The following is a 128,600-nucleotide window of genomic DNA, read 5'->3' on the forward strand; positions in this document are numbered from 1 at the left end:
GCCACTGACTCCTTTGATGGCTCTACTGAAGGATGTGGGAAAAGGGGTGGGAGAGATGTTGGGAGATAGGCAGCCTCCACCACCAGCACTTCAAGGGAGAGCAAGAGCCAAGGCTGTCCTTGGACAGATTCTCCGGGAGTCCCCTAACAGCTCTGGCAAAGGAATCGTGTTGTGTGTGGGATGAGATGAGAGAGTGCTAAGAATCGGGGTCCCTGGAGATGGTTGCTGTGTCCCAGCTGGGGAGATGGTGCTCTTTTTCTTCTTCAAGAAGCAGAGGTGCATAGAGCAGGGGTGGCTAACCTGCTTTTCTCCACCTGGTGTTTCCAACAGACCCATCACTCCCTCCCAGCCAGTGGTGAGTTGGTAATGGGAGTTGCAGTCAAACCACAGGCTAGCCACACCCCTGGAGAGTATTTCCACCACAACCTGCTACCTACAAGTCTTGTCTCATAAACACTTCTGCCCATTTTCCCCTCCTTGCTGGTCTTCATCCCTCTCAAAATCCACCTGCTTCATTAATCTTTACCTTGAACCGAAAAAGAGCTTAAGTACACAGAACTGCATTTGTGCAGACCCATCCTTTTGTTACCTGTATATCTCATTAACCTCCCCCCTCCATTGTGACGGCATTCTGCAAAACGTTATCGATACAATAATATTGCATTAGTATGGATTTATTCTGCTTCATTAGATGTTCTAGAATGCTTCCCCAGTGCTACCACAGGATCACTGTCCAGACAGACAGTAGCACAACAAAAGTGGGACAACACCACCCGCCCCCATGTTTGTAGTATGAGAAATTTCAGCAGGAAGTTACAAGATATGCACTGATTGGAAATGAAGCAGTCTAACCACCCCAAAACCTTTATAGGTTGAAAGAGGGATCATTTATGACTGCCCCAACAGCACCATGACTACAAATAATTATGGATGCTCAATAAAAGGGGCATCAGGAGGGCCCTTAGTTTTAAAGGTTTTACTGCACTCAGACTTTGAATGTCTACAACTCACATTTAACTTGTGTGGTTTTCTTCCTTGTTGGTTTTAAGATTGCTTTATTGCAATTATGGTGTTTTGTATTTTTGTTAGCTGTCCAGATTGTGTGAAGGGCAGGTATGCAACATAAACTATGTTCCTTGATGGACTGTGTTTAGTCAAGAGAGCCGCAGGCTGTGCAGGTCTGTTGTAGCTGAACATGTCTCTCCCCTCCCCACTCCTTTTTACAGGAATCATGTGTCTTCATGATCCATTTAACTTTGCACAAAAATTAGTGAAGGCACTTGAAAAAGCCGGCATTCCACTGTGGAAGCTCCTCCCAGGCAGCCCAAGCCATGCCATAGCTGGAACTTGCCAAAGACAAAACTCACTCACACACCCCTGTTGTTAACACAAATTAGTATATATATTTTCCCCTCTGCAGCTTTGAAACAAATTTAAACCCCCAAAGAGCAGGGCATCAATGGAAGCTCAGTGGCAAATTTACAAAGCCAGTGAAGAGTCAACATGGTGCGTTATCTCTGCTCAAGGTCAGCACGTATCTCCTCCTCTTTTTTGTCTCCTATTGCGATGCTTTAGAGATGGGAATGAATATACCCATGGAAAGAGAGGATTAGGAGATGTACTGGGAAGCGGATTTGGGCCAGTGCATTTCAGGATGGATTTTGAGGTGCGGATAAGTTAATTCCTTACATGCATTAGAAGATGGGTGAATGGTGAGATACCAGGATGGAACAGGAGTCGGTGGAAGGTCGTCCAGTTGTAGATCACCAGATGGCTTCAGGTGGCCTGCCTAGTGCAGGGATAGGGAACATGTGCCCCACCCCACCCTGACTCCAACTCCCATAATCCCTGATGATTGGCTATGCTGGGCAGTGCCAGTGGGAGTTGGGAGTCCAACAAAATCTGGAGGGCCACAGAATCCCTAGTCCACACCCAGCTGTCCAACTATAAGCATCTGCTTATAGTTGAAATCCAATATTAATTTTATTGTTGTATAAAGTTTTTTATATATGTTTTGTACTTCGGGGTTGTTCTCCCAAATGTGTTTTCAAAAGCTGGCCTTTGACCGTAATAAATTATTCAATAAATTCAATAGTTGAAATCCTTTCAAAATAATGATAGGCCAGGTGGGCTCTGGTCTGATGCTCACTGAGGATGGTAGGGCACAAGGCAGAGAGGCCAACAGGAGGTGAAGCCAGAGCCAATGGCAGGCAGAGGTGACTTAATTCCAGGTTACAAATGGAATATATAATAAAGCAGATTAGTTGTGCCTTAACTGTTAAAGAGATCATGAGTGTGCTTTGCTTTGTAAATTGAAAGACAATGATGGATGTCCCCCCGTTTTTCAGTAGATCGTGCAGGACAAAAGTCGGTTCACTCCGGTACCAAACATGTACAAATTGCCCTGCTCAGCAACTAATTTTTAACGGGTCGGTTTAGACAGTCAGCAGAAACAAGTGGAAAGGTTTTTTTTCCTGGATTGAACAACACTGCAGATGGAAGTGGCGTGCCCGAGTGCAGCATTCCCCAAGGCAAAGGAGTCCCAAAACAAAACTCACGTGTCCCACAATAGGCAAGCAGTAGCGAGCAGCTGAGATGTACATGGAACAACTTTTTCCCTAAATCTCTACTGATAGCCACACTGATAGCCACACTTTTGCCAGTGTCTTGGCTTGCCGGGGACGGGACGGGACAGCTGAGATACATAATGGGGGTGGGGGTGACTGTTAGGATTGCCACTTGCATTGTAGGCAGGTATACAGTGGTACCTCGGTTTATGAACACAATTGGTTCCGGAAGTCTGTTCATAAACTGAAGCGTTCATAAACTGAAGCGAGCTTTCCCATTGAAAGTAATGGAAAGTGGATTAATCCGTTCCAGATGGATCCACGGAGTACTCAACCTGAAGCGTACTTAACCAGAAGCATGGGTGTAATTCAGGCATCCCCAAACTGCGGCCCTCCAGATGTTTTGGCCTACAACTCCCATGATCCCTAGCTAACAGGACCAGTGGTCGGGGAAGATGGGAATTGTAGTCCAAAACATCTGGAGGGCCAAAGTTTGGGGATGCCTGGTGTAATTGGTTCTGGAAGTCTGTTCATAAACTGAAGCGTTCATAAACTGAAGCGAGCTTTCCCATTGAAAGTAATGAAAAGTGAATTAATCCGTTCCAGATGGGTCCGCGGCGTTCGTAAACTGAAAATTCGTAAACCGAGGTGTTCATAAACCGAGGTTCCACTGTACAGGAACATAAGGAGGATTCAGGATGGGGTGACTGACTTAAAAAGGCAGGGTCAGTTTACCATATACATGACAAATAGGATGAGCGGAAGCACTATTCCCCACAAGCATAAAACTAGATTTCTTTTTGCATTTGTACACGTGCTTCCCTAAGACGAGAAGGGAGGCACTGTTCAAAAGTATGTGCTTTGCTTATGATGGGCCAGTTCACCAGTCTGGCAGTGGTGGAGGTGCAGAGAACAGGTGCTCATTATGAACTTGTTGTTTTCATGCAATCCAGGCTGCAGGGGAAGCATCCAGCCACACGCAGAGCCCTCACCCGAATTATTCCACAGGGGGAACATAGCTGGGAGGGCAGAAAAGCAGGTGCAGATACTCCTGGAGTATGTAAGGTACGCAAATGAGCTGGGCATGCTCAGCCAAATAGGCAAGGAAGGGAATGTGGTTGGAGATAATTGGACAGCAGCTCTTTACAGATGGGGTGGAGAAAGCTGGGCGGAGGAGGGATCAGTAGCTCGCTTCCGTCTATGGCTTAGTAGGTGGAGAGACTGCACAAGAATCTTCTTTCATGCATAGGAAACAGTGGATGTCAGAGAGAAGAGTTGTCCTTCCGTTGTTTCTTCATAGCCCGAATGTAACACAAATACCTTGCATGCGGGGTTCAACCCCCGGCACCTCCAGAATGACCAGAAAAGACGTCTGGCCGGAATCCTTGCGAGTTGCTGCCAGTCAGTGTAGCAAATGCTAAATGGGCCAGTGGTCTGACTCGGGGTGAGACAGCATCCTGTGTTCCCTTGCATGGACAGCACATGTTCCCATCACCTGCTCCCCGATGGGGAAGCATTCAGCCTCAGCCCCAGCATTTCTCACTTGCAGTATGAAGCGGCACAGTCAGCCTGCAAAAGAGCTTGACTACTTTATCACCCCCTCGTCCGCTGCTTGGGGGGAACTACCCCATGATATATGTCTTCTCTACTGACGAGCTGCGGGATCAGAGCACCCTCCCGTTGTTATTCTTTTCACCTGTTCTTCCAAGGGGCCCATGCTGCAAACAGTTAATACACGTGCTCCAAAAAATTATCAAGAGAGATGTGCACTCCTTGCTTATTGGTCCCAGAGTCACTGTACATGAATGCTGTGGGTTGTTGTGTGGTTGTAGGGCTCTTTACCCCAATGCAGAGACAACCCCAGGGGAGCCATGTGGGGCAGGAGAAGCCTGTGGAGGAAAGCCTGGTGGAGAGCCTAGCAGGTGTGGATTGGGTCCAAAAGGGAGCAAATGTCCTGGCAACATCATAGGGCTGAGAGTATAGAGGGCAGCTGCTTCTTCCCCCATCAGAGGCGGTGGCATCATCTCCAAGGGGGTTGGGGTGGACATGGCAGCGTCTCCGGAATTCCCCTTGCGCTTTTTGGACTTGGCTGAAGAGACCTTGCGGTTCCGGGTCTGGATCCCATCTTTGCGCATTGCCAAGGGACGATTCACCTGGAAGGCAAAAGATGGAGCCATGAGCGAGCCTGGGAGCAGTGCCGCAGAGTGGTCGAGAGACAGCAAGTAGAAGGAATCGCAGGAAGATCATAGAGTAAAGAAGAGGCTAGAGCAATAGCTGTTTGCAGAGCAGGTGCCTGGTTCAAATAGAGGGCAGAGAGGCGCGGGGCTGGCTATGGCGCCATACTAACTCAGAAGTAAACCCCACCGGGTTTGACAGGATCATTCTCAAGGCAGAGGGCCTTCTCGGTCGTGGCACTCTCCCTGTGGAACACCCTCCCTTCAGATGTCAAGGAGATAAAGAATCACACAAATTTTAGAAGACATCTGAAGGCAGCCCTGTATCGGGAGGTTTTTAACACTTGATGTTTTTATTGTGTTTTTAGATATGCTGTCAGCCGCCCAGAGTGGCTGGGAAAACCCAGCAGAAGAAGAAACCATCAGGTTTAAGTAATAAAGTGAAGTTTATCAGGATGGCTCGTTCAAGGCCATGGTGTGCATTTATGGCAGTGCCAGTTTCTGAAGAGCAGGCTTCCTGTTTCAGTGCTCGTGCAGCCTTGTCCACAGTGCCGTACCACTTCTTGTTATCCTGTCCACCAGCTTGCAGACAGAATTTGACAGCTATCACAGCACGCTAAACATCTGCATTCTGAAAACGTTGGCATTTGGGGAGGTGTTTAATGAAACAAATGTGTTTTCTCAGTTCTAGGGAAATGCAGATTTTGAAGTTAGTTGCACACACTTATTTGGTGTGGCAGGTCGTCTAGGCCAAAACAGTCCTTAAGTCACTTGACATAAAATCAGTGTAATGCTTTTTATCCATTAAATGGGTGTGGGAGGGAGAGAGAGAGAGAGAGAGAGAGAGAGAGAGAAGCAAGCATGCATGCATGAGATAATGCTGAGGCTGTTTATCAAGACACTCCAGATCCAGTTTTCTGGACATAGTCACACTGAGATGCCCTTATTCCAATGGCTTACATTGTGCAGCTTGAAATAGAGACCGCAGGCATTGCATACTGGTTCTCCGTTCACATTTCGGCGCCAGAGGGTGGTGGTTGTCGTTTGGCAGTTACTGCACTGGGTGCCAGCTCGCTTGCTGACGATCTGCATGGTTGAATATGATGCGGATTGTTACATACAGTGACAAATGGTAGCCGCAACAAACTGTCGCGTGGAGCCCAGCCACACCACTCCATTCCCCTACCCACCCCAATGGTCCATTCCTGCCCACCGCTGTCAGTCAGATTTCCATGCCCCACCACCACCACACCAGAATGTACTTCTGCAAACCTCAATGTTGCCCTGAACATCAAAAATATATTACCAGACGTTTCTTTGGCCGGATGAGAGGCCTGTTCTGCCCATTCATCTTGTGGTAGAGCCCACAGGCATTGCAGAGGTAGTGACCAGTGCCGTCCCTTCGCCACAGTGGCGTGGCTGTGGCTCCACAGTTCACGCACTCTCGCGCCTCTGAGGAAAGAGATGGAGACAAGCAGTCAGTGGAGAAGTGGCAGAATAGCTCAGAAAGGCAGGGTATGAGGCCCTTCACTTTGATGAGATGCTACTAGCAGCATGTCTGATGCAGTTCTGGGCTGGAGAAGGCCAGACAGAGAAAGTGCAAGAAAGATGCCAAGAACAATGATTTGTCAGAACCTGGGTAGAGGAATATTAATTCATTTACATAACGGGTAAAGGAAGCCAATCTTTGCATGTCTAATAAATACTAAAGGTAAAGGGTCCAGTCGTGTCGTGACTCTGGGGTTGCAGCGCTCATCTCGCTCTATAGGCCGAGGGAGCCAGCATTTGTCCACAGACAGCTTTTGGGTCATGTGGCCAGCATGACAAAGCTGCTTCTGGCAAACCAGAGCAGCACATGGAAACACCGTTTACCTTCCCGCCAGAGCGGTCCCTATTTATCTACTTGCACTTTGATGTGCTTTCGAACTGCTTGGTGGGCAGGAGCTGGGACCGAGCAACGGGAGCTCACCCCGTTGCAGGGATTCGAACCGCCAACCTTCTGATCAGCAAGCCCTAGACTCTGTGGTTTAACCCACAGCTCCACCTGCGTCCCTTTCTAGAGCTTAATCTCCATTATGGATCCATCTTGGCGTATAAGCTCATCCTAGAACCTAAGAGGTCAGCTTCAGAACGTGTTTTCAATGCCAGAGTCCACATCTGGAACCTGTATGGTCATAATTACTGTGCCACTAAGCATATGCAGAGTATAATGTGGGAAAGAAATATGTTCTACATTTAATGAGCAGAACTTTGCAGCTCAGAGGTGGCAATTCATGACCATGATCAAGCCACGGGCACTCTAGCATTTTATAGATTTGCCTGTGGATATCGCTTCTCCTAAACACATTTTTTACGCTAACTATATCTTGCGGTTGCCTCTGGTAAACAGCTTCATGGTTGGTCAGCTCTGACATCCAAGGAGCACAAAATAAGTGCTGATCAGCTGGGCCGGCTAGAGCACATAAACTCCTTCAACATCATGGCCAAACTTCCCAATGGGAAATGTCATCTGAGTGATCCACACATTTGGCATGTTTAGGTTTTTGCTTTTTGCTTTTGTTTTAATAAAAAAAAACGGCATTAAAATATTCACATCGGGACTGAAATGAAAAAGTATTTTGGTGCAAATTTTTAACTTTGGTACAATTTTTTAAACAAATTTGAAAACGCACATGCTGCCTCTCCAGTCGGCACCATTTTACCAAGGTGTTTTTGTTTTACAGGCAGGCAAGCTTTCGAAAAGGTCTGGAGTGGTGCACTCCATTGTGTCATATTGTTCCCGCTTTGCTCTGCGGCCCATGTGATGGTCCCCAGCAAAAATCCTCACCAGTAGGGGAGAGCTGTGTTGTCCCCCGTAGTTTAGAGGAATACCCAGCTGTCAAAGGACTCCCAGACGGCTGGAAGTATCCAAAGTCCTGCCCCATTGTGTAAGCTGCTCCGGTCGGGGTTCCCAAAGGCAGCAGTTCGGCATGAGTGGGGCTCATCCGCTCCGTCTTCAACATCTCCAGGTATCTGGGGCTCTCCTTGTCATCAGGGCTGAGGTCCTTGGGCGAGGGAGGCGCTTGGAGGGTCTGATAGGAGGATGTGGCAGAGGTGTAGATTGGGAGTCCAGCGTGGGGCTTTCCAGAAGAACTGGAGGCCCAAGCTGCTGTGTTGTAAGGGTGCCCATCCAGCCACTGCAAACCATTGAGGATGGGATACAACTGCCGCACTGTTGGAGAGGAGGGGAAACAAAAGGAAACATTAAGTAATGCAGGTGTTATGGGCAGTGGGCCTACACTAGAGTTGGCCAAGCAGGCCCTGCTGGATCAGAGTAAGGGGCTCCCTCGTTCGGTATCCTGTTACCAGCAGCGGCCAGTTAGATGCTTCCAAGAAGCCCACAGTCAGGCTATAGGGACAGGCTCGCTCCTCTCGCACGCATGCACCTGCTCCTGTCTTCAGAAGCATGCAGCCTCTTGTCCTGTTCTGGTCCCACAGAGGCCTCCACGGGGCTAGACGGCAGGTGGTGCAGCACCACGGAGAGCTCCCAGACTCTGTTCACACCATACATTTAAAGGACATGGGTTCCCCCACAAGAAGCCTGCTTAATATGGTTAAAGGTATATCCTCTTGCAAACACTGTATACCTACCTGGAGAGTGTCTGTAGGATTCAGACATACGAGAGAAGTAGGTGGGCATGGCCCCAGCATCAACACCCTCTGATGCAGGAAAGAATAGGTCTGCGTCATCATTTGCTTGCAAATGGGGATGTTCGAAATACTGGGGGGCAGGGTCTTCACTCCCCACAGTAGAATAATCCATTGTCCGCTCTTATTTAGAATCTTCCTCTGCAGATGATAAAACCTGCAATGAATTTTTTTTAAAAGCATGGGACATGAGACAAGGAGAGTCCAGATTCCTGACTGAGAAGTGAATGAGATCTAGTACATTGCTAGGGCCTAGTGATTAGAACAAGCATTCATGAGTTTTATCTTGGTTCGCCTACAACTAATCCAGAATGCGGCAGCTAGACTGGTGACTGGGAGCGGCCGCTGAGACCACATAACACCGGTCTTGAAAGATCTACATTAGCTCCCAGTACATTTCCGAGCACAATTCAAAGTGTTGGTGCTGACCTTTAAAGCCCTAAATGGCCTCGGTCCAGTATACCTGAAGGAGCGTCTCCACCTCCATCATTCTGCCCGGACACTGAGGTCCAGCACCGAGGGCCTTCTGGCGGTTCCCTCATTGCGAGAAGCCAAGTTGCAGGGAACTAGGCAGAGGGCCTTCTCGGTGGTGGCGCCTGCCCTGTGGAACGCCCTCCCAACAGATGTCAAAAAGGAAAACAACTACCAGACTTTTAGAAGACATCTGAAGGCAGCCCTGTTCAGGGAGGCTTTTAATGTTTAATAGATTGTTGTGTTTTATTCTGTTGGAAGCCGCCCAGAGTGGCTGGGGAGACCCGGCCAGATGGGCGGGGTATAAATAATATATTATTATTATTATTATTATTATTATTATTATTATACTTCCAGAACACTCTGCAGCAGAGGTTGCCAATGTGTTGCCCTCCGGATGATTGAAGGTGTAAATAGGTGAATAAACCATATTTCCTAAAGCACGACAGTTTCCACCGTGTCTTCTATGTATTCTCCAAAGGGACACAGACCCTGTGTGTGTGCCTGTAATCCCATGCTCTTGCCACTGCTTGGCAGAGAGAGAGGCAGGCACTGGGCTTTTGTAACGCTATTTACCCAGTGATAAATATATTTATGTTCCTCTTCTTTTGGCAGCTGTTCTTGGTAATAGATGTGGCAGCCCATTGCTGAACATGCCAGTTCTTAGATACCTAGCAGTTCTATTACTGGCAACCAAGCTACTTCAGACCAAGATCAGTTTGAAGTTTGCCCCATATTGCATTTTGATCTTTGTGAGGTGACCTGAAAATCCCACTTCAAAGTCCATAGTGCAGTATCCAAACTACACATAAAGGATGAGAGAGTATGAGTAAAGATAATAGCAAATAAAATATAATATTAATGCTGCTTTGCTCACCTGCCCCCTTTCAACTAAAGCTGAGCCAAAATTTCTCAGAAGACATTTTTCTGAGAAAATTCCATCCCAGAAGAAAAAAATGGCAATTCTGCAGAAATGTTATCTGAATATCTCTACCCACAGAGGGAGGGAGAGAGAATCAACCAACATTTCCTCCCTCCCACAGTGTCCCAGAATGATGCCAGGTATAGGGCATTATAGGGGGTGCAAAACGGTGGTCAGGCTACCTAAGGAGGTGCTCTTATAGCCACTTGCAGAAGCAGCGATAACAAGCTGTGCTACTGGCACTTCTTTTTGACCAGTTATGTATTGCCAAAAAGGAGGATCTGCATCACACACACACCCCAAAAAAAGGATCAAAGAGGGCATCCAATTTGCACAACATTGTAACATGCTAGTTCATATGCTCACACAAATGTAGAAATAATTACTGTAATAGAAATAGAATACATATCAACACTGTGGGGAAGACAACAGGTGGCTTTTGCTACCTGCTCCACCTGCCGACCAGGTGCTACTAACTGCTGGTGGACAATGTCGAGGCCTCTGCTGTTCTCCCTTGTCCTTAAATCAAACTTTGACCTCAAAGAGAGGAGTGTCTTTTGTAAAGCACAACACTTACGCACAAGGGTTTCTATCCTACTAAGTTATGCAGAGTTAGACTCATTGAAATCAATGGACCAAAGTTAGTCATGTCCATTATTTCCAATGGGTCTATACTAAATAGGATTAACATTGGCTACAAACCAAGCATTTCTAACTACCTCTAGGTTTCAGAGTCTAGAATCACATCTGTAAATGTGTGCCTCTGTGTGTTCCGTTCTCCACCTGGCAGCCTATCCTTAAGCCACATTGGAACTGAAAAATAAAAGGAAACCGATGTGACTGCATGAGGAGCTTACAGATGAGCTGAGAATTAAGAAGGGCATGTATAAGAAATGGAAGAAAGGGGAACTCACAAAGGAGGAGTATACACGAGTAGCCAACAGTTGCAGGGGGAAAGTCAGGCTGGCTAAAGCTCAGAATGAGCTCAGGCTTGCAAGAGAGGTTAAAAATAATAATAAAGGTTTCTTTGGCTATGTCACATGGAGGAGGGAGCACGCTTGTTTTCTCCTGTGAGGGTAGGACTCGAACCAGGGGCTTCAAGTTGCAAGAAAGGAGATTCCGACTAAACATCAATAAGAACTTTCTGACAGTAAGAGCTGTTCAGCAGTGGAACAGCTTCCCATGGGAGGTGGTGGACTATCCTTCCTTGGAGGCTTTTAAGCAGAGGTTGGATGGCCATCCATCAGGCATGCTTTAGCAGAGATTCCTGCATTGCAGGGGGTTGGACTAGATGACCCTGTGGGTCCCTTCCAACTCCAAGATTCTACGATTATGCAGTGCCCAAAATGGGGTGGTGATAGAAAGTAGAATTATTTCAGTGTGTGAACAAGAGGAAAGTGGGAAGGTAGGCCAGGTGTGTCCACCTGAAAAGATGTGAGATGACATCCTACACAACTGTGAGCACTGGGTGTAGAAATATCTGGGCCTCCACCAGATATTTGCAACTCTATCCAAAAGATGTTTGGGATGGATTGGTGGGGAGGTGGCGAAAGTCTTGGTTTTTGCAGCCCATCCTTTACCGCTCTGCAGTGTTAAAATGGGGACACACTGCCCCCATTTTGATCCCTACCATTAAAACAGCATGGCAAAGATACACTGGGGCACAGCAACAGATTCCCATGGGATAAACAAAAAGAATTGCGTGATAAATGTAGTGCAGGTTGGCTCTTCCTAAGCCTTGTGCTTAGATGGGAATTGGATTTAATGGGAACCCAGGCGAGAGCACTGCTTGCAAAGCCTTTGTAGATTTGCCTCCTTTGCCCGAGGGGGGCAGAGAAGTCCAGGGCCTGTCGGAGGAACCCCTTTCCTAGTGACTCTGCAATTCACCCTCCTTTCTCTTATCTCTTTCTCTAACCAGTCTCTCTTTCTCAGAAGTGACATCTTCACTTTCCTCATCAATATCAGCTTCCAGATCTGATGAGGTTCCAGAAAAAAAGTGTGTGTGATACAGTATTTGAGTTTGCTTGCAGCGTATGTCCCACATAATATATTGAGTGTGTCAAGCAAAGACTGGACAAGGGGAAGACCTAGGTTCAAAACCCCAGGCAGCCACAAAGCTCATGTTTGGGGGGCGGCAGGGGCAGGACTCTCTTGGGCTTCCCAGAGCAAAAATTGTGAGGCTAAAATTGTGAAGGCTGGGGAAAGAGAAGCAATGTTTGTCACCTGAGACCCCTTTGGGGGAAACACAGGTGTCTGTATTGTGCTTGTATTTCTCTCTTAAAGGTAAAGGTAAAGGGACCCCTGACCATTAGGTCCAGTCGTGACCGACTCTGGGGTTGGGCGCTCATCTCACATTATTGGCCGAGGGAGCCAGCGTCTAGCTTCCAGGTCATGTGGCCAGCATGACATAGCCGCTTCTGGCAAACCAGAGCAGCACATGCAAACGCCGTTTACCTTCCCGCTATAGCGGTTCCTATTTATCTACTTGCATTTTGATGTGCTTTCAAACTGCTAGGTTGGCAGGAGCTGGGATCGAGCAACGGGAGCTCACCCCGTCACAGGGATTCAAACCGCCGACCTTCTGATCAGCAAGCCCTAGGCTCAGTGGTTTAGCCCACAGCGCCACCTGGGTCCCTCTTACACTCTGGCTAATTTCAGCTTTGGTAGTATGGAATGAAATCAGGAACCAGATTCCAGGGCTGAAGCAGAGCAAACAGCAACCCACGGATAACTTCAGCTTTAAAGAGCCGGTTTTCATGGGCAAAGCTCGCGGGCAAAAACGGCGCCCGGACATGGAGCTTTCAAGTGTGGACTTGTGCCCAGAAAGCACAGGGCAAAGCGTAAGTGTTGATAAGCCTTAAAGAAGAGGCAGCTGGCAGGCAGAGTCACCCCCTGGGCTAGTTGTAAGAAAAAAGGCAGGTGATTGGGGAAAGACTAAGGGGGATGGGGCAGTGCCCCATGTGCCCTAGTGGACCAGCCTCCACTACCCCAAGGGAGCACCAGCTCTTTTCAAATCTGCTGGAGGTAGAACCAAGCAAGACCCCATCGCATTAACCTGCCATTCACAAGCACCCTTCCAGCAGAGCTTGCAGCTCCTTGCCTGCCATGTTCTTTGGGGGCTTCCTGCAGAAAACTCTGCATCCTCAGCTACATCTTTCTAGGATCCTGTTCCTCTGCCCTGTGAATGGCAGTTGGATCCGGTGCCAGGCCTTATCACCCGATCTTTGCAGTGTGTTCAGTCATGGGGTACCAAAGGAAGCCTTTTGAAATCAACCTTGTACACATGCCAGCTTCCTCTGAACGTGGGACTAGTGGCGCTGTTGTCCTCTGATTCATTTCCTCCCCCTTTGCACCTCTGGGGCCTTTAAAGGACCTCCTCAATTTTGCTCTGTGGGAGGGGAATGGGGGACCAGATTCTGAGTCATAGGCTGGGCTGCGGAATTCAGATACACATTTTTTATATGTGTGCATTTGTTGTGCTTTTTTGCAACACTGTACCTGCTCTGCAGCCCCCGTGCTGGGCCAAGGGAGCTCAAGGTGGCATACAAATCATTTTAAACCGAGCAACAAAATGACAGCAAGGCAGTACAGTGAAAAACAAACTTCAAAACTAGATAAAAACACAGATTGTTTCAATTCAAACCTTTGCAGCATCTTCGGCAGCATGTCTTAACATCCGTAACCGTCTAAAGATCTGCATCTTCAGACAGCAGCAGGGGAGAGAGAGGGAGCCAGGGGTATTTTTAAGAACCCCAAATCCTGTGTCTTTTGCACCAGGCTTTGGAGACCCTTCCAACTCTACAAGTTTTTGATTCTATGAAACCAAGAAGTCTTCACTTTGTTATAGCTTCCCATTTCATCTGAATCAGGAAACTATAATTAACAGCTTCGAAACAGGCCAAGAGATTAAGCCAATTTAAAAACCACAATTTAATACTTTGGCTTGTTCTGAAGCTGTTAACCATGGTTTCCTGGTTCAAATCAGGTTGTCAAATGGTTACTCTCCAGATACAGTTGGACTACAATTCCATTGGCCATGCTGCCTGGGACTGCTAGGAGTCCAATAACATCCAGAGAACATCACATTGGCAATCCTGTGATGGTTAACGAAAAGATTTTTTTTTTTGCTTGCTTGCTTGCTTGCTTGCACAAAGAGGAATGGAAGGAGCCCTGTGTGTGGCTGAAAGGCTCATTCATATCTCAGCTTTCAAAGGCAAGATATGATCATCCAAACATGGTCATTATCTCCATAATGTATTTGGGAAGCCTGAAACTGCCTATAGCCAGTCAGTGAGTTCATGGCTGAGGCTGCTTTTGAATGCAAGATTTTGCAGCTCACTTTACTATACCATATATGCGCAAACACATGCAACCCCCCAATTGCCCCTTCTGAATGCAGCTGTTCAAAGTGGTATGTTGGCATCTGTCCATCTCGAGAGACAATGAAGGAGTGTGCCATCAGGGGCAAAATCAAACCATTGGAGAGTTACAGTGCCTGCTGTGGCTGTAGAGACCGATACGGGAGAGACATGTTTTGTTGCAGCTGGGGCAGAGGAAGGCACCTCTTTGTGCTGTTGCAGATACACCACGGTGTTTCTTCTCCCTGCACTTCTCCCAGTGGTCATTTCTCCTCTGGTCACTGCAATGGATGCACAGCCAGACTGTCTGTCTCCAGGAGCTGCAGTCATCTACCAGGGATTTGCACACTGTGTGCTTGATGTTGCCATCCTCAAGTCATATTTGCAGGCATCTTTGTAATGCAGAGCTGGTCTGCCAATGGACCTGGTGGCTGAAGCCAGCTCCCTGTAGAGCAGGGGTCGGCAACCTAAGGCCCGTGGGCCACAAGCGGCCCATAGGGGTCGTTTAACCGGCCCACGAGCCGCCCCCGAACCGAGCCGCCCACTCGCGGTGAGTCCCCACACACTGCGCTAAACTTCACTGCACCAGAACGCGGGGACTCGCTTCTGCGGTGCCAGAAATCGCATCTGCGCAGATGCAGATGCCAGAAATCACGGGCGCATGCACTCATGCACGCACGCACGCACGCAATCCAACCCACAGAGGGATCTGGGATCTCTACTGTAGTGGACCTGCCCAGGTGAAGTAAACCTTGCCGACCCCTGCCGTAGAGCATGTTCTTGGGGATCCTGCTGAGGATGAGCCGTCATACTGGACTGAGTCGCACATGTCCTCATGGAAGGACACAGTCATCTTGCGGAGCTTAGGTGAGCCTTCTATCTTGTTGAGCAGTGTGAAGAGTCATTTTCAGCTGATGAGGTCAAAGGCTTCGTCTGGGGCATCTCTGCTCTCGGCAATTCTCCTGCAGCTGGCACAGTGTGAAAAGCATGTCTACTGTAGACCTCTGAGCTCTAAAACTGCATTGTGACTCAGGATAGACCCTGAGAATCTGTTGAGAACTACAAGGGCAAAAGCTTTCCCCACAGTACTGAGCAGGGAGATTCCACTGCAGCTGTAACAGCCATGGTGGTCTCCTTTGTTATTCTAGAGGGTCACAATGCTGGAGTCACACATGTCTTGTTATACTGCTTGAAATGTGTGCTGCAGATGGGGCCCTAGAATCCACCATTACTCCCCAAAATGTGCAACAGGCCTTCACAACTTGTCACCCACTAGCAGAATGCAATCTGCACCAACCATGTGTGATGATGGCCTTCCAGGGGCTTGGTAAATCTGGTTTTCCTGCCTCCCAGCTTGGATGTCAAAAGCCCAGGTCAAAGTCAAGCAGGTGGCAAGCCACAGATGCTGTGCTGTCTTCAGCTTAACAAATCACAAGTCCAAAGGGTCTGAATATACACATTGGTCTTTTATGTGATTCTTACTGGGGAAGGGCCACAGATCAGTGGTAGAGCATCTCCTTTGCATACAGAAGGTCTCAGGTTCAATCCTTTGCCTCTCCTGCTAGGGCTGGGATTGTTCCTTGTCTGAACCCCTGGGCAGTCAGGGTAGACAGTACTAGCTGGGCCAGTGGTCTGACTCAGTATAAGGCAGCTTCCTATGTTCCTATTTACCATGGATAATGACTAATTTCTGCTATCTGTTCCAGGTAAATTGCTTTTCCTAATTTTGCAATTCAGGAAATTTGTCTGTGAAAGCAGTTAGAATCATTCTAACTGGAACAGATGACCAGGCATTCAAAAGGAAGTGAGATAGTAGTAATGAGGGATTTTAACGATCCTGATATTTGTTGGATGTCAAACTCAGCCAAGAGCATAAGGTCAAACAGATTCCTCACTGGCCTTGCAGACAACTTCATTGTCCAGAAAGTGGGAGAAGCAACAAGAGGATCAGCCATTTTAGATCTGATCCTAACTAATAGTGATGACCTGGTTAGTGGGATAGAAGTGGCAGGATCATTAGGTGGGAGTGACTATGCTCTTCTGGAGTTTATTATACAGCGGAAAGGAGCAACCAAGCATACAAAGACTCAAATCCTAGACTTTAAGAAAGCCGACTTCAGAAAACTTAGGTAAATGCTGGGTGAGATCCCATGGACAGAAATACTAAAAGGGAAGGGAGTTCATGATGGTTGGGAGTTTGTAAAAAGGGAGATATTAAAAGCACAACTTCAGGCAATACCAATGAGACGGAAACATGGAAGGTGCCTAAAGAAGCCAGGGTGGCTATCTAAAGAACTTTAAAGTGAGTTTAGATTTAAAAGGGATATGTACAAAAAATGGAAAAGGGGGGAAACCACCAGAGAGGAATTCAAACAAATACCCAGCACGTGTAGAGACAAAGTCAGAAAAGCTAAAGCACAGAATGAACTCAGGCTTGCTAGATAGGTTAAAAGCAACAAAAAGGACTTTTATGGGCATGTCCGTAGCAAAAGGAAGAACAAGGAAACAGTGGGGTCACTTAGAGGAGAAGATGGTGAAATGTAAACAGGGAACAGAGAAAGGGCAGAACTCCTCAATACCTTCTTTGCCTCAGTCTTCTCCAAAAAAGAAAACAATGCCCGACCTGAAGAATATGGAGCAGATGATTCAGCAGGGGAAACACAGCCCAGAACAAGTAAGGAGGTAGTACAAGAATCCTTGGCTAGTTTAGATGTATTCAAGTCTCCAGGGCCAGATGAACTACATCCAAGAGTATTAAAAGAAATGGCAGAGGTGATTTCAGAACCTCTCCAGGACCAGATGAGCTACATCCAAGAGTATTAAAAGAACTGGCAGAGGTGATTTCAGAACCACTGACAGTAATCTTTGAGAATTCCTGGAGAACAGGCGAAGTCCCAGCAGACTGGAGAAGGGCAAATGTTGTCCCTATTTTCAAAAGGGGGGAAAGAGAGGACCCAAACAATTACTGCCCAGTCAGCCTGACATCAATACCAGGAAAGATTCTAGAGCAGATCATTAAGCAAACAGTCTGTGAGCACCTAGAAAGGAACGCTGTGATCACTAAAAGTCAGCATGGGTTTCTGAAAAATAAGTCATGTCAGACTAATCTGATCTCATTTTTTGACAGAATTATAAGCCTGGTAGATGAAGGGAACGCTGTGGATATAGCCTATCTTGATTTCAGCAAGGCCTTTTACAAGGTGCACCATGATATTATTGTAAAGAAGCTGGTAAAATGCGGGCTAGACAATGCTACCATTCAATGGATTTGTAACTGGCTTACTGACCGAACCCAAAGGGTGCTCATCAATGGCTCCTCCTCATCCTGGAGAGTAGTGACTAGTGGGGTGCCACAGGGTTCTGTCTTGGGCCCAGTCTTATTCAACATCTTTATCAATGACTTGGATGATGGGCTTGAGGGCATCCTGATCAAGTTTGCAGATGACACCAAATTGGGAGGGGTGGCTAATACCCCAGAGGACAGGATCACACTTCAAAATGACCTTAACAGATTAGAGAACTGGGCCAAAGCAAACAAGATGAATTTTAACAGGGAGGAATGTAAAGTACTACACTTGGGCAAAAAAAAATGAAAGGCACAAATACAGGATGGGAGACACCTGGCTTGAGAGCAGTACATGTGAAAAGGATCTAGGAGTCTTGGTAGACCACAAATTTGACATGAGTCAACAGTGTGATGCAGCAGCTAAAAAAGCCAATGCAATTCTGGGCTGCATCAATAGGAGTATAGTGTCTAGATCAAGGGAAGTAATAGTACCACTGTATTCTGCTCTGGTCAGACCTCACCTGGAGTATTGTGTCCAGTTCTGGGCACCACAGTTCAAGAGGGATATTGAAAAGCTGGAACGTGTCCAGAGGAGGGCAACCAAAATGGTCAAAGGCCTGGAAACGATGCCTTATGAGGAACGGCTTAGGGAGCTGGGTATGTTTAGCCTGGAGAAGAGAAGGTTAAGGGGTGATATGATAACCATGTTCAAATATATAAAAGGATGTCATATAGAGAAGGGTGAAAGGATGTTTTCTGCTGCTCCAGAGAAGTGGACACGGAGCAATGGATTCAAGCTACAAGAAAGAAGATTCCACCTAAACATTAGGAAGAACTTCCTGACAGTAAGAGCTGTTCGGCAGTGGAACTTGCTGCCAATGAGTGTGGTGGAGTCTCCTTCTTTGGAGGTCTTTAGGCGGAGGCTTGACAGCCATCTGTCAGGAATGCTTTGATGGTGTTTCCTGCTTGGCAGGGGGTTGGACTGGATGGCCCTTGTGGTCTCTTCCAACTCTATGAGTCTATGATACCACAGAAAAAACCTGTTGTCCTGATTGGTTCAACACTGGATGTGCAGGCAAGCTTAGCTCAGAATTATAGACACTGGCTGCAGTTATAAGGCAATAGGTATGCGCCCAAGGGTTGGTGAACAACCCCAGCAAGGCAGTTACAATATTACCTGAAGCAATCTTCCCATGATTCGACTTCCAAATATCCAGAGCGCCTGTAAGGGTGATTAGCGCTAGACCAAATGAAGCAATAAAAAAATTCTAAGTGATTCAACTAAGCTGAGGCGTTTTGGTCCACTAAACTCTTCTTAAACATACCGCAGCCTGATAAAGTGAGGCCACCCAAGGAACTCAAGTGATAAAATGAACCAGCTGTTGTATAGTTAACTTTGAATTCAATCCTCTAAATCAGCTCTCAGGGGTTCATCAGGGTTCAGCTCCCTCCCTGGGCTCTCCAGCAATTAAATCTCTGAATGGAGGTGGACGGCACACCTTGCCTCTAGTGCACCTGCATATGTGTATAAACATGAACATGAAGACACCATGCGGGGCACATCTCTCTAACATTTCATACCCTGCAACTGCTGCTCTTGATAGCATATTGTAGAAGAAGCATGTCGTCCGCCCCCCCCCCCGGACATCTCTAATCAAAGGAACAAAACTCTGAATTTAAATAGTATAGAAGGTCCTGAAGCCAATAAGGAACATGCTGTGTTCGATTTTCAACCAGTGGAGGATAGACTATGGCAGGGAAAATAAATGCAGGATCTATAGCAGCTCAATGAGAGACTTCAGCAATGTGTAATAATCTGGGAAGGTGGGGGGGGGCGGGAGCTCAAATAGTGAACCTTCTTTTGAAAATAGGGGTGTTAAAATAGAGCCTGTGCTGTATTCATCTGTGAAAATGTGAAATATGCCATACAGCATAGCCCCAAACTGTGTGTGTGTGTGTGTGTCCATGCGCGCGTACACGCACACACACATACATATATACATCAAAGCAACACTGCCACAAACATCTATGCCACACACATCAAAGGCATCACCTTATCTCTGGGCTACACCAGTCCTTATCAGCAAGAATGAAATTTCCTTTTGAATATTTTCATTTCAACCAAAATTACAGTTGTGCCCATAGCCATTTAGTAACTCCGCTCTGCACACTGTTACTGAGCTGGGCACGGGGGCCCCAGAGATGCTTCCAGAACCTTATCACCAGCTTCACCAGCTTCAGATAATTATCTGTGGGGTATTTGTTATCGGGGCACTATTGAATCACAGGCAGCAGTTTTAATCCAGCCTGAAACCCTTCAGATGCTGCTCCCACAGAGAGACCAGCTTGCATTTCAGCCTGCAGCTTCCCCGTCAGAAACTTCACAAGAACATGGGACCTTCCAAAGAACCCAGGTGTCCGAGAGCCTAGGCAGAAGGTAAACCAGGAGGACTTCCTGGCTTTGCTCTTTCTAGTGGAGTCCATCCTCTCAGGCCCTCTGCTCCTTCCCTAACTCCATAGATCCCAAATGGAAAAGGGGAACTGAGAAGTCTTAAGAAGTCAGGAGAGGACAAGAATGGAAAACCCAGCCCACTCCCATTTCTTGAACTCCATTTTCCTGCCACCATTCCATTTGGATCCTTACCAGGACAAAAAAATTACCAGGCAAATGCATTAGTCTCTGGGATCAGATGTTAATGGGGAGGTAGTTATATGGAGAGCAAAAGAAATTAATATGTGTCCCCTCCTTTCATTATATCCCATTCCTGTTTACCTGTCCTCTCTGCCTCTGCGTTTCTCCATCAATCCATTTTTTTTTCTACCTGTTGAGTTTCCCAGTACAAGGTCATCCTACTATCCTTTCCTCATGCAGGGGTTTTTCACCCACTGTTTTTCTTTCCCCCCCTGTTTTTGTCGATCTTTAGTTTTGTATCAATCTGTACAGAGGTATGTCCATCTCTAAAGCTTAAATGTGTGTGTGTGTGCATAGCAATATTTCCATATTTGGTGCAGTGCAGGAACAAGAGTGTGAGCTGGGAAGTCCCCAGCTCAGAATGCACACCACTCATATAAAGAATGCTCAGAACTGCAGTTTACCCCTCAGAGAACTACAGTTCCCAGGGTTCTTTGGGGTTGCTTTAAATGCACGGTGTATATGCCGCCTTGGTCTCCTTAAGCATGCTACACTCTCTCAGTCTCAGTTTCCCCACCACCATCTGCAACGTGGGGATAATAACACTGGCCTACCTCATAGGGGTGGTCTAAGGACGACTGACATAATGCACATGAAGCATTTTGGGTCGTCTGATGTGCGAAATTAATGCTAAAAACACAAGCGTCTTGTGGCACTTGAAAGACTTAACATATATTGTGGCAAATGCTTTGGTGAGCTAGAGTCTGTTTCATCGGATGCTTGAAACATAATCCTCAGCTGGCAGCTATATAAACACGCAGATGATCCTAGTTCCAATTAAATAAATTAACTTATTAATATTAAATGTTATTAATTGTCTTTCCCATCCATGACTCTCAGGGTAGAATCCTCAAAACATTGTCTTGCACGAGGAGGAGTTCCGTTGGAACCAACAGGACTTCCTTACAAGTCAGTTGGTTTCGAACAGAGATGTGGCTCCCATTTTACAGATGAGAAAGCGAGTCACTGCTTGTGTTTGAGATAGGATTTTTCGAACCCAGTCCCCCCCCCACGTCGAAGGACCAACTTCCTTCCACCACATTGACCGGCTTCCTTCTCACGTATAATTCTTGGGGCATTTTTTGCCATGGGAGGCTTAAGAACAGCCCAATCCTGTGTGTATTTCTGTGGAAGTAAAACCTACTGCATCAAATGGGACTCCCTCCCGAGTCGCTGCACATACGGTAGTAGGACTGCAGCTGCTGGACTGTTTGCTTAAAATGCTCTCTAAAGTGAATGCAAAAACTCCATTGTTATTTGCTTGCACACAGCGCATCATCATAACAGGGCAAAAGAGGGTCAAACGTTCCCTTGTGGAAAAGCATGTTTGTCGGTGAAGAAACTGGTTGATGTGTTCGTCTGAAACTCCCATGGCGTTGGTCTGGAACTCTGGGTGGCATGTTTTGCCTCTAGTGCACAATTCTTTTCTAGTGCCCTGTCCCTGTCCTCTCCAGTCACCATGCTACCTATTAATTATTATTATTATTATTATTATTAAATTATTAAAGCGTCCTTCACCGAAATATCACAGGGCGATTTACAGTACTAAAATACCAAGAAAACCATACCATAATAACAAGCAATAACAATAATGTCCCTCGGTTATTACTATTTAATAACTTTATGTATGCCTAAGAATAGTCCTGTGCTCTTCCCTTCCTTGCACAACGCTGATCTTTTCAGCATCTTTACACAAGCAGCAACCTCCACATTTGCCTTCTCTGCCATGTCCAGGCAATTCACTCTCCCCCTTCCCCATTGTGTTCTTGCAAGCACCTTTCTGACCTTGGCAGGTTCTGCCAGCCTTTGTGTTTCTCGCTTGCAACAAGTCTGCCCTGCCATTTCTCAGCCATCTCAATGTGTTTCTCTCATGGCTTTCATGCTCATTTTTCTGCTCCTGTGCTCTTAATTCACTTCATTCTCTACCCTTTTTTTTTTGTAATGAAATATGGGGGTTTGTATTTGCACTACTAGAAGTTGGTGCAAGGAACCGTAGATCTGCTCTGGGTTTTTTGATGCAGTTATTTTAACTTTCCAGCACAAATGAAAATAATAGAACTCAAAACCTAGCACATTTTTGCCCAAGCCTATGCCTGTTTGCATCAGAAACACGTCCCCTGCGATCTAGTGAGACCTAGGCACCATAAGTACGTGTTTATAGGATTGCAGCCTTCACTCTTTCCCAAAGGATCTACAAGGATTATTTTCTTGAATTCACTCTCCATGTTCAAAGCACCCTCAAATCAGACTTAGAAATTGACAAAGATTGGAGGCTGGCTCATCTATTAAACTGTTTACTCCTCTCGGTTATCACAATCTGTTAGGATACCACTACTCTTTTTTAATCTGTGGAGTGAGAATCCCATCTAGATGTAACTTTAAAAAAATCAAGTCAACCATACACATTCCTAACAATTTAGACCTTGGTCCGTTGTGTGATTGCTTTGCGTCTAGCATTCTCGAACTCACTGCACTTTGGCCATGCACTGCCATGTTCCAACACCCTTTTCATTTGAAGAGGGGAAAGTTTGCCTTGTCTCTAGCCGACCCATGCTTAGAAATACTCCTCGTGTCAAGGCAGGAGGAAATGGCCAACATCAGGGCTTAGCCTTTGAAGCTCTTTTCAGTCCCAAAGCTCAGACAAAGACCATGCAAAATAATAATGAGGATGAGGGTGCCTCTACCCACGTGCAGAGTGCACTTCTCTCAGCCCCAACAATACAGTAGCAGTGAAGGGCATCCAAAGCAGAGGATCGATTTTTGAGGCTTGAACACATCTCATCTTCAGCACTTTGCCCTATCCACCCATGTTGCAATCCTGCTTTTCTGTCCACCCCACTCCTCTATCCATAACCATTACTATTCTTAACAATTCCTAGCCTATATCCATCACTCAAAGAGAAATCAACAACTGTACTTCAAAAAACTGGATTTTGGGCATGCATTGAATCAAACTGACCTGGTGCAGAGCACAAACCTTGGCAAATTTTTGAACGCGTCTTGGTCCACGGAGCCTAGAAAACGTGGGGAACGGGCTGTGCTGACACTGGAGAAAGTGTCTCCACTTCAGCCAGTTGATCTGCCTCAACCAAGCCTTCCTACAATGTCCCAGGCTGTACTGGTGGGACAGAGAGAGAGAGAAAGACTGAAAGCAACAGGGAGGGGACCGATGACCCAAAAAAAAAAGTCACAGCAGCAACCACCCAAGTGAAGTCTCCGCCTCCTCCAAAGGCGACCGGCAAGGAGGATGAAGAAGAGGGAGAGGGAATTGGAGGAAAGACATGAAAACCCATAGGCAGACCAAACAAAATCGACACCCTTCATTTGGAAACAATTCAAGGGATAAGTTCAAGGGTGCGGAGCGGGAGAATTGGAGGGCTAAAAGTTCTGGAGATTGTATCAAGGGTTGGAGAGGAAGCTGCATTTAGTGGGTTAGTGACAAGCCTGGAAGCCCAAACTCCTAGATCTCATCCCAATCTATGTGGGGTGAATTTGGGGCCTGGGCTTGTGCAGGGAGAAAAGAGAATGTGAGACAGTAGGAAGTCAGCAATGTAAGTTGCTGTATCTTTTATGCTCTTATCTCTTGCTATTTGGATCCACCAGCACAAGATATCTTGTGCTCAGCCTTCTGTGGAGGGAGGGATGTAGCTGAGTATTTCCCCCACCACCACCACCACCACACCTGATAGATACAGACATCTTATTACAGCTGTTCAAATCATTGAAGGTTGTGCAGGGGGGGGGGTGGAAAATCCTGACCACTGCTTGCCCACCTACATGCCCTCCTCCCCACTGTGTTTCAATATGGATCCTCAAAAGAGTAGCCAAGCAATTTGATCGGGATGAACGTAAAGGCATGTGTCTGACACACATTTATAGCAAGTTTGCTTGGTGGCAGAGCATATGTTTTGCAGGCCAACGGTTCAATCCTCGGCATCGCCAGGTAAGGCTGGAAATGTCTCCTGTCTGGAAACCAGGAGAACTCTGAAACACTAGTCAGTGTACTGTATCGACCAGGCATCTCCAAACTTCGGCCCTCCAGATGTTTTGGACTACAATTCCCATCTTCCCCGACCACTGGTCCTGTTAGCTAGGGATCATGGGAGTTGTAGGCGAAAATATCTGGGGGCCGCAGTTTGGGGGTGCCTGGTATTGACAGAATTGAGCTCGGATGGGCCTGTGGCCTGACTCTGTAAGGCAGCTTCGTATGTAGGATTATACAGCTGGATGCCTGGCCTGAGAACTAGTAGTGAGGCAGAACTATTGCTGGCTGTTTTTACTTCCCAAATAATGCCACACCCTCCAGCTTTCTCTCTTTTTCTGACAACTGCCCCAGTAAGCCATTGGTCCTATTCTGTTTGTCTTTGGGGAACCTAGTCAGATGGGCAGGGTACAAATACAATATTATTAGTATTATTATCAGTGTCTTTTACAAGTTAGTTACAGGTAGGTAGCTGTGTTGGTCTGACGTAGTCGAAACAAAAAATAAAAAAAATTCCTTCCAGTAGCACGTTGGAGACCAACTAAGTTTGTCATAGGTATGAGCTTTCGTGTGCATGTACACGAAAGCTCATACCTATGACAAACTTAGTTGGTCTCTAAGGTGCTACTGGAAGGATTTTTTTATTTTTTTTGTTTTTACAAGTTAGTTGCTAGCATTGCCGTTCTCTTAAGGTCCAGCTACCTCCCAGCTCTCTAGGGGTTCAAATTGCAGGAGATGTGCAAGCATGCAGGCACAGGTCTGTAAATATAACACACATGAAGAGAAAACACCAGTGCAGGGTTTTCCTTCCATCTGCCATGGCTTCGCCACCTGTCTGCCCCTGACCCAACCTAGTCAGAGCTGCCAGTCAATGGTGTTAGATATTGTTTGAGCTGGAGCTGTTTGATAAGCATGGCCAGATTCGTGGCAAAGGAAATAGTCACTTTATTCACATCATTCAGGAGCCAATGCTGAGCAGGCTAGGATTGCCAAGTAAAGGAGTCACCAGCCTTTGCTCCCCCCCCCCTTTTCCCCTGCAATAATGTTTTTCTCCTTCTTTGTACAAAATCTCTAAAAAACTCGCAATTCTGTTTGAAATCTGTTTGATTCCACACCTTTAGCACCAGCAACGGTCCACTTGCAGCCCACAAGACATAATCGCACCCTAGCTTGGCGGATGAAATAGATGACTGAATGGAAGGAAGGAAGCCCAAAGCAGTGACTCGTGCATGACCACAACAGGCACCCTCCTCTGAGGGAGAGTGATTGTGCTGTGCCTTTACACTGGGAATGATCCACCTGCAACTAATGAAGAGACAGGGCAGAATCCTACCCCCCTCCCAATAACAGATGGAAGGAGTCAGGGCTAGAGCAATATATACGGGGCATCTTCCTTTCCAAGTGGATACTTTAGACTCACAGGAGCGCATACTTTTGTCTGTCTTACTTTTATTAAACTATTTGAAATGTTACAAAAACAAATGTAAAGTGAAGGCACAAGACCAGACATCCCCAAACTGCGGCCCTCCAGATGTTTTGGCCTACAACTCCCATGATCCCTAGCTAGCAGGACCAATGGTCAGGGAAGATGGGAATTGTAGTTCAAAACATCTGGAGGGCCGAAGTTTGGGGATGCCTGCACAAGACAGACAATAATGCATTATGAAGGGAGGCCATCTACTGAATCTACAGTAACAATGAAACTGAGGTGGTGAATCCCTTTCTCTTTTACATGCTGTTAGGGGGTTTGTTCATCTGGAGGATCTTGGACGTTTAATAGGATTTAAGTACATAGCCCATGTAGTCCAGCTCTCTCTTCTCACAGTGGCCAGTCAGATTCCTGTGGGAAGACTAAAAGCAGGACCTGAGGCAACAGCACTCGCCTCACCTGGTACAGTATTCTGGTTTTCAGCTGCACAGTGCCTCTGACAATGGGGGTGGAACACAGCCATGATGGCTAGTTGCCACTGACAGCCTTATCCCCCGTGAATTTGCTTTGTCCTGGATCTGTCTTCCTTATAGTGCAGGGGTGCGCAAACTTTTTTCAAAGAGGGGCAGATTTGATGAAGTGAACATGTGCGAGGGCCGACCGAAGTTGTTGAGCTTTTATTTAGGATTTTATTTAGGATTTTACCCCGGGACACATACCCAGATTAAATCGACTGGCGGGCCGGATTAGGCCTCCGAAACAGACTTTGGACATGCCTGTTATAGTGCTTTATGTTTAGTCATGTGAATGGTAATTCTCAAGATAAGGGAGAGCTCCTTTGAATCCTGAAAGGGAAGGAGTGAAAGTATTAGTTAGTCTGGATTTTTTTTATATATGTTATATATTCAGAATACATCTGAAGGCAGCCCTGTTTAGGGAGGCTTTTAATGTTTAATAGATTACTTTATTTCATTTTTTTCTGTTGGAAGCCGCCCAGAGTGGCTGGGGAAACCCATCCAGATGGGCGGGGTATAAAGAAATTATTATTATTATTAATTATTATTATATTTGTGAGAATATAAAGTAGTACTATTATGATGCCTGTGAGGCAGCCCTTCCTCTTGCCCCCTTCAATTGCTCGAGCATCATGCAACTTTTGCCAGTGCTAGGCTCTGGGTGGTGGAGACAGCAGTTCTGAGCAAGCAGAGCTGGACAGCTCTGATAAGGCCTTATCAGATGTCAGAGCTGACGGTTTAGGCTCGTGGGTGACGGGGCAGAGCTGGGAGGCAGAATGTCAAGTGGAAAATCCTTCAGGGTGTGTGTGTGTGAATGCGTGTGTGCGGCAGGCGGGCAGGCATTTAAGCATGAGCTAGCCGTGTGCGAAGAGCACTTGGAAAAGCTTTGACCGCTAATCAGGTATCTTAAAGAGGGATAGGACTACGGTAGATCTCAGCCAAAAGACAGGCCAAGGAAAAAACCCAGCCGGGGGCAGCTAGCAACGAATCAGTGGAAGGGTAGAAATGGGAGTCAGCTTCAAGGTTCCAGCCCTCACAGTTTAAGCTCCCTGCCTCATACTTCGCCCACAAGTATGAATGCAGCAAACACATGCAGTATCTGAGCCTAGGGCTTGCCGATCAGAAGGTCGGCGGTTCGAATCCCCGTGATGGGGTGAGCTCCTGTTGCTTGGTCCCAGCTCCTGCCAACCTAGCAGTTTGAAAGCACGTCAAAATGCAAGTAGATAAATAGGAACCGCTACAGTGGGAAGGTAAACGGCGTTTCCATGTGCTGCTCTGGTTTGCCAGAAGCGGCTTTGTCATGCTGGCCACATGACCTGGAAGCTGTACGCCGGCTCCCTCGGCCAATAATGCGAGATGAGCGCACAACCCCAGAGTCGGTCACGACTGGACCTAATGGTCAGGGGTCCCTTTACCTTTACCTTATCCTATAAACTCAGCACCTGGCAGGGGAGATGCTCGATCTCTGTCTGGAGCCTGAGGCAGGCCATATATGGCTTATTGTTGTTATTATTATTATTATTATCATTATTATCATTATCATTATTATTATTATTATTATTAACCGAATATCTCAGGACAGTTCACAGCATAGAAATACAATAAAAACACAAAACACATAATAGAAACCAAAACAAAACAAACCTATACCTTTTGCCCGCCCACCCCAAAAATTGCATATCATCCTGCTTGGTGAAGAGTTCTTGAGAACTCAAGAACCTGCTCAGTATTTTGTGACGTTCTGTTTGGTCCAACTGAGGGTATTGGAGCTTTTTAGAAATCCCATTAAAGAAGACCAAATGCAGGTTTACAAAGGCTTTTAGGGCACCCAACGGTGCCCTGCAGATGTTGCTGAGCTCCAGATCTCACCATCCCCCTCCATTGGCCATTGGGGCTGATGGGAGTTGGGAGTTCAACAGCCCCTGGACAACACCATGTTGACAACACCCAATATATAGTGTCCAGCTTTCCCCTCCATCTCCTCCATTCCCATCCCTTTTTATCTTCCTTTTGTTCTGCACAAGCCCATTAACAAGCCCTTGGCCTTCTTCTTCCACACCAGTCACCAGGTCTAGGAAAGAAACCCTTCTCTGTCAACCCACTTCTGCCGCCGCCACCACCACCAAATTACCTCAAGATCTCCTTCAACAAAGCCTTGTCTGAAACACTCATAGCTTTTCTTTGATAAATGGGAGACCAGGGAAGGAGCTACACGTCTGTAGCTACAAATCTCTGCCCTCTGAGGAGGACTCCCATTTTAAACCCTTCACAACCATGATGGCTAGAAACTTAAGATTGTTTATTTTTTAAAGAAATGATACCAGATGTTCCGTTGAGGTTGTGGAAATACAGGGGTGGGTGGGTGGGTATGTAAGGCTCCGTTCTGACAAACTTCTGTTCTTGAGAATAAAGCCAAACATTTCTGGCTTTGGGTAAAAACAAGTGGAGGGGGGGGTGAAGAGTCAGTTTTCCTCTGATGTAAAATTCAAGTGAAAGTGTCAGCGAGTTCTCTGAAGTGTTGTTATCTCTGGGGCCAGATAATGCGAGGAGTCTCCGCAAGAGGAGGACGAGCTCATCTCAACACAACAAGTCTGATCACTGGCTTTGCTCCTGCGCTTGCTCTGGCGACAGTTCTTGGTCCCTGGAAGCGCATGGCTAGGATAGAGCAGAAAGAGCTGTGATGAATCCACACTGCAGTATATTCTGAGGGAAAAAGAGACTGTCAAGATCCCAGCTTGACTGACACCCATCACCCATAGTGCAAGTAGACATAAATAAAGACCGACGAGATGGTATCTTTTATCGGATCAGCCATTTGCTCAAATATGTTACAAGCGTTTGAGCTTCTGTAATTATTTTCTTTATTTGCCTAGCAACATCGGCATGCACAGCACTTTGCAGTGAGGACAAGATCATAGGTCCCTGCCCTGAGGGGCTTACAGTTTAAAATCTGACACAGGGCAAACAACAAGGAGAAGGACATGGAGGGTAGGAGAAGGCCGTGATCATTTCAGTGGCAAATGCTCAGGCTTCGTTTGCCTCCAGACTGCCAGGATTTGCAGGAGGGATCCCAGCGCGTATCAAAACTTTAGATTTTTGCAATTAAGGTGGATTAAAGTGCTCTGTTGCCCTTGTGCAACAAATCCATTTTTGTGTGTGGGATGAACGAATGATTAATGGGAATGTGTGTAGACAGTCCACAAGCAACTCAGGATGAATGCTCATTGTTGTGGCTGTTAGTCATGATGTCTATGCTTTGCCTTCATGGTTGGAGTCAGTAACTATTCAGAGTGAACATGGTGACCCTTCTGGAACTTAGGGTTCTCAGCAATCCAAATTTTGGACTTGCAGAAGAGGGCTTGGCATATACAGCAATTACCGGTACTTTTCTCCCAGAGATCAAGGCGGGTCGCTTCCCTTCTATGCAATTGTTTTTCACGGTCAACATCTGATCCTCGAATCTCATGTGTTGGGAGCTACTGAAACGAGAAGCTATTTCACAATGCAATAAAAGCACACACGAAATAATTGCACACACACACATATAAAGAGTTTCTATTATTCTAAGCATAAAAACTATTTCAAATGCAACATGGATACCAGCTAATAATAAATATTAATGCAGTTTCAACGTTTAATGCGTCAATGTCTCTTTTAAGATGTGTGAACCAACCTTGATTCACTTTGGTAAAGTGCAGTTTGGGCCTTTAGAAGATGATTTGACCCAAGAAAAGTATCTGCCCTGGTCTGCCAAAGGAGATCTGCAGTGTGAGGCTCAGCTGGCCCCAAATGATTGTGATGTGTATTTGTATTTTAATGCCTCTCTCCCTCCAGTGAGCTTATGGCAGCATACACGTCCTCCCCTCCTACCATCCATTTTATCCTCAACAACCCTTTGAGGTAGGACAGGCTGAGAGACAGTAGCTGGGCCCAGATCATAAACACCCATGAATGAACAAACACCCATGAAAGAACAAAGCCTTGGTTTCCCTGGTTCAAAGCTGACACTCCCAGACCTTCCAAGTGTCCCTATTTTCCAGGGACAGTCCCCAATTTAAAGAAGCCATCCCAGTTTCTGATTTAATCCTGGAATGTCCCACTTTCCCTTAGGATGTCCCTATTTTCATTGGATAGATGTTGGAGGGTATGGAGTTATCTGACCCCTGAGTTGCCTGAAGGCAATCCTTTGTTATGACAAATATTTAATAAAACAGCTTTGTGGTCAGTTGTCTGCACATTGTCCATGACATCTCCCTGCCATTGGCTTCACTTTCAGATGAAGAAGCACACACCCCGCGTAACTTTGAAGCCTTCAGTCTCATTGGTCTCAAGACTTAACAGTGCAATCCTAGCCATGTCTACTCAGAAGTAGGTTCTACCAAATTCGGTGGGGCTTATTCCAAGGTAAGTGAAATTTGGATTGCCCCCAGGGCCGTCTCAAACAGGTCGGGCGCCCTGGCGCTGAGGCACGGAGATCGCTCCGGCGACCCCGCCCTCGCAGCGCGCAGCACGGCTTCACTGCGGCTTCACCGCGAGCGCCCCCCCCTGCCGGCCCAGCGCCCCGCGCCACTGGGACCTTACCTAGAGCCGGGCCTGATTGCCCCCTAAGGCACCTCCGCGGATGGAGGTCGTTCTTTTGGCCCTCTTTGAAGTAACAGATCTTTAAAACTGTTTTGTTTGTTCAACTTCAAAAACTTTGAAGTTACAAATCTTAAAAAACAAAGTGCTGCTTTAAACGAACAAATGAGAGAAAGACACACACACACACACACACACACACACACAGAGAGAGAGAGAGAGAGAGAGAGAGAGAGAGAGATGTGGCAAAGTGCATTTTAAGAGGAACAAACCCTGTCCCATCTGTTAGATTTCCTAAAAATGAAGCCTAATACTGTTGACATTTGACATTGGTGCGCACATAAACATATTCTCTGTGAACAGGTCCTGTCGGTTAGATGGCTTTCATGTTCAATTAAGCCTGCTTAGAATCCCCCTATTTATGATTCAGTTATTTCTTTGTGGAAAGTGCCTTTCCGTCAAAGAACCACATGGGTCCAGCAATGGAGATGGGGGTTGCTGCTGGCCTGGGAGTGCTGGTGGCAGCGTCAAGATGCTTGGCGCTGCCTGTGGCATAGGAAAAGCTCAATGCTCCAAGTCTCACGGCTTTGCAGCTACCCGGGAATTGTAAACAAGGACCAAGGCGGTGTGCGGACTCTGGGATAATCGTGACTAGTTGGTGGGTGTTCGCAACAAGGCTGTGAGGCGAGGCAGGATGAATGGCTGCAAGCGAGAAAGAGAAACCACCCAGGAATGGCTGGCCCTTCACCCCCTCGGTGCCCCCAGGCCCCACCCGTTGCGCTGGAAGCAAGCAGCTTCTCCATGATGCAGCAGGAGAGGCAGGCAGAGATAAAGTTATCTGCAAAGGCCAGGCAGGGCTGGTGGTAGAATGGGTCGTGGGGCCTTGTCATATGCCTGAGTCTGCAAGGAAACCCCAGCCGGGAGGACTGTCACCGAGGAGTTCCAGGCCACCGGAGCCACAGTTTTTGCCCAGCCCCGCCTTTCGTTCAACTCGCCTTGCAGAAATAACAATGAAATAGCAGCGGCAACCATAAGTGGAGCTTATCATTTCTTAAACATTTCTTACTAGAATTGAATTTTTATAATCTGGGCCCCCCTCCCTCCTACCGTATTGTCTAACTTAAGAGAAGCTAGTTTGCTGCATGGCTGTGACTGTACTGCCTCAGTTAGGATTCCTGGTGGTTTTGAAGGACAGGTTTCTAGTCCTCGTCGCTGAAGAAAGAACTAGAAAGTCGGTTGCCACATTCTAGCAGCGCACCAGTGCCCATGTCACAGAGGTGCCAATCTGTTGGGGGAACTTTGGGTACACACACACAAACACAGTCTGCCCTGCAGTTTTCTTATTACCTAGAAAATACATGCTTAGAATAAAATGCGCAGTGCTTCTGTGCTTATGGAGCCTCACATGTACCTCAGAGTCCCACAGAGGTCCTGATTGTAGTCAGTGCTCACTAAAGGCTTCAAGTCTAGACATGGCCTTGGAAAGAGGTTCTAGTGAGCTCAGGGCATATTGAATTCTCAGAAAGCTGCTGCTCACTGATTCAGACCACTGGATAGTGTCTACAGATCAGTATCGTCTACAATACACACCAGAGTCTTTTGCTGGAGATGCCGGGATTTGAACCCGGGACCGTCGGGATGCAAATCATGCGTTCTGTCACTGAGCTACAGTCCCCAACCCTGCCGTTCTTTGCAGTTTCTTTCCTGCATCCTTGCCTGTCTTTGAATTGTTTCTCTATGTCTTATTTTGCAGTTAGGCACGACATTTAATTTGAGGCTATGTGGTCCTGGCATCTCAGATAAATTATTGTTACTTCCGTTGAATGAAGTTTGTTTCTGAAACATCTTCTTAGATCACATCACCAAACCACATTCTTTTGTGTAACTTGCATAATTCGACACCCAGTCAACGTGAAGACTGAAGTTTTGAATTACGGGGCTGTGGAAGGTTGGGTTTTCATCCCAGTGAAACTGGCAGTGCACACCTCACCCCCCAAGGGGAAAAGAAGGGATCGGTCGATCCTCTGCAAGTGGAACTGAGAGAACAACAGGAAATTGTTTGAAAAAACAGAAAGGAAGAACGATCAGCTCAAGGGGTGTTTTAAGGCAGGGAGAGGTAGTCTACTGGTGAACTATTAACCAATTTCTGCAGGACAGCCTAGTGCAGTGTTTCCCAACCAGTGTGCCTCCAGATGTTTTGGGACTACAACTCCCATCATTCCTGACCACTGGTCTTGCTAGCTAGGGATGATGGGAGTTGTAGTCCCAAAACATCTGGAGGCACACTGGTTGGGAAACACTGGCCTAGTGCCTGCAGGAATCTGGGATTCTTACAGTGGTCAACAGTTGATGGCAGTTGGGATGGGAATAAATTTGGTTTGGTTCACTTTTAAAGGTGGACCTTAACAAATTTGCACTTTCCGAAACAATCAACAAATCAAAATGCAGCCATTTTTTTCAAAATCCGCACTTCTCTGAATTTTGCAATGCAGTTCTACAGCCAAGTAATATGCATAAAATTGCATAAAGCAGAGGCAGTGAAAATAGCACGCAAGAATTCATTATATTTTTAGGGGAAATTGTTTAGCAAAAACGTGCCATTTCTCAAAACTGCACGCAAAAATGTGCAGCTGGAGAAATTCACACTAAAATGGTAGCGAATTTTCATGAGAACGTTTTAAATATAAACTCACAAACGGCATGTGGAAATGTGCAGAACCAGAGATGTGAAGGCCCAGGGAAAAAAACGGAAAAATTCGGGGGGGAAACACATTCCCCCCCCTTTTTTTTCCTGAAGCCTTTTTTGTTTTTTTTCTGAAAAATTGGAAAAATTGAAAAAAAAATTAAAAATAGATTATGGAATGTTTTATTTTAACAAGATGAAAAAAATATTTTAAGATAAGGGGTTCATATATTTTATAAATCATTTTTTAAAAATATGTATGGTATCAGATTATTCTAATTTCTGTGAGGACAAGCAAGTCCTAGGTTACAAACTGAACTCTCCAATGCAAGAACAAGATACATTTCTTCCTTTAGGAGGTGCTGTTGTCACCAGAAAAGAAAAAGGTTTCAGTTTTGTTTTTGCATGCGTGTGGTATGCATTGGTTCTGTTTCTCTTCACTAGGCCTCAAAGCACTGGAAGAAAATATAGAGAAACAAAAAGGGCCTGAAAGTATATGTGCTTTCGTGGCAATCAGAGAAGTGTTATGAAAGAAAAAAAGAAATGAAAATATTTTAAACATTAAATGTTGTAAAACAGTCTTTTAAACGTGAAATAAACTAATTTAAGCATATAGTAGTAGCTAAAGTGGTTAACAGACCACACACATCAGTGTGAGGATATACATAAGGTCTTATAGGCAAAACATGGGAGGTGGAGTAAGCATGTTGCATAGCAAACAGTGATGAATGACAAGTTAAATTTCAGTTCCGGTTTGGATACACTATATTTTTAATATGCTAGTTGTGATAATTTTATGCCCATTAAAATTATCCATAGTTACATTTTATGTTTCTAAAGTAACAGAATGGCTTTCTGGAAAAGAAAAAAGAAGTGCTAATGTAGCATTTTTCTCCCATTTTTTTCGAAAATTTCCGTTCTTGCCCGAAAAAAAAATATGGAAAAAACCGGGGGGGGGGGAAATTTTGGAAATTTTACATCTCTACGCAGAACTGAATTTAAGATTGGGAAAGACTGATTATGTTTTGAACTATTAAGAGATCCTGTATTTGAGCTTTTGCTTTAACACATTTAAAAAATCAAAACTACAGGAAAGGGGGAAAAGTGGGCTATTGAAGCCAGCCCACCCACATCTCTCCTTTAATGGGCCCAAGATGGTCCACTCAAAGGAAAGAAGAAAGAAGGAACCCAGGCCGGGGGGGGGGGGAGGTGGAATGAAAAACTATATTGCCAAGAGGGTGGAGTGGCAAATCTAATCAAAATGAACACAGAATCCAGGATTGATGTTGGGAAATCGAAGAGTTTTCTCTTTTTAAAAAAAATAATTTTTATTAATTTTGCATATTAACAAAACAAAAACACATATACAATTAGGTAACATATTTTCCCCCTTCTTCTAACCCACCCTCCTCGAGATCCCTCCTGCCACAAGGTATTCCCATGAACAGTGCTCAGTCGAAGGTGGTGCATTTTATAATTGGGCTTATCCCCATCCCTCCCTCCTCACCCCAGGAACCCCCCCTGCCACCGGGGGGTTCTAGGGTAGTAAGAAGAGAACAGGTGAGTGTCCACCCAACGAAGAGTTTTCTCTAGCAACTCTTTTGTATCACTTTGGGAGATGACACTTCACACACGAGTACCTACTTAATATCATTTAATGACTCAGATTTCTTTCTCATGCTATAAAGCTAATCTGAATGACTATTCTTACTTTTTCTACAGTCTGCAGATGGGACCATCTACCCATCCATTCCTCTTGGTTTGTTCCCTGCCCCCACAAAACAATCGTTTCTGCATCAGCTCCGGAGTTTACACACGAGATAACATTTTAAACCATGTCAGGACTGAAAAGCCTTTTCGACAGAGCAAAGCAAACACCCGAAAGAGCCATTGAGCTATTTTAATGGCAAACATACAGCCCAGCAAGCCACACCCATCGGGTACCATATTCCTTAACAAAGCAAGTGCACCACCTTTGATCCAAGAAAGAGACCAGGAATTTGGCTCACTGTTTTACCAAATCATTTAATTACAAAACGTTGCTACGGAGCGGCTACAAAATAGCTTCGCCACAGAAGCAGGGAGCTAAAAGCACCCCAAAGTCCTGGAAGGAAAGGTCCAAAGTGGAGGTTTTTATGGAGAAGAGGCTAGCAACTTAGGCCAACCTGCCTGGCAGCCGTTTGTGTCCAAGGTTTCCAACTCTGCTCCAGAGGAATAAGGAATTGGTCCACTCTTGCCCTGTCTCTTTCACAGCAGCATTAGCCAAGAGACGTTTCCCTTGTCCACATTGCCAGCTTGCCCCTGCTCGAGTTCTGTCTTCTGCCACCCCATTCCTGCCAGTTCAATGAAGCGGCCCCATCCTGCTTAAGATGAACTAGCTCTCCTGACCCAAGAGAGGGGCAACAGAAATCCCGCTGCCCCACGGAAAGCAAAGAGATCCTCTTTTCATACATCAACCACGTAAGGTGCCACGAGCTCCAGGTCCACCACCGATTCCTCCAGGGGCTGCTCCACATGGAAGTCGCGCTGGTGCTGGGGGCCCTGGTGGGCTTTTTTGCCCCCACGCTGAGGGATGGGCAGCTCCAAGTGGTGGGCAGGCAGCGGGGGAGTGAAGAAATAGGGGTGCAACAGCGCCTGGAGAACAAAAGGAAGTACAGAATGGCTGGGCTGGGTAAAACCGAGGGTCACCTAGCCCAGCAAGCAAATCCCCCACCAAGAATTTAAGGAGCGGTAGTTTATCCCTCACAGAGCTACAGTTCCCAGCACCCTTAATGAACTACAATTCCCAGGGTCCCTTCGGGGAAGCCATGTGCTTCAAGCGTCTGGTGTGCCTGCAGTCCAGCAGCAGCTACCAAAAAGAGGCCTCTGCATTATCACAGGGCTTGAAGGTGATGGTGGGTTTCTCCATAGTTGCTTTAACACATGGTATTGTATTCAGAGGTAAACTAAGTTGTACATGTAGGCAGAATAAGGTCCTGTGCATGCAAACTGGGATCTCATCTGCACCATACATTTAAAGCCTATTTAAGGGCAGTGGTTTTCAACCAGTGTGCCGTGGCACCTTGGGGTGCCTTGGATGATGGTCAGGGGTGCTGTGGCCAACACTGGCCACTGTCCCCCTTTCCGTCCCTCCCTCCTCTGGAGTACTGTGTCCAGTTCTGGGCACCACAGTTCAAGAAGGATACTGACAAGCTGGAACGTGTCCAGAAGAGGGCAACTAAAATGGTCAAAGGCCTGGAAACGATGCCTTATGGGGAACGGCTTAGGGAGCTGGGTATGTTTAGCCTGGAGAAGAGAAGGTTAAGGGGTGATATGATAACCATGTTCAAATATATAAAAGGATGTCATATAGAGGAGGGAGAAAGGTTGTTTTCTGCTGCTCCAGAGAAGCGGACACGGAGCAATGGATTCAAACTTCAAGAAAGAAGATTCCACCTAAACATTAGGAAGAACTTCCTGACAGTAAGAGCTGTTCGGCTGGGGAATTTGCTACCAAGGAGTGTGGTGGAGTCTCCTCCTTTGGAGGTCTTCAAGCAGAGGCTTGACAGGCATATGTCAAGAATGCTTTGATGGTGTTTCCTGCTCGGCAGGGGGTTGGACTGGACGGCCCTTGTGGTCTCTTCCAACTCTATGATTCTATGATTCCTCTGATGCCCTCTTGTGTCTCTGCCTCCCAAAGGCTTGCGCAGCTGTTTGTTGCAGCAGCCCTGGCTGCAAGCTCCCTAGGCGAATGGTGCCTCTGGAACTGGCCAGGGAGTGGTGGTTGTCAGGAGCTGAGGTGGCCTCGGAGTAAGCAAGCAAGCGGGTGAGGCAGCCAGCCAGTCCACCAGCCCTTGCTGTTGGGAATGCACAAACAAGTCGCAGGCCCCTATGGGGCAATGTGAGGAGGCACCTCGTCTTTGGGGCGGGGGGGGGGCAGGGGCAGATCAGAGACCAGGGACGGTAGCAGTGGCTGCCCAGAGGACTCCCAAGGAGAGGGGAGAGGAGAGGAGGCTGAGGGAACCCTCCACAAGGGAGGGTGTTTGAAAAAAGGGCGAGAGGCTGCCAGCTCTGCAGGCAAGGGGTGACCTAACTGGGCTCCTGAGCCTCACAGGGGTGCCGCAGAAAGAATGAAGAATGGAGTTGGTCAAGGGAGCCATGGACTCAAAAAGGTTGAAAATTTCTGCTCGAGGGGAAGACTTTTAAGTGTATGGTGTAGAAATGACCCTGGAATCTAGACACCCTCTTCCCTTCCCCTCCATTACCCCCCCCCCCAAACAGACATTTCTTCGTTATCTGAACTTCAATTACTAATTGCCATTCATGCATCTAAATAAACAGCCACATTCAAACAGTGAGTCGGGCGTCCTCTCTCGCCCCCTAACTTGGGGAACATGGGAAATCCAGGCTCCTTTCAAAGTCATGAAAACCCAATGGAAATATACTGGGGTGCCCTCTGGTGGCAATTTGGAGCACAACAACTGCCCTTTCCACAGTGTGTTCCAAGCGTGTGTTGATGTGAGATGCCTCTCGTATTTAAAAGGGCCATTCATTCCTGGCGAAGGCCTCTTCCAGGACACACGGAGAGCACATTCTAGAGGGGAATGGGGTCCCTTGGAGCTCAGAATCCCCCCAGTTGGCCAGTTCCCCCTGTTCCCCAAAGGGACAAAAGGAAGGAACCACATGGCAAGGACAAGCCAATGCCAGGACTACTCCAAGCACCAATTCTACAATCATCCATCTGTGAGTTTTCTGCTAATCCCACAGCTGATGAGCTGCACAGACCTCGGAGGCTCATAAGGTGTGCAGGTCTGACTTCACTATTTATTAAACAGCATTCAACTTAAGAATGGCAACCAGCCATTGCAGCGTGCACCCATGGGTGTAGGCAGGGGGAGCAGGAGGGGACAGTTGCCCGCCGCTTCCCGGTGCCGCCTCCCTTCTCCCTGGCTGGCTGTGGGGCGGGTGGAGGGAAAGCCTCAGAGCCGTGCAAAGCGCTTGGCTGGCTTTCCCTCCGCCCGCCCCACAGCCAGCCAAGGAGAAGGGAGACATTCCTTCTAGAGAAGGGAGACGTCCCTTCTAACCGGCTGGCTGTGGGGCGGGTGGAGGGAAAGCCAGCCAAATGCTTTGTGTGGCTCTGGGGCTTTCCCTCCACCCACCCCACAGCCAGCCGGCTAGAAGGGACGTCTCCTTTCTCCCTTGCTGGCTGTGGGGCGGGTGGAGGGAAAGCCAGCTTTCCCTCCACCCGCCCCGGCGATCGCGGAGAGGGAGGAGGGGATCGGAACAGCCCAATTTCGGGCTGATCCTGGTGCCCCCTCACCCCTGCCTGTCGAGGAGGGGGAGGAGGGGGTCAGAGCAGCCCAATTTTGGGCTGATCCTGGCGCCCCCTCGCCCCTGAACAACCATGGCTTTCCTTGCCCCACTGTGGCCCCTCTCCCCGTGCCCTGGCCCCACCCCTTGCCCCCCATTTTGATCCTGGCTATGCCCCTGCGTGCACCCATTACTCAACCCAAGAGAATTCCTCGCCCTGTTCCCTGCTCTGGGGTCTGCAAAGGCCAGCTAGGAACCTCCCTGCATCTCTTACCTGTGCTGCCTGCACACGCTGCTTGGAAGGATAGACCAGGAACTGTTTCAGGAGCTGCACGGCTTGTGGGGAGGCATCGGGCACCACCTGCTCCAGAGGAATGGGCAGCTTCTCTTTGAAGGAAATCTTGTTGTAGTCGGGCAACTCTGTGATCTCCTGCTCCCAAACAGAAGTTGGGAAACGTGAGCTCTCAAGCTTCTTTGTTTCTAAACTGCCCCCCAATTCCTCCCAGAGACAAAAGCAATCCCATAACTACCAAACCCACCGGCCAGATCTTCTGGTTCGGGGTCCCAAGGACTCGGAGGACACAGCAGAGCTGCTCAATATCATTTTCTCCGGGGAAAAGTGGGGAGTTGTTGAGAAGTTCAGCAAAGATGCATCCCACAGCCCTGCTCAAAAGGAGAGAGAGGGTGGGCAGCCGAAGCAGGTCAAAACAGAGGTGAAATGCACAAGGCTCAGAAACTAACCACATCCGTGTTGTGGGTTCTGCACTGGATATTCAAACTGGTGTGGAACCGGATAGTTTTGTACTGCTGCAAGGGTGTGAAGAAATTGTGGGTTTCTAGCTGAGAGGCTTGATAGTTAAATAGGCACCAAACTGGCTTAGTTTTATAGTGCATATGTCTTCCACACACAGAGACACCCCAAGCAAATCCTATGAAAGGATATGAAAGGTTTATGTAACCTGCCTTTTTTTATTTTGTAAACTCCTTAGAAGCCTATTTGGGCACTAAGCAGTACATAAACAAGTATTAAACATGTTCCTCGTGCTCACAGAGCCACAGCTGACAAGATTCCTTGGAGGCGGCTGCTGCATGATGGCTAAACCAGTTGATCTCTGTAATATATCATTGCCCTGAGGCTTATCTTGGGCTCCAATATCATTTTTAATCTTAATCAATCATCATCATATTTTATTTATACCCTGCCCATCTGGCTGGGTTTCTCCAGCCACTCTGGGCGGCTCCCATCAAAATATTAAAAATACAATAAAATATCAAGCATTAAAAACTTCCCTAAACAGGGCTGCCTTCAGAGGTCTTCTAAAAGTCAGATAGTTGTTTATTTCCTTGACATCTGATGGAAGGGCATTCCACAGGGTGGGTGCCACTACCAAGAAGGCCCTCTGCCTGGTTCCCTGTAACTTCACTTTTCACAGTGAGGGAACCGCCAGAAGGCCCTCGGAGCTGGAACTCAGTGTCCAGGCAGAACGATGGGGGGGTGGAGACGCTCCTTCAGGTATACAATGGTACCTCTACTTAGGAATAACTCTACTTACGAATGTTTCTACTTACCAACAGAGCTCCGTCCGCCATCTTGGATGCGGTTTAGATAGGATTTTTTCTACTTACGAATTTTTAGATAGGGTTGCTTCTACTTACGAATTTTTTCTCCCAATGCATTCCTATGGGATTCGACGTACAAATTTTTTCGACTTACAAATGTGCGTTCGGAACGCATTAAATTCGTAAGTACAGGCACCACTGTACTGTACTGGGTCAAGGCCGTTTCTATGTGCAGAAGCAACTCCAGGCTGATCCAGTTCCACACCAGTTTGAATATCCACTAGACAAAAGTCATACGTGCCCAGGAAATCTATGGGGGGGGGGTTCCAGCAGCAACAGACACCCCCATTATCCCACCCCCACCCTACATGCTGCACTATTACTGGCTGCACACAGTAAATCTGTAACAGTTCCTTAGGAACTGCAGGACTTGTTCGTGCACTACTGTTCAGGTCCACCAAGAGAAAGGTGGCCGGTCTGTCCTGCTACACTGAGGACACCACTTGAGCCCTCCCTCCTTTAAGGAGTGGGATGAATTTCCCAGCCTTGGGAAGAGAGTTCTGTAAAACAGCTTGGGGGTGGAGGGATTCTTCACAGCAGAGACAGGGAAGCTGTGGTGAGCCTTCAGGCGTCCATCGTCCTCAGCAGCAGACAGCATGGCCAATGGTCAGAGATGATGGGAGATGATGGGAGACATCTGGAGGGGCACAGGTTCCCCATCCTTGCTTTGTAGCAAAAGGCGGGGCAAATATACTCACCAGAGATCCACACCTTCATCATATTTCCGAGCACCGTACAGGAGTTCGGGAGCCCGGTACCACCTAATGCAGAAAGGTTAGGCGAGTCACATCTTTGAGGGTACCAAAACTCATTCGTCTCCAGTGCTTCCCAGCTCCAGCTACCAGGCTCAACGCTTCTCACTAATCTTGAGAGACAGTTCCTGGGCAGCCATCAGACTCCACAGCATTCTCTATGCTAAGCCAGGCTGCAAGCGCCATGGAAGGAGAGCTGCTTCTTGCTGTTGTCGTTCCAGCAGGAGCAAGGGGTGGGCTCTCCCTTCCCTGGCTTTATGCGAAGCCAGTGATGGCGAACCTATGACACACGTGTCAGATGTGACACACAGAGCCCTCACTGCTGGCACACGCCCCATCGGCTCATTCGTGCTGTTGTTGTCCCCCCCCCATTTGTTCTCCCGTTCCTCCTCAGCTACAGCTTGTCTCCGCTGTTAAACCCAGATCCTTTGTTGTTGTTGTTGTTGCTGGTAGCCAGAGGTTGGTTTTTTAACCCTTTCTGTGCTTTTTTCCCTCTGGCGCTTTGGCAGACGATGATTGGGTGTAACAGCGTTCGTTTTTTAACCCGTTCTGTGCTGGGGGTTTTGGCGCTTTGGCAGACTATGTCGGTGCTGTGTGTTAGTTCCAGCGAAGGTATTATTCGTCATTTATTTCTGTTCTCTTCCCCCCAAAAAAGCGCAGCAGCTTTGCGGCACCCCCCCAAAAGCAAAGCATCTTTTGCACACACACACCCCCCAAAAAACCTCCAAAACTTTGGTCAGCAGCTCCCCCCAAAAAGCTCAACAACTCTGGGCACTTTGTGATAAATAAGGGGTATTTGGTTTGGTTAGGTTAAATAATTAGTTTTTGGTTTATTAAATACAGTTATATATTACAATTATACATTTTTGTTATTTAAACTATAAATATCGCAAAATTATGTTTTTTTCTCGAAGTGACACACCACCCGAGTTATGCTCGGTTTTTTGGTGATTCTGACACACCAAGCTCAAAAGGTTGCCCAGCACTGTGCTAAGCCCACAACACCCCCTGCCCATCCCGACTCACCTGGTGGCCACTTGGTGGCTATACAGTCTCTCTCCATCACTGGTGAACACCCTGGCCAGGCCAAAATCAGCAATTTTCAGCTGACCCGTGGAGCTGATCAGCAAATTGGCCGGTTTCAGATCCTGAAAAGGACGGGGAGGAGTTCAGAAATAGCTGCAGTTTTTAATGGGAGAGCCGAGGGGTGAAGAGGAGTACGGCGCAAACAGGTGAGAAAAGGTGAGATGGGATCTCGGGGAGAAGAAAGCAATCTGGTAGCCAGAGCAGGCCTCACCCGATGCATGATGGAGTTGGCATGGCAGAAGGCCACCCCCTTGAGCAGCATCAGCATGTAGCCTTTGACCTGGGCCTCGGTGAGCGGCTGCTCGGAGTTGCGGATGACCTCCGACAAGTCAGACAGCATGTATTCGAACACGAGCACAAATCCTGTGCCATGGGGGAAGAAATCCTTCAGCTTCACCACCTAGGAAGAGGGAGAGAAGTAGTTGCCTTTCGACTCTTCAATGTGTAGTGGCCAAAAGGCCGAGAGACTAGAATGGGAAATCAAGTTTATGGACTATGCCGAAATGGCAAAATTAAGCTCATGAATCAAGAAGACAAGAAATTTAAAAAAGAATGGGGAATGTTTATAATGCATATACAAAATCATTGTAAACAGGTCAAAACATTAGCAGGATTTTAAATACACTTGTAATGTAACAGAATGTATAGATAACCTGGGGGGGGGAAATGGAGAAGTATTGATATGCAGTTGAAAATAGAATCAAAAGGACCCATGGAAGGGATGGGGGGGGAAGTCAGGAGATTCAGAGTAATCTCGATATTTGGATTTTGTACTGTTTTTTGATGTATATTTTATTCTTCTTTCTCCTTTTTTAAAAAATCAAATAAAAAGATCATTAAAAAAAGAAAGAAAGAAACTCCGAGAGACAAATCAGGAAGTCCTCACAGGAACACAGGAGCAATAACTCCAGGTTTCGGGCAGCAAAGCTTCCCAGCCCTTTCTGGAGATCCCGGTGGGGATCGAATCTGGGATCTACTGCATGCCCAGCAGGTCCTCTGCAGCTGTGTCGCAGCCCTTGGCCCTCAAATCCCACCTCAGCCATAAACCAATGAAATGGCTTTAGGTACATCTTTGCCTCAGCATCAGCCCTACCTCCCTTCTCCAATATTTCTTTATTGATTGCGTTTATACCCCACCTATTTCTCCAATGAGGCATACATAGTTATTCGCCCTCATTTAAATCCTCTCAACAACCCTGAGAGGCATTGACTGGCCCAAGGCAGCCCAGTGAGCTTTATGGACGATTGAGGATACGAACCCCCGTTTCTCATGTCCTAGTCCAACCTGCTAACAACTTCACCACACTGGAGACAATCATTGCATTGGCCCACCTTACAAGTTTGCTTCAAGGGTTACACAAAGGTAACATATGCAAAGCACACCTGAGCACTTGAAGGAATGTTAAAATGACGAGGCCCCTCACTTCCAGGGTCTCTGGAGCTTTAATGCGGTCATTGTTTCCCAAAACAAATGCCGAAATTCTGTATCTGGAATTAGTTTGGCCAAACACAGCTTGGTTTAAATGCTTTGGTGCAGCTTGGGTTTTCTGAGCCCCTTTTCTTTCTTTGCTGAATTTGGAACTAGAAAGGGCTTGAAAAAAGAAGGAGAGTAGGGATACGCAAATACCAAACTAAGTTCTCCAGTGCATGCATGGAGAACTCATACAGAGCTCCATGTGTGCAAGGGAACCCCCATAAAGGATTAGACTGAAAACGATGAGCTATGCTACCTTCAGGGAATCTCTGCTTCTGACCAGGTCAGATCCCCAATCCCAATTCCCCTGCAATCAGCATTTTCTATGTTTTTGGCAAAAACTAGGTATGAGCAATTCCTTATTTGGTGGTTTGTATTTCACAATTACAGCTGTTAAGGTATTCGGAGATTCTAACCAGTGCTTTTTTTCTGGGGGAAGCATACCCCTAAACATTATGTGAATCTTTGTACTTTTTCCATTTACTTTATTTATTTTTCCCAATTTGAACTATAAAATGGTGATTTTCTTGAGTCAAAATGAGAGTACCCCTAAACAATTTTTAAAGATAAAAAAGCACTGATCCTAACTATATCCCTACTGCTGAATCAATACAGGGGGACTTGCTGACCTGGTTCCCTCTTCTGCTTGGAGCAGAACAATGTAACAGCTTGGTGTTTAATCCTAACACTGATAACCCACATCCCTGACAGGACAGCTATACCAAACTCAGCACAGTCTCTGCCGCAACCCATGAGAGAGAAAGAGTAATGTCAACCACATCTCAAAGTTAGAAATACATGAGCACCTTGTTTCATATTGTAGCCTTATCAGCTACTAAGGGTCCTTTAAGTTGTGCCCAGGCAGGACAGAGACAGTCAATAATGACACCAGGGGTTGAATTCAGAGAAAGAATTTAATCCTTAAATTTAAGGGACTCTTGGTGATCCATGTTTCACGACAAGAGTAAAGAAACACAAATTTGCAATGCTTCTTACACACTTCTTGGGCTCCTTTCCCCCTCCTCTGTAAATGTGTGCACGCAAGGGGGTCACAAGTACATATAAGGAAGATCCGTATCCTGTCCTTTTCATAAACACATGATGACTCAGCAAAGCCTTCAATAAGACTATGCATCAAGCTAGCAGCTTCCAGCGTCAGGCTGGACGTGCGTCCACTGATAAGCCTTTCTCTGTGATCCAGACAAAGTCAGCTCTTAGCCTTGATAGCAAGTCTCACTGTGACATTGCACTTTGACACACAGAGGCATAGAGGCAAAGAGGAAAGCATTTTAAGAAGCATTTTAGGAGGAATATTGGGGGGGGGGCAATGCAAACTATAGGATCAGATCTAGCTCAATAACACAACTGGCAAACCCCTCCCTTCAGTATGCTTTGAACAATAAACCTGCCACGTTGTTATGCTACAGAGCATGTCCTCTAATGTGGAATTGGAGAATTTGTGTTTCAGTGTGTGTTTTTCTTCTCCCCACCCCAAGGTTTTGTTTTAAGGGCTCAAAGTGTCCCCTAAGGACCTAGGGCAGCTTACCTCTGTCTTCTTCAGTTTCTAGCCCTCATGTTTACAAAAAAAAAGCCTTAACACAGAGAGGGCCTAGATGAACTTTCCACTGATTTACAAGATTCCCTCATCATAATCATTAACCACTTCTGGAAAGCACCCACCATCCTCTGTCTCCCATCTTTATGAAACAATTCTTAGCACTGTTCTTTTTCTGGGCCTAGACAAAATCTCATACAGTGCGACAAATATTTTAAATGCAAACATGCAAATTGTTTTTAAAAAAACAACTGGCAAATGAAAGCAGATTTGTCCAGTTGACACAATTTCATTTGCATCCAATTGCAGTCGCATGGAATTCCAGATCCACAGTTTAAGAAAACACAAGGCGAGCAACTTCAGCCAACTAACACAATTTATTTCTAAGGCTATCGTAGTAACCCAAACCACATCCTCCCTTCTTCTCAGCCTAAGGTAAAACTGAGGTAAACACACACAAAAGAAATTCAAACAGGCTACTCACGTGTTGATTTTCCTCAATCTCCTGCAGGGCTTTGATCTCCCGAAGTGCTTGATTGGGAATCCCATCCTCTAACTTGCGGAGAGCCACCTTCTTCAGGGCAACAGTCTCACCTGTCTGCAGTGAAAGAAACCCAAAAGCTATCTACTCCCTTGCTTGACTCATTCTTCTCCCAGAGCTTGAGAAAAATACAGTGGTTCCGCTCCTTCCTCCTGGGCCGTGTTCAGAAAGTGGTGGTGGGGGATGAGTGTTCGGACCCCTGGGCTCTCACCTGTGGGGTGCCTCTCCCCCATGCTTTTTAACATCTACATGCAGCCGCTGGGAGAGATCATCAGGGGGTTTGGGCTGGGTGTTCATCAGTATGCGGATGATACCCAGCTCTACCTCTCCTTCAGATCAGAACCAGTGAAGGCGGTGAAGGTCCTGTGTGAGTGCCTGGAGGCGGTTGGAGGTTGGATGGCGGCTAACAGATTGAGATTGAATCCTGACAAGACAGAAGTACTGTTTGTGGGGGACAGGAGGCAGGCAGGTGTGGAGGATTCCCTGGTCCTGAATGGGGTAACTGTGCCCCTGAAGGACCAGGTGCGCAGCCTGGGAGTCATTTTGGACTCACAGCTGTCCATGGAGGCACAGATTAATTCTGTATCCAGGGCAGCTGTTTATCAGCTCCATCTGGTACGCAGGCTGAGACCCTACCTGCCCGCGGACTGTCTTGGCAGAGTGGTGCATGCTCTGGTTATCTCTCGCTTGGACTACTGCAATGCGCTCTATGTGGGGCTACCTTTGAAGGTGACCCGGAAACTACAACTAACCCAGAATGCGGCAGCTAGACTGGTGACTGGGAGCGGCCGCCGAGACCACATAACACCGGTCCTGAAAGACCTACATTGGCTCCCAGTACGTTTCTGAGCGCAATTCAAAGTGTTGGTGCTGACCTTTAAAGCCCTAAACGGCCTCGGTCCAGTATACCTGAAGGAGCGTCTCCTCCCCCATCGTTCTGCCCGGACACTGAGGTCCAGCGCCGAGGGCCTTCTGGCGGTTCCCTCGCTACGAGAAGCCAAGTTACAGGGAACCAGGCAGAGGGCCTTCTCGGTAGTAGCACCCACCCTGTGGAATGCCCTCCCACCAGAGGTCAAAGAGAACAACAACTACCAGACCTTTAGAAGGCATCTCAAGGCAGCCCTGTTTAGGGAAGCTTTTAATGTTTGATGGATTTCTGGATTTTAATATTTTGTTGGAAGCCGCCCAGAGTGGCTGGGGGAACCCGGCCAGATGGGCGGGGTATAAATAATAAATTTATTATTATTATTATTATTATTATTATTATTATTATTATTATTATTATTATTCCAAGAGGCAATCCCTGGTGAAAGGTGAGTCCCCACTTACTTCTATGTTCTTGGCTTTGAAAACGATGCCATGGGCTCCTTCTCCAATGCGGCCTAGGATGCTATATTGGTCCATGGTGGCCTCTATTTGTAGAAAAGGGAATTAAATCACAATGCATATTCAGTGATACTGTTTGTCTCAGCCTGGCATGCATTCATCATTACAGAACAGAAAAGCCTGCAAGTTTATAGCCCACCTTTCATATATCTCACACTGCGACAAGCATGCAGATCGCTATAGCTGTGTCTATACTATACATTTAATCCAATACCAGATCGCTGCAGGGCTACTCTAGGTATAGGTATGCCTACACAATAAATTTAATTTGGTTCCAGATTGTCACACTAGTGCAGATTTCAATAAATATGTCAAATTGAATTTACTTCCACAGCTCTCGAGCAAAAGTACCGAGGTTGTATGAAGGTATGCAAAAAAGAAATTGGAAACACTTCACAAAATTACAATTCTATTTGCAGGAAGCCAAAACTGTTAAGGGCAGACTTTCCAGGAAAAAAACCACGGAACTGTAGTTTTCTTTGCAGAGTTATAGCCAACACCCTTAAGAAACAACAGTTCCCATGATTCTTTGGGGGAAGTCATACACTTTAAATGTGCATTCAATACCCTTTAAGCTGTGGGATACAGACTTTCACCTTCTTTGTCTCATACACTTCAACAAAATTTCCGCACTGTATACTAGGATACCAAAAAAAGGTATCTTATAAGGTACTGCTCCCTGGGAATTTTCTGGAAATTCATGATGTTCTTAAAAGAGTCGTCTAAGCCCAAACATAATGACGTTTTCAACATTTTAGCTCAGAACTTCTGGGGTATGTATATAGACTGCATTTTCTCAAGGTCTCACAGAATGGGCAGGAGACAATTACGGTAGTATCCACAGAGAATATTTTTACATGTAGACAGAAAGCATCAGAAGGCTCCACAAACCTCAGCTGTAGAGCAAAGAGGCAAATCTACAGACGATTCCAGATGATTCCACACTGAATGAAGCTAGCCTGTTTCAAAAAGCAGATAGTTTACTGTTGATATTTCTGATATCAGAGATATCTGATGTATAATTTTTACATATTCCTTTTTCAGGTAAACAAGAGCACAAAAGTGCACAACCGTATAAGTCAAGAGAGAGAACCCACAACTGAAGGGAGACAATAGAACATACCGGTAGCTACAATTGTATTGGGGGGGGAGATAAAAGTGGAGGGGATAAGAGGAGTATTTCCTGATGACAGCCAAGCAAACACACATCAAATTCAAAGCCACACTAACAGAATAACGATCAATTCTTTCAGAACAGACATAAATAAAAGTCTCAAAGAATTTTGGTTAAACATGTGGATTGTTTCCACTACGCAGGAAAAACCATAGGGCTCCCCCCCCCCAAAAAAAGAAAGGGAGGAGGCCTGTCTGAGTTCTTCCTATAACATCCTTGACATGCAGTGAACCTGGCAGTAATTGGGGCCTAATCTGACCCATTTTACCAGGGAAAGAACCACAAATATCATCCCACCCCCTAGAAGGCCACATGCCTTCTCTGCTGCAGGTTGGGGAAGGCTGAATTATGCAAGGCACTGTATAATGAAATACGTTGCTTAGCTTGTGCTGAATCTATATGTGGGGGTGGATAAATACAATAACATTTGGAATGAGTATATACAAAATGTAGGCTATTAGCATTTACATAAGCAGTAGGCCAATAACACTATATCAATTTATATAAGAATATATTGGAAAAAATTTTTTTGCATATGTTTGCTTTTATATGTATCTTTGTTGTTTTTTCTCACTCTCACTTTTCCTCCTTTTTCTGTATCGCTTATTTCTTTTAACCGAAATCAGCTTAATAAAAAATATTTTAAAAAACAGTTGGGGGTGCTGTTGTTAAAACTACAGAATTTGCATCAACAAGTGCCTTGGGTAACTTTAAAAGAGGATTAAAAAGGTAAAGGTAAAGGGACCCCTGACCATTAGGTCCAGTCGTGACCGACTCTGGGGTTGCGCACTCATCTCGCATTATTGGCTGAGGGAGCCGGCGTACAGCTTCCAGGTCATGTGGCCAGCATGACAAAGCCGCTTCTGGCAAACCAGAGCAGCACACGGAAACGCCGTTTACCTTCCCGCTGTAGCGGTTCCTGTTTATCTACTTGCATTTTGACGTGCTTTCGAACTGCTAGGTTGGCAGGAGCTGGGACCAAGCAACGGGAGCTCACCCCGTCACAGGGATTCGAACCGCCAACCTTCTGATCAGCAAGCCCTAGGCTCAGTGGTTTAGCCCACAGCGCCACCTGGGTCCCTAAAAGAGGATTATGGATGCATTAATGGAGAATAAGGCTATCAATGGTAAATAGCCACGAAGGCCATTGTCCTTCCTCCATTGCTGTGGGTGTGCAACATGCCTTGGAATCCCACTTGCTGGGAACTGCAGGCAGGGGCAGCTCTGTTGAGCTCTGGCTCTGCCTGCCATCTGCTTGCCCACTGCCAGGTGCTGCTAGGTGGGCTCTTGGCTTGACCAGGCAGGGAATCTTCCTATACAGTATTCTGGATGTAATACAACAACCTCAAGCTCCAGGATTGTGAAAAGAAGGTGAGGGAGGGGAGGGGATGTCGTCTGCTCTTCCCAATCTCTCCACCCTGGCCAGTGCCGGATTTACGTATAAGCTAAACAAGCTATAGTTTAGGGGCCCACTCTCTTGGGGGACCCAAAAAAATTAAAGGAAAAAAACCTAGATGCACATTTCCAAAATATAAGATAAAAAACAAATAAAATAAAACCTACATACAGCAACAGTGTTTCGTGTTGTGTAGACTCCTATGATGTACATATTTTGTTATGTGCAAATGGCTTTAGATACCTATTAGATCCATAAATTACCATATAGCATATATGGTAAAGGGGCCCCTGACCATCAGGTCCAGTCGTGTCCGACTCTGGGGTTGTGGTGCTCATCTCGCTCTATAGGCCGAGGGAGCCGGCGTTTGTCCGCAGACAGCTTCCGGGTCATGTGGCCAGCATGACAAAGATGCTTCTGGAGAACCAGAGCAGCGCACGGAAACGCCGTTTACCTTCCCGCCGGAGCAGTCCCTATTTATCTACTTGCACTTGATGTGCTTTCGAACTGCTAGGTGGGCAGGAGCTGGGACCGAGCAACAGGAGCTCACCCCGTCGCGGGGATTCGAACCGCCGACCTTCTGATCAGCAAGCCCTAGACTCTGTGGTTTAACCCACAGCGCCACCTGGGTCCCATCCATATAGCATATATTCAACACACAAAAACAGCCACAATTTGTTGTTGACAAAGGACAGCTGGACCTCTAAAGGACCCCATTACCTTCAGTAACTTAGGGGCTCCTCAAACCTAAATCCGGCCGTGACCCTGGCCATGGTTTTACAGACTTCTACCACACCCCTCCTGCTGCATTCACCCCCTCTTCTCTCAACGGAAAAGCCCCCCTCCACTTCAATCCCACCTGCATCTCCAGAACTAACCCAACAAGGCAAGCCCTTATCCTGCATGGGATGGGTTCCAACATTTGCAGAGATATTTCCTGTCCTGGGTGGGCCAGCCCTGGAGAATTCGCACTCAGCACTGGGCTGAGTCAGGAGGACCCCCAGGCACAGTACCCTCCCAGCCACCCCCGCCCCCATCCCCGCCCAGCTTGGCTCCCTGCAAAGATAAAAAATCTGCGACTGGGGGAGCTCGGCTGGGATACCCACAGGTACAGGCACAGATTCAGGTACAGGTACAGCATCCCCGCCGGCGACCCACTGCAAGCATCATCACCTCCTCCTTTCCCACCATGCACCTCTCCCTTCCCCTTCAGCCTCTGGGGCGCAGTCCCGGTGGTTCTCAGACAACAGCTCAGGTTCTCCGTTGTAGCCGGCAACCTCCTCCCTTTGCGGGGTGAAGGTAGTCGTGGAAATCTATAGTATCACATCCCCCCCCCCCCACACCTTTTATAGAGATGGGGGTGGAATAGAAAGCTGGACGGACATCGTCCCCCCCACCCACCCATTTTTTTCCGCGCGTCCCCCCCCCGGCTCCTTTGCTTTTTTAAAATACGATTTTTATTCAATTTCATGTTTTGCAATTTAAGATAAACATTTTACCTACTCAAGATATAAACGACTTCCCTTCTTCTCTTTCCATGGTCCATTCTGCATATCTTATATCCCTACATATTTTACAAAAACCATACCAATCGGTTTTCCATTATTACATCCATCAAAACTCATTTACACCGTTGAATTTATCTTAATGTTGCCGGCTTTTTCAGCTGTACAGAGTTATTTTCCATATATTCACCTGTCGGGTTTCCGCCTGCCACCACCCACGTGTTAAAGGAGCGAAGGTGTCCTTTCCAGGCCGCCGCCCCCCCGCCCAATATTTCAAAAGGGGCTAGCACACCATAGTTCGGGGTTCTCCTCCCTCCTGCGGGTGGTGAGTGGGGACCCTGTTGCAACATTTTATCTCCTTTAATAAAGATCAAGCTTACTAGCCGCTTTGCTTTCAATCTACTCTGCTTGGCCTCTGCTTTCTCAGCGACCCATAGAGATCTCCTGAGAAAGATCGGGCTCTAGATACCCCATAAGGGAATTAGACCTATTTTTCTTACAACATTGGAAGGAACATGAAAGCTTCCCACGCCTTTCAAAGGCAGGTAGATATTCGCCAGATGCAGCGTCTCTCCCTCATTATGGAGACCCTTCGAGCCAAGCGGGCTCTACCGTATTTAAAGATCTGCATTGCCTTCTCTCCGCCGGCTTTCGCCACTCTCGCCTCTCGCACAGGGGTGGCTAATCGGAAACTGGAAGTGATGATTACGCGAGGAACCCTCCTATCTCTTTGGCCTGGATTCGGTAGGCGGCCGCGTTGCCTAGCAACCCATCCCCGACGCTTCACCGACGCTTTGCTTTTAACCCTGTCATCACCCGGACAGAGCCCGCCCCTTAAAGCAGGGATAGCTAACCCGGGATTATGTTGACTGGATGCTGGGATAGGGCGTGTCATTTTAGAGTTAGACGGTGGCGCTAATTTTTTTGCAAATTTCTTCGGGGGTGGGGGGGCGTCTTGAAAGTGTGTTTCTGGGTGTGAGGACTTAAAATCTGCTATTATTTTTGTGACTGGACAACATTTTGCTTGGCAGGCCTACGTTTTTGGCACATAAACTGCATTTGGAAAACCAAATAATTTTACCTCCTGAAAATGTCCAGTAATGCTAAGCAACAACAACAACAAATATTAATAATAACATAACTGAAATAACTTGGCAATCACTTTTAATGATTTCTATGCAGTTTTACACATATTTTACTTACCAAGAGTTACCAGAAAAATGCCCATTGCATACCCCCCCTTTTCCTTTATACATCTGTTGTGTGCCCCTGCCACATGTCCCCAGGATATACATGAAAATAAGATACTTATGCCAGTGTATACTGTACTTTCACTTTGGCCTGTTAAAACAAGGAGGACCTGAGTTTCCCCATGGAACAATCTATTCTTGCCCCTTTGCATTGTGGGAAATTCTCAGTTATTCCTAGCCTGAGATCACTTGGGCAGATTGCCTATGGAGAAGTACTGTACAGTACAAGAATCTACCATTGTTTGCTCAGATGCTCTGCATAGAGGATGCCTCCTACGCTTCCTGATTGTCTTTAAGGGTAAAGGGACCCCTGACCATTAGGTCCAGTCGTGACCGACTCTGGGGTTGCGGCGCTCATCTCGCGTTATTGGCCGAGGGAGCCGGTGTACAGTACAGCTTCCAGGTCATGTGGCCAGCATGACAAAGCTGCTTCTGGCAAACCAGAGCAGCACATGGAAACGCCATTTACCTTCCCACCAAAGCGGTACCTATTTACCGTATCTACTTGCACTTGACGTGCTTTCAAACTGCTAGGTTGGCAGGAGCTGGGACCGAGCAACGGGAGCTCACCCCGTTGTGGGGATTCAAACTGCTGACCTTCTGATCAGCAAGCCCTAGGCCAGGCATCCCCAAACTTTGGCCCTCCAGATATTTTGATAGCCTCATTATAACAATACCAATTGTTCAAATACCGAATTATATAATTTAGATAAAGTGCCCACCCCGCGTGCTAGAATTGATGGGTTATTTGCTTTATTTCTGCGTTCCAAAATCTTATTAATTTCCATTACATTCCGGTCATCATAATAATCCCTTATACAACAACTGCAATATTAATAACTTCTATTTGTGTTGACACATTAAATGATTTATAAAACTACAAGTGAGGAACTCAAACTATATCCTTGTTCTTCCTGTGTGTGGCAGTTATTCTGTCCGTGGTGTTTCTTCCCGTCCTTGTAAGATGTCTTTCTTTCCCCTGGTTGTTGCTGTTATCCATCATGCCTTGGGCAGAGCTGATATCCCATTGTTGTTCCAGAAATTTCTCCATTGCTCTGTCACCATTGAAAAAGTCAAGACATCCAAGTGCTGGAGGCCTAGGAATATTTGGATGGCACCAGCAGCGGAGCAAGCTGATCGGGTACCTGGGGCGGTGTGCAGATGCCCTGCGCCCGTGGGGGCAGGGCCAGCTGCCCATGGGGACGGGACCAGCAGCCCATGGGGCGGGGCAACCCAGGGCAGGACGCTCCGCGGGGACTCCGAGGCGTCTGCCTGCCTCCTCCCACTCAGCATAGCTGCCAAGTTCCGGCCAAAGAAATAAGGGACTGGAGCGGAAGTAGCAGACCGGAAGTAGCGCTGCCACAATTTTGGAACTGGGCGGAGCATGCTCAGAAGCTACTTTTGATGCTGCTCTGCCCTGTTCCAAAATGGCCGCCGCACCAGAAGTCGCGCTGCGGCTATTTTGGAACTGGGCAAAGCAGCATAAAAAGTAGCTTCTGAGCATGCTCCACCCAGTTCCAAAATGGCCGGCGCGCCAGAATAAACCAGGAAAAAACAAAAAGAAAATCGTTTTTCCGGCTGGGGACAGCGGGAAAAACGGGGTTTTCCCGGGGAATACGGGAGACTTGGCAGCTATGCCACTCAGCTGCCCTACAGCTGCCGTTTGGGCCGCGCAGAGCCTGCGGACGCCTAAGCCACCACGTCACTCCCAGGAGAGATGTGTGGCTTGGGCACGCTGCAGGCCCTGCGGTGAGTGCCGCCCTGCATTTTGTCACCCCCCTCAGTGGTGACACCTGGGGCGGCTGCCCCCACCCCCCCCCCTTCCTCCACCCCTGGATGGCACCACATTGACTACTCCTGCTTTGAAAGGGCATGTGCAATGAGAAAGAGTTGCAGGAATCCTGGATTCCCTTCGGAAGGGTGGCAAGTGAGGCTGCCACCTTATTATTGTTTTCCTGGCAAGGCTGTTAAACTAACTGTTGCATGAAAATTAGGCACTTAGCATCCACAGAAGCCATGCCAAAGCTTACCAGTTAGGGGCTGTGCAAGCAACAGTGGCCAAATGCTGGGCCAATGAACTCAGGTCAGCAGAGAACATTCCCTAGCCTACCTTTCTGCAAGACCACGCCACACAAAACGACACCACAAAGCCTCCCACTTCGAATGGAACAGCCAGCAACAATTCTGGTTCTCTCCAGACGGGCACTCTGCTGCCACGACTGGCCAAGCACCCAAGAGCTCTCTTTGCCTAGCAGAATCACAGCCGGGGCGCGTGGAACAGTACAAGCTGTCTCTGTGCTCACAGCGTTTCACTGCAAGCCGAAAGGGGAGAAATATACCCACAGGTCCTGTAGCCTGCCCTTCTCAGCCTCGCATGGGTGTGGGGCTAAAGATTGAGTACTCGATGAGCACCCAGGTGACACCACTCCTTTCTCACCTGCTTACATACACCTGCTGTGCACCCCGGTCAGAGGACTATGTGCCCCTGCTGCTATCGCTCATCATTCTCCCTGCGTGTCTCCTTTTGCTATTCACAGGCTGTTTCCCCACAGGTACAGACCCATCCCGCAGACTGTCTTAGGCTGATCATGAGGGAGGTCCACCCCCACAGTGCGCAGCAGTGACCAGGATGCTCCCTGCTGTTCTTCCAGGATATCTGGAAGCTGGCAAGCTCAAGAGGTCACATGGATCAGAAGTTGTTTATTAATATTTTATTAGAAGAATTTCAGGTACAAAAATAGAGTAATGAAAGAGGAGGAAAAGGAGAGAGAAAGAATTAAAAAAGCAAAAAGTGTGGAAAATTCTATACCTATTGTATGGAAGTTGAAAGCTGGACCACAAAAAGGGGTTTTCTATGTGCCCTAAAGGTAAAGGGACCCCTGACCATTAGGTCCAGTCGTGACCGACTCTGGGGTTGCGCGCTCATCTCGCATTATTGGCCGAGGGAGCCGGCGTATAGCTTCCAGGTCATGTGGCCAGCATGACAAAGCTGCTTCTGGCAAACCAGAGCAGCAAATGGAAATGCTGTTTACCTTCCCGCTGTAGTGGTTCCTATTTATCTACTTGCATTTTGACATGCTTTCGAACTGCTAGGTTGGCAGGAGCTGGGACCAAGCAACGGGAGCTCACACCGTCACAGGGATTCGAACCGCCGACCTTGTGGTCAGCAAGCCCTAGGCTCAGTGGTTTAACCACAGCGCCACCTGGGTCCCATTCTATGTGCCCTAACTGTGGCCAAAAGATAGATATTGATGAATTGGAACAATAAAGTTAGGATCCCCGTTTGTCAATGGATTGATGACATGACAAGACTTGCAACATATGAATGGACAGACTTTTCTTTGGATATACTGTATGTGGAACGAGCTTATATAAAAAAGAGGGAGTGGGTGGCGCTGTGGTCTAAACCACAGAGCCTAGGGCTTGCTAATCAGAAGGTCGGCGGTTGGAATCCCCGCGACGGGGGGAGCTCTCGTTGTTTGGTTCACAATTCCTTCCAACCTAGCAGTTCAAAAGCACATCAAAGTGCAAGTAGGTAAATAGGTACCGCTCCGGCGGTAAGGTAAACGGCGTTTCTGTGCACTGCTCTGGTTCACTAGAAGTGGCTTAGTCATGCTGGCCATATGACCCGGAAGCTCTCTGCAGACAAATGCCAGCTCCATCAGCCTATAGAGCGAGATGAGCGCCACAACCCCAGAGTCGTCTGCGACTGGACTTAACGGTATATAAAATACAGTACAGTAGAAACAAAATAAAAATAAACTAGAAAAATTCCTTCCAGTAGCACCTTAGAGACCAACTAAGTTTGTCATTGGTATGAGCTTTCGTGTGCATGCACACAAATTTTTCTAATTTATTTTTATTTTGTTTCAATGGCAGACCAACACGGCTACCTACCTGTAACTAAAATACAGCAGGTTACTAATAATCATATATGTATTAGGACAATAATAGTATCTATATATTTATATAATAATGTCTAGTAATGTAAATGTGCATACGTACTGTATTTTTCACATGGATCAGAAGTTAAGGTTGGGAGAAAAATGCAGGACATTCCTGAAAATTACTTCTGAAAGCTTATACAGTGGAACCTCGGTTTACGAACACCTCGGTTTACGAATTTTCGGTTTACGAACGCCGCAGACCCATCTGGAACGGATTAATTCACTTTCCATTACTTTCAATGGGAAAGTTCGCTTCAGTTTATGAACGCTTCAGTTTTATGAACAGACTTCCGGAACCAATTACACCCATGTTTCGGGTTAAGTACGCTTCAGGTTGAGTACTCTGCGGACCCCTCTGGAATGGATCAATCCACTTTCCATTACTTTCAATGGGAAAGTTCACTTTAGTTTATTAATCCTTCAGTTTATGAACGCTTCAGTTTATGAACGGACTTCCGGAACCAATTGTGTTCATAAACCGAGGTACCACTGTAAACACCTCTGGTGTGGACACACCCACCAGAACAGACAAGTGTTGTGCCCCTGGGAGACTGAGGAAGGGGCCATAGGTTAGGGGTAGAGTGCATGGTCTTCCTAGACAAGAACCCAGCATGACCAGGTAGGGCTGGAATTGTCCTGTCTGCAACCCTGAAGAGCTGCCCCCAGCCAATAGATGATACTGACTGAGCTGGACCAATGTTCTGTCTTGGTGTGAGGTAGCTTCCTATCTTCCTATGAGCTGCATTAGTGAGGAATTAATTTGAGCATAATTTTCTCAGAGACGGCAGCTCTGATCCTGCTGTACCCGTGAGCATGTGCAACCTGAGATTACTGTAACAACAGCTAGTAGGCGGTACAACTCCAACAGTTTAAGGTGTAAGTTTTTCCTCCTAAAAACCCCAGGTGTGTGACTGTTGTTATCCAGTGGAGTGCAGTCTGTACATGCTCAGAGGTACAATAGCCATTATTCTTTCCTCACATGCTCAAAAACAGGGGTCTGGAAGAACCTAGCTCAAATGAAATATTGGCTCAGACAAGTCTGTTCCAGTGGGCCTTTTTAAAAGCCACAACACTTCTCTATTTCCGGCTCCCGCAACAGCAAGAGTGTGTGGTTCACAGCTGGTTTTCTTCATGAGCCACACTTCACAAGGTCTCATTAAGCAAACGAACTGTGATTCCTTTTCATACCTGGCCTAATTAATAAACTGCGTGTTCCACTCCCACCCTGCTTTCTGCCACTGTTCTCACTTCAGAAATGATGGGTCAGGAGCAAACTTGGGATTTGAGTCCTTAGGAGGACTCGGTCCCACTCAGTCCCTCACGCCCTATTTTTGAATTGACGTCAGAGCCACAGCTGACAGTTATTATTTATATTGTGTCCTTAGTGTACATGGCATTTTTCAGCATAAGAAAAGGAAAAGGGGGGAAAGAAAAGCAAGGTCCTTGCCCTCGAAAGGTAATAATCTATGCAGGAAGAAGTCAGAGAAGAGGAGACTGGGAGAAATAACAGGATGAATATGAACAGGTGCAGTTATGGGGAGGGACAGAGGTCGAGTGGAGCAGGGGAGGCACCTGAATCTGTGGCCCTCTGGATGTTGCTGCCCCATTAGGCTAGACTATTGGTCATGCTGACTGGAACTGATGGGAGCTGGTGTTCAACAACCTATGAAGGGCCACAGGTTTCGCACCCCTGGATTAAAGCAGCGATGGGGAACCTGTGTTTCTCCAGCTTTGTTGGACTCCCATCAGCCTCAGCCAGCAGGACCAATGGTCAGGGATGATTAAACAACAGCTACTAATTTATCACCTGTTATTTACCAGCAATTCAGAATTAAAAAACAGTGGAAACAGTTAGTCACAGGAATAGGGCGTGTCTTGAAAACACATATCTCGGGAGTCAAAGGCCAAAGTGTGTGTCTTCAGTATCTGCTGAAAGCTGTGAAGGCACCAGATGCACCTCTGTGGGGAGGGAATTCTACAACTTAGGAGCTGCCACAAAGAAAGCCCTCTCCCAGGCCACCACCCCAAACTTCTGAGGGTGGCGGGGACCCCTCTGCTGATCTTAACATCTGGGAGGGTCTGACAGCAGTCCCTGCAATCATATAGAATACATTCTTTTAACATATCAGGGGCATGCCGGATTATATTTTAAAATAAGGTAAAGGTAAAGGGACCCCTGACCATTAGGTCCAGTCGTGACCGACTCTGGGGTTGCGGCGCTCATCTCGCATTATTGGCCGAGGGAGCCGGCGTATAGCTTCCAGGTCATGTGGCCAGCATGACAAAGCCGCTTCTGGCAAACCAGAGCAGCACACGGAAACGCCGTTTACCTTTCCGCTGTAGCGGCCCCTATTTATCTACTTGCACTTTGAGGTGCTTTCGAACTGCTAGGTTGGCAGGAGCTGGGACCGAGCAACGGGAGCTCACCACATCGCAGGGATTCGAACCGCCGACCTTCTGATTGGCAAGCTCTAGGCTCTGTGGTTTAACCCACAGCGCCACCTGCGTCCCCTAACCACATACAGCAGTCTCTGCAATCATATAGAATACATTCTTTTAACATATCAAGGGCATGCCGGATTATATTTTAAAATAAAGGTTGGGCTTCATCATTGTAGACTAGAGGAAACAAATCTAAACTTGAAAACGTGCACCACTGACAGACCCTGTAGCCGTGACATTGCTACAAGCACAGATCACATGCCGTTCTGGTCAGTATTCAGACGTGTTCTTTATTTGCAGGGCCCTGAAAGAGCCTATGCTCTTGGATATCGAAGACCTGCAGAGCGATAGAAATCTGTAGTTGCATCCCTGCAAAATATCCTCTTTTGTGACTCCAGCGTTTAACAGTTCACTCCTAAAGTGAGAAGCAGTGAAGGCAAGAAGAAGAAGGGGGAAAAAGCTGGCAAAGTTCTATGCTGGGCTCATCGCCCAGTGAGAGTGGGGCTGGGTTGCCAAATGTGTAGGAGGCGGCCTTGTGTGGGTGTCTTAGGAAGGCTGTTTGGACAGAGAGTGTAAGGGAGTGACAGTCTGGATCTCTCTATCACACATGCAAATCCTTGTACACATAGATATCAGTCAAGCTTCGAAGCTGAAGAAGAGTCAGATTCAAAAACTGACACAGATACTGAGACATCTGCTGGGTTACAGAAGGAGTGCTGGGAGCCAGGACGTTTGGTTCTGTCCCCAGATCTGGATGGGAGAGCAGCTCAGTTGCTAGATCATAAGGGGGTTGTGATCAGGACAGATCAAAGCTGCAAGAACAGTTACTTTGGTTCCAGGACTTTGTGCTCAATGCCCACCTCCCCCCACTCCCCAGCAAACTGAGTACGGGAATAGATAGTCAGAACAAAGAGGAAGATGTGTCGGGGTTCAAGGTATCCCTCCATGGCTGGGACAGAGAGGTGAGGAAACTTCAGCACCTAGGACAGAGTCACAGGTAAGGTTTGATTTGTGCTATATAAGTTGCATGACTGGCTCAGAAAAAAATGGGATCAAGGGGCAACCAATTAAGTTTCTGAAGTCTTTTGTAGCTGGAGGTGTCTTGGCACCATAAAAATTGAAGGCAAATAAGAAGTAATATGCATATTCTGCTGAGCCAACTTGACATTTTAAAAAATGATCCAGAATTTCAATTGGAATTAAAAAGCAACATTATTTTACTATAATGCTGTTACAGTTGGTCTGAACCCAAATAAGCTCTTGAAAGTTTGTGTTTTAATAAGATGTCATTTCATCTATCCCATGTGTCTCAGATCTTTTGCAGTTGCTCCCTTCTTCACTAGGCTGTGTCCATATTATGGGTATTGAGGTGGGTGAGAGGGTTAAATCCTAAGCAGGACACAAAGCTTCCTGCTAGGGTTAAGGTTACTCTTTCTCAGCCTAAACCTACTTCTCAGGGTTGTTGTGCATGAATTGAGAGGACAAAACTATATTTAAGCACACTTTGAACCACTGGGATGAAGCAAGAAATAAACTGTTTATTTCACAATTGGAAATAAAGTACTTACTGACCCAATGTTGTGCAGTGATTAGAATGCTGGACTAGGAGTGGGGACCTGCAGGTTCAACCATCACTCAGCCATGAAGCTCCCTGGGTGGTGATCTTGGGCCAGTCACTCTCTCTCAGCCAGCCTACCTCTCAGGGGTGGCTGTTCTGAAGTTAAAATGGAAAGGGAGAACGTTGCATGTGCCACCTTGAGCTTTTCAGAGAAAAGGTGGGATATAGGATGTTATTAAGTAAGAAAGCACCTGGAATTAATTCACTGAGAAATATATTTCCTTTTAAAGATCCCTGTTCCACGGAGCTTACGAGGAGCACTTCTACACGGGGTGAACTAAGAGTGGGAGAAGCGGAGGAGAAAAATGGGAGGAGCAAGAGCAACAGGGCATACATTTTCTCTCTTCAGAGCAGTTGCGTATTACTTTACTTTAATGGCAACTAATTAGTCCCTGGTTAATTCTCATGCTGCAATTCACCATGTCTACTTCCTGCAAGGAACTGCCACCCCACGATTCCTTGCCAACAGTAATGGAACATGGGAGGGTATCAGACTCTGCACAATAATTACTCTAATTGCCAGGACTGTTGCAGTTTACAGTAGGGACAATCTGGCCGTCAGTCTTGCATGGCCTTTTTCTTTCTTTTATTCACATACCAATTGTTCATCAGTATGCTTTGGATTTACAAAGTCAGTGTGAAAGTTCCATCTCTCTCGTGATTAAGTTCCGTAAATCTCTGTCAAATTATCCTTAGTATGCAGAGTTGCTCAGATATTGTATTCATAAACAGAAAGGGGGGAAATAGTTTCAGTTCAAGTCGCAATCAGTGGTCATAGTTGCACTGAGTTTTACAGGGCAGTCTTGGGCATGTCTACTCAGAGTAAGCAATCCATGGGAGCTTACATCTAGGTAACTGTTTCTAAGATTGCATCCGGAGGTAGAAACCTGCCCTCTTGCTTAGGAAGAGCCTGAGAAGTGTCGAGATTACTGGGTCAGGGACTGTATCAATCATTAATAGTGACAAAGTGCTAGTGCAGATATACTGGTGCTCATTTATTTGAGCAGAAAAGGCAGGTGTAGTGTTGTCTAGCCTCAACTATACAGTGGACAGCTCAAGAGTCAGAGCAAAGGAAGTTTGGCAACAATCCCTTTTGGTAAAATTGGTTTGCATTTGGCAGCATCCCAAGCGCCCCTATCCATGATCTGCTGCAAAAACCAGGCCAGTGAGAGCGACTTAACCGTGCCCAACAGCTGAATTCAGAAGAAGTGGAGTTCAATTGCCCAAGCAGCAGTGGCTGCAAGGATTTGCTGGAAGACTTATGGAACAGCCACCACTAGGTTCTGAAGTGAAAAAATTATGGCAGGGAATGGAATAAATGCATTCTGTCTCTCCCTAAAATCTAGTATTTTGTGATTCTTCATGAGTATGCAGATAAGCCTCGCGCTATCTTTCTCCATTATGCTGAACATCACCATCCCTTTGGAAGACTCTAAGCATGGGAGATTTGTAGGCTAGGAGTGTCCCAGGCTGCATTGCATTCACCTCTCATGTATTTCTGCAACAAGACTGGATCCTGTTGGAAGGAGAGCAATGATCTGGGGTGGCGGTTGTTGTTGAATTATTGTTGGTCAGAAAATCATGAACTCACAATCCTGTATGATAAATGAACATTATTTCCTACTGCATGGATGCACTGTGTACATGTGTTCTATGTGTAATTTTTCCTTACACAGGCATGATATCTGTATAGGAATTAAAGATATCACAAAGTCCACAAAGATATCAAGCCAGGGCAGTTTTCCTGAAGAGGCATTTGTGGTTGCCTGGAGAAGTAGCAGCCAATCTTCCTTAGCTCACACGAAACAACATATATATATGTATATTGCACAAGTTGCAAACCACCGTGGGAATAATTCATCTTGAACGTCAGGTAATAAACTTCTTAAATGCAACATACAAAAAATGTGTGCGTGGACAGGATAAGGCCCTCAATAGCTACAACTGATGGCTCTATACCAGGCACCCCCAAACTTCGGCCCTCCAGATGTTTTGGACTACAATTCCCATCATCCCTGACCACTGGTCCTCTTACCTTGGGATCATGGGAGTTGTAGGCCAAAATATCTGAAGGGCCGCAGTTTGGGGATGCCTGCTCTATACTCCCTCCGAGTCCGTCAATGGGGAATAATTGCAAAGAGGGCTGTCGTACCCATCTCCTGCTTGTGCTCCCCTCCGCCCAAAAAATGCCTCTGTTTGGCCACAGGGTGCTGGACTAGACAGGTGTTTGACCTCACCCAGCTCAGCTCATCTTTTGTCCTACATCGTAAGGAAAGCACAGAGCTATATAAATATATTTGTTTTCCTTGGGGGCAGGGGTGTCTCAGGCCTATGCCACCATGGATTTCCCAAGAGCACAAGACTTTAATGAGTTGTCTGCCAAACTTTCTGGAGAGCCATATCAAACTTTTTGAGAAAAAGCACATACTATATAGTCCAGAACAGGACTATAGAACGGGACCCAGGTGGTGCTGTGGGTTAAACCACTGAGCCTAGGGCTTGCTGATCAGAAGGTTGGCGGTTTGAATCCCTGTGACAGGGTGAGCTCCCGTTGCTTGGTCCCAGCTCCTGCCAACCCAGCAGTTCAAAAGCACGTCAAAATGCAAGTAGATAAATAGGAACCGCTACAGCGGGAAGGTAAATGGTGTTTCCATGTGCTGCTCTGGTTTGCCAGAAGCGGCTTTGTCATGCTGGCCACATGACCTGGAAGCTGTACGTCGGCTTCCTCGGCCAATAATGCGAGATGAGTGTGCAACCCCAGAGTCGGTCACGACTGGACCTAATGGTCAGGGGTCCCTTTACCTTTATATAGTCCACAAGGGGCAGCGCCACTTCAGAATGCAAGTGGGTGGGATTGTATGTTTGAATGCTCCCTGCACATGAAAAAAAAACCCTTCCCCAACCCATAGAAAACTAGCCTTGCCTGATGGTGGCAAGGAAGAAACACCACTGAACTGTTAAGAGGATCTCATCTCTCTTCCCTCCCTTCCCCCAGCCCCACTGCCCTCCTCTCCAGACCTACCACAATGTGCCCTTCTGCTCCAGTAATCTTCATGGCTTTTACCATCCTTCTGTGTCAAGGAACCTGTGCTCAGGAGTTCCCTACTCACAATCAACAGCATCATCATGACCAGTACTGGTACCAAACCACAGGAGATCAAGTCCCAGTGATCAGTGAGTCGATTCTCTTTTGGAGAAGGGGTTTTGGATATGCAAGCAGCAAAATGTACCCACTCCCTGTCTTGTTATTAGGAAGCTAGGTGTGGGTCTTTGGCCTGCTTTTTGTTCCATCACATCTACTTGGAAAAGAGAGGCAAGCTATACATTACCTATTTTGCACCACTGTACTTTACTTGCTGAAGTCCCAATTGTTTTATGCACGCACCATTACAACATCTGCATTTCCCCCTGTACATTCTCAACTTTCAAAGCGATTGAGCAAGGCATTCAGTTAGGAAGGCAAACCCGTTGCTGGAGTCTTTGTGAGTCCCACAGGCCAGAACAGTGTATGCTGAAACTCCTCACAAGTGCACAACCACACAAAATACGGTATTGAAAGATTTTAGGCAGCCAGCACTCGTGATGTTGTAGGGGCAGGCATTACAATACTTACAAACGCTTCAGGTTACAAACTCCGCTAACCTGGAAGAGTTACCTCGAGTTGAGAACTTTGCCCCAGGACGAGAATGGAAATCGTGTGCTGGCGGCGCAGCGGAAGCAAGAGGCCCCATTAGCAAAAGCACGCCTCTAGTTAAGAACAGTTTCAAGTTAAGAACGGACCTCCAGAACTAATTAAGGTCGTAACTAGAGGTACCACTGTATATATGTGACAGTATAATGCCAATAAGGGAAACAAAGCATGGAGGAAGGGTTAGGAGCTGGGACTCTCAGAGAGCAAGGCTATAGCCGATGAGAAAGGAGCGTGCAGGACTTTGCTGTGGTTTCTCAAAGTGGGTCTTGATGGCTCCCACCTCAAGTCTTTGTTTTCTCCCTGCTCCAGGTGGCGGCACCTGCAAGGTGATTGCTATCCGCCGCTGCTGTAACCGCAACCACATCGAGGAGAGGTCCCAAACCATCCAGTGCTCCTGCCTCCCGGGGAAAGTGGCTGGGACAACCCGTGGCAAACCTTCTTGCGTGGATAGTAAGTGCTCAGAGCCAAGGCCTCTCCCCACCTCCAGAGTGAGGGAAGTCCAAGGGGACCAAGGAACATGAAAGGAACCCAAACACCTGGGGCCTTGGACAGAGGAGAGAATAGGAAAGTCATTGGAGGCAGGATGGGGGAAGGACCATTGTCTTTTAACTGGAAAGAGGCCAGAATGTTGGAGGGAATGATGGTCAAGCGAGAGAGATGGTGAAAGGGGTTGATCATTACAGTCTCCTTTCTGAGGGGTGAAGGTAGGGGGAACTAACAAACGTTAGCTGTGTACAGGATCCCTTGGGCAAGGTGCAAGGGAATGGCTTGGTGACGGTGGTAGCCCAGCCCTTCAAGCCTATGGGATTTACTGCACTTTTTAAATTTTTATAGTGCAATCTGCCTTGAATCTTTGGGACGGGGCAAGATGCAAACCTTAGAACAGCCAGGCAAGTCAATGCTTTGGGTCTGTGGCTCAGGAGGATGTTGGGAGGCTCATAGCTGCTCCTGACCTATAGCTTGCCTGTCCTAAAGGGTTTGCATGGATAGGAGAGGCTGTCCACTTTGGAAGAAGCGGTGGCGGAGACAAATCCTTATTTCTACTCTGCAGCTTCCATTGTAACTGGAAAGTGGTGGTGTGACATGGAGCCCTGCCAGATCGAAGAGGAGTGCAAAGCTCTGCCCGACAATTCCGGCTGGATGTGCTCACTAGGAAATCGTGTCAAAACCACCAAGGTACTAGTCCCTTAACATTCCCCACAGGAGGTGGAAGCCTACATAGGGCAAATGTGTAACCAAGCCTCCTCTTCCACTTCCCGGCTGCTACCCTGTCTTGTTTTCCGTTTTGTTTTTAACAGGTCCTGTGGATAAGGCTCGCCTCCTTCCTCCATTTGACAAGTTGTCTTGTTTTCCCTTTCAGATCCACCCCAGGCATTGAGATCTGCAACACGGAAGGACCCACCTCCCAAGTGAACATGACAGATACCTGGCGATGGCCAACGGGCTTTGCTACAAATGCTAGTAGGAAATACGATTCCTTACACAGCCACAGGACCAAATATCACAAAGGAAGCTACACTGCTCAATTAGCTGCGATGGGGAAAGATCAAGTGGCCAGGGAGAGCAGGTGCTGGTACCCAGATTGGGCTTTGGTGCCTTTTCCAACGGTCGCTGCCCTCCTTGGCTAGGAATGGAATCAAAGACCTTTTCACCTTTATCGGAGCAAAGGCTAAAATCTGTTCCCCTGGATTAACAGCAATGCAGCATTGTCAGCTCAGACTTCTTCTGTGCCTCCTCAATGCAACCTGCACATCTAACTCCTCCCCTCCTTCTGGCAGATGTCTAATTAAACTCTCCAGGACAGAAGCCATAGAGCCAGTTTGTATTTACACCTGTAACAGATAATACACACCATCTTTCTTTTAAAAGATTTTAAAATACAAGGAAGCCAAAGGGGATTCGCAGTCCAAAAAGTGTTCTATAAAGAGGTCTGGTTTTATATGTAAATATGGTTTGCACTCACTTTTAATGAGCATCATAGCAAATCACTGATATATAATAGGGGTTTTTTTCCCCAACATGTTAGTAGGCTTTTGTATAAAAATGGAAGTGCATGGACCCAGCATTAAAAACATATAAAACGGCAATCACCATTCATTTTCAAGGATCAGAAATGTTTGGCTCAGATGTGGAGGACTATGTCAACCTGGATCCCAGCAGAGCCTCAAATCCTTCTGCACTCCGCAACTAAAGGGTTGTTTCTTTATGCTGGGTGAAAACTGCAGGCAGAGCAGAAGCTCTGCAACCCTCTTTATCTTCGTTCGGAACGTTAAAGATGCTGGAGGCTGGTGCGTCACATTATTGGGGGTAAAACTTGGCTCCAGGGCAGGCCAGCACAACTGATCCACTAAGCTGAATGCGGTCCACCAACCATGGTATTCCTGCTATGCCTTTTGACAACCCCACTGTTTCTGCAGCCTCAAGTAGGCAGCAAAAACAGAGGGATTAACGGAGCCCCTGATGGGAGTCTTATTTCGGGGGCATGGTGCCGTGGCTCCTGATACATTGGCACAGCTTTTCCTTGCTACAATCACACCCCGTTAACTGCACGCAATACCCGGTAGAACAAGGCACACACTGCTCTGCAGACAGATTTTTTGCAAGCTAACCTGGGACGGGCTCTCCGACTACGGAGAAAGCAGGAGAAGCCCAACCACTCAAAAGCCAGGGAGAGACAGCCTTTCTAAAGTCCTTCGCCATGACCATTTAATTGTTTAGACACATCCAGAAGCTACAGAGCTAAGAAACGCCATCTTAGGATTTGTGTTAGCCGATCACCCAGCACAGGCTCCGCCTCCCCCAGCACACATGGAAGGATTCCCGGGGCTCATCATGCCATCAACGCAAAAGCCCGCCAGAGAGGTAGATATTACATGGTTCAAATATCGCTTAAGCCCCCTGACCCCTTTCCCTTCCTCCCTCCTTCCCAAAGAAAACTCTTGGAATGGCATCCCTTGAATGCTGGGGTTTGTGGTGAACGTCTTGAGTAACTTCAATGGGGAAATTCCTGCTCCAGTCCTACAAAAATAGACATCTCCTTGGACCCAAACAGTTTCATTGATAATGTCCATAGCCTGGATACCCTGGGGGCGGTGAGCCATCCTTTGGAGGCAGCTGGCTGGGATCTTCACCAAAGGGGTTGGCTGAGAAGTGAAGACAAGAAGAGACAGTTAGCAGCAGGGAAGAGATGTGTGTGCACAATGATTCATGTCTGGGGCAGCCAAGGGCCACTGTCTTTGGGGACAGAAATCAACGGAGGCGGCCGAGGTGCAATCAGGAGGAGAGATGCGGATGTGGGCGAGGGTGACTCATTAACAAAAAAGTGAAAAGTAAAACCCAACTCCTGTAGCAAGCAAAATGCAAAACAGGTCAAAATTTACACCTGTAAAAGGGACAAGGGGAGGGTGTCAGACACCGTGGGAAAGGAGTGCAACTTCTGCATGCATTTATAGAAGGAGCAGCAAAATGCCAATCGCAGCAAGTGGAGTGGCAGAAGGCTCTATATTTTGCCAAGGGGGGCGGTGGAACGACAAGCACTTGTGTGCATTGTAACACCATCCTGGTGTCAGGGGAGACCAAGCCAGGCACTGTCAGAGCTGGAGGCAAACTTTGCCCCCACGGCAACGCTGCCTGTCACTCCCCCCCCCCCGGACGTCTGCATGAGAGAGTGGAAGCCGCTCACCCAGGAGGGAGAAAGTGAAGGGGTGCAGAGGCAGGAGGAGCACAGAGCCTCTGCAAGCTCTCTCTCCCACACAGATGAAAGCAGGCTTTTGCCTTCTCCCGAATGGGGTTCCAGAATTCACCTAGTTTACTGTGTCCCACAGAACAGAGCTGCAAGTGGCTGAGAACTCAGCCTGCCCCAAACTATATAATCCCACTCCTTTATCCACAAGGAAACCTGGTTGGGGAGCTGTTTTCTCTTAGAGTGCAGGTGTGATGGTTCAGTGGAACCCTGGGTAGGCTATGGGGCCGAAACCAAAGCTCAGGGAGGTCCTTTGGTTCCTTGTCCAAATCCATCGTTCTGGGGAAATCCCAAGTTCTGTTTCTTGCTGCCATGTTTAATAATAATAATAATAATAATAATAATAACAACAACAATAACAATAATAATAACAATAATAATAATAATGGGCGGCTTCCAACAAAACATTAAAATACAGAAATCCATCAAACGTTAAAAGCTTCCCTAAACAGGGCTGCCTTAAGATGCCTTCTAAAGGTCTGGTAATTGTTGTTCTCTTTGACCTCTGGTGGGAGGGCATTCCACAAGGCGGGTGCCACTACCGAGAAGGCCCTCTGCCTAGTTCCCTGTAACTTGGCTTCTCGTAGCGAGGGAACCGCCAGAAGGCCCTTGGCGCTGGACCTCAGTGTCTGGGCAGAACGATGGGGGAGGAGACCCCCCCATGGGGGAGATCAGGTATACTGGACCGAGGCCGTTTGTTGGAACTTACGGTTCTGGAACTGCTGGGCCGTGTATCTCGTCAGCAAAATCCCAACGCCTTCTATCAGGGCAAGCAAGATTCCTCCCATCATAGCCGAGCCGACCATGGCCAAGGGCCCACCTAAAGGGAAAGAACTCTCAGGCCCAGTGTCATGGCTCAGCATTCAGCCACAGGAGTTTAAGGGGAGAAAGGTGGAGGCGCTGCGGTTATAGGGTCAAAGACCACCACTTACTGCGTGATGCTAGAACAGCTCCCGTGAGTGCCCCGCTTGTGATGGAGTTCCAGGGATCCTCCTTGCCCCGCATCTTCACCAGGCCGCAGTCAATGGTGGAGAAGAGCCCGCCCCACACTGCAAAGCTGCCTGCAGGGAGGAACACAGGGCGAGCATGTGGAGGCGCCAGCTGGACTCGGGGATGTTCATTTGTAACTGGCACCAAAAGGTTTTAGAATTCTGTGCCAAGCAAAGCCAAATGCTTGGCTTACCAAATGTGCCCTGCGCACGTGCTGAATTGGGCTGGGAGAGGATAGAACTCTGACAACACTCTGGGGCAAAGAATCAGGCAGCCTTATGGGGTCGGGGGGGGGGAAGCACCAGGGATTGATGATGGGGAGAGTGACAGGCTTGGAGCTCCTGAGGAAGGGCCAACAGCCACTCCAGGATCCACATGTTATATTCTCCCCACGAACAGATTGTTAAACTTCTCTCCAAGGACTATGGAAGGCAGAAACATTTTTTTGATTTTGTAAAACACTGACTCATGGCTCGTTTGCCAGGCACTTGGAGTTCTGTGCAAGTGGAATCACACAGGTGGTAAGACACTTACCATCTCCGAGATCACTAACGGTACCATCTCTGTGTCACGTTCAGAGAGGAAGGGTGTGAAGAGAGACGTTCTTAGTGGACGCCTCCCTTCTCTCAAGGAAAGTATGGCTCCACCTCCTGCTGTAGGACTTGCCCAAGTTGAACCTTGAGGCCACTTCAGAACCACCTCAATAACTACTGGGGGGAAGCTGCATTTTCTAGCTATAGGCTGAGCCAGAAAAGGTGTGTGGGTGTGTTAAGGTTAATAATGGTGAAATGTCATTCTGTTTTACTAGGATTCATTTATTGAGTCACTTACTCTAAGGCCACAATCCCAAACACACATACCTAAAAGTAAGCCTCATACTGAATACATACGGTCTTACTTCTGACCAAACAAATATGCGATTTCATTGTCAGCTTGGGGACTGGGCTATACAACTCAGTAAGACTAAACAGCCTCCGAGCCAGCACTTCATACTCTACACATCCTTCTCCTTAATTCCTGCCTCCCTTGGCCAGCAGTTAAAATATTTGATTTATATCCCACTTTTCCTGAAAGTTCCCCCCTAGGATTGCCCCCCCCCCATTTTACAGTCACAACGACCTTGTGAGATAGGTTAGGCTGATAGACAGTGACTGGTCCAAGGTCACATCCAGTGAGTTTTAAGGCTGACAGGGGAATTGAACCGTGGTCTGACACTTTTACACCCACAATTCAGCACTGCTGATTCTCCTTTAAAATAAACCTTCCCTTACCTCCAATCTGTGGTGCTCTGACTCTGATAGCGTTAATACTGCCTTTGAACCGATGCCTGACGCCCTAGGAAAGAGAGGAGGAGAAACTACCTTAGTCAAACCTCACAATGGACTGGGGGAGAAAACTACACCCTGAAAAAAATGTTCCAAGCACAGGTACAAGAGGCTGTAAGGGGAGTGAGTCAAGGCAGGACAATCTCCACATCTCAAGGAACACAGGCACATACGATTCTCAAACTCCAATGATTCTGTGGAGCCAGATGCCACAGGTCTCAATCCACGGAAGGCAGGTAGGCTCAGGGTCTCTTCAACCGTCACTTTCCCACCAGAAAAACAGGTGGCGCTGTGGGTTAAACCACAGAGCCTAGGGCTTGCTGATCAGAAGGTCGGCGGTTCGAATCCCTGCGGCGGGGTGAGCTCCCGTTGCTCGGTCCCTGCTCCTGCCAACCTAGCAGTTCGAAAGCATGTCAAAGTGCAAGTAGATAAATAGGTACCGCTACAGCAGGAAGGTAAACGGCGTTTCCATGCGCTGCTCTTGTTCGCCAGAAGTGGTGTAGTCATGCTGGCCACATGACCTGGAAGCTGTACGCCGGCTCCCTTGGCCAATAATGCGAGATGAGTGCCGCAACCCCAGAGTCGGTCATGACTGGACCTAATGGTCAGGGGTCCATTTACCTTTACCTGACCTCAGTTATCCAGTGGGATAATCTCAAGCATTAAACTCTCTACAATTTAATCTATGAGAGCCAGACCATGGTGTGACACAATTGGGGGTGGGGGGGTGGGAAATGTCATACAAAACTATACCAAGGTCTGATACACAGAACAGCAAGGCAAATGTTGCAGGACAAAAATAGGAAGAGAAGGTACTTCGAACCGCTATCAGAGTCAGAGCACCACAGATATCCAAGAGCAACAACACTTAAAATGCATGTAGTTTCTTTCAAGTGTTCAAATGGCATGTACATTATGTCAGTAATCATTTCAACAATGTCACTTCATTAACTCCATACTACAGACGTGACAGCTGAGTCTTACCTAAGGTAGAAATGGACAGACTTAAGGTTTTCATGATGTACTGTTCTGCTTAAAACAACAGCAACTGAGAATCTAAGGGGAAGGGGCCAGGGGCAAGAACAAATTCTGCCTGGCCGGTTGAAATGAAAATAACCCTGTTCAATCCCCCCTGTTAACAGAAAGCAATTGCCAAACTTACTCACTGAAACGCTTTCCAAGTATAAATGCTCAAACCTGCATGTGAACAGGACAAAAAGGAGAATAATAGATGCTGACCCCTTGATTGTAGCTCACATCAGAAGGAGCCAAGCACAAAACATTAGCTCAGGAGGGCAGCATCAGTCACAATCACCTATAGATGACCAGAAGCCTCTAACCCCCCATAAAATGCCTGGGGATAGCTGCACAAAGATAACTAATCAACAGCCACATTTGACATGTAAGGAACATGGAGCCTGACAGCAAAGTAAATAGCTTCAGTTTTAATCCTAGGTTGCCATTCTAAACACCTTTACCTGTAAGTCCCATTAAAATCAATGGGTAACCTGAGTAAGCAATCATAAGATCAGACTGTAAACACCCAGGCACACACCTCAATGGAGACTGTTTCTGTAATTAGCTCTTCATCCAGTTTGTCCCCAAAGTATCAACTTGGGAGATAAAACATGGTCTAAGAAGGAGCAGGATTGGGGGCAAACTAGATGAGATAATAGAAGACTGGGGACTGGAGCTCCTGGTGTTCCGACAAAAAAAGTTAGAAACAAACACAGGGCATCTCAATGAAATCAGGGCTGCACCAGGGAGCGGTTTTGAAAGACACCTTCCCCAATCTAGATCATCTACCACCACTGAAAGATGCCCGATGCCAGAAGGATGCCAGAAGAAAACCTCTCTGTAAAAAGGTAAAGGGGCCCCTGACCATCAGGTCCAGTCGTGTCCGACTCTGGGGTTGCGGCGCTCATCTCGCTCTCTAGGCCGAGGGAGCCGGCGTTTGTCTGCAGACAGCTTCCGGGTCATGTGGCCAGCATGACAAAGCTGCTTCTGGCGAACCAGAGCAGCACACGGAAACACCATTTACCTTCCCGCTGGAGCGGTCCCTATTTATCTACTTGCACTTTGATGTGCTTTCGAACTGCTAGGTGGGCAGGAGCTGGGACCATAGCTGCCAAGTTTTCCCTTTTCTCGTGAGGAAGCCTATTCAGCATAAGGGAATTTCCCTTAAAAAAAAGGGAGAACTTGGCAGCTATGGCTGGGACCGAACAACGGGAGCTCACCCCGTTGCAGGGATTCGAACCGCCGACCTTCTGATCAGCAAGCCCTAGGCTCAGTGGTTTAACCACAGCACCACCTGGGTCCCATATGATGCCAGAAGAAAACATCTCTGAAGTACAGTACAAAAGGACCAGCATTCCCATTCCAGCTTGGAGCCAGGAAGGAACACAGGGAGCTTGTGCCACTGTTGTGCTGAACTTTGGAAATGCTCAGAGTGCTTCTGAAGGTTTTCCAGATGCCACAAGCAAGACCCAAGGCCTCCATCTCCCACACAACAGACAAAAACAGTCTCAAAACTGGACCACTGAGATTTCCTCCAAGCACTTGCAGCCGGAAGGTGGAGAGTAAATGCTCAAAACTGAGGAGACAGGCTTGACATCCAAGCAGCAGGAGCACAAACTCTACACGCTTGAATCCCAAGTGACAGGGAGGAGGAAGTGGAGCGACACTTCTTGAAATGGTGCCAAAAGTGGCAACGCCACCTGCTCAGAATAGAAATATGTCCTCCCTTGCTGCTGCCTACACACCCATGAGCAATTTTTTTGCCCAGAGATCAGTTCTGGAGCACAAGCCAGTTATAGAACTATAAGCCCAGCGACCACTTTTGTGGAATCCTACACCTCAAGTTCTGCCCGTGTATTTTCCTCAGCTAAGGGAAAAGGAGCATGGGGGTGCAGCAATCCTTATTGGTGTGCCTCAGATCTGCCAATTGTGATGTGATACAGGCAACAACTGTTTTGCATGAGGGGGGGGGGTTATGTTCCTGACCCCCACCTGCCCCACCCCCTTTTCTGACTACAGTGGTACCTTGGTTCTCAAATGCCTTGGTACTCAAACGCCTTGGTTCTCAAACCAGGTTCTGAAACCAGGTTCTGAAAACCTGGAAGTAAGTGTTCCGGTTTTCGAACGTTTTTCGGAAGCCGACCATCCAATGCGGCTGTTGGCTATTGTTTCCGGGGCGCCTGCACCAATCAGAAGCTGTGCCTTGGTTTTCGAACATTTCGGAAGTCAAACGGACTTCCAGAACAGATTACGTTTGGAGCTTTTGTTTTTGCTATTTATTTTGCATTTTCGTTTTTAAGGCTTTTTCAGTTAATTTGTTTTTGTGACTGTGTGGAACCCAGTTCAGCTACTGATTGTGTGACTGCGGAAATGGATAAAAGCCCCCCATCCAATCAATGACTATCACCAGTGCAGGTAAGAAAAAAATAAAATTTTTAATTTTTATCATCTATAATACCAGGGGTCCCCAAACCAAGGCCCGGGGGCCGGATGCAGACCGCGCGAGCCAATAGTGCGGCCCCCACCAACCCCCAACCCCCGCTCTTACCAACGCGGTGTGGTGCGGTTGCCCATCTCCGGGTCGGCGTGGTGCCGGAAATGACGTCTGCGCATGCGCAGAAGCCATTTCCAGCGCCGCCCTGCGCCAGAAAAATTGAGTGTGCGCCCGTATGGGAGCACATTCCCCCGCCCTCCAGCCTGCCGTGCGATTGGCGCCAGAGGAACCGGCCCAAAGCTGGGTAAGTTTGGGGACCCCTGTATAATACTGTCTTATTTATTTTATAGTGCAGTACATTGATTATTGCTTTCATTTTATGGATCAATGGTCTCGTTAAATTTCTGTTTTAGGGGTTGTTTTTAAAAGTCTGGAACAGATTGCTGTAATCCGTTTTGCATTGCTTTCTATGGGAAAGCGTGCCTTGGTTTTGGAACACTTTGGTTTTGGAACGGATTTCCGGGACGGATTAAGTTTGAGAACCAAGGGACCACTGTACTTCTTGGTGTTGTGCGCATTCACGGTCGCACGCATATTGGTTGTTGCCTGTAAACCATTCCATCCCCACCCAGTGTCTGCTTGATGAGCTCATGGCTCACTGAGTTTATTAAACTGAGTCTGAATCCTGGCAAGATGGAGGCTCTGGGCCCAAACAAACAGGTGAATAACCAGTAACTCTTGCTCTCTGTCACTGGGGGCAATGCTGTCCTCAATGGCTATGAGTGCTTTTTACCAGCTTCACCTGGTAAGACAGCTACGGTTTTCCTGGATCAGGATAGCTCAACCACAGTTGTCCATACACTGGTAACCTCAAGGCTGGATTACTACAATGCAGTTAATGTGGGGTCCAGATCTGGAAACTACAGCTAGCGCAGAACACATTGGTTAGGCTGCTTGTGGGGGCAACTCCAGGATAGAACTCCTTTTCAGTAGCACCTGTACTGGCTGCCAATCTGCTACCAGGCCACGTTCAAGGTCTTAGTAGTAACATCTAAGGTCCTATGTATAAAATTCCCTCCAATTTCATATTAGACAGGTCTTTTTGGTGCCTGTTCTTTCAACAAGCCTTTTAAGTGGAGATCTTCATCCCAGTCTGCATCTGTACGGAAATATTTCTAATTGTTATAATAGGTAGGATTGCTTTTTAATGTTTGTATTGGCCCCAGGGGTGCCCAAACTTTTTTGAAAGAGGGCCAGATTTGATGAAGTGAACAGGCATGAGGGCTGACCCAAGATGTTGAGCTTTTCTTAGGATTGAAGTTGTTGAGCTTTTTTTAGGATTGGGCTTGTTGAGGTGTTGTTGTTTTTTTAAGGATTTGACCACAGGGGCAAAATAAAACCGGCCAGGGAGCCGAAACGGACTTGTTGTTGTTTAATGGTTGTATCCATTGCCTTTTTTTTTACAATTGTATATTTTGTTGTTGCAACCCACCCTAGGACCCTTGTGGTAAAAGGCAGGTAAGAAATCTAAATGAATAAATAAAATGCAGAGTTTGGAACCAGGTCACATGAGATGTCTCCTCCCCTCTCTGCTTCAGAAAGGAGAGAAAATTAGAGATCAGCAAATACCAGTCTAGCAATTTAGGGGAGGTCAGCACAGGTTAGCTTAAAAGGCAATATCGGAAGGTTGAAGCTTTCTCTCTCAATCCAATTTCTCTAGTGCAAACCCCCATCAACCTTAATACTGTATATGCTTCCCAAAACTTCCAACAAGGATAGAACCATAAGCCACTATTCTGTATCGGCTCTTTAGCGACATCTACCCTGGCAGACAGTACACCACAATCACCAACTCCCACTAAAGCAGGCACACTTTTGAGGATAGCTGATCCACATTAATTTGTGCTCAGCAGAACCAGTCTGCAATTATTGACATGCTGGAACTGCCAACCAGCAGCACAGCAAAATGATCACTAGCCATAAAATTTCTGGTTCTCATTGGCAACCAAAAATGTCATATATTAGAATTAGATCACTTATTATCTCAGGCAAGTGCATTACAGAATCACCAGCCTTCAAAGCCCCATATGTGTGCTAGGACCTTAACAATTATTATTATTATTATTATTATTATTATTATTATTATTAATAATAATAATAATAATAATATTTTGAAAGCAGTTTGAAAACAAAAGCCAGGTTACTCAGAAGCATACAATCTAACAGAGCAAGAAAGAGAGTGGAGGGGAAGGGGAAGAATAGGTAGGGAAATGTTTTAGGATTTGCAGGAGCCAATCTGGGCCAGGGTTCTTCATGAATCTATGTCTTTTGACCGCATCCATGTCCATCGCTTGCAGCTTGAAGGAAAGGGAAGGAGAAAAGAAGGTCAGGACTCACCACTGGAGCATTGCGGAAGCCTTTGACAGCCTGGAAGACACCTCCCCCAATCATCCCCATGGTGAAGGCACCACCACAGTCATCTACAATTCGCCAGGGGCTGCCAAATGGAAAGAGAAGTGAAGTTAGTGGAGGCCCTGAAAGCCCCCCCAAAAGTGAGAAAGAGATGACTTAGAAATGGTGCTAAGCAGCTGGGGGGGGCAATCTTAAGAGACCTTATAGCAGGCATCCCCAAACTTCGGCCCTCCAGATATTTTGGACTACAATTCCCATCTTCCCCGACCACTGGTCCTGTTAGCTAGGGATCATGGGAGTTGTAGGCCAAAACATCTGGAGGGCCGCAGTTTGGGGATGCCTGCCTTATAGCAACCCAATTAAGTTGAACATAGACGAATTCCCTCCACTAGGGCGGCTGGGTGATATATCGATATATTGTGCAAAACCAGTATGAAGTCCATATCATATCGGCTTCATAATTTTTGACCTGGCAATATATTGTGAATCATGATGTCTGTGTGTGTGTGTGTGTGTAAGTGCCCTATGCAAAAATCACAATGCAGGAAAAACGGTGAAGTCGGTCAATGCCTCTACTACATAGCTCCATCCTTATTTCAGACATCATGATATATGGGTCTATCAGGATGTTTAGCTGGTGACGACCAGATACTGTAGTACCCAGCCCAGCCCAGTGATTTCTTAGTGGTTAGATTTTCCAGGAATACACTCAAGCTCCCAACTTGCTCTCTTATGCCAAGTAAATAATGTACCCTTTTTATTTATTTATTGAAAATAAATAAATAACTCTGCAACTCTGACCTATATTTTTGTATTATTTAAATGCATCTTTGTGATTTCATCTCAAGTGGAATGAAGGAGAATTCTAAAAGATTTTATTTTGCTTCTTTCTTATGTTTAAGTATTTCTCACTTGAATATAAAAAACAGTTTAAAATAATAATAACAATAAAACTACACCTATACTCCACCAACCAAAATACAATAAGGATCAGAACAGGAAAATATTATAAATATTCAGCCAACTCAGTGTTTCTTTGTTTGTAGTTGCACCACATACTGAAATCAGCTCCACACAGTAATTACATTCACTACGAGTGCATTGATGTTACATATATACATGAACATCCCTGAGCTTATAAAGGCAAATGTTTTAAATTCCTGCTTCATTTGCTAGTGGTATGAAAGCCACATAAAGTGGAGAGTGAGGCACTCTGACTGGGCTGGTATCGCGAAAAGTAACTACAGCCATGATGCCAACCAGTGCCCATGGTTATCCACCAAAGGTCCTGCTTAGGACCAGAAGTGAGTAAACGCCAAACTAAACTTGCTCAAGAAAAGCCAAACACAGCAGAACATTCGAGAGCAAGGAAACAGCGGAAACCACAATGCACAAAATATCTGGTGATGCCCTGAACTTGGACCCAAGGAGCTCTGGACAAAAACATCCGCAACTTTGTCGTAAAGCTCCCTGGACAGTTTCCATTTTGCAAGAGGCATCCTGTTGCTTCTGCAGAGCCTGGCAGACTCACGCAGCGCAGAAGCTGGACAAGCAGACCACTCAGGGAGCGAGGGGGAGGGAGAAAAGGAAAGTCAGTGCAGGCGGCCTTGTGTTACCTATAAGAATTCTAAGGTCTCAATATAGAATAAATGTTCAAAAATGTACAAGGCAAACACACACTGTACGTAAGTATATAAACCACGTGTCTAAAATAGTACAGGAGAACAATCCTGAAGCCATTTTGACTCCCAAATTGACCTCAAATATTTCTCTGCAAGGAGGAAGGAAATGGGAAAAGCTTTCCAATTGTGTTTGGACTGTAGGGGCTTGCACCTCCTTGCAAATACAGTCTGGCAAGTATCAGTTAAGCTGAGCAAACTATCAATATGCATAAGAGATTCAGGAACTAAGTATTTACTATCTCAAAGGAATATCCAGGCTACCCAGAAAATGCAATCAAGGAATGCATTATCAGGTATCCTGGAAGAGAGGAGAGAATCAACACGCTCAGATTTCTGCTGGAGACCGCCTCCTTCTGTGATGTATGTATGATGTTTTGGAGGGTGGTCTTGGGCTACAGGGTGGGCAATTTCAAAAATCTATATAGGGGCTTGCACACCATTGTTCGGGGTTCTCCTCCCTCCTACGTGTGGTGAGTTGGGAACCTATTGCAACAGTTTATTTCTTTGAATAAAGATCAGGCTTACTAGCCGCTTTGCTTTCAATCTACTCTGCTTGGCTTTTTGCTTTCTCCCCGACCCATAGAGATCTCCTGAGAGAGATCTCCTATATACAGTCTCTAGATACCCCATAAGGGAATTTTAAGAAAAATACGCTTAACACTTGTTGGGCTGTCCATAGCTGGGGCTGCAGAGTCCCAGGTGGAAGCTCTTCCTCAGCCACCGGGCTCGGCGGGCAGAGCCGGGAGCCGCTCGCTTCTCTGCTCACCCGGCCCTACCTCGCAGGGCTGTTGTGTCGGTGCAGGAGGAGATGGACCGGAGAGAAAGGAGCGCGGGACGGACATGCCCACCAGCCAGGGGACGAACAAAGCGGCTCCCCCTCCCGCCACCGCCGCTCCCCAGGCCGGAAATCGGGGCCTCGGATCAAGCTCGCTTCCCTGCCCCCGCTGAGCCACAGCGCGAGGGCGGCAAAGCCCCAGGCAGCCCCCGCTCCCAGTTACCAGGGCTCCCGGGCATATTCCTCCATGGCTCCCGGCCGCAGGCTCCGCAGATCACGTGACAGGGGAGGAAGACAACAAGGGGACCGAATCACGTGACAACCAACTATTGGCCAGCTTTAGTCACGTGAAAGGGGCTATTGTACTCTAGAGATAGGAAAGTTTAGAGAAAGCCTGCGTTCAGTACCAACGAAAGAAGAGTGACAGATGAAGGTGATGGACCTTGCAGAACTGGCGAAGCTGACAGGAAAAATCCGACTCCAGCATGATCAAGTATTCCCAAAAGACTGGAGTAAATTTATACGATATCTGAAAGATTATTGTAAGCGATTATCATCACTAGCAGGGTTGTCTGAAGACTTATAATGAGAAATTTTCTACCTTTCTATATTTATTTCAGTGTTCTCGAAGCTACGAACATGAGTTTGACCAAACTGCGGGAGGCAGTGCAAGACAGGAGTGCCTGGCATGCTATGGTCCATGGGGTCACGAAGAGTCGGACACGACTGAACGACTAAACAACAAATATTTATTTAAATTTTGAGCCATTCTGAAATGAATGTAATTAGAAATGGAAAACGTATAAATCCCAATGCTATAAAGGTTAATTTCAAAAGCAATGAGGCGGGAGGGAAGGAAGTTGATAGGCTCTAAAGAGCCAGGGTGGTACAGTAGACAATGATGATGTGAATGAGCAATGTTAAATGGAAAAATAAAGAAAGAATTTTACATATACATATACATATACATATATATATATATATATATATATATATATATATACATACGAGAAAGCCTGCGTTCCATTAAAAAAATGATTTAGGTGCAGCGTAGCATCTCTTTATATATTGGAAGCTCTGTGGTATGTGTATATGTACCACTTATAAACGCCATCTCCAACTCCTCCATCAACGGTGTCTCCAGAAAACTTTACACATCACTTGGGGAGACAGGCAAACTAATGCCAGTGTACTCGAAAAAGCAAACATCACCAGTGTCAAAGCAATGAATTTTCAACACCAAGTTCTTTGGACTGGACATGTTCGGATGCCCGATTATCATCTTCCAAAGCAGCCCCTATATTCCAAACTTTAAAATGGAAAGCTAATGCTGCTGGTCAACAAAAAAGGTTTAAAGACTCTCTCAAGGCAAATCTTTAAAAATGTAGTATAAAGGTAAATGGGTAAACCTTTAGATCCAGTCGCGGACAACTCTGGGGTTGTGGCGCTCATCTCGCTCTATTGGCCGAGGGAGCCGGCGTACGGCTTCCGGGTCATGGCCAGCATGACAAAGCCGCTTCTGGCAAACCAGAGCAATGCACGGAAACGCTGTTTACCTTCCCGCCAGAGTGGTACCTATTTATCTACTTGCACTTTGACATGCTTTCAAACTGCTAGGTTGGCAGAGGCAGGGACCGAGCAACGGGAGCTCACCCCGTCATGGAGATTCGAACTGGCGACCTTCTGATCGGCAAACCCTAGGCTCTGTGGTTTAACCCACAGTGCCACCCGCGTCCCTATGAAAAGGTAGTATAAACACTGACAATTGGGAAGCACTGGCCTGCAAGTGCTCCAATTGGAGAACAGCCTTTACCAGCCTTTGAAGAAGCACAAACTCAGGACGAAAGGGAGAAACGAGCTAAGAGGAAGGCATGTTTTGCAAACCCTCACTGTGACCACCTCCCACCCGGAAACCTATGTCCCCACCGTGGAAGGATGTGTGGATCCAGAATTGGCCTTCACAGTCACTTACGGACTCAGTGTTAAGACTGTGTTCATGGAAGACAATCATACTCGGCTACGAGTGATCGTCAAAGAAGATGTATATGCATATGCATGAGCATATTTGTTGGCATCCTTCTGTCTCGGGAGGCAGTGGAGGAGTGCGTCTTCAAAGGTAAACCAAACTGTTGGAGAGTTAGTGTCTGCTGTGGCTATTAAAAGACTAATATGGGAGAGACATGTTTTCTTGCAGATGAAGGCGTCTGGTTGTACTGCTGCAGATGCAGGTGGGCCCAGTTCAGATGCGTTTCGTCTCTCTGCACTCCTCCCAGCAGTCATTCCTCCTCTAGTCATTGTTGTGGATGCACCTGACTGTCTGTCTGCACTCTGCAGGGGAGACGCGGTTCCACGTCACTTCAAAAGTGCCAAGAAAGGGGATGGATGGCGGTGAACGACTCTTCATTGCTGCCTCTATGGTCTTCCGCGGCAATACCGGCGGCCAATCAAAGAGAAGGCGGGCTCTCGGGGGCTTCACTCCCCCGCTCATTGGAGAAGCAAACCAAATCTCGGATTGAAAGTCGAAAGTGGGTGGGCCCAGTGGGGATTCCATTCGTTGGATTGGCCGAGGTGGGCTTTCTCCCTCCCCCCATCCCTGTTATTGCTCAAATCCTTTCAAGACGGGAAGGGGCCCATGCGGGCTATGCTTTCGTTATAAGATGATTGGTCGAGGCACGTCACGTGATGGGGCGGGAGATGAAAAAGAGAGCCGCTCGACCCGAAGGAAGACTGAGTCTCCTTGGCTTGCGTTGAGGCGGGTATTGCCGAGAGGCGGGTTGGCTGCGCCGCGGTAGGTGGGAGGTATATGGGAGGCTGGGGGGGTCGCGGGGTGGGGGCCGTGAGGGCGTCGCGGGGTGGGGCCTGAGGGTCGAGCTGTCTCTCCCTGAGGCGATGAACGGGAGCCTCGCCTGCCATACCCTGCACGTAGAAAGCTAGCATGTAGCGGCAGCCAAGCTGGAACTTCCTTCCCTAATGTTTTCCAGGACGGTTAGTCGTGTTGCATCAGAAGCAGTGTGTGTGTGTGTGTGCAGTTATGGGGTGGTATATAAATTCAAATAATAATAATAAATATATAGCACCTTGAAGGTTGACACATTACAGACCACTGAGTATTTTATCAAACCCACGGAATATAGCTTTCTGTATACTTGCCAGGACTCTTGTTGTTTGTCCTTGCCAGGATGCTAGATTTCTGCATGCAGGGAGCCTTGGCAGCGCCCATGCATTGTCTAAAGTGGCACAGCTCAGATGTGAGTTTACCAGTTCGGTGAGTGCTAGGCCCCGGAAGTTACTGAGCTGCAAGCTTGATGTACTAATGAAACTTCAGCAAGAACTAGCCCCATGTATGATCCTCTAACCTGGACCTTGCCAGCGTTATCCAAGGCCCTCCTCTGAGGGAGGTGTGGAGGGTGGTGGTATGAGAACAGGCCTCAGCAGTGGCTGGCTGCCTATGGGATGCTCTCCCCAGGGAGGCATGCCTGGCGCCATCACTATCTGTGTTTAGGCGTTGAGCAAAAACGTTCTCATTCACCTAGGCTTAAGGGAATCAAGTGGTAATGGAAGTTAGTGAGCTTTTGGAGCTAAAGGGCAGGTTTAAATGCTTCAAATAAATCCAGGGATATCTCTGCTAAACTGGAGAGTGCAATGAGCTGAAGTAGTGTGCAGAAGGGTAAGAAACTTAACCTGTAGACAATGGCAGACAGATAAGCATTGAATCTATTAAGTCAAACAACCTTCCCCAGACTCCTGCCACAGCCTGCATCAGGCCCTTTCCCTTTGCTCATACACACAAGTTCATGTTGGTTCCTAAACTGTCCATGAAGTTGTATAGAGGAACTCATTGTGTGGTGCAGCAGTTGTTACTAAACTCCCAGGAATGGAAGTTGGCAATGCCATGAAAGGTTTTGTTGTAGCTCCGTGTTGTCAGGAAAAGAATGTGGGAAGAAATGGAGTAGAAACTCTGGCAGGGAAGCTTATAGGTTGGTTATTCCTGGAATGTAGGAAGCAAGGAGGAGATACTCAAATGTCACAAAATGTAATGTGTTTTTTTCTTCTTCTTCTTCTCTGCTCAGGAACAGGGAACTAGAGGAAAGGCTTGTCAACCTGCCTCAGCTTGAATAGTTCCTAAAGTTCCTAATGCCACTGCCAGTGGCTCTGCAGTCCCGCCTGGCAAGGCGAGGACTCTTGAAGCATGTAGAAGAGCCTGGTAAGTATAGAGGTATCCTTGGTTAGCTAGAGGATGCTTGTCTAGGCTTTGCATAAAGGAACAGAACAGAACAGTTCATTTCAAATAATCTGGCTCATGAGACTCTACTACATCTTGCCGGCATATTTTTTTCAAGCCTAATCCCGTTTCTTTCGGGCCCTCTCTTCTGTCAGAGCCAGAGGAAGAAATTATCGCAGAAGATTATGATGACGACCACATCGATTACGAAGCTACCAGGATTGAGAACCTGCCACCGAACTGGTACAAAGTCCTCGACCCTGCCTGGTAAGAGCTGTGGTGGGGAATCTCAGGTTCCGAGCTTGAATATGGTTCTCCCACGTCATGCCTCTGCCTCCCCAGGCTACACTCCTCCCCAGCCCTTTTTGCACTTAGGCCTGTAATGTTACCTCCTCCTTGCCTCTAGCCTGCACACTACTGCTTACTACCCCAGCAAGGTTGTCCGTGTCCCCACCTCTCGATAAGAGGGTAGCATGTCTTCAGCAGTGTTAGAAACTGAGATATGACAGCTAGGAGGTAAACGGTACCTTAAGCCAAGGTTATGGGTGCAGCAACTGAATGTCCAGGCATGCTTTTTTATAACAAGAATACAAAGCTGAAAATGAATGAACTGCAGCTAAAATATGTTCATTTTTCACATGGTCTAGTCCAGTGGTCCTCAACCTTGGGCCTCCAGATGTTTTGAGACTACAATTCCCATCATCCCTGACCACTGATCTGCTAGCTAGGGATCATGGGAGTTGTAGGCCAAAAACATCTGGAGGCCCAAGGTTGAGGACCACTGGTCTAGTCCTTTCCCTGCTCCCCCCATATATTCTTTTTTTTTATTAGCCTTGTTACCCCACATATATTAAGAGGGTCTCTTCTCCAGCCTTCAGAGAGTAGCTGGAAGTGGAGAGGCAGAAAAAGGTTCTCCTTTCCTTCCACTCTGCAGTTTTAATCTGAAATCTTAGGCACTCTTAGGCGCAGTACTGCGCCCAAAGCTCAGAAACTGCTTGCTCTAATGTGCCTAGAACAGGCACCCCCAAACTTCTGCCCTCCAGATGTTTTGGACTACAATTCCCATCTTCCCCAACCACTGGTCCTGTTAGCTAGGGATCATGGGAGTTGTAGGCCAAAACATCTGGAGGGCCGCAGTTTGGGGATGCCTGGCCTAGAACAATGGGAGCTTCGAACTCCCAGCACTAGTCAAGCTGCTGTATCCTACTAGCCTTGTAATGGTGGTGTGAGGTTGTAGTTACCGTAATAGTTCTCAATTACAGTTTCAGCTTTCAAGTGTGTGGTGGGAAAAATGTATCTGTTAATCTCATACTCATGATGACTTCATATTTATAAAAGTTATATACGGCCTTTCATCCATAGATCTCAGGGAGGTTCGCAACATCAAAATACAAGATAAAAATACAAAATACATAACGAAGAAAAGAACAAAACACACACACAAACACTAATAAAACCTCCCCCCAAATAATAAATCAACAAATAAGTTACAAGCGAATAAACAGAAAGCACAACGGTGTCTGGGAGTCCCATTAGTCCCATTTACTGCAGTTATTGAAGCTAAATGGGCCCATCAGTGGCTGGATGGAAGACAATTAAGAATCCATTTAATTTGTTCAGACCTGAAAGAGGGGTTGGTGGGTGAGAAGCAAGCCATGATATTTAGTTAATGAAACCGAAACCCTAGCTCCAGTAGCTACTTTTGTCCAGGGACACAACAGGAGTGTGTGTCCTGGTAAATGAGAGCAGTTGACGCTCCTGTTCCTGAGAGTTTCTGAAGCGAGTGCCAGTGGCCTATGAACTCCTCTGACACGTATGAGGAGCCTGTTGGGGTTGCAATTCTGATTAGTCCTCACCAACATGGCAAAGGTGGCTGGGGCTGATGGGAGTTGAAGCCTAGTAACATCTGGAGAGCAATAGGTTCCTCAATCCCTATGGGGACAAAACAAAGAGCAGGGTGGCTTACTCATGGTTTGGTAATGCAGCATTGGCTATGAATGGCAGTGGATGAAACCACCTCCCGTCTTCTTTCATAGCGGCCTCCCTTACTATTGGAACATAAAGACAGACCTGGTTTCGTGGCTGTCGCCCAATGATCCCAGCTCAGTGGTGACCAAAGCAGCTAAGAAACTGAAGAGCAATTTAGGTGAGGCTGCCTGCGTTTGCTTTTGGATGGCGTGTGCTGATTTTGAATGGTTTGGAGGTGAAGCTAAGGGGGAAATGTTTGGGTCTAGCCTTATGGAAGAGGGAGAAAAACCCCTGTCCTATGCGATCTGATATTTGGTCGTCGCTGGGGTTAATGGATGCCTGATATTATCAAGCATATTTTACATTTCTTATCTGCATTGAGGCATAGGGATGTGGTGGACTGTAGTTGTGTTCTGTGTTGTAAATCGAGCACTGCTAGGTGTTGTTTCTTTTTGTTTTCCAATGTATTTCTTATCAATTAAAAAATTGGTGTGGCACGAGCAAATTTTTATTCTGAAAGTGTGGCCCAGAGAAAAAAGTTTGAGAACCACCGAGCTAATCCCTGCACCAGCAGATAACACGTTATCTCTAAGACATGAAAAACTTTATCTGCTGATCTCTGCACATTAAGTTGCAGTTAAAGACACAGGAGCAAGTCAAGCTGACTTTCACGATCAGTTGGCAACTCCATAAATCTTGTGTCTAAGAGAGTGCGGGGGGAGGGGATTTCTGCTTTGATAGCAATGTGTTTTTGGAAGGCAGCTGATGAGGACTCTTAAGTGGATTTTGGACCTCTGGACTGGTTTTGGGTGGCCTAGCTCAGCACATCCTGACTTAATCCACCTTCCAGAGATTTCTTAGATGTGGCAAATGACAGTTTTCATACGTGCTGGAGAATTCTCGAAGCCCAGCAACAAATGCAGCTGTGACTTTACCGTGTAAAACAGGTCCAGGTCTGGGCCGAGGGGAGGCTATATTTGAGTACTGTAATGCAAGCTTCATGCATCTCCCCCCAGACTCCGAGGAGAAAATGGAGCACTCGTTGCATGAGAAGGTGGAGCGGGAAGAGTTGAAGGAGCGCCGCTACCACAGACGGGAGGAGCTGGCCCCCTACCCCAAGAGCAAGAAGCGTAAGGGCCACTCCCCGCTGTGGGACCCTGCCATCAGAAGGATTTGCCCAAGGGCTTGAGGGAGGGCTTCTGAGATCCATTTGCCACTGGGGAAGGGGGAGTATGGGAAGTGTGGGCGGTGGCCAAATTCCTGCATTCCTCTTGTCTGTCCTCCACAGCAAGCCGGAAGGATGAAGAACTTGATCCCATGGACCCCAGTGCTTACTCTGATGCTCCCCGGTGAGTCTGCTCGGAATGAGAGGGTGGGGAGATGTCCCTTAAGCTTGGCACAGCAGCTGAACCCCTCCCTCCCCCCACAAACGTAGACGGGGGCACCACAGGCATGGACAGAGGTGTCCAGTTCATTGGCAGAGCTTGTGCTTTGCAAACTGGAGGTCTTGGATTCAGCCTTCAGTGCTAGGGCATGTTAAATTTGCAGAGACATCATTAAAATTGCAGAGAAATCATTAAAAAGAGCTTTCAGTGCTCACAAGCCTGTCCCCTCTGCACTTCCTGCTGCCTGTTGCAGTCCTCTTAACCCAGTGAGCAACCTTCTACCCCCCCATCCCAATGCTAAGAGCAACTGGACCCCCACTGCAGACAAATCTTGGAGCATGAGAAACAGATGCTTTAAAGCACTGTTCCTAGAATAAGTACTTAAAATGTTGCCCTCAGAGGCCAAGTTGTGAAGCTTCCATTGGTTAACCAAATTTGCAGAGTTTTAACTTGTTGTTGTTGTTTTTTGCATAATCTCACAATGAAGTTCTTTTAGCCGTGGGAAGGAACAAAAAGAGAGCTTTGCAGAGCAAGCCCTAGAAGCCCAAGAGAACTTTGCTCAGCAAGCCCTAGACTCTGTGGTTTAACCCACCCAGGTGGCGCTGTGGGTTAAACCACAGAGTCTAGGGCTTGCTGATCAGAAGGTCGGCGGTTCGAATCCCTGCAGCGGGGTGAGCTCCCGTTGCCTCAGTCCCAGCTCCTGCCCACCTAGCAGTTCGAAAGCACATCAAAATTGCAAGTAGATAAATAGGGACCGCTCTGGGGGGGAAGGTAAACGGCGTTTCCGTGTGCTGCTCTGGTTCGCCAGAAGCAGCTTTGTCATGCTGGCCACATGACCCAGAAGCTGTCTGCGGACAAACGCAGACTATAGAGCAAGATGAGCGCTGCAACCCCAGAGTCGGACACGGCTGGACCTGATGGTCAGGGGCCCCTTTACCTTTACCTTTAAAAAACCCCATCCTGGAAAACCTTTTTCAGCCACTTCCTTGCCTTCTAAGATTGTAGCAGCCATTCCCATACACAGAGAAGCATATTTTTATACTCATCAGGGCCTAGAAACTTGCTTTTAAAAAGCTGTTTCTGAAAAGTCTAATTCTGTCTCCAAAATTACTGACCTCCTGTAACATTGGGCAGCACACACAAGAGACCTGGATGTTGCTTCTGTACTTTGTTCATAGAATTTTGAAAGTGTGATGGCATTTTTAAGGTGTCTTCACTCATTTAGAGAGATTCGACTCCTTATCATAAAGTGAAGTCTAGGAAATAAGAAGCAGGGGCACAGATGTATTGCCATCCAGGCAGGGAAATTGAGGCAAAGCAGGGGCCAAGTGCCGGGGAAGCTGTAACGGAGAACAGGCCAAACGTGAGGTGTGGCTGGCTAACATTGCTTCTGACATCCCTGCTCTTTCCCATTCTAGGGGAACCTGGTCCACTGGGCTGCCCAAACGAAACGAAGCCAAGACTGGCGCAGATACCACGGCAGCTGGCCCACTCTTCCAGCAGCGCCCCTACCCAAGCCCTGGTGCAGTTTTGCGCGCTAATGCGGAAGCTTCGCGGGCCAAGCAGCAGGACTGAGATGTTCATTCTTCCCTTCCCTAATGTATTTGATAATAAAGCTAGAGGAAAACAAGCGCCGCGAGTCGCTTTGCTGTGTATCATAATAACGGAACTTGCCGTGCACAGAAGAGGCTCAATCCAGGGAGCTGGGGGAACCTACAGCCCTCCAAGCACTGGGAGTCCAGCTCTTGCCAGTCTCTGTCAGCATGGCCAAATGCCGTCTGGGATGATGGGAGCTGTGGCCCAGCAATCTCTAGATGGCTACAAGTTCCCAATCCCAGCTCTATGTCAATATCTGTCTCTCCTGTGTTGGGCCAGCAGGGGCCGTACTGCATTGCAAGTGAGCACAGAAAGGATACTCTCCTTCTTTTGATGCAGTCGTTCGCTGCTTTCTTGAGGCGTTGGGTCCCCTGTGTCTGACTCAATTTCTTCTTGTAATGGTTGAAGTCTACAGAAAGCAGCTGTGATGTCATCAGGCCACAGGAGTGGCTTTCTATACCTGTAGGGAGCTACAGGTCTAGAAAGGCACCTGTTTACCTGTCTGTTAAGCCTTCTAGAGTTCTTGGTGTCTCTGCCATGCTTTTCTCACTGCTGTATATGAGCATCATGGGAACATTGTCCCATAAGGAAAAGAACTTCTGCCATCTCCTCAAGCTGATCCCATCCTTTATGTTGGTCAGTAAGGGTTGGAGAACTCAAGGCAGTGGAGCCCAGCACCGAAATGTCTTCAGCCACACCGTGTATCACCTCGATGTGTTCCAGGTAGAAAATGTACATCACAAAAGCCATATCCATTTGCCCTGAGCCAGCAGCCATGGCATGGAGCAATTTGTAAATGACAACTCCACATCTAGCTTGTTTGCTTACAAATATGTATTAGTTTCTACAATATTAAAGAAGTGTTGGAAAAGCATTGTCAGTACTAAAAATATAATGCTTTTGCTCCAAGCGCAGATCCCTTTAAGCAATGATTTTCTCATAATACTGAGTTACACATGATGCTAAAGCGCCACTCTGATGGAGGGGATGAACGAGGACTGTAGGTTCTGCATGGGCACCATCCCACTTGTTTTAGCGACAGCAAAAAATGAGGCACACATGAGGTGGCAACCTAAGCGAAATGGGTGGGTAGGTGCCTTGCCCTCACATCAGTTTCTACTCTGTTCCCAGCCTTGGAAACAGCCCAAGCATCTTTGCCTCTTCCCAATTCTCATCCCTCTGACCCACCAAACCTGAATTTAACTCTGGCCAAACAATGTGCAGGCCATACTTTTAAATAATTGCTAAGCTGCAAAGAGCAGCCAAAATCCGAGGACTGGAATTAGGATTTGGTGGGACTGTTTTGGCTTTTACTTTCCTGCAATGGGAGGAACAAAACAAAATAGGTTTGGGCACAAATTATAATCTGGCATTGTTCTTCAAAGAAAATGAATCCAAGTGCAGCTGTGCAACAAGTATTGGCATGTATGTGTAGCCCCCCCCCCAAACAGGATTCTGTCCCAAAGCATTCAGGTGCTCAGCTATTTGCCACAGGCCCTGGCTGCACTATATATTTAACTCAGTATTATACCACTTTAAACAGCCATTTCTTCCACAAAAGATTCCCAGGAAATGTGGTTTGCTGAGGGTGCTGAGAGTTGTTAGGAGACCCCCTCCCCCAATTCCCCTTGAAGCTACAATTCCCAGAGTTCCCGGAGGAGGATTGTCAAACCACTGGGAATTGTAGTTCAGTGAGGAGAATAGGCGCCTTTAACAAGCTACAGTTCCCAGGATTCTTTTGGGGAAGCCATGAGGACTTAAACCGGTATGGTACATATTTAAATGTACAGCACAGAAGGGGCCACAAAGTGCATAGTAATAACATCTAATACATGCTTGCATGAACCTGTCCTTCACTGACTGACAACTACCCATCTGGTGAACTGAGATCTGTGATAGCCATGAAAATGGAAGACAGCTGTGCTGGTCCCTTGGCCATGGTGAAGAATCCCCAATCACAGCGTGGTAGGTAGCACTGTTATCAGGACCAATCAAAACATCACAAAGTTGTGAGCAAGCTTTTGAGTCCTCCAGAAAAAAACCTGCTAGGTTGGATGTTGAACAAACATTGGGGTAAGGCCGGGGGGGGGGGGTGGAAGGAATGAGAGAGAGAAAGATGAGACCTGCTTTGGTTGCCCCAAACTTCAGTTTGTAAGATTCTTCATGCTGGAGAAGTTCTGTAAACACAACGGGCTCAGCCTCTCTAGGTAAACGTTGGACTGGAGGATCCCCCCCAGGGCTACTAAGCAATAATGGCTGCTCCCCCCCTTTTCAAAGATTCATTTCATGCAGCAGCTACTCGGTGCAACTGTGATAGTTCAGTCACACATGGCAAATTGCTGCCTGCCGTCATAAGCAATAAGCACTAGTCAGGCCTTAAAGCAGCCTATAGCCCTGCCAGCTGTCGGACTCGGACTCCCAACAGCCACAGTCAGCAACCGTCAGGAATGATGGGAGTTGTAGTCCCAAACCTCTGGAGGTCTTACAGGTTGGCAATGGGTGCCTGAAAGAAAAGCCGCTGTCAATGGAAAGCGCATAACATCACGAATCCATGCCGATCCGATACCAGGAAGAGCAGAGTAAATGCAGGTCGCCAAAGAGCTGCCATCGCTGGGGTGGTCCCACCATCCTTGTAAACACAACGAGGCTGTGAACTCGCCAGCTCCTTGGAAGCGTCAGGACGAAATCGAAAACCTGGACCTCTTCAGCCTGGGGAGGTGGAGAGCAACGGAGGTCTTGCAAGTTGTTCCCTCTGGTGCATTAAGATCCTTTTTCTTTAGCCAATATCCTGGAAGAAAGCATGAAAATATAATGGTTGAGCTAAAAGGATAATGGAGACACACACCCTTGAGAGAAAATGGAAGTGTCCGCCACTCGTTCTTTGTTATATACTCTCGAACAAACCAAAACAGACTCTGAGCTACACATTGTTCTATAATTGTAAAGGTTGACACAGACCCTACAAGTGTCCCTATTTCCCATGGACAGTTCCAGATTTACACCCTCCAAGTGTCCCTATTTTCCAGGGACAGTTCCAGATTTACAGAAGCTGTCCCGGTTTCTGATTTGATCATGGAATGTCCTGCTTTTCCTTAGGACGTCCCTATTTTCATTGGAGAAATGTTGGAGGGTATGGAGTTATGCGGTCCTTAAGCCAAGGAGAAAAGTATACAACAGGCATCCCCAAACTGCGGCCCTCCAGATGTTTTGGCCTAAAACTCCCATGATCCCTAGCTAACAGGACCAGTGGTCGGGGAAGATGGGAATGGTCCTGTTAGCTGGGGATCATGGGAGTTGTAGGCCAAAACATCTGGAGGGCCACAGTTTGGGGATGCCTGCCTTATGCCGAGTCAGATAATTAATCCAACTCACTCCTGTTTACACTGTGTTTAAAGTTTAGCGTCAAAGTGAACTGAGATCCATAGAGCAAATCACACAAAGGCTTAGGCCACACAAACAGCAGACAAGGCAATAGCCGTAATTTCTAAGAAGAGCATCTCCAAGGATCAGGCCAAAATCTTATCTGGTCCAACATCTCCCTTCCCACAGCAGCCAATAAGATGCCCCTGGGAAGCTCATGAAGAGGACATGGGCTTCCCAGCCCCCTTCAGCTGCAACTGTTCTCCTGCAAGTAAAAGTCAGAGCCATGGTGCTTTACAGACACCTACCTCTGGTTTGTAGCCAAGTGATTGTTTTTTGGGTGGTAGTTCATTTTCCTTTTGAGATTGTGATGTGACCCAGAGCTAAATGTCTTTTAAAAATATATACAGTATGTGGCAGGTAGAATAAATATTCCCAGACTATGTTACTAAGAGAGAGAGATTGACTCATTGCAATCAATTATTTCTTTTTTTTTTAAAGTCCCTTCACATGCAAAACCTGGAACAGTAGAGTTGCTTTCTACTGAGCCAGACCACCCAGCTCTGTCTTGTTTGCAGTGGCTGGAACTGGCTCTCTCCTCCATCCTCCCACCAGGTTCTGAGACAGGAATCTCTCTAAGCCCTACTTAGAATAGAAACACAGAATTGGAAGGGACCCCAAGGGTCAACTCTGCCAACCCCTCAACGCGGGAATCTCAACATGCAGTCTCCCATCCCATTTGAAACCACACTGGACCCTGCTTAGCTTTGCAAATGTGCTAGCAACTTTATTGCTGTGTCTCTAGAATACAGGGATACCAGGCTCTTGTGTGTGCATGTGTTCTGCTAAGCTGGGGGAAGACTAGGCTACCAGCTCTCTCTGACATTTTGTTTTCTGCGTGCAGGGAGGAACGTTCAGCCACACGACTCTCAACATGCAGTCTGAAATGGCACATGATGGGTCCCGGGGTGAAATTGCATGAGTCCCGGGTGCCTTTTGCATTCAGCCCTGAGGGTTTGTGCCCTCTGGTGAAGGGACCCGCTGCCCTGTGATGTCTGGGTTGGGTTCCCTCTAATAACATCCTGGTCAGCCTTTTCCAGGGACATGCCTTGTAGCTCAGCTGTGTTCTGACACCCAGAAACATCGCCTTCTTCACCTCACCAAACCCCACCCCACTTAAACACTGCTCAGGGTCCTTCTCCACCTGGTTGGGTCCTTTTATATGTACCATGCCCTATCCTGCAACTGATTATTCCATGGGATGTGTTTGTAGGCTGACCATATCCACTTCTTTAGCTGAGAAGCAGGCTGGGCTTAGCAAAGCACTCGTTCCAGCTTCAGTGCACAGGGCTGGCACTACAACTGGGCAGAGAGAGGCTGCTAGTTTCAGGTGTCATGGAAGCAGGGGTGAAACTAGGCATGATTTCACCCAGGTCAAAGACCCAGTTTGGCACCCCCAGGCACAGGCTGAGAGCCTCAATGGCACCCTCTGGAGGCTTCACCCAGGACAAAAACAAACAAACCCAGCTATCCCACCCCAGTAGCTACAGTTTTCTATCTCAGGTGTCAAAATAACTTGCCCCTTAATTGGGGGGTGTTGTTCCTGTGGGGCTGTCCACTTGCCCAACACCTGATTATCACTTGGCACCTGTACAGCTTGAGATCAAACCAGATGATGCAGATCCCTTCTAGCAGGGAGCCATGTCTTTGCCACCAGGAGCCAGGCAGGTGGGAGCAGCTTGAGAGAAACATGTGGGTTCTCCATTCCTGATTTACGGTATCTGAGGAGGCCACAGAGCAAATAGAAGTAGCACCACGGCACCAAAGTCCTGCTTCCCGTGGGCTTCTGGTTGGCCACCACCAAAACAGAAGGTTGGACTAGATCAGCTTTTGGCTTGATCCTGCAAAGCTCTTAGGCTCTTGTTCTAATAGGAACATAGAAAAGTGCCTTATACCAAGTTAGGCCAACTTGCTCAGTGAGGCCAGGATCTGGCCCAGTCCTGCCTGGGAATGGCATTAGCACTGGAACTGTCTGCATGCCAGCCATGTGCTATGGCCCTTTCGGCAATGAGATGTGTGTTGTAGGAGCATCAAGACAAGATGCATCCCAGAGAGTGAATTTCTAGAGAAATGGGGAGGACTGAAACCTGAAGACTAGCATTCCATATTTATATACATATTTTTAAGACACACCCCAAAATCTCTCTCCGGAAGACAGTCCTTTATCAAGGACAAGTACCAGAAACCAAGGCCTCTCCCAGATAAAAAGGGGTGACTGAAGGCTATGCAAGAAGTTCGTGTGCAGCTTATTTCTGGGACTGGGCACAGCTCTGCACAAACTAAGCCAGACTCTTGACACAGAGCTATGGCACTATCTTATGACTGTAATTTATCATGTTGTGTCCCTAGATCTGACTAAATAAAAATGTCAGATCCCGAGCACTGAAATATTTAGCCAATCAGAAACATTTGTTTAAAGGGGTGTTCCAAATTTATCAGGCAGATTTTTTAATTCAGAAAACCTAACTACTTAATAGAAGTAGTTAAAAAAATCAGGGCCAGATTAGAGGGTCCCAGATTAGAAGAGGTATCTCCCCCTTTTTTCTTACACACAGGAGGAAAGGTCTCTTCTAAGATGAGGTCTACTGAGATATGTGCATCCATCATCTAAAATGAAAATGATCTTCTCTCTTTCAGAGCTATTTAATTTAGCTTTAATTGAGTGACCATGAATCCATTTAATCAGCAGGCAGACCCCCTATTTCTTCCTAAACCCAGCTGTAGCTTTTGGCTGTGGCTACTTTATGTGGTCACATAAACATGAACATAAACGCGGGTGACGCTGTGGGTTAAACCACAGAGCCTAGGGCTTGCCGATCAGAAGGTCAGCGGTTCGAATCCCGGCAACGGGGTGAGCTCCCGTTGCTCGGTCCCTGCTCCTGCCAACCTAGCGGTTCGAAAGCACGTCAAAGTGCAAGTAGATAAATAGGTACCGCTACAGCGGGAAGGTAAACGCCATTTCCGTGCGCTGCTCTGGTTCCCCAGAAGCGGCTTTGTCATGCTGGCCACATGACCTGGAAGCTGTATGCCGGTTCCCTCGGCCAATAATGCGAGATGAGCACCGCAACCCCAGAGTCGGTCACGACTGGACCTAATGGTCAGGGGCCCCTTTCATCTTTTACTTTATGTTGTCAGGGAAAAGCATCACGAACCCAAACAGCTGCAACTCCTTTTATTACCTTTAGTGTTCCAAGGCTAAATCCCTGCACTGAAAAAGGATTGTTCTCCAGATCCTGGCTCAAAATCAATCTTTGCCCCCTTGTCTACCTTAAGGCTGACCCAGAGCCCCAATCCGATGAGGGTCTTCCCCCCCCCCAATACCACCCCAAGCGCCTTCCAGTGTTAATAGGGTTAGACATGCAGTGAGTGAGGCAAAGGTCTGCCCTTTCCGAGGCTTCCTCAATCATTAAGCAATACGGCTAAATAAATACACTCTCTTTATTCATCTGTGGTTCATGTACATTGGCAAAACGGTACAGGCTTTTTTTCTGTAAAAAAAGCAGGATTCATAGAAAATGATCAGCAATCTAAAAACCTTATATATATATACAGATACCGTGTTACTTTTGATTATCTTCCCACCCCAACACAAAACCTGACTGACACGCCTAATGCCAAAAAACCCTTTCTAGGTTTAGTGATCCCCACAAAACATCACTTCCAGCCAGAACAGAATGTGTAAGGATTCTTAAAAAGGCAGCTGCTCTCCCACCAACCCTCAAGCCTCCATGAGCAGAGCTGGGGAAAGTGAGGCATCAAAATGGACACGGCTGCCACCGTATAAGTCCCAGTGCCTACTCCTCCATGGCTGAACCCTTCGGGCTCCAGTTTGCACAACTCGGTGATCCACCAAGCTGAGCACAGCCCACCGAACACGTATGGCAGCTCATAAGGGGATATATGGCTGCGCTACACTCAGTGGGCCTTACACTGTGCAGGCTGCCAAGCTAGCAAGGAATCCTGGTTGCAATTTAGTCCCAGCCAACGTTCTACGCTGCAGGGTATGAAAGAATCTGAATGGTGCCGATTTCCAGCTTTCTGCCCCACCCCAGTGGCAGCCATTTGATTCCACAGTATCAGGCGTTCAAGTCTTGGGTCCGCAGGTACCTCCATTGAGCCACAGCATAAGGCAAGTGTTTATGAAGATTTCCCACCTCCCTTAGATCTCCCATCTGTGCAAGTCAGTCCTCTATACACTGTCAACAAGGGACATCCCTGTCCCATCACCCCCCCACAACTGCTGCTATTTCAAGCATTAAATGAGGCAAGCAGATTGCAGTTTGGTTCTGCAATGTCTTCCACAGGAAAATCTTTGTTAGTAACTAGTGATTCATGCTCCCCCTCCATTTACCCAGTGATCCTCAAAGACTATAGACACTAAATACATGCTGAGGGCAGGAAATAATTAAGGTTGCCTAGAACCCAGCTCCAATCCTGCTATGATCCAGTAGTTCCAATTATCCACCCAGAGCCAGAGGAGGAAGAGAACCAGGACTCCTAGCAGCCTCCTCCCTCACTACCATTTATGGCCTCACTAGGATTTATGGCCTACTTGAAATGAGGCTGCACTTTAAATTTTAATACTGTATTTTAATTAATTGTTTTTATGTTTTATTGTAATTCTGTTGGTGTCAGCCGCCCTGAGCCCGGTTTTTGACTGGGGAGGGCGGGGTATAAATAAAAATTTATTATTATTATTACCAACTTCCCCTATCTGGCTCTCCTCTCCTCTCAATTCTTCTCACTTCACAAACATACGAGTTCTGCCACTCTCACCCTCCCACAAGCGCACACACTCAGAACTCTTCTCATTTAATTTTCATCTACCACAGTAGATTAATTTAAGAGATTCCCAGTGACCAGTGGTAAGCAAGCAAAATCCTACCACGTCAAAGGTGTCATTTTTAAAAACGGCACTAAAAAACCCCAAAACAACCCAGAACATTTTTATGCTCCACAATGGCAGATGAGGTCTCCTTCCACCCTTCTCTGCTTATGCACAGCCGCGTGATCTCCACAGCAACATACACATCCCCTTCAGTGGCTGTATGGGATCCTTCGTTCAGAGTGTTCATACAAAAATACACCTCTTTGTAAATTTGCTCCCCGCTGACCAAACAAGAGGGAGTTTTGTGGGTCTCAAGGCAAAGGACCCAGGTGATTCCAAAGCAGCTTTTTGCCCTTCAGCTGCTTCTCTTGGTGGGGCAAGGATTGTCCCCAGACAGGCATAGTGGAGAAAGAGACGTAACATTTAAGAGTCAGGGAGAAGTTGAGTTGGCAATGGAAGAAGTGAGATGGGGATGACGTGGGAGAGAGTGGGTGAGTGGTCAGCACAAAGTTAGGGGGGGGCAGAAGAAGAGATAAGCATGAGGCAGGAGAGCATCAGAGGCAGGATAGGTTTAAATTGAATGGGGAGGACAAGTGTTGTGGAAACTTCACAAGAAACCAGTAACAGGTATGGAGGATGTGCTCTTTTTCTTCTCAATTGACCAACACTGACTTGGACAGGAAGCCATCTGTAGTCACAGAAGGAAGTTCCTTGCTCTGTGCTGCGTGGCCCTGATGCTCTGTAGCTGTCCCCGCTAAGGAGCGGCTGGCCAAAGGTCCCTTGGGCAAGCTGTATAGATAGACAGCCCCTATGACCAGCCCTGCCCCTAGAGCAAAGAGCAGGTTGAGGTGGAAGTCAAAGAGGTAGATGGAAGCCACAGTGGACACTACGATGGAGAAGGAGGTGGCAAAGCCCTTGAGGATGTTGTCGGCGTATTTCACCACCACAGCCACCAGCAGGCCGCCAAAAGCTTGGTTCAGGATCACTCCCCACACAAGTGGGGTGTAGCCAAAGAAGAATCCACGCTCAGCCACGGCTGCCCCCTCTGTGGACCACAGCCCCAACAGCCCCAGCAGGGTTCCGAAGATGCCTAGTTGGACGTTGCGTAGCCAGACGGAGGCTGCACTGCCCTTGAGGATCTTTTCAAAATAGACTCCGGCAAAGCCAGATGACAGGCATGAGACCACCACGGCCACAAGCCCCACCATGTAGTTCTGTTGCATTCCCTGGCCTCCAGGGGGTGATCTGCCCCCTGCCTGCTGCTGCTCCACTTGGACAATGGCCACACCGACAAAGAGGAGCACAAGGGACAGCCACTGGAGACGGGACAGGCTCTTGCGGAGCATCAGCACAGAGAAGACAGCTGTGGTGAGGATCTTCAGTTGGTAGGTGACCTGAGAAAGGCAGTGCAGTTTAGTAGGCATCCCAACATGCCGTGCGATAGGAAAACGTCCAGCCAGGGTGGGACCAACAGCACAGGCCCAACCTCTATTCTCTAGATAGCTACAGAGGTTCACATTGTTACTAAAACAGACAACGGCCTCCAATGCAGTAGTACTGCAGTTTAGTACCCCAATTCTGTTTCAGATCATATCCTGTTCTCCATATACCAAATTCAGCTAAGGTGTCAAATTGTGTGGCATTGGTTTAACCAATTCAAAATGAACTCACTTTAACCCCTGAAAACCAATGCAGTGGTAGAGGCTCAGAATCACATACCCAGGAGTGTGCATACCGCAATTCCATAGAAGTAGAGATGGAGCGCATAAATACAAGCCTTTATGACTGTGGGAACAATGAGAATAAGTGGGCGATACCTGCTAAGTTCTAAGATCCCAGAAGGACAGTTTGCTCTTTCCCCTAACTAACAGAACCAGAATTATACAAAAATAGTTGTTTTTTTAATGAAGAACTTCCCACATTTAGAAAAACCGCTGAATTGGTTAATTTGCATAATTTATACAGATGAAATATTCCTGCTTTTCTGTGCACAAAATATGCAGGGTTCCTCTGTCCACTGGAGAATAGAATAACTGCCAATGAACAGCGGTCTATGGCAAATGCTCTCACTGTAAAGATAGGGGTGAACTATTAACCAAGGCTTGGAAAATAAAACTATAGGTATGGTCCCACACAGCAGCGGACATTTCTGGTTGCCTCCACATGACTTCACTAAGACCCGCTGCAGGAGCTTTAAGGAATTATTGTAACACATCTCAGGATACCCACCCTTCATGGCTTCATTCAACATTGTGGAGGTGGGAAGAACCGGATGTGAGCATCTATATAAAGCGGGCGAATGAAAGTGAGTAGGCCACCCTCTTCGGAAGAACTTGCAAGGGAGGACCTAAGATCACTTGGGTCCCAGAGCTGGTGTCTCACCTGGAAGGTGGCTGCAGGCAGGTTGGAGATGGCCACATATTGGAGGTTGTTTTGGAGGGTGTAAATGAGAGAAGGCACTGCGAGTTTGAGTGTGTCCATATACTGCACCACAATCGAGTCATACAGGGAAGCAGCAAACTGTTTCAGGTTACCTGGGAAAGGAGAGACAGACAAAGAGACCACTGTTTTGGTTGGAAATAAACACTGTTGTTTTTAACAAGGGTCATATATGTAACTGACAAGGGATGAAAGAGGCTGTAATGATGGCTTGGCAGAGCACCCACCAAGCTCTCTCTTATGTGAGTCAACATACAAAAGGAATCCTTTACTTTCTAGTCTGAACAGCAACAGAGGCTTTGGCACTCCATGCACTTGCCTCATGGTGAACACACAGTTACAAGCCTAGTGCTACTCTTCACGGGGGGAATGGGGAGTACAAAGTACTTCTTAGCCAAGGCCTTGGCTAAGGTAGAAGCATATGAAGTTAATAATGGGGAGCATGGTAGAAATCCCTTGAGGTGAATGGGCCTGTGCCAGTTTGGCAGGGAGCAGCCTGGGCACCAATCCCTAGACTACAATGTGCAAAATGGAGTAAGCATTAGAACATAATAATTTACACAGCTGGTCATCCCACCTGATCTCAACGTTTTGTCTACCAATACAGTCGTCCCTCTGCTTACGTATCGCTCTGGATACGTAAACTTCGGGTTGTGAACGCGGCAAACACGGAGGTGTATACTTCCGGGTTTTGCCATGCGCACATGTGCAGAAGCGCTCAATCGCGCCATGCACGTGCGCAGAAGGGCGCCTCCAGTTACGAGGTTTTCGGGATGTGGCCAGGCCTCCAGAATGGATCCTGTTCATAACCGGAGGTAGCACTGTAGTGGCTAAACGCTTCAGGGAGGAGCACAAGCGGACCCTGAAAGCATTACCTAACACCCTATTGACAATCCCCTCAGGCAGTGTGAGAGGCATACTGCTGGCTACTGTAGGTAATAGCCAGAGATCTTCCAACTAATCTGTTTATAAAGGAACTGATGCTAGTGGCTACCTCCACATCTTAGAGCTATCAGTTCTGTAGGTTAATTATACAATGTGTCACTAATGACTTCCTTTTACTTCAAATCTAAGGCCTATTAATTTAAGTGGATGGTTGAGTTTTTGTTTTTTGATAGAGGGGTAAAATAAGAATGTGTGTGTGTGTGTGTGTGTGTGTGTGTGTGTGTGTAAATACTATCATGTATTTATATTTACAGCAATAGCATTATGGTCATAGAGAGCCAAGTCCAGAGGCAAGACAGAGCAAGGACAATTAAATGAAACAAATCACTGACAACAAGAGTGATTCAAGTTTTCCAAGCTAGCCACTAAAGGTAAAGGGACCCCTGACCATTAGGTCCAGTCGTGACCGACTCTGGGGTTGCGCGCTCATCTCGCATTATTGGCCGAGGGAGCCAGCGTACAGCTTCTAGGTCATGTGGCCAGCATGACAAAGCCGCTTCTGGCAAACCAGAGCAGCACATGGAAACGCCGTTTACCTTCCCGCTGTAGCGGTTCCTATTTATCTACTTGCATTTTGACATGCTTTCGAACTGCTAGGTTGGCAGGAGCTGGGACCGAGCAACGGGAGCTCACCCCATCACAGGGATTCGAACCGCCGACGTTCTGATCAGCAAGCCCTAGGCTCAGTGGTTTAACCCACAGCGCCACCTGGGTCCCTTAAGCTAGCCACTAGTCTTCACCAAAGCAAAAGCTCAATGATCCACCCAGCAAGACTACCAGTGAACACAGGCTAATGCGCTGGGAATGGAGGATTGCTGCAAGGCTTTCCATCTTCTGAGGCACGGTAGTCCCCACCTTTTTTCTGAATGAAGATGAGCAGCAGGCAGGTGGCCCCCTTAAGGATTTCAGCCATAACCACAGCAGAAGTGGCAAAGAAGCGGTCCCCAGGCAGCGTGCGCACATAGCGGATGCTGAGGATGAGAGAGGCATTCTGAACCACCAAGACAGCTAAGCTGATGTACTTCAATCGTCTGTTACCTGGGAAAAGAAAAGAAGTAGGGATCAGCTCAGTTTCTCACCCTGCAGCGGAAAGCTGCGATAAACAACTACCTACCACAACCAAGGTTTGAACAACGGAGACACAGGAGAGATGATGTTTGGGGAACCACCACCTCTTTCAGAAACAAAGCTGGGGATATCCAATGAAGGACATGGAAAACCCCACACAATGGGAGCAATCTGAGTTCTCCAGGGCCAAGTCCATCAGTGACCAGAGAGGCAGGCATGAGTAACTGGAAGCCCAAGGGTTACATCCAGACTGTCCATGTTTTAGCAGCCTCCCCACTGCAGTTGCCCACACTGAGGTGGGGAAGCTGCATAAACAGTGGCGACAACCCACTCTGGGAAATGGGGGAAAGGGAAGCCCTAGCTCAGGCATAGGCAACCTTTGGCTCCCAGATCTTTTGGAACTACGACTCCCATGATCCCCTAGCTCCTCAGAAAGTGACCCTCTCACACAACTAGTTGCTGACAAGAGCACTAAAGTCTTGGCACACTAAGCCCTTGTTTGAAACAAGCCAGGTATTGGCAAACACAAACTTAGTATGGGTGCTTTCTATGTGGTGGGGGTGCAGGGGGGGGACTCCTTTAAACAAACATTTAAACAAAACAGAGGGAAGTATAAGGACACCCCAGACTCATGGAAATCCATGGAATGATGTCCTAAGGCAGCGATATCCAACAGGTCAATCGCAGAATGATCGCGGTCAATCGCGGGCTCCCTTTTGATTGGCAGCTGTAAAAAGAATTGTGTTGGAAATCTCCGCGCCCCCCCCCCCGCCATCATTGTTTTGTCCGTGAAATAGACAGCTGTAAATGATAATAAACTAGTCTTTTTCGCTTCGCTACTTGTTAGCGTCATGATTTTTTTTGAGCAGTTTATGTCCTTCCCCTCAAAAAGAAGCTCAGCAACTTTGGTATCCCCCCCCGTAAAAAAGCTCAACGACTTTGCTCCCCCCCCCCAATGATAATGGGTAGGTCATTGCCAGTTGTCTTATGTTGGGAGTAGAACGTAGCTTCTAGGGAGTTGGACGTGCCTGTCCTAAGGCATCTAAGGCGGTAGAGAATGAGATGCGTTAGGGGATAACTAACAAAAATTATAAAGCAACACAGTGATCTCAAGTTTTATAGTTGATGTAAAAAAAACTTTTAGTGTTAGTACTGAAGTTGATGCACTTTGTAAAGTTGGAAATAAATAAATAGTGAAAAAAGTTACACGTGAATTAAAATAAAGGGCCCAGAGATTTTTAGGATGAAGGCAAGTCCTGCATTTATGAGAGCTAATGGTTTCCTGCACCATTTGCTGCTGGAGGCTCGCCTGATTACCTGACTGCTGGCACCAAAGGGGAATCATAAGGTTTCTTTCCAATCTAACTGGCAAATAGAATTACAGTGGTACCTAGGGTTACAGACGCTTCAGGTTACAGACTCCAACCCAGAAATAGTACCTCGGGTTAAGAACTTTGCTTCAGGATGAGAACAGAAATCGTGTGGCGGCAGTGGGACGCCCCATTAGCTAAAGTGGTACCTCAGGTTAAGAACAGTTTCAGGTTAAGAATGGACCTCCAGAACGAATTAATTTCTTAACCCGAGATACCACTGTACTACCATTAAATAAACTTCCCGGCTGAGCAAAATCCCATCCCTCTTGCAATACTTCACACCTACTAATCCAGGTCTCAGAGCTCCAGTCGCATGCGAAAGGTCAGGGTTTTCCACCCCACTGTTCTGACGCACAAACCGGATCCTAGAGAGCTGGCATCCTTATCTGCTTGGCTCAGCAAACAATATCTTGCACCTGCCATGGGAGACACACGCAGACCTAGCAGGAAGTGGGGACAGAAAAATGGCACAGCCACAGCTTGCTGAACTACATTCCTATGAACAGCAAAGTGTAGCCACCTGCTACCTGAAAGAGAAAGTCAAACAGCAAGAAGCCTAATACAAGCTATGGAAATAATTACAATAAAGAGCTGTACAGGCATTCCCCACCTAAGTTCCTGGAGTCACTTAGGATGTCCTAATAGGACTGCAGAACTAACTGTAAAGAATAACTGCCTTAAAGGAATATAATGAAGGCTCATTTTGGTCAGCAACCCACCTCCCACAGGAGATAGGCATGGCAATGATGATGACCTCCTAACATTTATCCCCAGAATCTGGAAGTCAGAGGTATAATTCCTTTGAAAGTGAAGGTAGAACTTTTACACATCATCAGAGTTTACCATTTGGTAAGCCAGCCTTCCAGATCTTCTTTTCACTAGTAGCTATTACCATTTCTATTCATTCTGATCACAAATCCTCCAACACACTATAAACTGTTATCAAAATTGTAATGAAATACATTCTCCTGGCTCACCATGGTGACCTAAGGCTTCCCTTTAATATTTCTTTGAGCTCTTCCTCTCTCTTTTAAAGGGGAATTTACAGCGTAACATGGGGACAGACTTTCTTGCAGGGATTCACACTCCCAGGATCCCAACCAAAATGGCTAAAATACTCCTCCTCCTCCTGCTCCTCTGTGCACTAAAATTCCCCCCTTCAACCTGCAGAGAAGGACAGCACAGCATTCTTTCACCAGCAGCCATGTGTGTGTGTTATACATACATATACATATTTATACATACATATATAGTTCTCTCTCTCTCTGGCTAGCCCAGTACAGTACTGTATACAGTATGTCTCTCTCATGTCTATCGGGAGAGAGAGGCATCTATATATCTGTCTGTATGATACACGTGGGGGGAGAGAAAGAGAGAGACTCATCCGGCCTCAAAGGGACTCCTGTCCCCCCCTTATCCGCCTGCCCTCCCGCTGCCCAGCACCACGGCAGGTTGCGGGGCGTTGAGGCGAGGGGGATGTGGCGCCCCTCGCCGTCTCCCGAGCCCCCCAACTCTCACCTCCTGCGGCCACCGGGCTCCCGCCGCCGCTGCTCCCCAAGCCCCCAGCCGCTGCCATGGTGGCAACCGCCGGGCAACCGAGTTTCCCCGCCGCAGCCGGCACTTCCGCATGTCAGCGTCCCGACGCACTTCCGCTTCCGAGGAGCGGGGCGGGAAGGCCATTGAGAAGGGCTGCGAAGGAGCGGGCAGAGCGGCCTTGCTCTTTCCGGAGGACTCCGAGGCTACAGGAAGGAGGCGGGGCCGCCCGCTGAGAACCATAGAGTCATAAAACCATAGAGTTGGAAGGGACCCTGAGGGTCATCGAGTCTGACCCCCTGCACAGCAGGAATCTCAGCGAAAGCATTCCTGACGAAGGGCCACCCAACCTCTGATCAAAAACCTCCAAGGAAGGAGAGTCCAGAAGCCTCACGAGTTCCAGAAAGTTGTTCCTGTTGTTTAGTCGGAATCTCCTTTCTTATAACGAAGACATTGGTTTGGGTCCTGCCCTCCAGAACGGGAGAAAACAAAAAAATTTTTATGGTACTGTATATAAATCTTGTGAAATAAAATAATTGGGGGGGGGGCTCCAGCTGTTTTCTCTTCCACTTCCCCAGTCCTGTTACTGCTTTCAACTTCGCAGTTCCCTTCCCATCACACACAGACTGCATTTCCTTAAAAGTGTTTTGGAAAATATGTCCCTAAAATGCGCAGCCTTTTAGGAAGGACAGACGCGGGTTGGAAGCTCCAAAATTTGCACTAAGTTCAGCTCCGCCGGGAAATGACAGAGACCACACGATGCTGTCAGGAAAAACAAACTGATCCTTTTATTACAGAAAAGAAAGAACTACAGCTGTAGGGTCCCTGCCTCAAAGAATGTAGGAAGGAACCCCGGGAAATGGTGCATCTCCCTTTTACACCTTTCTGTCGCCACATGGAAATCCCTGGACTGGGAGGGACAGGAAAGACAAGGAAAATGGGTGCTGATGGGATTAACTGGGTATTGATACGACTATTTCTTCATATGGTGAAATGTCAATTGTTCTCCTCCGTTGCTGATGGGTTTCCCTTTGTTTGATCAGTCTAGATGGGAGTTGAGGTGGGGGCCGTTCCTGGCGATTGCCAGGGGTTGGGGTCCATCCGGCAGGTGTTTCCCCCCAGGTCACGCAAGGATGATCCCTGGGATTATGTAAAAGGTGACACTTCTGGAGGTTTGAATAAACTGTCCCAGTTAATCCATCTTTGTCCATGGGTGTCTTTTGAATCAGGGAGGCGATGGGGCAAGGTTCAGGTGGGCTGGGGTCATGCAGCATTTCCTTTTACAGGAGACATATCTAATACAGAGAATTCTATGCAAAAGGTAGTAGTCCTGATATATAAAGGTTCTGAGACATAAAACAGCAATTCTAATACAGAGAGACCCTAGCATACGTCATGAATAAGACAGCAATTCTAATACAGAGATAATCTAGCATAATTTAAGGCAAAAGGTTCTGTAGTGATAATCTAAAGGAGTCTGGGGCGGAGGGGAAGGTGGAGAAGGGAAATGTGTGAGCTTATGCTAACGTTGAGACATTTGTGCATATGCAGATCCTTGATCCTTAGATCCTTAAGCGTTCCTTCAGGCAGGGTCGTGTCCTAGCGGGAGGGGTGAGGAGACGGGGAAGATGGCATTGAACAGGATTCTGGGTAGTTGCAGCTGTCAAATTCTGTCACCCCTCTCTGTTCATTAATAATGGTGTCCTGCTCCCCCCCCATATAATTTTTATAACAGAAGCAAACAGGAAAGTACAATATAAAAAGGTCATATATTCATTTATTTCATTGCATGTATATCCCCACCTTCCGCCACACCCAGAGCTCAAGGGGGCATGCGTGTTTCTCCCCCTTCTCATTTAACCCTCACAACAACCCTGTAAGTTAATTCGTCTGAGAGACAGGGACTGGTCCACAAGGTCACACCCAGTAAGCTTCATGACGTAGTGGGGATTTGAACCCTGGATCTCCCAAGTCTTTTTAAAAATTTGCTCCTTTTCCCTTTTGGGGTACTCAAGAGCCCATATATAGAGTCCTTTTGTAGGTTCTCTATCGGTAGGAAAAAATAACAGAGACCAACCAGAGAATATTGAGAAGCAAAGCAGCTAGTAAGCCTGATCTTTATTAACTGTTGCAACAGGGTGCTCCCCCACACGCAGGAGAGAGGAGGATGACCCAGATCAAAGATGTGCCCCCCCCCTTATATAGACATTTTAAATTGCCCGCCCTGGAGTCCAAGACCACCCCCAGAAACATCATACATACATCACAGAAAAGGCAGTCTGCAACAGAAATCTGAGTGCATTGTTTTATCTCCTGTCTGGCAAGTTACCTGATTGCATTATCTGGGTTTTGGCCACTCTTTTGTTTTTATAACTACTTAATTCCTGAATCTAGGTCACAGGTCACAGGCTCACACCCTGTTCATATCTTGAATGTGCCCTTAAGACAATCATTGTGAGAACAGGATTTGTGAGGAAAGAGACAATGGGGAGGTTTCCCACTTTGACCTTGCAGAAAAATATTTGAGGTCAGTTTCTTCAGGACCTTTCTGTGGGGTTTCAGACATGTGGTTTATATATACAGTTATGAACATATATGTATGTATGTGTGTGAATGATCTTAAAATTCTTATAACAATCTATCTATATATATATATAAATGTAAAAAGGGTATGTGGGTGGGCCTCCACTTTTCTCCAAAACCGCTTGACCGATTGCGTTCAAATTCAGACACAACATCCCATGTGAATGTCCGAAGGATCTTAGAAAGTTTCCTAAGACAAATTTCACACCTGGGCCACGTAAAAACCCCCAAAACCCATGTTCAAGAACTCACAACTCACCCTAAAGTGCATGCTGGGAAAAGAACCAGGTTGCAAACCAGCGCCCTCTAATGGCGGCTGCACTGGTACTGCACCTATAAAACCTTCCCTCTCAACAGCACCTCGGCTCCCGTTTACATACTAGGCAGAAGCCTTTACAGACTAGGCCGAATGGAGGTACTGAGTCGCCTGGGTGGGGGTTGGGGGGAGGAGGGGATGGGATAGGTCAGGACACGGTGGGGCCAGTCACAGGGATGAGTCAGGGGTTGGGGGGGAAGAGGGGGCGTGATACGTCATGGTTCAGGAGAGGGTGGGGGGAATCACAGGGATGCACCTGCGTAAACAGAACCTGCGTAAAACGGGGACTCTGAAGGTCAGGGGAGTCTGAAGGGGGACTCTGAGGACCCATTTCACAGACTAAGCCACAGCAACGCGTGGCAGGGCCAGCTAGTATATAATATTTTTTATTAAATTTTCTGTTTTACAATTTCAAAAAACAACAACCAGTTTACAAACTTTAAAATCTCCAAAGACTTCCCTTCTTCTTACCATGGTTCATTTCACATATCCTATACCCCTGCATATTTTACTACAGTATAACCATTCAAATCAATTTTCCACTTTTACATCCATCAAGCATTATTTACTCTGTTTTTCTTCATGCTGCCAGCGTTTTCAGCTGTACAGTTGTTATCCATATACTCAATAAATGTTTTCCAATCTTCTTCAGACATATGTTCTTCTTGCTCTCTTATTCTATATGTTAAATCTGCATATTGTGCATATTCTGTCAACTTACGTTGCCAATCCTCTTTAGTTGGGTCGTTGCTCACTTTCTATTTTGGGGCTAACAAATATAACCTTTTCTGACACCTGGGGATTTCAGTCTGGGTTATCCCCAGCAAAAAGGACTATGTTTTTTGGGCGGAAGTAAACATTTTTTTCAGTTCATTATAGATCATTTCCCAATACTCTTTTAGCAAATGCAAAAGTGCCAAATGCTTTGAACCTGCTTAAAAACACAATTCTTAGAAGCTCAACTGGTGTATACCTTATGGGGTATACAAGAGCCCTTATAGATTCCTTTGTAGGTTCTCCATCGGTTGGAGAAAATAACAGAGGCCAACCAGAGAATATTGAGAAGCAAAGCAGCTAGTAAGCCTGATCTTTATTGAACTGTTGCAACTGTTATAAAAAATTATATTGGGGGGGGGGAGCAGGATACCATTATTAATGAACAGAGAGGGGTGACAGAATTTGACAGCTGCAACTACCCAGAATCCTGCTCAATGCCATCTTCCGCGTCTCCTCACCCCTCCCGCTAGGACACGACCCTGCCTGAAGGAACGCTTAAGGATCTGCATGTGCACACATGTTAGCATAAGCTCACACATTTCCCTTCTCCACCTTCCCCTTCGCCCCAGACTCCTTTAGATTATCACTACAGAACCTTTTGCCTTGAATTATGCTAAATTCTCTCTGTATTAGAATTGCTTTCTTATTCATGACGTATGCTAGGATCTCTCTGTATTAGAATTGCTTTCTTATTCATGACGTATGCTAGGATCTCTCTGTATTAGAATTGCTGTTTTATGTCTCATAACCTTTATATATCAGGACTACTACCTTTTGCATAGAATTCTCTGTATTAGATATGTCTCCTGTAAAAGGAAATGCTGCATGAACCGTGTATGACCCCAGCCCACCTGAACCTTGCCCCATCAACCATCCTGATTCAAAAGACACACATGGACAAAGATGGATTAGCTGGGGCAGTTTATTCAAACCTCCAGAAGTGTCACCTTTTACATAATCCCAGGGAAAATAAAAAAATTCCTTCAGTAGCACTTTAAAGACCAACTAAGTTTTTATTTTGGTATGAGCTTTCATGTGCATGCACACTTCATCAGATACACAAAAAGCTCATACCAAAATAAAAACTTAGTTGGTCTTTAAGGTGCTACTGAAGGAATTTTTTTATTTTGCTTCAACTCAGACCAACACGGCTACCTACCTATAACCCCAGGGATCATCTTTGCGTGACCTGGGGGAAAACACCTGCCGGATGGATCCCAACCCCTCGGCAATCGCCAGGAACGGCCCCACCTCAACTCCCATCTAGACTGATCAAACAAAGGGAAACCCATCAACAACGGGAGGAGAGTGATTGACATCTCACCATATGAAGAAATAGTCGTCTCTGCACCCAGTTAATCCCATCAGCACCCATCCTCCTTGTCCTTCTCCTCCCTCCCAGTAAAGGGATTTTCACTGGGGACAGGAGGGTATAAGAGGGAGGTTCACCATTTCCCGGGGTTCCTTCCTACATTCTTTGAGGCAGGGACCCTACAGCTGTAGTTCTTTCTTTTCTGTAATAAAAGGATCAGTTTGGTCGTGTGGTCTCTGTCATTTCCCGGCGGAGCTGAACTTACTGCAAATTTTGGAGCTTCCGACCCACGTCTGTCCTTCCTAAAAGGCTGCGCATTTTAGGGGCATTTTTACCATAACACAACTCACACGCAAGAGAAAGGAGGAGGACCCAGAACAAAGGAGCGCCACCAGTTCAGGGTGGATTGGACAATGTTGATTTTTGGGGTGTTAACTACGACCCCCGATTTGATGTATCAATTACTCCATTTGTGGGGTGATGCAAAACACAGGGATTTTGCTGCAAAACAACTGCAAAACTTTGGCAACAGTTTCGAGGATTCCAGATTTTTAGGTTCATAGTTAAGACCCAGTGAACTCAATGGGGCTTACTTGTATAGGATCGTACTGCAACGGATATACTGCGGCTTAAGTTTTCATGGACTAGAATCCACTTAAACAGGTTTAGGTTGACATTTGCTGAAATTTACACAGTGACTTTACTGTGCTGTGATGAGACATCCGTTTCCCCCCCAGGTCAGTCCTCCCTGAAACTTCCTTGAACCTTGGGGTTTCTGCCGTCCAGTTCCCTTGCCCTGCTGCTCATTCCTAAGGGTTAGAACTCCCTATACAGGAGGTTGCAACTGGAAAGGCAAGGGCAAGGTACACAAAACAAGCACACAGGTGACAAGCGAATGGCGCAAGTCTTGTCAGGGTGTGGCAGGCAAGTGTGTGCTTGGGCGGGCAAGCAAACAGTCAAGTGACGCTACTATCAGTTGTGCGTCACATCCCAAACTTACATCCCCGAGGGCGGGATTTACCGGAACTCGCCTTGCTAATTTCATAAACCGGGTAGTTTTTCCTGGCATTGGAATGTTCTTTTTCTAGCTAAAGGAGTGGCACTTCAGGAGAAGATAGCCGCTGTTACGCATGCAGGTTCCTTCCCCAATAGCATCCCTAGGTACAGCTGGGCAAGACTCCTGCCTGAAAAACTAAACAGTGGTTTCCAGTCCGTGTAGACAATAATCAGCTAGATTGACCAATGGCCAATACTGTATGAAGGCAGCTTCCGATATCCCACTCATGTCAGCCCTGGGTCGAATAATGCCCTGGGTTTTCTTAAACACCAAAAGTATGAAGGGAAAGACAGGAGGAAACTGCTACCATACAAATGTTGGGAAGAGATATGGAAGGGAATCTCTGAAATAATAATAGGTATCTGTTATAGGGACCCAGGTGGCGCTGTGGTTAAACCACTGAGCCTAGGGCTTGCTGATCAGAAGGTCGGCGGTTCGAATCCCCACAAAGGGGTGAGCTCCCATTGCTTGGTCCCAGCTCCTGCCAACCTAGCAGTTTGAAAGCACGTCAAAATGCAAGTAGATAAATAGGAACCGCTACAGCGGGAAGGTAAATGGCGTTTCCATGTGCTGCTCTGGTTTGCCAGAAGCGGCTTTGTCATGCTGGCCACATGACCTGGAAGCTATACGCCGGCTCCCTCGGCCAATAATGCGAGATGAGCGCGCAATCCCAGAGTTGGTCACGACTGGACCTAATGGTCTGGGGTCCCTTTACCTTTTTATCAATTTTACACTTAATATGTGAATCACTTATAATTCTTCTACTGGCAGCTGCTGCTTTGACCATTTAATTTGCTCAAGATGTGCACCATAAAACCACCATATTCTGGAGAAATCACGTGACATCACTTCATGTCCATTGGTCAAATTTGGCCTGCAAGACCTCAAAAAACTCTGACCTGTATAGACAAAAAGCTTCCCCCATCATCCCCACTTCATGCCAGCTTTGAGAGTTTGGACCAATAGGCTTCATTTTAATTAGGGTTGCCATTATTTCAAGAAGTAAAATTCCGGACAGAAAAGTTGTTGAGCTTTGTTCACCTCCAAAAAAAAGGCACTTCCTGCTTCTGTTGGTAAAAACCCAGACATTTTGCCAAGTTTCCAAAATCCCCCCCCCCAAGACGCTATTTTCGCCGCTCAAATCCCAGCCATGTCTGGGAAATTCCGGACAACCCTACATTTTATTAATATACTGTATAGAAGTTTCAGGTGCTGTAATAGTGGAATACTGTTTTGGCATATCAACCATGTTATAAGAATTTTGAGGTCATATATATATATATATAATAATTGTTCATAAAACATGTACATGAATGTACAGAAACATGTCTGAAGCAGCACAGGAAGACAGGCCTGACTGACACCATTTTGACTCTCTCAGACCTGGCATTCCTCTGCAAGGAAGAAGGGGGGGGGAACCTTCTCATTGTCTCAGGAATTAAAATGATAACCCTGGCATCCTGATACCTGAGTGCCAGACAAAAGGGTGTGATTAACTTGGCTGGGAAACAGGGAAATGTAAATATCTCTCAATTTTGTTGATTAGGTTTTGGGGGCAGGGTCCAGGATGCTCAGATTACTGCCACCAGACCTCCCCGTTCATGATGTGCCTATGATGAATCTAGGGAGGGGGGGTCTTGGGCTACACCCCTTCTGTGACATATGGATGATGCTTCTGGGGGGTGGGCTGAAACCAATTTCAAATCTCTTTTTAAGGGCAAGACATCTTTGTTTGGGGTTCCTTCCTTGTTCTCCTGTGTGAGAGGAAGGACCCTGTTGCAACAGCAAAAATAAAAGTGCCTTGCTTCGTACGTCCTGGTTTGGTCTCTGTTATTTGGTGGGCAGGAGACGCTTAAATTCGTCTGCTTGCCTGGATCCTTGAGCTCTCCTTGGGTCAAGATCCATTTCTCTGGGTTCAAAGGAACCAGCTTAAATTTTACAACAACCACCTTCTCAGTCTTCATTGCAAGGTCAATTGTAGAACAAGAAGTCAAAGGAGTTTTGTCTCCAGAACAATTATGATACCTCTAAGAGACTAACGCAGTTATGGTGGGTCATGGTCCAACCCTGTTGGAATTAAGACAGGCACATCCAAGCCTTTGTTTCGCATTTGTGACACCTGAGTGTTAAATGCAGGATAGACTTTAGGGAGAGAAATCTGATGTATGGTTTGACTTCCACATTACAGACGTTGCGAGCCTCCCATATGTAAATGCGGTCAGACAAAACAGCCCTTCACCTGAACTGAGCGAGGATTCACTTTCACAAAATAATTTTTATTAAATAGATTTCCATTCAGTTTTCATTGAGTGGAATTTATCTGCAAACATTTCCTTTTTAAAAATCAGCGTGCACACACACACACACACACACGATAGGGCAGCAAAAACCTACCCCAGAATCCTTTTCTTCCGAAAGGCTGAAAAATTGCAATACACAAGTATTTACACGTACAATTATGTCTGATTGCTGGGCAGGCCCAGAATTCAAACATCCTTTGGGCAGTTGAGGGGGACTTTGCACTCCGACATCTGAATTCTCTACCAAGTTCCGGCTCTAGACAAGAGGGAAACTCTTTAAACACACACACATACACACACACACACCTGTAGAACCAGGTTAACTCTTTCTCAGCCAATGACCAAGCTTGGCTGCATTGAGGTTCAGCGGTAGCAAATTAGCACCACCACCTCCCCATCGCAGAGGGGGAGGAGAGAAGAGGTTTTAAGTCTCTCAGCCGCTGCTGTTGCAAACTGTGGCCCGAGGGCTTGCTAGGCTCTGCAGTTCTTCAGGCTGAAGAAGAGGGTCGAGCTTTAGCCAGGAGTGCGACAGCACTTGTTCCAGCGTAGGCCGTTCAGAAGGTTCCAGAGATAAGCACCACCGGATTAGATCTTGGCAGTCTGGAAGAAGCAGAAGAGCCAACATTACAAGGATATACAGGAGCCTTGGCTTGCAAAGGCATTCCGCCACCCTGTGCCAGTTAGGCCTTTGTACACTATAATCTGAATTTGAGATTGCAGGGATTCAATCCTAGGTGAAGGATTTACCAATTTGAGAAACTGAGAATGAAATTCCTTGTTTAAAAGGTACACACACACACACAACGTCACTAGTCCTTAAGGCTGTGGATAGGTAGAAATGGGATATGAACTTGCAGGCACAAGCTAAAAATGAAGGCGAGATGCGGAATCTTGAGCCGTTTAGGATTTTTTTTTCTTCCTAGGTGGCTTACAAGAAAATCATATCAAGAGCCATCCAGGTCCCTCTCAAAGGGCAGTTGGTGGTAAATGGCCCTGCGGTTGAGAGGCTGGATCAGCACAAGCAGGGGAAATCATAGAATCGTAGAGTTGGAAGAGACCACAAGGGCCATCCAGTCCAACCCCCTGCCAAGCAGGAAACACCATCAAAGCATTCTTGACATATGGCTGTCAAGCCTCTGCTCAAAGACCTCCAAAGAAGGAGACTCCACCACACTCCTTGGTAGCAAATTCCACTGCCGAACAGCTCTTACTGTCAGGAAGTTCTTCCTAATGTTTAGGTGGAATCTTCTTTCTTGTAGTTTGAATCCATTGCTCCGTGTCCGCTTCTCTGGAGCAGCAGAAAACAACCTTTCTCCCTCCTCTATATGACATCCTTTCATATATTTGAACATGGCTATCATATCACCCCTTAACCTTCTCTTCTCCAAGCTAAACATACCCAGCTCCCTAAGCCGTTCCTCATATGTATGAACCAATTCAAATTCAACTCATTGTTGGGTTTATAACTAGATCTCCTCAGTTTGCAGACACACTCACCAGCAGAGACAGGGGTGCGGAACTCCACCTTTGCAGACAGAATCTCCTCGTCCCGTTCAAAGGGGATATCACCGCACACCATGTCATAGAGCAGGATCCCCAATGACCAGACAGTGGCCGGCAGGGCATGGTACTGATGGGATTCCACCCACTCTGGTGGGCTGTACACGCGGGTACCTGAGATGGTGAGAGAAGCCAACAGGTTACCAATTGTTCCAAGCCTAAGATACATTTATTTTATTTTATTTTTTAAAAAAACCTCTAAATGTTGCATTTAAAACAACTTAAAGACCACTTTTACAGAAATTAAACCAGAAAAAAGAAAGAAAGAGTGTGCTAAAAAAATAAAATAAACCCAATAATGCTGATAGAACAAGCGATCAAGTAACAAATAATCAGAACCAGATTCTGAAAGACAATCTTGGCAATAATTTTGCCTAGCAAGCTTTGGCTGAACAGGACAGCCTTTATCGATTTCCTGAAACTCACCAGGTTTAGCAAGACTGGCCTTTCTAAGCAATAAAAACGGTGCCATGATTGAGAAGTCCCTGCTTTAGACAAGTTGGGCTGTAAGGTGGACCCTTATAGAAGGCCTACTGAGCAGATCTTCATGCAGGAGCTGGCTTTGTGATTTTCTTAAACCTCCAATTACTGGGACTTCAAATAATTTATAACGAATAAGTAAACATAGGCCACACCTCACAGCAAGCTCAGAAGTTAGAGACCCCCTGTCTTCTAGACTAGGACCCCAACCATGCCCAAGGGGATGAAAGTACCCTGGGAAGTAGAACTGAGAAATAAATCCCCCTGTTTTGATATGGGCTCTCAGCAGTTGCAGCTCCCAGTTTTCCACTGCCCAGAGCCACTAGGTCTCACTTCCCTCCAAGGTGGAGAAATGTTCCAGCGCCTCGACACTTACCATCAAACTCTGTGTAGGCAGAATCCCTCAGCAAAGCCCCGGAACCAAAGTCAATCAGCTTGAGGTTGCCGGTGCGCAAATCCACCAGGATGTTCTCGTCCTTGATATCGCGATGCACCACCCCCTTTTCGTGGCAGTGGCGAGCGGCTTCCACCACCTGGCGGAAGAACTGGCGGCAGAGCTTCTCGGGGAGCGGGCCCTGCTCAGTCACATAGTCAAAGAGATCCTGGCAGTTCTCGGGCCTCTCCAAGATGAGGAAAAAGCCTTCGGGGCCTTCACACCAGTCCAGGAGGCGAATCACGCCACGGTGGCCAGATCCTGAGCACACAAGCTTCATCAGCGCCACTTCCAGAGGCACCACCGCCCCATTCGGCTGCAAAAGGAAGACAAAGAATAAACCTAGTACAAGGAGTTGAGGCGTAATGAAGGAGTCGACAGAATGTTGCTTCGGTACGGAAGGTGAATGCTTTTTGAACAAACTCACCAGCTCTGCCCAGTGTGAAACTTTATTCCTGGCAACATGCTTGATTGCAACCTATGGGAGAAAGCACAGAGAGATAAGAGCCTAAGTCATACCACTTTTAAAGCCCCTCCACCCACAGATTTTCCCTAGATCAGGATTGCAGAATTTCTCTTTTAGTAAGTAACTACTTTTTTATTTAGCCTATTCCCCGCCCTCCCCGGCCAAGACCGGGCTCAGGGCGGCTAACATCACATATCAAATACATTAAAACACAATCAAACCATTAATTAAAATACAGCTTAAAAATTAGAATCAGGATAAAATTAAATGATTGCCCACAAATTACAACCATAGGGGTCGGGAACCTCAAGTATTCCTCAGGGCCAGCTATCCATGTTGATCCCCCCCTTGAGCCGATAAAAGGGCCAAAGAGGGTAACTTACAGGGTCCCATAGAGGGGGGTCAAACTGGGGCTGGACCAAAGGCCAGGGGGAACAACTCCATCTTGCAAGCCCTGTGGAAAGATGTCAAGTCCCACAGGGCCCTGGTCTCCTGCGAGTCTAATCTTCCTGGGGCCTGGGATCTTCAGGGTGTTATTACTTGCAGACCTTAAGGTCCTCCACAAGGCATACCAGGAGAGGCGGTCCCGTAAGGACGAGGGTCCTATGCCGTATAGGGCTTTAAACCAGCACCTTAAACCTGACCCTGTACTCCACCGGGAGCCACTGCAGCTGGTATAGCACTGGATGAATGTGGTCCCGCGGCAAGGACCCCGTAAGGAGAATCACAGCGGCATTCTAGCAACATTCCCTGAACCTGGCCAACTCTCTGGGCGGAATTCAGCATAACACTAATCAGCACAAGCATTTCCACCATAGCTGCCAAGTTATCCCTTTTTTAAAGGGATTTTCCATTATGCTGAATAGGCTTCCTCGTGAGAAAAGGGAAAACTTGGCAGCTATGATTTCCACTGGCCCAACAGAATGATCTTCCTATTCCTCCTCCCCACTCTACGTTTTGGGGATATATCCCATACATGGTGGCAAGCTCGCACTTGCTGCCACGTCACGTGCGAAGTGCCCCTCCAGCAGCCATTCCCATCACAAAGTCTCACCTGCAGTCCATCAGCAATCCTGTGTCCAGCGTAGACCATCCCGAAGCCCCCCTTGCCCAGCAAACTGCCTTCCTTATACAGAGCTTCAAAGGATTCTTTGTCTTTACCTAGAGAGAAAAGAGTAGACAACAAAGTTACCGGGGGCTGGATTCACACTGGGACGTTGCTGTAGCTGTTTCACCATGACAGCACCATGCTAGGTGCTATAGAAAATTATATGGGGGGGGGGGAGCAGGACACCATTATTAATGAACAGAGAGGGGTGACAGAATTTGACAGCTGCAATACCCAGTATCCTGTTCAATGCCATCTTCCCAGTCTCCGCTCTGCTTCAGAGACCTTCACCCCTCCCGCTAGGACTCGACCCTGCCTGAAGGAACGCTTAAGGATCTGCATATGCACAACAGTTAGCATAAGCTCACACATTTCCCTTCTCCACCTTCCCCTCCGGCCCAGACTCCTTTAGATTATCACTACAGAACCTTTTGCCTTAAATTATGCTAGATTATCTCTGTATTAGAATTGCTGTCTTATTCGTGACGTATGCTAGGATCTCTCTGTATTAGAATTGCTGTTTTATGTCTCAGAACCTTTATATATCAGGACTACTACCTTTTGCATAGACTTCTCTGTATTAGATATGTCTCCTGTAAAAGGAAATGCTGCATAACCCGTGCATGACCCCAGCCCACCTCAACCTTGCCCCATCGCCATCCTGATTCAAAAGACACACATGGACAAAGATGGATTAACTGGGACAGTTTATTCAAACCTCCAGAAGTGTCACCTTTTACATAATCCCAGGGATCATCTTTGCGTGACCTGGGGGGAAACACCTGCCGGATGGACCCCAACCCCTCGGCAATCGCCAGGAACGGCCCCACCTCAACTCCCATCTAGACCGATCAAACAAAGGGAAACCCATCAGCAACGGAGGAGAACAATTGACATTTCACCATATGAAGAAATAGTCATATCAACACCCAGTTAATCCCATCAGCACCCATTTCCCTTGTCTTTCCCGTCCCTCCCAGTCCAGGGATTTCCATGTGGGGACAGAAAGGTATAAAAGGGAGATTCACCATTTCCCGGGGTTCCTTCCTACATTCTTTGAGGCAGGGACCCTACAGCTGTAGTTCTTTCTTTTCTGTAATAAAAGGATCAGTTTGTTTTTCCTGACAGCATCGTGTGGTCTCTGTCATTTCCCGGTGCAAATTTTGGAGCTTCCGACCCGCGTCTGTCCTTCCTAAAAGGCTGCGCATTTTAGGGGCAATTTCCCATAACACTAGGCTTCTGTTCATTCTTGTTCCAACCAATGTTCCAGATCCAGCAACAGTTCTGATGGCTCCTACAGTGGCACTGGCAGGACAGGACTCTGGGGGCAGACAGACACCAGGGCCCCCACTAAGCAGAAGGACCCTCAAATGAAACAGGGTCTGCCGTACCACACCACCATATTGGAGGGAGGAAAGGAATGCCCATATGACCATCTAGACAAGGACTCCCTCCTGTCAATCCATTGAGGCCAGGGGCTAAAACGACCGCACTGCATCACAGCCTCCAAGAAGAATTTGAGTTCAAGAACAGTGCAAATGGCTCCCAAATTCAGAGCGACTCCTCCAAACCTCCCAAGAAGAGGAGAAAGATTGTAGAAGGCACACACGCACACGCACCGCTCCCGCTGCTGCTTCCTCAAATGGATGCCCTTTGACACATTTTATGGAAGAGCTACAGGAAGAACAGCAATAGCTGGGGGGCAATTAGGTTGCAGGTGCCAATAACAAAGCAGGCTGCAAACGCCCAGGGTGGACTAGCACCACCACCAGGGATGGGGAACCTGTGACCCTGCAGGTGTTGCTGGACTCCAGCCATTGGCTATACTGGTTGGGGTTGATGAGAGCTGTAATCCAGCAACACCTGCAGGGCCACAGGTGCCCCCCCATCTTGCAATAAGTGAAGCATTCCTCATTTCTGCATCTCCGGGCCTGAGAAAGGCTTGCCTGTCTATCTCCTGCCCACTATACAGCTGCTACGAAGAAAACATAAGAGAAGATTGCTGGATCAGGTCAGCGGCCCATCAAGTTCAGCATGCTGCTCTCACAGTGTCCAAACAGATGCCTCCCCACTTGCAGTTTCCAGAAATCAAAGAACAGCCCTGCCATTTATTTAACTGCATGAAAGGATTTTGGCATCCCTAATGTCAGATCGCTTGGTCCTAAAGGCACTGGAGTGAAGGAGTTAGGGAGGAAGCGGAGAAGATGGGCAGGCGGTAGCCAAATTTTCTGAGGCTTTAGATCAGGCATCCCCAAACTTCGGCCCTCCAGATGTTTTGGACTACATCTTCCCCCGACCACTGGCGCTGTTAGCTAGGGATCATGGGAGTTGTAGGCCAAAACATCTGGAGGGCCACAATTTGGGGGTGCCTGCTTTATTTAGATCCTCACTTCTCATGCTTTAAATCACGGGACAACTCAGTAAATGACAAGGCTGCCCAGAGCCTTGCATGTGACTCACAGGAAGGGCAGCTGCTCTCCTGCCCATCAGAGAGAGACCGGCTTCCCCAGCCTGGCAGCTGGTGAAACTGGACTTCCTGGTTGAATGCCTCTCAGCCCAGCTTTAATACAAATAATAAGTGGGAGGAAAGAAAGAGCGAGAGCTGCAGACTAAGATACTTGGGTGTGTTGTGACCAACTCTTTTTTTATGAATGGAGGTTACTTGCCTTGAACAGCTAAAGTCAATGGGCAAAGTTTTCTCCAGGAAGGAGATGCATACAGCAATGGAGGAAGACTGTCCCTGACACATTTTGCTTACTGCAAAACTATTATAGGAACAGTTTGCCAGAAGAGCCTGATGGGTGAGGCCAATGGCCAATGAACTCCAGCATCTTGCTCTCAAAGTGGCCAGCCAGATGCTTGCCAGAAGCATGCAAACAGGAGCTGAGCACAACAGCGCTTGCAATTCAAGAGGAGATGGAGGAAGCTTCCCATTACAAAGGGCTTAAAAGGCACAAGAGGAAGCAAAGAATTAGCAACTCAAACTAAGCCATATCCAGCTGCTTCTTTTGCTTGAGGCAAAAGCCCTTCCCACAGATAGCATGAGAAAGGAGTTCGTTTGTTAGGCAGATGGGGCAGGGTGAGAATCCAGGATGTTTGGTCGATGATTCATCAATGGGAGGTAAAGGTTAGGAGGTTGTTTCTGGGAAATCCTCTGTTTTTGAATGCGTTATCAAGGGAGGAGATATCCCTCCAGGAGATGGAAGGGGGAAAGGCGTGTCTGAACCTGGGAAAAAGAAAGAGCGGTAGGCAATGTATTGCAACCTCTTTGCTGAACTCATGCTCCGCTTGCATGTGTTTGTAAATAAAGCAAGCATGACAAACATGCCGCACATCTCATCTAAAAGGAATCCAAACCAGCCATGGCTGCATACCGCGGAGTTTCTCACTGATGCTTAACGCGTTTGTGAACTGACTCGCTCTTCCTCGCGCGCACTTTATTCGGTAGGGGGCAGCAAAGAGTCGCGCTCGCCGCTCCCAGGCATTTCGCCACTCAGGCTGCTTCTCCGACCTTCCCTCTCCGTCTCCTGCCCGCTTTCCTTGTTAGTAATAGTACCTGAAGTGTTGTGTGCACCAGGTTAGGGGGCACGCAAGGTAACCAGACGCCACGGGAATAGGGGCCCCCCTCTGCCTAAAACTATTGCGCAAAAGAAGGATCGCGCAAAAGGTGGTTTTTTTTTCAAGGAGAAAGGGAGGCAAAAAAGGAGCGCATCTGTGGAACATCACTTCATTTCTCCCTTCCCAGAACTCCCATTTATTATAGAGATCATTATATTGTAAATTGGAAGGGACCTGGGGGGGGGGGTCATCTAATCCAACCCCCTGCAAGTGCAGGAATAATTTTGCCCAACACGGGGCTCGAACCCACAACATTAAGAGTCTCATGCTCTCCCAACCGAGCTATCCCAGGTTTTAAGGCATTGTACACGCCTTTCCGCAGTGCCCAGCCACAGAGTTGCCTAAGGCGCACCCCTAACCCCAAGGTCCGGTGGACAGCAACTGGGGGGGGGAGGGGGAAGGCTTCCGAGGAGGCGCCCCACCCTTCCAAGGAACCGGCAGCCCCGTCCGAAAAGGGCGTCGAGAGGAATGAAGAAAGGAGGGGCGACTGGCGAGGAAGTGAGAGGGAAACGGACGAAGAACCAGGGCGATCTGCAGCAGAGAAAGAAAGCAGGTCTCCGCTACTATGGAAGCTTTCTGCAAAGGAACCCAACAGGGCAGAGGGAAAGAAGAGAAAAACGCACAGAGATGCGCCCCATCCTGCAGCCACGAGCGAGAAGGCGCATCTTGCAGAGTTTCCCCTTTTCCCCGCCTCACGGCAGCCCAGCAGCCCCCACCACTGCGGGCGACCCAGTTTAGGATGGGAATGGAGTGGTCAGGGAGACTATTATTAATTACCACCAACGACTGCACTAGCTCTGCTCCTGCGGTTTGGGAAGCGTCCCAGCACCAAGACTTTAGCAGGGGGTAGGTGCAAGAAAGAAAAGTTGGACAAGATTCCGTGCGTTGAAAAAGCGCAGGAACTCTTCACGCATTAAGTTTTGGGGGAACACACGGACAGGGAGATAAGAGACAATGTGGTGTAGCGGTTAGAGTGCTGCACTAGGCCCTGGGAGACCGGGGTTCAAACCCCCAGACTCGGTCACCAAGCTCGCTGGGTGACCTTGGGTCACTCCCTCAGCCTAACGTACGTACTTCGTAGGGCTGTTGCGGGGATAGCAAGCAGGAGTACTAACTTGGTCCCGCGACCGTGGCCCCGAAATTTGTGGGTGCCCCGGCCCCTTCATGGGGAATTTTGGGGATGCTCGCGGGCACCCAGGGAGTTGACGCTTATACAGTAGTAGCAAGTGAGGGGAGGAGAAGTTGTGTACCCCGCCTTGAGCTGCTTGCAGGAAAGGCGGGATATATCGGTAAATGTAATGAATGAATAAATAAGCACACATATACAACTAGTGCACCCATGCGAGGCACATGCTTGCCGCGTTCAGATACATTTACATTTCAACACCCCAGGACTGAAATAAACGTTACTGTACTTTATCTATGGCAACTGCTTTGCAGAGATACTGGTACTCAATTTACAATAGGTTTGGCAACGTTATATATGTGTGTGTACACACACATATAAAGCATGTGTGTGGGGGAAACCCAGGCAGATGGGCGGGGTATAAATAATAAATTATTATTATAGTATGTATCTGAACGCGACTTGCCGGTGCCTCGCATGGGCGCCCTAGGTCAGCCGGGTCTGGGGGGCAAGCAGCTAGTTCTCATTGAGCAAATGCGCGCTTTCAGACCCGACCCCACTCGAAGAGGCGCGCGAGCCTTGGAGGAAACCTGCACCAGCGGGAGAGACGAGCGCGCACGCCTTACCTGCGGGACTCCAAGCGACTTCGCTCCGCTCCGGGATCATCGTCGTCCCCAGAAAGGCTGCCTCGCCCGCGATCTCGAGCCCGGACCGATGCCCGCAGAGGCGCAGGCGGCTCAAGCGCGGCTCAAGCGCTGCATAGCTGCTCCAAGTGCTGAGCGCGCTTCGATCCCAACCAGCCGCGAGCTCCTTTCTGCACTTCAACGCACCCGCGCCCGGCCTATCAGGCGGCTCGGCTTATTTGCATCTCTCGCCGCGGCGGCCAATGAAAGGTGTCCCTTTGGCCCTCTATGCAAATGAGCCGACGCAACTGGAGGGATAGGAAGCGGAGGGCGGAGCCGGGCTGGGCTTTTCCCTTCCACGCGCGACCGGGAAAGATCAACTTGAGCCGCTTGGACGTGGCAAGTATCCAAGGAGCCGCGTGTGCTTGGCAGTCTTGACCCTCCTCTTGGCCTTGAAGTGGGTTTGCTCCCACCCAAAGCACCTGTGCGCGCACAGAATGGGAGCCCGGGAGGGCTTCAGGCTTTTCCAGTTATTTCTTAAAATTTATATCCTGCTTGATTGCTTAAAAAAACAAAAACAAAACCTCAAAGCAGTTTGCATTGTGCTGCCTTGGGGGGGGGGGGAATCGGCTTTTCTCTCTTCTTCTAGGAACCCCAAGATTTCCGCCCAGAGCAGATGCCAAAGGCATACAGTTGGGATTAAAAAGCAAGGTGCCTCTGAGCATATGCTGAGCCTGGGAATTGGGTTTCCGGTTCCCAGAACTGATCTGTCCTTTACTTTCGCGGACCAAAAGGGTCACAGCAGGTTGGCTCATTTAGGAGGGGAAAGTTATTTTGTTCTTCATAATGTTAAACAGCTGGGAGTCAGAAATCCTTCCTGATCCACTGTTGGTCGACCACCCAGAGGTCTACCAGTAGATCCGTCTCCTTTATTTAATTTCCTGCTCTGCAGATATAACGCTTTGTGTCCTTTGTTAGAGCCTGGTGCTGACAACACCAAAGTTGCAGGTTCGATCCCCATATGGGACAGCTGCATATTCCTGAATTGCAGGGGGGTGGACTAGATGATACTCAGGGTCGCTTCCAACTTTATATGATTCTATGTGAAATGCCCTAAACACTTACTTGGAAGTAAGGTAAAGGTAAAGGAACCCTGGACAGTTAAGTCCAGTCAAAGGCAGCTATGGGGTGCATCGCTCATCTTGCTTTCAGGCCGAGGGAGCCGGCGTTTATCCGCAGACAGCTTTCCGGGTCATGGCAGCATGACTAAACTGCTTCTGGCGCAGCAGAACACTGTGACAGAAACCATAGCGCACAGAAACGCTATTTACCTTCCCACCACAGTTGTACCTATTTATCTACTTGCACTGAAGTGCTTTCGACTGCTAGGTTGGCAGGAGCTGGGACAGAGCAACAGGAGCTCACCCCATTGTGCTGATTTGAACCATGGACGTTCTGATCAGCAAGCCCAAAGAGGTTTGGTGGTTCAGACCACAGCGCCACCCGCTCCTACTTGGAAGTAAACCCCACTGGGACTTAATTAAAATAAATATACTTAAGAGTTGACTGCATATTTAAATACCGTGCACTGAACCCCACATTGAACATAGTGGGATTTGCTTCTAAGAAAACTTGCGTAGAATCATGCTGCACTGATGATTTGGGAACAATTTCCACGCAGCTGACTTGTCAATTAGACCTTGTTGATCACAAGGTCTGAGCTTTAGTGGGTCAGAGGTTAATGGTTGCAAATGACTATATATAACCAAGTTACAGGTAGGTAGCCGTATTGGTCTGACGTAGTCGAAACAAAAAATAAAAAAATTCCTTCCAGTAGCACCTTAGAGACCAAGTTTGTCGTAGGTATGAGCTTTCGTGTGCATGCACACTTCTTCAGATACACTTCAGATACACTTCTTCAGATATATAACCAAGTTAGAGTAAACCTACTGAAATTAATGAATATAAAGGTAAAGGGACCCCTGACCGTTAGGTCCAGTCACGGACTACTCTGGGTTGCGGAACTCATCTTGCTTTACTGGCTGAGGGAGCCGGCGTACAGTTTTCAGGTTATGGCCAGCATGAGTAAGCCGCTTCTGGCGAACCAGAGCAGCGCACGGAAATGCCGTTTACCTTCCCACCGGAGCGGTACCTATTTATCTACTTGCACTTTGACATGCTTTCAAAGTGCTAGGTTGGCAGGAGCAGACACGAAGCAACGGGAGCTCACCCCATTGCGGGGATTCGAACCACTGACCTTCTGATCGGTAAGCCCTAGACTCTGTGGTTTAGACCATAGCACCACCCGCGTCCCGTGGGTACACCTGTGATGAATCTATAGATGTACTCTAAATAGGACTAACCCTGGATACAACCCTAAACCATTTTAAACAAATAATCTTTTTCTCCCCTCTCCTTAAAAAAAGTATGAATGAATTAGGGGTCAATGGTTGCCGGTGCGGTGCCTCTAAATGTTGCTAGACCACAACTCCCATCATCCCTCACCATTGGTCAGGATGGCTGGGGCTGATCAGAGTTGGAGTCCAGCAACATCTGGGGTGCACCATATTGGCTATCCCTGAATTAGGATGCATAAATACTCTGCACTGCCCCCATCTCTGTTGTCATTTTAAAACCGTGCATTTTGCACTACAGCTTGGTGCATGTTTACCTGGGATTGACTTCCATGGACATCAGCGGAACTTCTTCCCTATGGGAGAAGACTGTTGTCTTCATATGCTGCTGCTTGTGGGCTTCTTGGGGCATTTGGTTGGGCACACTGGGAAAGAGGATTAGATAGGATTTTGGTCTGTCCCCACTGAGCTCTTAAAGAGCAAAGGCAGATTGCAGGTGTTTTGCACCACATCAAATACAACAGAAGACAAAATCCATCACAGTCCAGTGGGAGATGAGGATTTTGTCTGCAAAAGTTTGGTGTCTGCTGATTTCGTAATAAAGGTGTGCTGGAAAACTGGACAACAGTTTCTCTGTTAAAACTCCAACATTTAATAGTGTATTTAATCTCATTAGATCTGATTGTTAGTTGTTATTATTATTATTGAAGACTTTCAGCTTGACACATCCAGAAATATGTAATACTTGGATAAAAAGAACAGGATGGGACAGAAGCAGCAGAGTGATGTTTGGTGTTTAGAGGACAAATGAATAACCAAGTTCACAGCTGCCTGGGGTTGTCAAGATGATTCAGGAGCAAAGGGGCTGTTGATGCTTTTGGTTAAAAATATAACAAAACCAAAATGGTTCTAGTAAAGGAGGATCTGTTGCCCTTCTGATGTTGCTGGGCTACAAGTCCCATCACTGGTTCATGGTTAAGCCAGCCTGGGTGGAGGGGGTTTGAATTTGAAGGTCCCCGATGCCGTGTTTCTCCGAAAATAAGACACCGTCTTATATTTATTTTTCCTCAAAAAACCACACTATGGCTTATTTTTAGGGGATGTCTTATTTTTTCCTCCTCTTCCTACCGTGGCCGGCATTGCTGCTGCGCCTATCACTATGTCTTATTTTCAGGGTATGGCTTATCTTCCTTGAATGCTTTAAAATCCTGCTATGGCTTATTTTATGATGACGTTTTGAAATAGGGGAAGCAGGTTAGCTGTCCTACAGTAGACTAGATTTAACATTTCAAAAATGTGCAATGCAAGCCCACACGTTTACGCAAACCAGTTCCACTGTGTTCAACGGGGCTTTCTAAATGGTATGCAAGTGCGTAAAAGTGCAATCCTAACCCTATCTACTCAGAAGTAAGTCCCATTGAATTCACTGGGCTGTACTACCAGGTAAACTGAGTCAGGATTACAGCCTTAATATCTAAAGAAAAGTGTGTAGGAGACTTAGGGCTGCATCTAATGCTAGTCCTACTCAGAGTACACTCATCGAAATCCAAGCAAACAATAAGGGATGCTAGAAGGGAATTTGAGGAGCTCATCTCCCTCTTCTGATCATTCCATCAGTGCAAACATTTCTGAAGTATTTGTATCCTCCCAATGTCCCCATTGACCAAGGACACTGCCTGTCTTCTGCTTTCTGTCAGTTTTTTCTTTGTTTGGACTTTTGAAGGAAATGTGAGGAGCATCTTTTAATAATGTTGTTTAATAATGTTGTTCGTATTCATACCTCTGCCACAGATACAATTCTTTAAGGTTTCAGGGTTGTAAAGGTAAAGGTACCCCTGACCATTAGGTCCAGTCGCGGACGACTCTGGAGTTGCGCGTTCATCTCGCTCTATAGGCCGAGGGAGCCGGCGTTTTGTCCACAGACAGCTTTCCAGGTCATGTGGCCAGCATGACTAAGCGGAAAGGCCGTTTACCTTCCCACCGGAGCGGTACCTATTTATCTACTTGCACTTTGACGTGCTTTTGAAATGCTAGGTGGGCAGGGGCTGGGACCAAGCAACAGGAGCTCACCCTGTTGCGGGGATTCGAACTGCCGACCTAGGTTTAGACCACAGTGCCACCCGCGTTCAAGGTTGTACCCAATGCTAATTCCACTTAGAGTAGACCCATTGAGATTAATGAACCCAGGTCATGTTCATTAAAAACATAAGAGGCCTGTAGGATCAGGCCAGAGGCCCACCTAGTTCAACATCCTGTTTTCAGTTTTCACTATGCACTGTGTGAAGAACCTTGTTTTCTCTGTCCTGAATCTTCCAACATTCAGCTTCAATTGATGTCCACGAGTTCTAGGGCAATGAGGGAGAAAAACTTTATCCACTCTCCGAATGCTATACATAATTTACACTTCTAGCATGTCCCCTCCTACTCACCTTTTCTTTAACAAGTCCCAAATGCTGCAATATTTCCTCATAGAAATGTCACTCAACCCCCTTGATCATTTTGGTTGCCATTTTCTGGACCTTTTCCAACTCCGCAATATCCTGCTTGATGTGAGGCAACCAGAACTGTACAGAGAGTTCCAAACGAAGAGTTGTATAACAGCACTATGACATCAGCAGCTTTCTTTTCAATTCACTTCCTAATTATCCCCAGAATGGATTTTGTCTTTTTCAGAGCTGTTGCACACTGGGTTGACATCTTCGTCGAGCTCAAGGTCTCGTTTCTGGTCAGTCACCAAGTTCAAATCCCATGAGTGTATATGTGAAATTAATAATTTTTGCCCCAACCCCCCCCCCCACTTTGCACTGAATTGCATTTGCCATTTTATGGCTCGTTCACTCAGTTTGGAAAGGTCCCTTTGCAGCTTGTCACAATCTCTTTTTGTTCAATTGACCCTGAACGGTTTAGTATCAGCAGCAAACTTGGCCGGCCACCTCGCTGCTCACCCCTAAACCTAGTTCGTTTAGCACAGGTCCCAGTGTACTGACCCTTGTGGGGCTCCACTTTCTACACCCCTCCTCAAGGAGAGCAGTCCCTTTATTTCTACTCTGCTTCCTGTTACTTAACCATTTTCTGACCCGCAAGAGGATCTTGCCACAAGAGGATTCCTTGACAGCTAAGCTTACTCTGAAGTTTTGGGTGAGGTACTTTGAAAGCTTCTTGAAAGTCCAGGACCAGTGGTAACCTCAGGTTACAGACTCCGCTAACCCAGAAATAGTACCTCAGGTTAAGAACTTTGCTTCAGGATGAGAACAGAAATTGTGCGGCATCAGTGGGAGGCCCCATTAGCTACCGGTAAAGTGGTACCTCAGGTTAAGAACAGTTTCAGGTTAAGAACGGACCTCCAGAACAAATTAAGTTCTTAACCCGAGGTACCACTGTACACTTTGTTAACTAGATTACGGTACCTTTGACACGCTCAAATAACTAATAGGTTAGGAGACAGAATTTATCCTTGCAGAAGCCATGCTGGTTGTTTAGCAAGGCTTCTGCTTCTATATGCTCATTTTATCTGTAAAAACATTTCCCACCAGTTTTCCCAGGACAGATGTTAAACTAACCAGCGTGTAATTTTTCCAGACAATTGTATACCCAGTTTTCTGGAAGGAAGTCCCATAGATATGCACAGGAGGGTCTTGCTGTTAGCCTGGATCCAACCAAGTGCATTGAGAATAACTTTTGGTCAGAACCTAATGGGACACTACCGTATCTGGAAAAGCCCAGTCATAATGGGAGCAAGAGCGATAGTTGAAGGGGTGGTTGCTATATGAAGGAGATATTGGGATTCAGTTAGGACTTGTGAGGAATTTGATGCTTGAGACGTTAGTCACCAGAGGAGCAATCTGCTAATCTGAGCAAGGCGCATTTCAAAAGCAAATGCTTGTGTACTCAGCGCTTGTGTTCACTAAGGGCTGGAAACTTGTGCATCTGGTTTGACCACTTGCATGCCCCGGGCTGCACAGGAATGTCATCCCATTCCAAAGGACCCAGTCAGACTGGCTTTGAATCGGGATGGGACCAACGCAAAGTGCTGGTGGATTCCTTTAAATGCCTTTTCCTCATGCCTTCTGTCTCCACCCCAAGAAGCTGAGGTCAATGTTAACCTTTGGGACTCAATGCCATGGGAACGGTTTGTCCAGGAAATGTCAAAAAGCAGGAGGCTAGAATGGCAAATTTCTCCTCTCCTGCTTCTGTTGAAAGGAAATGTAGGACCGTATACCTCTGAGCTGAGATTTCACAGGCCTGACCCAGACTCCTGTTCCTGTGGTGTCACAATGAGGGATTTCCTCCTATTTCTTCCTAACACTTTCAATCTTCATCCTGACCCTGTAGGCGTGCTCTAACTTCCCTTCCAACCATTTCATCTGTCTATTATTCTTTTTGCCTATTCATATTGTAGAGCAAGTCTTTAGTCTTCCGCCCAGGCCGTTTATCAACATAATCTGAATCTAGATGTTATTCCAAAACTACCATGTTTTCATGAATAAGGAACTGAATTGGCCTATGGCTGCAGTTTTGCGCAGACAGTGGGAAGACAGAGCTAACGCATTACAGCAGGGGCACATAACCCTTTTCAGCCCAGGGGTCACACTCCCTTCTGGGGTTCGCATGCAGAGCAAGAAATGTAACTTCATCTTTACAGTGTCTGCTGAATTCTATTCACTCACATGAGCTCCTCTGTCCTCCATTCCGACAAGCAAAAGGCATGATCGGACACATTTGTAAGACACGTTTCAGCCAGGTGAGGAAGGTGAGCTGGTGAGGCCAGAAAGAGAGGGAGGCGGGATGTGCACATTTGGCCATGGGCCTGCAGCTCCCCACCCCTGCATTATGGACATGGACCCTGGGCTTTCGTTCAACAGGCTGTCAGGTCTTGATTCAACTAACTGGTCCCATCAGCAGAAACCTGTGCTAAGGCTACCACTAGTACAATAGGGCTTTCCTCTCCTCCCCCTGTACCACCATTGGCTCTGGAGGGGGTTCAGCAGAACCCCCATAACAGCATCCAGGGGGAAGGAGAGCAGATCATTCCATCAGGCAAGCAGAAACATTTGCACTGATGGAATAATCTGCTTAGCATTATGTTGAACCCCTTTTCCTTTTTAAGAACTAAAAATATGAAATTCCACATCAAGGTAATTCTAGTTCTCGGCACACACAAAAAGATGGGTTCTGCATATATTATAGAAATTATTAATGGCAGAGGGATAAGGAACTGTAAAGAGAAGGGCATCAACCATACAACATTATCTGGGACAGAGCA

The 128,600-nt window shown here is 47.2% G+C and overlaps 7 protein-coding genes and 1 long non-coding RNA gene across 20 annotated transcripts; 3 read left to right on the forward strand and 5 right to left on the reverse strand.

The window, feature by feature from the left end:
• Positions 1–2,092: 2,092 nt before the first annotated feature.
• Positions 2,093–23,713, reverse strand: GATA1 (GATA binding protein 1). 5 transcript variants are annotated; one of them, XM_035097156.3, is made up of 6 exons: positions 23,135–23,713; positions 8,372–8,569; positions 7,569–7,952; positions 6,048–6,193; positions 5,702–5,827; positions 2,093–4,720 (listed from the first exon to the last, which is right to left on the reverse strand). In XM_035097156.3, exons 2-6 carry the CDS (start codon positions 8,541–8,543, stop codon positions 4,406–4,408), a joined length of 1,143 nt encoding a protein of 380 aa, XP_034953047.1. In that variant the 5' UTR covers positions 8,544–8,569; positions 23,135–23,713; the 3' UTR covers positions 2,093–4,405. The 5 variants fall into 5 exon arrangements, with proteins under 5 accessions (XP_034953047.1, XP_060124711.1, XP_034953044.1 ...); XM_060268728.2 differs by having other exon boundaries at positions 8,372–8,585; positions 23,135–23,712; XM_035097153.3 differs by having other exon boundaries at positions 23,117–23,712.
• Positions 3,521–5,199, forward strand: LOC148683348 (uncharacterized). The gene is made up of 2 exons (XR_015947145.1): positions 3,521–3,632; positions 5,110–5,199. It is a non-coding gene; the product is annotated as an uncharacterized LOC148683348 (long non-coding RNA).
• Positions 23,714–35,349: 11,636 nt separating the features above from the next.
• On the reverse strand, positions 35,350–51,782 carry CDK20 (cyclin dependent kinase 20). 5 transcript variants are annotated; one of them, XM_088658834.1, is made up of 10 exons: positions 51,623–51,782; positions 47,939–48,006; positions 46,991–47,073; positions 45,605–45,718; positions 42,303–42,491; positions 42,032–42,153; positions 40,952–41,014; positions 39,173–39,296; positions 38,908–39,063; positions 35,350–35,978 (listed from the first exon to the last, which is right to left on the reverse strand). In XM_088658834.1, the coding sequence occupies exons 3-10, from the start codon at positions 47,063–47,065 to the stop codon at positions 35,790–35,792; spliced, it is 1,032 nt and encodes a 343-aa protein (XP_088514960.1). In that variant the 5' UTR covers positions 47,066–47,073; positions 47,939–48,006; positions 51,623–51,782; the 3' UTR covers positions 35,350–35,789. The 5 variants fall into 5 exon arrangements, with proteins under 5 accessions (XP_088514960.1, XP_088514958.1, XP_088514959.1 ...); XM_088658832.1 differs by lacking the exon at positions 51,623–51,782 and adding an exon at positions 51,121–51,181; XM_088658833.1 differs by lacking the exon at positions 51,623–51,782 and adding an exon at positions 50,791–50,910.
• A 7,390-nt stretch (positions 51,783–59,172) lies between these two features.
• Positions 59,173–65,789, forward strand: LOC118075348 (chemokine-like protein TAFA-1). The gene is made up of 6 exons (XM_088658836.1): positions 59,173–59,758; positions 62,056–62,252; positions 63,375–63,553; positions 64,380–64,520; positions 65,122–65,246; positions 65,431–65,789. The coding sequence occupies exons 3-6, from the start codon at positions 63,406–63,408 to the stop codon at positions 65,446–65,448; spliced, it is 432 nt and encodes a 143-aa protein (XP_088514962.1). The 5' UTR covers positions 59,173–59,758; positions 62,056–62,252; positions 63,375–63,405; the 3' UTR covers positions 65,449–65,789.
• Positions 65,790–66,750: 961 nt separating this feature from the next.
• Positions 66,751–78,723, reverse strand: TIMM17B (translocase of inner mitochondrial membrane 17B). The gene is made up of 6 exons (XM_035097213.3): positions 78,671–78,723; positions 75,976–76,075; positions 70,074–70,137; positions 68,745–68,873; positions 68,522–68,632; positions 66,751–67,213 (listed from the first exon to the last, which is right to left on the reverse strand). Exons 1-6 carry the CDS (start codon positions 78,694–78,696, stop codon positions 67,125–67,127), a joined length of 519 nt encoding a protein of 172 aa, XP_034953104.1. The 5' UTR covers positions 78,697–78,723; the 3' UTR covers positions 66,751–67,124.
• Positions 78,724–81,155: 2,432 nt separating this feature from the next.
• On the forward strand, positions 81,156–87,652 carry PQBP1 (polyglutamine binding protein 1). Of its 3 annotated transcripts, none has more exons than XM_035141006.3 (7): positions 81,156–81,199; positions 82,518–82,651; positions 82,825–82,936; positions 84,706–84,815; positions 85,654–85,767; positions 85,926–85,986; positions 87,441–87,652. In XM_035141006.3, the coding sequence occupies exons 2-7, from the start codon at positions 82,582–82,584 to the stop codon at positions 87,595–87,597; spliced, it is 624 nt and encodes a 207-aa protein (XP_034996897.1). In that variant the 5' UTR covers positions 81,156–81,199; positions 82,518–82,581; the 3' UTR covers positions 87,598–87,652. The 3 variants fall into 3 exon arrangements, with proteins under 3 accessions (XP_034996897.1, XP_034996898.1, XP_034996896.1); XM_035141007.3 differs by having other exon boundaries at positions 81,157–81,432; XM_035141005.3 differs by having other exon boundaries at positions 81,157–81,235.
• A 782-nt stretch (positions 87,653–88,434) lies between these two features.
• On the reverse strand, positions 88,435–103,323 carry SLC35A2 (solute carrier family 35 member A2). 3 transcript variants are annotated; one of them, XM_060268689.2, is made up of 6 exons: positions 103,210–103,323; positions 101,974–102,131; positions 100,106–100,288; positions 98,249–98,400; positions 96,539–97,260; positions 88,435–90,406 (listed from the first exon to the last, which is right to left on the reverse strand). In XM_060268689.2, exons 3-6 carry the CDS (start codon positions 100,161–100,163, stop codon positions 90,379–90,381), a joined length of 960 nt encoding a protein of 319 aa, XP_060124672.1. In that variant the 5' UTR covers positions 100,164–100,288; positions 101,974–102,131; positions 103,210–103,323; the 3' UTR covers positions 88,435–90,378. The 3 variants fall into 3 exon arrangements, with proteins under 3 accessions (XP_060124672.1, XP_034996893.1, XP_088514963.1); XM_035141002.3 differs by lacking the exon at positions 101,974–102,131; XM_088658837.1 differs by lacking the exon at positions 88,435–90,406 and having other exon boundaries at positions 94,459–97,260; positions 101,974–102,107.
• Positions 103,324–111,524: 8,201 nt separating this feature from the next.
• PIM2 (Pim-2 proto-oncogene, serine/threonine kinase) lies at positions 111,525–121,236 on the reverse strand. Its single transcript, XM_060268787.2, has 6 exons — positions 120,987–121,236; positions 115,563–115,669; positions 114,470–114,520; positions 113,986–114,358; positions 113,067–113,243; positions 111,525–112,169 (listed from the first exon to the last, which is right to left on the reverse strand). The coding sequence occupies exons 1-6, from the start codon at positions 121,024–121,026 to the stop codon at positions 112,003–112,005; spliced, it is 915 nt and encodes a 304-aa protein (XP_060124770.1). The 5' UTR covers positions 121,027–121,236; the 3' UTR covers positions 111,525–112,002.
• Between the last annotated feature and the right edge of the window lie 7,364 nt (positions 121,237–128,600).

The sequence above is a fragment of the Zootoca vivipara genome, chromosome 15, assembly GCF_965207765.1.
Source record: "Zootoca vivipara chromosome 15, rZooViv2.hap1.1, whole genome shotgun sequence".
In the NCBI taxonomy this organism is placed as follows: Eukaryota; Metazoa; Chordata; class Lepidosauria; order Squamata; family Lacertidae; genus Zootoca; species Zootoca vivipara.

Coding starts and splice junctions, on each gene's coding strand:
- GATA1 (XM_035097156.3), bottom strand. CDS start 8,543: ATGGATTATTCTACTGTGGGGAGTGAAGACCCTGCCCCCCAGTATTTC. Junction 7,953..8,371: donor ATCCTACAGACACTCTCCAG/GTAGGTATACAG, acceptor CCTCTCCAACAG/TGCGGCAGTTGTATCCCATC. Junction 6,194..7,568: donor AACACAGCTCTCCCCTACTG/GTGAGGATTTTT, acceptor CTCTTTCCTCAG/AGGCGCGAGAGTGCGTGAAC.
- CDK20 (XM_088658834.1), bottom strand. CDS start 47,065: ATGGACCAATATAGCATCCTAGGCCGCATTGGAGAAGGAGCCCATGGC. Junction 41,015..42,031: donor AGCCACCAAGTGGCCACCAG/GTGAGTCGGGAT, acceptor TTTCTGCATTAG/GTGGTACCGGGCTCCCGAAC. Junction 35,979..38,907: donor AGCGTGTGCAGGCAGCACAG/GTAAGAGATGCA, acceptor TTTGTTCTCCAG/GCGCTGTTGCACCCCTATTT.
- LOC118075348 (XM_088658836.1), top strand. CDS start 63,406: ATGTGCCCTTCTGCTCCAGTAATCTTCATGGCTTTTACCATCCTTCTG. Junction 63,554..64,379: donor AGATCAAGTCCCAGTGATCA/GTGAGTCGATTC, acceptor TCCCTGCTCCAG/GTGGCGGCACCTGCAAGGTG. Junction 64,521..65,121: donor CAAACCTTCTTGCGTGGATA/GTAAGTGCTCAG, acceptor TCTACTCTGCAG/CTTCCATTGTAACTGGAAAG.
- TIMM17B (XM_035097213.3), bottom strand. CDS start 78,696: ATGGAGGAATATGCCCGGGAGCCCTG. Junction 70,138..75,975: donor GCTTCCGCAATGCTCCAGTG/GTGAGTCCTGAC, acceptor TCTCTTTCCTAG/GGCGTCAGGCATCGGTTCAA. Junction 67,214..68,521: donor GGCCCAGCAGTTCCAGAACC/GTAAGTTCCAAC, acceptor TTCACTTCTCAG/CCAACCCCTTTGGTGAAGAT.
- PQBP1 (XM_035141006.3), top strand. CDS start 82,582: ATGCCACTGCCAGTGGCTCTGCAGTCCCGCCTGGCAAGGCGAGGACTC. Junction 82,937..84,705: donor AAAGTCCTCGACCCTGCCTG/GTAAGAGCTGTG, acceptor CTTCTTTCATAG/CGGCCTCCCTTACTATTGGA. Junction 85,987..87,440: donor GCTTACTCTGATGCTCCCCG/GTGAGTCTGCTC, acceptor TTCCCATTCTAG/GGGAACCTGGTCCACTGGGC.
- SLC35A2 (XM_035141002.3), bottom strand. CDS start 103,267: ATGGCAGCGGCTGGGGGCTTGGGGAGCAGCGGCGGCGGGAGCCCGGTG. Junction 100,289..103,209: donor GAGCCCGGTGGCCGCAGGAG/GTGAGAGTTGGG, acceptor TTCTTTTCCCAG/GTAACAGACGATTGAAGTAC. Junction 97,261..98,248: donor TGCCTGCAGCCACCTTCCAG/GTGAGACACCAG, acceptor TGCCTTTCTCAG/GTCACCTACCAACTGAAGAT.
- PIM2 (XM_060268787.2), bottom strand. CDS start 121,026: ATGATCCCGGAGCGGAGCGAAGTCGCTTGGAGTCCCGCAG. Junction 114,521..115,562: donor GGATTGCTGATGGACTGCAG/GTGAGACTTTGT, acceptor TTTCTCCCATAG/GTTGCAATCAAGCATGTTGC. Junction 114,359..114,469: donor TTTCACACTGGGCAGAGCTG/GTGAGTTTGTTC, acceptor TTCCTTTTGCAG/CCGAATGGGGCGGTGGTGCC.